Source organism: Loxodonta africana, chromosome 2 (genome assembly GCF_030014295.1).
Source record: "Loxodonta africana isolate mLoxAfr1 chromosome 2, mLoxAfr1.hap2, whole genome shotgun sequence".
Lineage (NCBI taxonomy): Eukaryota > Metazoa > Chordata > Mammalia > Proboscidea > Elephantidae > Loxodonta > Loxodonta africana.
In genome coordinates this window covers 212,579,172-212,723,350 of record NC_087343.1, presented here as the reverse complement: position 1 = coordinate 212,723,350, position 144,179 = coordinate 212,579,172, and the positions used below count along the sequence as shown (strand labels likewise).

The 144,179-nt window shown below is 42.5% G+C and overlaps 1 protein-coding gene across 1 annotated transcript; it reads left to right on the top strand.

The window, feature by feature from the left end:
* The first annotated feature begins 58,790 nt into the window (after window positions 1–58,790).
* NT5M (5',3'-nucleotidase, mitochondrial) lies at window positions 58,791–120,898 on the top strand. Its single transcript, XM_064279407.1, has 5 exons — window positions 58,791–59,042; window positions 64,952–65,052; window positions 76,228–76,288; window positions 112,189–112,303; window positions 113,817–120,898. Exons 1-5 carry the CDS (start codon window positions 58,791–58,793, stop codon window positions 113,957–113,959), a joined length of 672 nt encoding a protein of 223 aa, XP_064135477.1. The 3' UTR covers window positions 113,960–120,898.
* Window positions 120,899–144,179: the final 23,281 nt, after the last annotated feature.

The window sequence follows — 144,179 nt, the reverse complement described above, 5'->3', positions numbered from 1 at the left end:
ATTATTTTCTTAGTGGTTTCCCTGGGGATTATACTTAGCACCTTAACTTAAAACAATTTAGTTAGGATTAAAACTAACTTAATTTCCATAGTATTCAGAAATGTTGCTTCAATGTAACTCTGTTCCCTCCCCATTCTTTGTACATTATTATTTTACAAATATATTTATGTATTGGAAACCTGGATGGCATAGTGGTTAAGTGCTATGGCTGCTAACCAAGAGGTTGGCAGTTCAAATCTGCCACGTGCTCCTTGGAAACTCTATGGGGTAGTTCTACTCTGTCCTATAGGGTCGCTATAAGTTGGAATCAACTCGACAGCAGTGGGTTTTTTAAATTTATGTATTATAAGCCCATCAACACAGTTTTGTAATTATTGCTTTATACAGTTGTCTTTTGAATCTGATAGAAGAAAAGAGATATAAAACAAACCACATTTATATTTATATACCCAACCATATGTGTTACCTTTATCAGTGCTCTTTGCCTCTTCGTGTGCATTTGAGTTACAGCCTAGTGTCCTTTCATTTCAGCCTGAGAGGCTCCCTTTAGTATTTCTTGTATGCCAGATCAGCTAGCAATAAATTTTCTGTGTTTGTTTACCTGTGAGTGCTTTCTTTTCTCCTTCATTTTTGAAGGATGGCTTGGCTGGATATAAAATTCTTGGCTGAGTCTTTTCTTTCAGCACTTTCAGTATATCATCCCACTATCTTCTGGCCTCCATGTTTTCTGATGAGAAGTCAGTTGTTAATCTTATTGAGGATCCCTTGGACATGATGGATCATTTTTCTTTTGGTGCTTTAAGATTCTTTACTTTTGGCTTTCTATAAGTTTAACTATGATGTGTCTAAGATATATATCTTTGAGTTTATCCTACTTGAAATTAGTTAAGCTTCTTGGATGTACAGATTAATGTCTTTTATCAAATTTGGAACCTTTTCAACCATTAGTTTTCAACTATTCTTTTTGTCCCTTTCTCTCTCACCTCTCTTCTAGGACTACGTTTATGCATATCTTGGTATACTTGATGGAGTCCCACAGGTCTCTGAAGCTCTGTTCATTTTTTTTCATTCTGTGTTATATCTGTTCTTCAGACTGTATAATCTCAATTGACCTATATTCAAGTTCACTGACTCTTTTTTCTACAAGTTCAAATCTGCTGTTGATCCCTTCTAATGAATTTTTCATTCAGTTATTGTATTTTTCAGCTCTATATTTTCTATTTTTAAAAATAATTCCTATCTTTTTAGAGATGCTCTCTACTTGGTGATACATTGTTTTCATAATTTAAAAAAATTTTTTTAGGCATGGTTTCTTTTCATATTTTAAACGTACTTACAATGGCTGATTTGAAGTCTTTACCTGGTAAGTCCAATGTTTGAGTCGGTTTTCTCAGGAATAGTTTCTGTTGACTTCTTCTTTTCACCTGTGTATGGGCCATACTTTCCTACTTCTTGTAAATTTTAGTGAACACTCGATATTTTAGATAATATAATGGGGCAACTCTGGAAATCAGACCCCTCCCCCAGGGTTTTTTGTTATTGCTGCTTTTTATTTATTTAGTGACTTTCCTGGACTGATTCTGTAAAGACTGTATACCTTGTAGGATGTGGCCACTTGATTAGCTCAGTGGTAAGGTAATGATTGGTCAGAGATTTCCTTAAATTCCTTGAACCAATATGTCTTCTACCATTTGCTGAGTGGCTTTGTGTGTATACTGGGGCATGCCTTCAACAAGTAAACAGTTTATGACTCTGCCTTAACCTCAAATTCCTGGTTACACACAATCTCAAGGTAATGAGAAGTGAAATATTACTTCCTCTCAGGTCTTCCCTGGACATGAGCACAGCCCTGCACTCGTATGTGGCCTTCTAAATCTTCGGGTATGTGTCAGAGTTTTTCAATTCCCCTACATACATTTTTATTTTCCAGATCTTACTTTTAAGTTTTTGGCTAGACTTGTAGTCAAACTTGCCCCACTATCCCAGTCTCAGGCAGCTATGATGTTAAACAATTGCCATTGTTTGCTTGTTTTTCCTTCAGTAAATGCCCTGATGATAGGGCTCTTCCCAGTGAGAAAGCTCCAAATCAGACCAAATAATGACAACACACCAGGAATGGGGCTTTTCTAGGGAACTGCAAGACAAGTCAATTGTGGCAAGCACCTGGGGATGGGGTTTTTGGAGGAGCTCCAGTCTCAGCCTTCCCTCTTGACAGCTGCAAAGCTGCTGGTTTTCACAGTTCCCAGGATTGTGACATTGATGGTTTTCAAGGCTATTGTGGAGCTAGGAAGAGAGATATGGGAATAGGCCAAGTTGAAAATCCACAAACCCTGTCATTCTTCCCAAGGTTCAGCATTTTTCTTGAATAAATGGTACTCAGATTATTGCAAACTTTGGTTAATTTCCAGAGTTCTGAAAAAGTTGATTTTGACGATTTTTGCTAGCATTTTAATTGCTTTTATAGAGTGTTTGCAGAAGTCCTTACTCTGCCATCCCTGAAGTCCCACTCTACTAGTTTTTGCTTCATGTATTTTGAAGCACTCTTATTAGGTGCATAAACATTTAGGATCGTTAGGTTCTTCTGATGAATTAATTCCTTTATCATTATGATATTTCGACAGCACTGGGTTTTTTTTTTTATCTCCGTCTTTGATATTAATATGTTATTGTTGTTAGGTGCCATCGAGTTGGTTCTGACTCATAGCAACCCTGTGAGACAGAGTAGAGCTGCCCCATAGGGTTTCCAAAGAGCAGCTGGTAGATTTGAACTGCTGACCTTTTGGTTAGCAGCTAAGATCTTAGCCACTAGGCCATCAGGACTCCTGATGTTAATATAGTCACTCCTGTTGATTAGTGTTATCATGGTATATCCCCATCTTTTACTTTTAACCTATCTGTGTCTTTATATCTGAAGTGTGTTTCTTACAGGCAGCATATACTTGTGTCTTGTATTTTTTTTTTTTAATCAACTTTGATGATCTCTTCCTTTCAGTTGGGGTGTTTAGATCCTGTATATTTAATATGATTCTTCATATTAAGTTTGAGTCTATTATCTTGCTATTTTTTCTGTTTTCCTTGTCTCGTTCTGGTTCTCCTTTTATTCTTTTGAATTAACTAAGTACTATTTTATGATTTCATTTACTCTAGTATGTTGACTTTTTAGGTGTGACTCCTTGTTTTTTTTTTTTTAAATCTTAGTGGTTACCTTAGGATTTATAGTATAAACATCTTAACTTATTACTTTTACCTTTAAGTGATATTCTACCACTTCGCACATATGTAATAATCTTATAATAGTATACATCCGTTTCTTTTCTCCTAGCCTTAAAGAAGTCTTTTGCAGCAGATTTACCCATACAATATGTTGTTTGATTTCTTGACTGCTGCTTCTGTGGGAGTTGATTGTGGATCCAAGAAAAAATGAAATTCTTGACAACTTCTGTATTTTCCCCATTTATCACGATGTTGCTTATTGGTCAAGTTGTGAGGATTTGTTTTCTTTATGTTGAGGTGTAATCCGTACTGAAGGCTGTAGTCTTTGATCTTCATCAGTAAATGCTTCAAGTTTTCTTCACTTACAGCAAGAAAGATTGTGTGATCTATATACTTGCTATACCTATAAACAATGAATATATACTTATATACCATAATAAAAGTATACGTATTTTATATTTACCCATGTAGCTACCATTTCTGGTGCTCTTCATTTCTTTATGTATACCCCACAAACATCTTTAAGGTTTCATTTCTTTAAAGATGTTGCCCCAGTGTTGTCACTTGTGTGGTTTCTGACCAAAAAAACCCTCCTTTTTCTTTGTTCCTTATCTTTGTTCCTCTGTTCTTCATGTATTTTTCTGGTTGTTTGTAAGATTTAATCTTTATCATAGGTTTTGAGAAATTTGATTTATCTTGGTGCAGTTTTTTTCATCTTTTTTGTGCTTTGGGTTTGTTGAGCTTCTTGAATTTGTGAGTTTACAGTTTTCATCAAATGTTGAAGATTTCCAGCCATTATTTCTTCAAATATTTTACTGCCTCCCTACCCTGACTATGGTGACTCAAATTGCATATACAGTAGGCCACTTGAAGTTGTCCCTCAGCTCACTGATACTCTTTTCATTTTAAAAAATTATTTATATTCTCTGTGTTTCATTCTGGATAGTTTCTATTGCTACGTATCCAAGTTAATAAACTCTTTTTTTCCCCCTGAGATACCTAACCTGCTGTTAATCCCATTCAATGTGTTTTTCATTTTAGACATTGTAATTTTTATCTTTAGAAGTTCGATTGGGTCCTTTTTTATATCTTCCTTGTAGTTGGAATCGACTGGATGGCACTGGGTTTGGGTTGTATTTACTTGGAGCTCAGGCAATGAGGTGGTTAAGCATTCGGCTACTGACTGACAGGTTGGCAGTTTAAATCCACCAGCCGCTTTTGGAAACCCTATGGGGTAGTTTTACTCTGTCCTGTAGGGTTTCTATGAGTTGGAATCAATCTGACAGCAATGGGGTTGTTTGGTTTTGTATTTACTTAATATTTTGGGCATAAAGAACACAACTACAGTAAATGTTTTATTGTCCTTGTCTACCAAATCTAACATGTGCATAAATTTAGGGTTGTTTTCAACTGATTGTTTTCTCCTCTTTATTGTAAGTCACATTTTCCTGCTTCTCTGCATGCCTGGTAATCTTTGATTTGACACCAGATGTTGTGAATTTTACTTTGTTGGATGTTCAATATTTTTACATATCTTCCTGAGTTTTGTTCTGGGATGCAGTTAAGTTACTTAGAAAAAGTTTGATTCTTTTGTGTCTTGCTTTTGTGATTTATTAGGTGGGACCAGAGTATCTTGGTTAATTATTCTCCATTACGGAGACAAGACTATTCCATGTACTCTACCCAATGCCTCATGATTTATGAGGTCTTTTGTATGGTTGTTGGGAACAGGGACTATTCCTGTCGCTGTGTGAGTGCCAGGCACTGTTCCCTCTCATCATTTAGGATGGTTCTTTCTCTGGCCTTAGATAGTTTTTCCTTTACCAGAGTTGATCAATGCTCTGCTCAGTACTCTACTGAATAATCAGGGGTGACCTTCTGCACATCCCCAGACTCTGTCTTTGTGTAGCTCTCTACCCTCTGGTATCCTGCTGTGCAAACTTTAGCTACCTGGGTCTCCTGATACTCTTATGTCTTTCTAAGGGAGTCTCTGGCTCTACCTCAGTTCTCCCTTCCTGATCCATAGTCTCAGAACTCTCTATGATCATAAGCTGGTACAATCATAGGGCTAAAATCTTTTATTTTCCTCTTGTGTTTCTCACGGATCACTGTTATTCACAGTTTTATGTCCTGTATTTAAATAACCATTGATTTATGTATTTTTTACGGTTTTTTTGATAGTTTCAGGCTGGAAGGTAAACACAGTCTCTTTAACTCCATCTTGTTTACAAACAGAAATGACTCAACATTTTAAAAAGTTTTTTAAAATTGAAATATAACATGCATACAGAAAAAGGCAAAAATAACTGCATAGCTCAAGGAATTTTTTCCAAATTGAACGTACCTATTTAACAAGCAAGGATCCCTGGCGGCGCAGTGGTTAAGCATTTGGCTGCTAGCTGAAAGGCTGGCAATATGAATCTACAACTGCTTCACAGGAGAAAGATATGGCCATCTGCTTCCATAAAAATTACAGCCTTGGAAAACTTATGGTGCAGTTCTACTCTATTCTATAGGGCCACTCCACCACTTGTCTGTCAGTTTGTCATACTGTAGTGGCTTGCATATTGCTGTGATGCTGGAAGCTATGCTACCAGTATTTCAAATATAAGCAGAGTCACCCATGATAGACAGGTTTCAGTGGAGCTTCCAGACTAAGATATACTAGGAAGAAGGACATGAAGATCTATTCTTAAAAAATTGGCCAAAAAAACCTGATGAATAGCAGCAAAATATTATCTGATATAGTGCTAGAAGATGAACCCCTCAGATTGGAAGGCACTCAAAATATGACTGGAGAAGATCTGCCTCCTCAAAGTAGAGCCAACCTTAATGATGTACATAGAGTCAAGCTTTCAGGACCTTCATTTGCTGATGTGGCATGACTCAAAATGAAAAGAAGCAGCTGCAAACATTCATTAATAATCAGAACATGGAGTGTACAAAGTATGAATATAGGAAAACTGGAGGTCATCAAAAATGAAATGGAACACTTGAAGATAGATAGCTTAGGCATTAGTAAGCTGAAATGAACTGCTATTGGCCATTTTGGATCTGACAATCATATGGTCTACTTTGCTGGGAATGACAAATTGAAGATGAATAGCATCACATTCATTGTCGAAAAGAACATATCAAAATCTATCCTGAAGTACAATGCTGTCAGGATAGGATAATATCCATAGGCCTACAAGGAAGACCAGTTAATATGACTCTTATTCAAATTTACCCACCAACTGCTAATGCTAAAGATGGAGAAACTGAAGACTTTCACCAACTTCCGCAGTCTGGGATTGATCAAACAATCGAGATGCACTGGTGATTAATGATGATTGGATTGATCAAACATGCAATCAAGATGCATTGATAATTACTGGTGATTGGAATGTGAAAGTTGGAAACAAAGAAGAAGGATCAGTAGTTGGAAAATATGGCCGTGCTGAGAGAAATGACACTGGAGATTGCATGATAGAATTTTGCAAGACCAATGACCTATTAATTGGAAATACCTTTTTTAAGAACATAAACGGTGACTATACAAGTGGGCCTTGCCAGATGGAATACACAAGAATCAAATTAACTACATCTGTGGAAAGAGAAAATGGAGAAACTCAATATCATCAATCAGAATAAGGTCGGGGCCGACTACAGAATAGACCATCAATTGCTCTTACGCAAGTTCAAGTTGAAGTTGAAGAAAACTAAAACAAGTCCACAAGAGCCAAAGCATGACCTTGAGTATATCCCAACTGAATTTAGAGACCATCTCAAGAATAGATTTGACAACCTGAACACTAACTAGTTGAGTTGTGGGATGACATCAAGAACATCATGCATGAAGAAGGCAAAAGGTCATTAAAAAGACAGGGTAGAAAGAAAACACCAAAATAGATATCAGAAGAGACTCTGAAACTTGCTCTTGAACGTAGAGTAGCTAAAGTGAAAGGAAGAAATGGTAAAATAAAAGAGCTGAACAGAAAACTTCAAAGGATGGCTCTCGAAAACAAAGTAAAGTATTATATAATGAAATGTGCAAAGACCTGGAGTTAGAAAACCAAAAAGGAAGAACACGGTCAGCATTTCTCAAGCTGAAAGAACTGAAGAAAAAATTCAAGCTGCCAAGTTGTAGTATTGAAGGATTCTATGTAGAAAATATTGAACAATGCAGGAAGCATCAAAAGAAGATAGAAAGGATACACAGAGTCAGTGTACCAAAAATAATTGGTCGATGTTCAACCATTCCAGAAGGTAGCATATGATACAAGAACTGATGGTATTGAAGGAAGAAGTCCACGCTGCACTGAAGGTATTGACCAAAAACAAAGCTCCAGGAATTGACGGAACACCAGTTAAGATGTTTCAACAAATAGATCCAATGCTGGAAGCACTCACTCGTCTATGCCTAGAAATTTGGAAGACAGCTACCTGACAAACCAACTGGAAGAGATCCATATTTCTGCCCATTCTAAAGAAAGGTGATCCATCAGAATGCAGAAGTATTGAACAATATAATAAATATCACAGGCAAGTAGAATTTTGCTGAAAATAATTCAAAAGGTATTGCAGCAGTACATCAACAGGGAACTTCTGGAAATTCAAGCCAGATTCCGAAGAGGACATGGAATGAGGGCTATCATTGCTGATATCAGGTGGTTCTTGTCTATGGCACCATGTTGGCCAGAAGTCCCTCAGATGGATCTTGGCTGAAAGCAGAGAATACCGGAAAGATATTTACCAGTGTTTTATTGACTGTGCAAAGGCATGGGGCTGTGTGTATTATAACCAATTATGGATAATGTTGTGAAAAATAGAAATCCCGGAACACTTAATTGTAGTCATGAGGAACCTGTGCATAGACCAAGAGGCAGTCGTTTGAACAGAACAAGGGGATACTGCGTGACTTAAAATCAGGAAAGGTGTGCGTCAGGGTTGTGTCCTTTCACCGTACTTATTCGATCTGCATGCTGAGCAAATAATCCAAGAAGCTGGACTGTATTTAGAAGAATGCAGAATCAGGATTGGAGGAAGACTCATAACAACCTGCAAATATACAGATGACACAACCTTGCTTTCGGAAAGCAAAAAGGACTTGTAGCACTTGTACTGATAAAGAGGAAAGACCACAGCCTTCAGTATAGATTACACCTCAATGTGAAGAAAACAAAAACCCTCACAACTGGACCAGTAACCAACATCATGATAAACGGAGAAAAGATTGAAGTTATCCAGAATTTCATTTTACTTGGATCCACAATCAACGCCCATGGAAGCAGCAGTCAAGAAATCAAACAACACATTGTATTGGGCAAATCTGCTGCAAAAGACCTCTTAAAAATCAAAGGCGTCACTTTGAGAACTAAGGTGTGCCTGACCGAAGCCGTGGTATTTCAATCACCTCATATGATTTTTTTTTTCATATGATGCAAAAGCTGGACACTGAATAAGGAAAACTGAAGAAGAATTGATGCCTTTGAATTGTGGTGTTGGAGAAGAATATTGTATATACCATGGACTGCCAGAAGAATGAACAAATCGGTCGTGGAAGAAGTACAGCCAGAATGTTCCTTAGAAGCAAGGATGGCAAGACTTTGTCTCATTTACTTTGGACGTGTTATCTAGAGGGATCAGTTCCTGAAGAAGACTCTTAATGAGATGGATTTACACAGTGGTTACAAAAATGGTCTCAAACATAACGATTGTGAGGATGGTGCAAGGCTGGGCAGTGCTTCGTTGGGACTTAGGGTTGCTGTGAGTCAGAACCGACTTGACAGCAAGAGGTGGTGGGTGTTTAACTAGCACGCTGATCAAGAAACAGAACTTTCCTAACACTTAGTAGTATCACTGGAGCCCTGGTATCAAAGTGGTTCAGTGCCCGGCTGCTAACTGAAATGTGGGTGGTTTGAACCTACCAGCTGCTCTGTGGAAGAAAGATATGGCTGTCTGCTTTCGTAAAGATTGCAACCTTGGAAATCCTATGGGGCAGTTCTACTCTGTCCTATAGGGTTATTATGAGTTTGAATCGGCTCGAGGGCAATGGATTTGGTTTGATATTGGTTTGAAGCCTTACCTAGTCTCCTCATAATCGCTACCCTTCCCTATCCAACTATCCTTGCTTTTAACAACATAGAGTATTCCTTTAAAAAGAAAAACAAAACTGATTTTTAACTTTTTATAAAAGGAATCATTCAATATATAATCTTTTGTAATTGGCTCCTTTTGAGCAACCTCATATCTGAGACATCCATCTGTGTGATTGCATATAGTTTGTTATTGCTGTATAGATTCGATCATGTGAATATACCTGCATTTTGCCTTGGTTCATTAGAAAAACAGTTTCAGATGTTTTTCCCCTAAATCCTGAAGAGTTACCTTTGCCCTAGTTTTCTACCCCAGAGGGTTTATTACTTTTGCCAGATTGATTGACATTTCCTGGATAAGCTATATACAATTTGTGGTTTGATACTTTTGTCTGGTCCTGGGATGTAGCCTGCTCGATGATTGGTATGCACCTTACAGGAATTGGTCAATAGACTATGCAAATGAAGTGAGTTGCAGCCCAGCCCTGCCTACTATACAAATGAAATGCCCGCGGCCTACCAAGAGGGGATTGGTCAGTTTGTGGCCCTGTGTATTCCATATTTTTATGCAAATAATGAGCACCTTCTGTATTTGTTTGCCAGCTGCTCCCCCCAACAATGTATTTTTGTGAGTGCCACTATGGCAATTTTTTTACATGTTTCTGTAAAAAAAAAATTAGCATAGTGTGCTTATAAAAATACCTAATGAGGGAAGGGAGCAGTTGGCAAACAAAGGTGGAAGGTGTGCGTCATTTGCATAAAAATACAGTACATAGAGCCAACCCCACAGAAGTTGGTCAGGCAGAAAGCAGCAGGAAGAGAAGCAAGAGGGAGATGCAGAAGGAAGAAAGGAGAAACAAGCAGAGAGAGAGAGAAGGCAAGGAACCTCCTAAATGAGCTGTTACACAAGGGAAGGTCTGTAACACTGAAGACAGTGACAGGCCTGGAGGAGGCCAAGTGGCAGAGCTGGTGGGGACAGACAGCAGGGCCGTGAGGAGCATTCCTCAAGGGGGGCCCAAAAGGAAGGCTGTCCTGAGATAGAGAGGCTTCTCCCACCTATAGGAGCTGAGAGAACTGTTCTGTATTGAAGAAGGGAGACTTTGCCTGCATGGTTCCGGATCCTGAGGCGTAGCCTGTGGATCCTGTTCCTGAGTGGTACTTAGTTCCTTCATCAACCAATTAACTGTAAATATGGTCTGTAAATTCTGCGGGGCCATTGCAATGGATTAACTAACCCAGAAGAGAATTAGAGTTTCATGGTGGGGATGGCTGGTGTCAGAATTGGTAAAATGGTGGAAGAGTGGAGGTATGTCTGACCTCTACCTCACAGGGTTCAGCCTTGGGCTGATCTTGATTCACGTCATCCCCCCTGAAGTTAGACAGTTATTTGACAACGCTGACTCTACTACTACGCCCACGATTTTACAATACCATATATATTTTATCCATTCTGCTGTTGACATGCATTTGGTAGTTTCCAAATTTTTGCTATTTTAAATAATGCTGCAATGAACATTCTTGAACATGTCTTTTTGTATGTTATATATGCAATTCTTTTGAATATATACTTCAGAGTGGGATTGCTGGGTCATACATAGGGTGTGTGTGTGTGTGTGCTTAATTTTAATAAATACTGCCAAATGTTTTTCTGAAGCCATTCTGCCAATGTATAATTCCACCAGCATCGCATGAGAGTAGATTCATATTTACCAACATTTATATCTTTTCCTCATTTTAGTCATCTGGGTCAATATGCTTTAGTAATATATATTTTGGTGCAAACATAAAGCTTCCCATTTTAACTATATTTTTTTATTGTAGTTTAAGTGAAAGTTTACAAATCAAGTCAGCCTCTCATACAAAAATTTATATACACCTTGCTATATACTCCGGGAAACCCTGGTGGCTTAGTTGTTAAGCGCAACGGGTGCTAACCAAGAGGTCAGCAGTTCGAATCCACCAGGGTCTCTTTGGAAACTCTATGGGGCAGTTCTACCCTGTCCTATAGGGTCGCTGTGAGTTGGAATCGACTCGATGGCAGCAGATTTGTTTTTTGGGGGGTTATAGGGTCACTATGAGTCAGAATCGACTCGACGGCACAGGGTTTTTATACTCCTGGTTGCTCTCCCCCTAATGAGACAGCACACTGCTCTCCACTCTGTATTTTCGTGTCCATGCAGCCAGTTTCTGACCCCCTCTGCCCTCTCATCTCCCCTCCAGACAGGAGCTGCCCACATAGTCTCATGGCTCTACTTGATCCAGGAAGCTCACTCCTCACCAGTATTATTTCTATCCCATAGTCCAGTCCAATCCCTGTCTGAAGAGTTGGCTTTGGGAACGGTTCCTGTCTTGGGCTAACGGAAGGTCTGGGGACCATGACCTCTGAGGTCCTTCTAGTCTCAGTCAGACTATTAAGTCTGCTCTTTTTATGAGAATTTGAGGTCTGCATCCCACTGTTCTTCTGCTCCCTCAGGGGTTATCTGTTGTGTTCCCTGTCAAGGCAGTGATCTGTTGTAGCTGGGCACCATCTAGTTCTTCTGGTCTCAGGCTGATGTAGTCTCTGCTTTATGTGGCCCTTTCTGTCCCTTGGTCTCATAATTACCTTGTGTCTTTGGTTTTCTTCATTCTCCTTTGCTCCAGGTGGGTTGAGACCCATTGATGCATCTTAGATGGCTGCTTGCTGGCATTTAAGACCACAGACGCCACTCTCCAAAGTGGGATGCAGAATGTTTTCCTAATAGATTTTATTATGACAATTGACTTAGATGTCCATGGAAACCATGGTCCCCAAACCCCCGCCCCTGCTACACTGGTCTTCAAAGCATTCAGTTTAGTCAGGAAACTTCTTTGCTTTTGGTTTAGTCCAGTTGTGCTGACCTCTCCTGTACTGCGTGTTGTCTTTCCCTTCACCTAAAATAGTTCTTTTCTACTATCTAGTTACTGAATACCCCCTCCTTCCCTCCCCACTTTCATAACCATCAAAGAATATTTTCTTCTCTGTTTAAACTATTTCTCAAGTTCTTGTAATAGTGGTCTCATACAATATCTGTCCTTTTGCAACTGACTAATTTCACTCAGCATAATGCCTTCCAGATTCCTCCATGTTATGAAATGTTTCATGGATTCATCATCGTTCTTTATCGATGCATAGTGTTTCATTGTGTGAATATACCAAATTTATTTATCCATTCATCCATTGCTGGGCACCTTGGTTGCTTCCATCTTTTTGCTATTGTAAACAGTGCTGCAGTGAACATGGTTGTGCATATATCTGTTTGCGTAAAGGCTCTTTTTTCTCTAGGATATATTGCAATGACTGAGATTGCTGGATCATATGGTACTTCTATTTGTAGCTTTTCAAGGAAGCACCAAATCAATTTCCAAAGTGATTGTACCAGTTTAGATTCCCACCAGCAGTGTATAAGTGTTCCAGTCACTCCACAACCTCTCCAACATTTATTATTTTGTGTTTTTTGGATCAATGCCAGCCTTCTTGGAGTGAGATGGAATCTCATTGTAGTTTTGATTTGCATTTCTCTAATGGCTAATGATCGTGAGCATTTCCTCATGTATCTGTTAGCTACCTGAACGCCTTCTTTAGTGAAGTGCCTGTTCATATCCTTTGCCCATTTTTAAATTGGGTTATTTGTCTTTTTGTTGTTGAGTTTTTCCAGTACCATGTAGATTTTAGAGATTAGCCACTGATCGGAATTGTCATAGCCAAAAACTTTTTCCCAGTCTGCAGGTAATCTTTTTACTCTTTTGGTGAAGTCTTCAGATGCGCATAGGTGTTTGTTTGATTTATAAGAGCTCCCAGTTATCTAGTTTCTCTTCTGGTGTTTGTGTATTGTTAGTAATGTTTTGTATACTGTTTATGCCACATATTAGGGCTCCTACTGTAGTCCATATTTTTTGTTCCATGATCTTTATCGTTTTAGAGTTTATATTTAGGTCTTTGATCCATTTTGAGTTCTTTTTTGTGCATGGTGTGAGGTATGGGTCTTATTTCATTTTTTTGCAGATGGATATCCAGTTATGCTAGCACCATTTGTTCAAGAGACTTTCTTTTGCCCATTTAACTGACTTTGGGCCTTTGTCAAATATCAACTGCTCATATGTGGATGGATTTATGTCTGGATTCTCAATTCTGTTCCATTGGTCTATGTATCTGTTCTTGTACTAGTACCAGGCTGTTTTGACTACTGTGACGGTATAATAGGTTCTAAAATCAGATAGAGTAAGGCCTCCCACTATGTTCTTCTTTTTCAGTAATGCTTTACTTATCTGGGGCCTCTTTCCCTTCCATATGAAGTTGGTGATTTGTTTCCCCATGTCATTAAAAAATGTCACTGGAATTTGGATCAGAAATGCATTGTATCTATAGATCGCTTTTGGCAGAATAGACATTTTTACAATGTTAAGTCTTCCTAACCATGAGCAAGTTAAGTATTTCCACTTACATAGGTCTCTTTTTGTTTTTTGTGGTAGTGTCTTGTAGTTTTCTTTGTATGGGTCTTTTACGTCACTGGCGAGATTTATTCCTAAGTATTTTATCTTCTTTGGGGCTACCGTAAATGGTATTGATTTGGTGATTTCCTCTTCGATGTTCTTTTTGTTGGTGTAGAGGAATCCAACTGATTTTTGCATATTTATCTTGTATCCTGGTTCTCTGCTGAACTCTTCCATTAGCTTCAGTCATTTTCCTGAGGATTCTTTAGAGTTTTCTGTGTATAAGATCATGTCATCCGCAAATAGTGGTACTTTGACTTCTTCCTTACCAATCTGGATACATTTTATTTCTTTATCTAGCCTAATTGCTCTGGCTAGGACCTCCAGCCCAATGTTGAATAAGAGTGGTGATAAAGGGCATCCTTATCGGGTTTCTGATCTCAAGGGGAATGCTTTCAGACTGTCTCCATTTAGGATGATGTTGGCTGTTGGCTTTATATAAATACCCTTTAATATGTTGAGGAATTTTCCTTCTATTCCTATTTTGCTGAGAGTTTTTATCATGAATGGGTGTTGGACTTTGTCAGATGCCTTTTCTGCATCAATTGATAAGATAATGTGGTTCTTGTCTTTTGTTTTATTTGTATGATAGATTACATTAATTGTTTTTCTAATGTTGAACCATCCCTGCATACCTGGTATGAATCCCACTTGGTCATGGTGAATTATTTTTTTGAAGTGTTGTTGAATTCTATTGGCTAGAATTTTGTTGAGGATTTTTGCATCTACATTCATGAGGGATATTGGTCTGTAATATTCTTTTTTTGTGGTATCTTTACCTGGTTTTGGTATCAGGGATATGCTTGCTTCAGAGAATGAGTTTGGGAGTATTCTGTCCTTTTCTATGCTCTGAAATATCTTTAGTAGTAGTTGAGTTAACTCTTCTCTGAAAGTTTGGTAGAACTCTGCAGTGAAGCCATCTGGGCCAGGGTTTTTTTTCATTGAAGTTTTTTTTATTATGTTTTCAATCTCTTGTTATGGGTTTATTTAGTTGCACCTCTTTTCTGTTAGTTTAAGTAGGTAGTGTGTTTCTAGAAATTCATCCATTTCTATTTCATATTTGCTAGCATACAATTTTTCGTAGTAATCTGATATTATTCTTTTAATTTCAGTTGAGTCTGTTGTGATATCGTCCATCTCATTTCTTATTCGGGTCACTTATGTTCTCTCCTGTTTTTCTTTTGTCAGTTTGATCAATGGTTTATCAATTTGTTAATTTTTTCAAAGAATCAGCTTTCAGTCATGTTAACTATTTCAATTGTTTTTCTGTTCTCTATTTCATTTAATTCTGCTCTCATTTTTGTTATTTGCTTTCTTCTGGTTCCTGAGGATTTCTTCTGTTGCTCTCTTTTTATTTGTTCAGGTGGTGGGGATAATTCTTCAATTTTGGCCCTTTCTTCTTTTTGTGTGTGTGCATTTATTGATATAAATTGACTTCTGAACACTGCTTTTGCTGTGTTCCAAAGGTTTGGATAGGAAGTGTTTTCCTTCTCATCAGATTGTATGAATTTCTTTATTCCATCTTTCATGTCTTCTATAACCCAGTTGTTTTTGAGCTTGGTGTTGTTTAGTTTCCAGGTGTTTGATTTCTTTTTCCTGCTTTTTTCTGTTATTCATTTCTACTTTTATGGCCTTATGGTCAGAGAAGATGCTTTGTAATAGTTAGATGTTTTGAATTTTGCTAAGGCTTGCTCTATGACCTAATATGTGGTCTATTCTAGAGAACGTTCCATGTGCACTAGAAAAGAAAGTATGCTTGGCTGCTGTTGAGTGGTATGTTCTGTATATGTCTACGAGGTCAGGTTGGTTGACTGTGGCATTTAGATCTTCCGTGTCTTTACTGAGCTTCTTTCTGGATGTCCTATCCTTCACCGAAAGTGGTGTGTTGAAGTCTCCTACTATAAATGTCAAGCTGTCTATCTCACTTTTCAGTGCTGTTACTGTTTGTTTTATGTATTTTGCAGCCCTGTCATTGGGTGCATAAATATTTAATATGGTTATATCTTCTTGGTGTATTGTCCCTTTTATCGTTATATAGTGTCCTTCCTCATTCTTTTTGGTGGACATAACTTTAAAGTCTATTTTCTCAGAAATTAATATTGCCACTCCTGCTGTTTTTGATTATTGTTTGCTTGATATATTTCTTCCCATCCTTTGAGTTTTAGTTTGTTTGTGTCTCTAAGTCTAAGGTGTGTCTCTTTTTGGCAGCATGTAGACGGATTTTGTTTTTTTATCCATTCTGCCACTTTCTGTCTCTTTATTGGTACATTTAGTTCATTTACATTCAGTGTAGTTATGGATAGGTATGAGTTTAGTGGTATCATTTTGATGTCTTTTTTTGTGTGTGTGTTGGCAGTTTCTTTTTCCCACTTAATTTTTTGTGCTGAGTAGTTTATATATTGTCTTTTCCTCATATTCATTGTTGTTGATTTTGTTTCTGCTGAGTATTTTTTTCTTGTATTTTATTTTGACAAGTAGGATTAATAGTCTCCTTTGTGGTTTTTTTTTTTTTTTTTTTTATTTACCCCTATTTTCTAAGTTTTAAACCTAACTTTTATTTCTTTATATTGCCTTGGTTTCCTTTCCACATGAAAGATCTCTGACTACATTTCTTAGTCCCTCTTTATTGTTTTAATGTTGTCTTCCTGTTTCCTTGTTTCGAGTGTTTTTTTATCTTTATTTATTTTTGTGATTTCCCTATCTGGGTTAACATCTTGTTGCTCTGTCCTGTATTCTAGTCTTGGGTTGATATCTGATATTATTGATTTTCTAACCAGAGAACTCCCTTTAGTATTTCTTGTAGTTTTGGTTTGGTTTTTACAAATTCCCTAAACTTCTCCTTATCTGGAACTGTCCTAATTTTGCCCCCACATTTGAGAAACAGTTCTGCTCGATATATGATTCTTGGCTGGCATTTTTTTCCTTCGATGTTTTATACAAGTTGTCCCATTTTCTTCTTGCCCGCGTGGTTTCTACCAAGTAGTCTGAGCTTATTCTTACTGACTATCCTTTGTAGGTGACTTTTCATTTATCCCTGGCAGCTCTTCAAATTCTCTCTTTATCTTTGGTTTTGGCAAGTTTGGTTATAATATGTCTTGGTGACTTTCTTTTGAGATCTATATTATGTGTATTTTGATGAGCATCTTGGATAGATAGCTTCTCATGTTTCACAATATCGAGGAATTTTTCTGCCAACAAATCTTCAACAATTCTCTCTTTCTTTTCTGTTATCCCTCCCTGCTCTGGTACTCCAATCATTTATAGGTTATTTCTCTTGATAGAGTCCCACGTGATTCTTAGGGTTTCTTCTTCTTCTTTTTTTTTTTCTTTCATCTGATTTTTCTTTGGATGTGTTGGTGCCAAGTGTTTTATCTTCAGTCTCACTAATCCTGCCTTCCACTTCTTCCCTTTTGTTCCTCTGACTTTCTATTGAATTGTCTAATTCTGAAATTTTATTGTTAATCTTCTGAATTTCTGATTGCTGTCTCTCTATGGATTCTTGCAGCTTATTAAATTTTTCATTATGTTCTTGAATAACCTTTTTTAATTTCTTCTACTGCTTTATCTGTGTGTTCCTTGTCTTGTTCTGCAATTTGCCTGATCACGTTACTGATCTCATTCCTGATGTCTTGAAGAGTTTCGTAGATTAGTCTTTTGTATTCTGCACCTGGTAAGTCCAGGAAGGCACCTTCATCCAGAAGATTCCTTGGTTCTTTGTTTTGAGAGCTTGTTGAAGCGATCATGGTCTGCTTCTTTATGTGATTTGATATTGACTGTTGTCTCCGAGCCATCTACACATTATTGTATTAGTTTATTTTATGTTTGCTTACTGTATCCTAGCTGCTTTGTTTTGTTATGTTTTGATATGCCCAAATAGGCTGCTCGAGTGAGCTAGCTTGATTATTTTCACCTTTGAAACTCTAATGTCCTGTCACCAGGTGGCTAGAGCTGGTATCAGGTATATTAGCCTAGGAGTCCATTCACTTTTCTTGTATGGATTCAGCTCAAATATCCAGGTAGTTGGTCATCAAGTGTGTGGTACAGGCTCTGTCCTACAGTCTTAGAGGGGCAGGGGTGGTGGGTTTTGGTACAGGTATCTGGTTGCAATGGGAGGGTCACGCTCTGCACAAGGCAAGGGGCTGACAACCATCCCCTGAGTGTCTGTGAGGAAAATGCATCCCTTTTCCCTAGAGCACCCACGTGGGTGGGCTCTGCAGCCAGACTATGGTCACCTAATGCTTTTGGTTGTAAGGGCTGGGAGGTACCAGTTATCTTTGGACCTCTGTCATGGGTGGCTATGTGACCTGAGTGGAGCTACCAGTCCTTAGGCCCCTGATGTGGGTAGGTGAGGACCCTGTTTAATAGGTAAAACAATGTCAAACATCAAGCACTCAACTCTTCACCGTACAGCTGAAATGGTTGGAGTCTGCCAAAAAGGGCCTATTCTCCTGAAATAGGCCCACAGAGGTCCATGCAGAGGGGAAAGGTACTCAAAGTCCATGGATGGTTTATGCCTGGAGAGGAGCTGCTTCTGTCCTGAGTTCCCCCGTTAGTGGGGCTGGCAAATTATCATTTCCCCCAATCACAAGTTTTCTCCTTCTCTAAGGCCAGGAGGATGGCTCTAGGTGCTCAACAGTGCCTATCTCAGGCCTAGGGAATTCAGCCACTGAAGCCGGCTTGGGGGCCGGTGGGGGGGCATGGTAAAATATACGCAAACACTTAGCTTTTGCTGAGAGCACTGTTCTTCTCTGTTTCCGGGGGCGTGAGTAGGCTGTGTGGCTGGCTTCTTCTCCCTGAGGAAACTGTTGCCAAATGCTAGTACCAGCCCACCTCTGCTGCTCCAGGAGTGGTACCTGAGGGCTTTCTGTGATTCAGGTCCAGTAACTCCTCTCTGCTTCTGAACTGTCTCTTCCTCCCCTTGCCCCTCATTTCATTTTCAAAGCTTTCCTTTGATGCTCAGGGCTCCTAGCTAGTCGTAAATATACTAGTTTCACTTGTTTTTTCGTATCTTTGTTGTAAAAAGGGCTTGCCAGAAGTGTCTGTCTATTCTACCATCTTGGCTACACCTCAATCCATCCACATTGAAGTCTTTTGTCTCTGAGCTTCAATTTCCTCACCTGTCAAATGGGATTAATAATATCTGTTCTGCTCAAAGCACTTAAAACTATTTGCTGAATGAATGACTTTATTGAACAAGTGCTATATGATAGGTACTGTTCTAGGCACTAGGGACATATCATTGAAGCTTACATTCCAATGGGGGAAGACCAAAAACAAAAACCCCACAAATAAACAATGAAGAAAATAATTTTAGAAACGAAAAGAAAACAGAACATGGTGAGGTGTGCAAAGTAAATGTAAAAACGGTTTGAGGGCAGTGTCTGACCTCCTCTTACTTCACAAGGGGAAAGGAGAATCAAGATCAACAGCCTAAGGCTGATTTCCATGAGGTGGAGGTCAGACATGCCTTCTATCTCTGCTGTCTTTACTAATTCTGACATCAACCGTCCCTCTCACAGCACCCCGTACTGGGTTCAATAATTCATTGCAATGGCCACACAGAACTCACAGACCATACTCACAATTATGGGGTTAATTGGGGAAGTAACAGTTACAATTCAGGCTCAAGAACACTCAAGATAAAGTTTTTCCATCAGGATACTCTCTCCCCAGCCATGTTCAAAGGCATGCCCCTCCCTGGACCTCAGCTCTGCCCGAAGGCACTCAGCATCCTCTCTCCATGGGTCAGGAAGCCCACCATGCCATCTGGTGGTAGTGAGCTCCTCCTCTCTGCTCTGCATTTGGCTCTCTTCTAAGGCAAAGTTGACCAATCCCACTGGTAGGTCACAATCACCATATGACACAATCACCTGGGTGGGAGTTACAAGACCATGGCTAGAAAGACTACCTACAAAAGTAATTAATCCACTGTAGTAAAACACAACGAGATGCTGCTACACGTCCACTAAAATGGGTAAAATTAAAAAGAACAACACCACCAAATGTTGGTGAGGATATGTAGCAAATGGTACAATCATTTCTGAAAAAAGTCTGGAGTTTCTTACAAAGCTAAACATATGCCTATGACCCAGCAATCCCACTCTTAGGTATTTACCCAAGAGATGTAACAAAAATATACATCTACACAAAGAATTGTATGAATGTTCATAGCAACTTTCTTCTTAATAGCACAAAGCTAGAACAACTCAAGTGTCCATCAGAAAGAGAATGGACAAACTGAGATATACTGATGCAATGAAATAGAACTCAGTATAAAAAGAAACAAACTTCAGATACATGCAACAACATGGATGACTCTCAAAAACACATTGAATGAAAGAAGCCAGTCACAGAAAGTACATAGTGTATGGTTCTATTTATAATTCTAGAAAAGGAAAAACTAGCCTACGGTGAAAAAAAAGAACCGTGGGGGCAGGGACTCCCACCAACCCCAATGTTGTTGAGTTGATTCCGACTCATAGTGACCCTATAGGACAACAGAGACTCCAAATGGAGATATTTTCTCATCCTGGGCAAAGGGCATTGGTTGTGCCCTTTAATGTAACAGCACCAGAAAAAAAAAAAAAAAAAGCTACTTGTTCATTTATTTTAAATAATAAATTGACAAATTGAGGAGAATAATGCAGTAAAAATAAACTTCTTAACAAAGTAAGAGATAAACATTACACACAGATGACATCGAATATAAAAACCACATTTACTTTAGTGATCACGTTATTATTACAAATTTTAGGGAACAAAAAATAAACATATATGGACAGTCCACTCCTAATTATAATGGTTACATATGAAAAAGACAATTATTTTTGTTAAAAACAATAATAATAGTAATAAAACACAAAAATGTGTAACTGTTTAAGGAATTACATACATTTGTTGTCGTTGTTAAGTTGTTAGGTGCCGTCTATTTGGTTTTAACTCATATTGACCTTACGAACAACAGAACGAAACACTGCCTGGTCCCATGTCATCCTTACAATTGTTGTTATGCTTGAGCCCATTGTTGGAGCCACTGTGTCAGTCCATCTCAATGAGGATTTTCCTCTTTTTCGATGACCCTCTACAGGTCCATCTCCACAGACTGGTCCCTCCTGATTATAGGTCCAAAGAATGTGAGATGACGTCTCACCATCCTCTCTTACAAGAAGCATTCTGGCTGTACTTCTTCCAAGACAGATTTATTCATTCTTCTGGCAGTCCATAGTATATTTGATATTCTTCACCAACACCATAATTCAGAGGCATCAATTCTTTGGTCTTCTTTAGTCGTTCTCCAGCTTTCACATGCATATGATGCAATTCAGAATATCATGTGTGATCATTAAGGTTGTGTGTCAACATGGCTGGGCCATGATTCTCAGTGGTTTGGCAGTTATGATATAGTTTGGCAGTCATATGATTATATGACCACTTCCTTGATGAGATCTTCTATGAGTAGCCAATCAGTTCAAAGTGAGTTTCCTTGGGGGTGTGGCCTGCATCCAATATAGGTGGACATTTTGACAAGGCTCATTGGCTTTTGCTTGCTCTGGATCCTACAGCTGGCTCCTGTCCCTCTGACTTCCAGTTCTTGGGACTTGAGCTAGCAGTTTACCTGCCATTTTGCCTGCCGATCTTGGGATTCATCAGCCTCTGGAGCCTATAAGCCAGGAGAAGCCTCTAGTATGACCCATGGACTTGGGGCTTCCCAGCCTCCGAAACTGCTTGAGCCATTTCCTTAATATAAATCTCTCTCTATATATATTTATACATTTTACTGGTTTTGCTTCTCTAGTTCTACTCTGTCCTATAGAGTGGCTGTGAGTTGGAATCGACTGAACGGCAGTGGGTTTGGTTTTGGTTAGAGAATGCAGCCTAAGACATTTGTTACCGAGAGTGGTTCTACAGAGATAAAATTACAAGGATGGGTTTTCTAAATTAGTTCTCAACTCTGGTTAGTCTTAAAGATGTTGATGACTCTACTTCCAGTAGTAAAGAGGGCACTACTAATCCATGGCATGAGGTGGCAATAAAAATATGCAAAATATCACCACCAGCAGATCAGGTATTGATGAGAGGTGAGGCTCTCATGTTTGATACCTTTCTACAATTTTGTCATAATGAGAAGTATAAGGAAGCTGGTTGGTTGGTCCTACTTTTGCTAGACAAACTGGTGAAAGAAAGAGATGAGCTCAGGGCTTCAGGGGCAAAGCTCAAGTGCTGCATAAAAGACCTCAAAATTTCCACTTGTGCCTTGAAAGAAAGCCTGATTCCTTGTAGTAACAGAGCTGATATTGCTGAAAACCGAACCCAGAGTCTTATTGTAAGAGTGGCTGAATTACAACTCCAACTCAACTGCCAACCTTGAGAGGTGTCTGAAGTTAAAGTGAAGGCATTAATTTGGAAGAAATGGGATCCTGAAACCTGGGATGGGGACATAAACCCAGTAAAACCCAGTGCCCTCGAGTCGATGTGGACATATGGGCCAGACAATCAGGAAGCTGGAGACCTTGAGCCCTTAAATTTCGTTGAATCACTTCTGCCAACAGAATAGTTAGTCACTACCTCCCATCTAATGAGATTAACCCAGCTGCATCTAAAGTGCCTTTCTGTAAGTCGTTGCCTGAGGCAGATGCTTTACAAGACAATGCTGAATGTTCTCAAAACAATTCCCCACTGATTTTGTCCTCTGAACCTATAACTAGGCTTAAGTTCCAGCGAGCCTCAAAAGGTGAAGTACAAAGTGTAACCCAGGAGGAGGTATACTACACTCCAAAAGAACTGCTTGACAACTGAATTCCCAACCTCAAGTGGTGTCTGAAGTTAAAGTGAGGGCATTGATTGGGAAGAAATGGGATCCTGAAACCTGGGATGGGGACATAAGGGCATATAATCAGGCAGCTGGAATCCCTGAGCTGGGGTCTAAATTTTGTTGAATCACTTCTGCCAACAAAACCAGCCCTCTCACTCCCATCTGAAGAGATTACTTCGCCTTTGTCTGCTAAGCTACCCTCACCAGCAAAACCATTAGCCCCTGCACTCCCATCTGATGAGGTTAACCCAGCTAAGTGTGAAAGCTTTTATCTGAGTCATTGCTTGGGGTATTGCCCGAGGCATGTGCCTTGCAAGATGTTGCTGAATATTCTCAAAATACATCCTCATCACTCGTTTTGCCTTCTAGATTTGATTTAGGCAATAATATTGGAGCCGTTTTTCTCTGTCCTAGAATGTGACCCAGCTGGAGATGGACTCACAAGGACTGACAAGGACACATCAACTGGGCCCTGAGGTATAAAGACAATAGCTACAGCAATCTTGGAAAACATCTTTTAGGGAAACTTTCACATAAACAAATCATAAAACACAGCACAAAAGACCCACATAGTTTACACTCTTATCTTTTCCTGTTAGCATTTAGTGAATAGTAAGATTTGTTGGACCAGTGAAGACCCTCCTGACTGTCATTATGGAAACCTGTACTAATGATTATTAACACAGATAATTAAAAATGTAAAACCACAGTGATTTAGCAGTTTTGAGCCAATCTGTGAGAAGGTGAAGCTTTCATGGTTTTGCCCATTTGCAATGTTAATATATACTGATGACTTAGTAACGTTTCTCATGCTGTGACAGTACACTTGTCTATTTTCCCACTCTTGCCTATTCTGTAATATTTCATTAGACTAGGGCAGACATGGCTGTGGCAGCATGCTTGTCCTTTTTTCCATTTTTGAATATATGCTGAATGAAAATTTCTTTTTGTTTTACTAAACTTTGTGATGTTTTTACCCTACAACTGACCTATAACTAGACCTAAGTCCCAGCGAGCTCCAAAAGGTGAAATACAAAGTGTGACTTGGGAGAAGGTACACTACACTTCCAAAGAACTGCTTGACTTTTCTAATATGTACAAAAGAAACCTGGTGAATATGTGTGGGAATGGCTATCAAGGGTGTGGGGTAATGGTGCAAGGAACATAAAGATGAATCAGTCTGAGTTTATTGATATGGGCCCACTAAGCACAGATTCTTCACTCAGTGTTTCAGCTTGAGAAGTTAGGAAAGGATCTAGTGGTTTATTTGGTTGGGTTGCTGAAGCATATATTATGCTAAATCAAGTTGAAGTACCAGACCTGCCTTGGTATAGTGTAGAAGAAGATATCCAAAAGCTTAGAGAAATTGGTATGTTGGAGTAGATCAGGTTAGACCCACAGTCCCACACATGGAGTACCCAGAGGACACACCTTTCACCACAACAGTGAGGAACAAATTTGTGAAGGGAGCCCCAGCATCCTTGAAGACTGCCGTCATTACTATTTTATGTAAGTCAGATTTGACCACGGGAACTGCTGTAACTGAATTAAGACACTTAACTACAATGGGACTGATTGGACCCTGTGGTATTAGGGGCCAAGTGCGGCACTCAGTTAACAAAGACAAGGTGGATGTGGTTATTGCAATGGACGGTTGAGTCAAAGAAGTAATCAGAATAGTGTGATTTATAAGGACTTATGCTGTTGACTACTTAGTCATGGTGTCTGTAGGAAATCTAATAAATATTTACTTGATCTGTACAAGTGGAAGAACACTAGATCAAGTGAACAGCAGTCTAACTTGAATCACCAGACTAGAAAGTCATGGGCCCTCAGTCTATTCCCAGACTTGAGCAAGCTTACAGACCCACAACCCCTTGAATAAAGGGCAGGCCAGGTCCCTTGAAGAAGGACTCCATTACACTGCCAAAAATTTATACTGTTAATTTTTCTCCCAGACTTCACCAAAGTGATCTGCAGCCTTTTACTAGAGTGGCTGTTCACTGGGGAAAAGGAAATAATGAGAAATTTTGGGATTACTATGAAGTAGAGAAAACATGTTTTCTTTAGTGTTTTAGTATTGAAGTAGAGAGAATATATTTTCTAATGTTTGAGTATAACCATATAAGCTAGTCTTTGAAACATAATTACTTGCTCTGGTATCTGTCCCATGATTGTTCCTTTAAAGAAAAATAAGGTAATCAATTTTTAGTTGCTGATTAAACTATGTTCCTCTCCCAAGGGAAAAAATACACAAAACCAAGGTAGCTGAACAAAGCTTAGGTCCATCTTGTGACAGAAACCAGGATGGCATGAAGAGACTTGCAGGACTTCAATAATAGATCACTTAATCATCGTGTCTGCCTCAAAGAAAAACCAACATTCCTGAAAACCTCTAAACCCTGACCTTCCCCCTATAAAAACTCCAATTAGTCCTCTAGGTTTGGACAGAATTTGAGAGAAATTTAACCCTCTCTGTCTCTTGAATACTGGTATTCAATAAAGCCCTCTTACTGCTTACCTCCTCCTGTCTCAGTATTGGTTTTGCGGCAGGCGGTACGAATCTGCAATTTGTGGTAACAACTATATGTTGGCTCTGAACAGACACTAATTCCAGGAGACTCAAAACATCACTGTAGTGCACCAGTCAGAGTGGAGGCATCTGGAAGTTAGGTTATTAATGGACTCTTAGCTCATGTCCATCTCACAGTAGGTCCAGTATGTTCCCTAACTCATCCTGTAGTGGTTTCTCCAGCTCCAGAATGCATAACTGGAATACATATACTCAGCAACTGGCAGAGCCCCCACATTGGATCTCTGACAAGTGGAGTAAGGCCTATTATGGTAGGAAAAGCCAAGTGGAGTGACTGGAACTTCCCCTACCTAGGAAAATAGTAAACCAAAAGCAATACTGCATTCCTGCAGGGATTGCAGAAATTACTGCCACCATCAAAGACTTGAAGGTTGCACAGGCGGTGATTCCCACTACATCATCATTCAACTCTCCTGTTTGGCCTGTGCAAAAAACAGATGGCTCTTGGAGAGTAACAGTGGATTATTGAAAACTTAACCAGGTGGTGACTCCAATTGCAGCTGCCTTTCCAGGTGTGGTTTCATTGTTTGAGCAAATTAATACATCTCTTGGTACTTGATATGCAGCTATTGATCTGGCTATTGCTTTTTTCTCATACCTGTTTCAAGGGACCACTAGAAGCTGTCTGCCTTTAGCTGGCAAGACCAGCAATATACCTGTAGTGTTCTACCTCAGAGCTATATCAACTCTCAAGACCTATGTCATAATTTAGCCCTCAGGGACCTTGATTGCCTTTCCCTCCCACAAGACGTCACACTGGTCCGCTACATTGATGATGTTATGCTGATTGGATCTAATAAAGAAAAAGTGTCAATGACTCCGGACTTATTGGTAAAACATTTGTGTGCTGTTGTTGTTTTTAGGTGCCGTCAAGTTGTTCGCGACTCATAGCAACCCTACATGCAACAGAACGGAACACTGCCCGGTCCTGTGCCATTCTTACAATCATTGTTCTCCTTGGGCGCATTGTTACAGCCACTGCGTCAATCTATCTTGCTGAGGGTATTCCTCTTTTTTGCTGACCTTCTACTTTACCAAGCACGATATCCTTCTCCAGGGACTGGTCCCTCCTGATTAACATATCCAAAGTATGTGAGACTAAATCTTGCCATCTTCACTTCTAAGGAGCATTCTGGCTGTACTTCTTCCAAGACAGATTTGTTCATTCTTTTGACAGTCCACAGTATATTCAATATTCATTGCCAACACCATAATTCAAAGGCACCAATTCTTCTTTGGTCTTGGGAAATTAATTCAACAGTAATTCAGGTTTCTTCCACATCAGTGAAATTTCTAAGGGTCCAGTGGTGCAGGGCATGTTGAGATATTCTTTCTTAAGTGAAGGTAAATTATTCCATCTGGTCCCTTTCAAAACTAAAAAGGAGGCACAGTGCCTAGTGGGCCTCTTTGGATTTTGGAGGCAGCATATCCCTCATTTGGGTGTGCTACTTCAGCCTATTTATCAGGTGGCTCACAAAGCTGCTAGTTTTGAGTGGGACCCAGACCAAGAGAAGGCTCTGCAACAGGTTCAGGCTACTGTGCACGTGTCTCTGCCGTTGGGCCATATGAACAACTGATCCAGTGGTAGTTGGAGTGTCAGTGGCAGATAGAGTTGAGGTTTGGAGTTTTGGGCAGGTGCCTATTGGTGAGTCAAAGCGCAGATCCTTAGGATTTTGGAGCAAAGCCCTGCCATCCTCTGCAGATAACTACTCCCTTTTGAGAAACAGCTTTTGACTTGTTCCTTAGCCTTGTTAGAGACTGAATTCTTAACATGGGCCAGCAAGTCACCATGCAGTTTGAGCTTCCTATCATGAACTGGGTGTTGTCTGACCCACAGAGCCATAAAGTGGGATGTGAACAGCAGCACTGCACAATTAAATGGAAGTGGTATGGATTGAATTATTTCCCCAAAAAACTGTCTGTGTCAACTTGGTTAGGCCGTGATTTCCAGTATTGTATGGTTGTCCTCCATTTTGCGATTGTAATTTTATGTTGAGAAGATTAGGATAGGATTGTAACACCACGCTCACTCAGGTCACCTCCCTGATCCAAGGTAAAGGGAGTTTCCCTGGGGTGTGACCTGCACCACTTTTTATCTCTCAAGAGATAAAAGGAAAAGGAAGCAAGCAGAGAGTTAGGGACCTCATACCACCAAGAAAGCAGCACCAGGAGCAGAGCGCGTCCTTTGGACCCAGGGTCCCTGAACCTGAGAAGCTCCTTGACCATAGGAAGATTGAGGACAAGGACCTTCCTCCAGAGCCAACAGAGAGAGAAAGCCTTCCCCTGGAGCTGATGCCTTGAATTTGGACTTTCAGCCTACTTTACCATGAGGAAATAAATTTCTCTTTGTTAAAGCCATCCATCTGTGGTATCTCTGTTATGGCAGCACTAGATAATTAATACAGTTATATACAATATCAGGCCCAAGCAGGACCCGAAGGCACAAATAAGTTGTGTGAGGAAGTGGCCCAAATGCCCATAGTCTCCACTCCTTACTACATTCCGCCTCCCAGTCTGTACCTATGGCCTCACAGGGAGTTCCTTATGATTATTGCCTGATTTACATATGGTTCTGTGCAATATTCAGGCACCACTCGAAAGTGGATAGTGGCAGCACTTTCTGACACCTTATTGAAGGACGGTGGTGAAGGGAAATCCTTCCAATGGGCAGAACTTTGAGCAGTGGACATGACTGTTCACTTTGCTTGGAAGGAGAAATGACCAGATGTGCAAGTTTATACTGATTCATGAGCTGTAGTTTGACCGGATGGTCAGGGACTTGGAAGGAACATGATTGAAAAATTGGAGATAAGGATGTAGGGGGAAGAGGTATGTGGATAGACCTCTCTGAACGGGCCAAAGAAGTAAAGATACATATGTTTCATGTGAATGTTCACCAAAGTGTGACCTCAGCAGAGGATTTCAACAATCAAGTGGTTAGGATGATGTGTTCTGTGGAAACCTGTCATCCTGTTTCCCCAGCCAGCCCTGTCATTGCCCAATGGAGTAATGAACAAGATGGCTATGGTGGCTGGGATGGAGGTTATGTATGGGCTCAGCAATATGGACTTCCACTCACCAAGACCAACTTGGCTACAGCCAGTGCTGAGAGCCCAATCTGCCAGCAGCTGAGACCAACACTGAGTCCCAGATATGGCACCATTCCTTGAGGTGATCAGCCAGCAACCTGGTGGCAGGTTGATTACATCATACCACTTTCATCATGGAAAGGGCAGTGTTTTGATCTTACTGGAATAGACACTCTGGATACAGATTTGCCTTCCCTGCACGCAATGCTTCTGCCAAAACTACTATCTGTGGACTTAGAGAATGCCATATCCACCATCATGGCATCCCACACATCATCACCTCAGATCAAGGGAAACACTTCACAGCAAATCAAGTATGGCAATGAGCCCACGCTCATGGAATTCACAGGTCTTACCATGTTCCCCGTCTTCCTGAAACAGCTTGCCTGATAGAACTATGGAATGGCCTTTTAAAGACACAGTTATGGCACCAGCTATGTGGTAATACCTTGCAGGGATGGGTCAGTGTTCTCCAGGAGGCTGTATATGCTCTAAACCATCATCCAATGTATGGTGCTGTTTCTCCCATATCCAGGATACATGGGCCCAGGAATCAAAGGGTGGAAATGGGAGTGGCACCACTCACTATTACCGCCAGTGACCCACTGGCAAAATTTTTGCTTCCTGTCCCCACAACCAGTCAGTTGACCAGGTAGCTGTTTTCCAAATTTCTTGGCATAGACAAGTGAGCATTTCCAGCACTGCATCTGTTTGTTGAAACATCTCAATTGGTATTCTGTTAATTCCTGGAACCTTGTTTTTCACCAATGCCTTCAGTGCAGCTTGGACTTCTTCCTTTGGTACCATCGGTTCCTAATCATACGCTACTTCCTGAAATGGTTGAACGTTGACCCGTTCTTTTTGGAATAGTGACTTTGTGTATTCCTTCCATCTTCTTTTGATGCTTCCTGCGTTGTTTAATATTTTCCTCATAGAATCCTTCAATATTGCAACTTGAGGCTTGAATTTTTTTTTCTTCAATTCTTTCAGCTTGAGAAATGCTTAGGGTGTTCTTTCCTTTTGGTTTTCTATCTCCAGATCTTTGCACACTTCATTATAATACTTTCCTTTGTTTTCTGAGCCACCTTTTGAAATCTTCTGTTCAGCCCTTTTACTTTACCATTTCTTCCTTTTGCTTTAGCTACTCGACATTCAAGAGCAAGTTTCATAGTCTCCTGACATCCATTTTGGTCTTTCTCTCCTGTCTTTTTAATGCTTTCTTCTTGTATGATGTCCTTGATGTCATTCCACAACTCGTTTGGTCTTCCGTCATTAGCATTCAACGTGTCAAATCTATTCTTGAGATGGTCTCTAAATTCAGGTGGGATGTACTCAAGGTTGTACTTTGGCCCTTGTGGATTTGTTCTTCAGTTTCAAGGTGAACTAGCATATAAGCAATTGAAGGTCTGTTTCACAGTCAGCCCCTGGCCTTGTTCTGACTTATGACATTGAGCTTTTCCATCGTCTCTTTCCACAGATGTAGTCAATTTGATTCCTGTGTATCCCATCTGGTGAGGTCCACATGTATAGTTGGTTTATGTTGGTGAAAAGAGGTATTTGCAATGAAGAAGTTGTTGGTCTTGCTAAAAGCCTATCATGTGATCTCCAGCATTGTTTGTATCATCGAGGCCATATTTTCCAACTACCGACCCTTCTTTGTTTCCAACTTTTGCATTTCAATCACCAGGAATTATTAATGCATCCTGATTGCATATTCAATCAATTTCAGATTGCAGAAGTTGGTAAAAATCTCCATTTTCTTCATCTTTGACCTTGGTGTATAAATTTGAATAATAGTCATATTAACTGGTCTTCCTTGCATGTATATGGATATTATCCTATCACTGACAGCTTCGTACTTCCAGATCTTGAAGTGGTCTTTTTGATGATTAATGCAGCTCCATTCCTTTTCAATTTATCATTTCTGGCATAGTAGACTATATGATTGTCCAATTTAAATCAGCAAATTCCAGTCCATTTCAGCTCATTGATGCCTAGGGTATTGATATTTATGCGTTCCATTTCATTTTTGACAATTTCCAGTTTTCCTAGATACATACTTTACTACATTCCACATTCCAATTATTAATGGATGTTTGTAGCTGTTTCTTCTCATTTTGAGTGATGCCACATCAGCAAATGAAGGTCCCAAAAGCTCGACTCTATCCACATCATTGAGGTCGACTGTACTTTGAGGAGGCAGCTCTTCCCCAGTTGTATTTTGAGTGCCTTTCAACCTGGGGGACTCATCTTCGGGCACTATATCAGACAATATTCCACTGCTATTCATAAGATTTTCACTGGGTCCTTCTTCCTAGTCTTAGTCTGGAAACTCAGCTGAAACTTGTCCACCATGGGTGACCCTACTGGTATTTGAATACTGGTGGCATAGCTTCTAGCATCACAGCAACACACAAACCACCATAGTACGACAAACAGACAGATGCGTGGGGGAATGCAAAACTAGAGCAACCCAATTCCGACATGACTACTAATGGCCCAGACCTTTTAGTAATGAAGATTTGGATTACCCCACAAAGCAAAGAACCATGACTAGCTGAGGTGCTTGCTGAGGACCAGGGGAATATGGAATAGGTGGTAGAAGGTAGTTCTAAATACCCATTACAACCATGTGACAAATTGCAGAAATGAGGACTGCTAATTATGAGAATTTTTTCCTTATATGTGTGTCTGTGATGGTTAAGATTGTGTGTCAACTTGGCTGGGCCATGATTCTGTTTTGGCAGTCATATAATGTTGTGATCACTTCCGTGTTGACATTTGATATGTGATCGCCCCCCACGATGGAATCTGCTGAGTGGTGGGGGTGGAGATTGTAGCAGGTCACTGCCCCTCAGCCTTCATCTCTCTGCCTTCCACCACCTACTTCCTTCCTGTTCACTTTGCCAAGGTTGTTGGCTTGTTCTGGATGCAACAGATGTTGCTTATCTGATCTCCGGTTCTTGGGACTTGAGCTAGGAGCTTACCTTTCCATCTTAGGATTCATCGATCTCCACAGCCTGCAAGCAACAGTCCTCCTCCCCAACCTCCCAGTCTCGGGTTTGCCAGCCCCTACAGCTACATGATTTAGGAGAAACCTTGTGATCTTGCCTGCTGACCTTGGGGATTCCTTGACCTTCACAGCTGTGAATGGGAGCTCTGCTCTCCAACCTGCTGACCTTGGGTTCACCAGCTTCTGCAGCTCCATGAATTGGGAAAGGCCTCTATCCTGATCCAAAGACTTGGGACGTTCCAACCTCTACAATTGTGCGAGCTGTTTCCTTGATACAAATGTCTGTATATATACTTATATGCTTTTCTGGTTTTGCTTCTCTAGAGCACCCAGCCTCAGACAATGTGTGCAAGAAATATTTTTGTTCTCTTCAATTTTATAATATAAGATGTAAAGAGGGCTAGTGCATTTTCGGTTGTATGCATGTTAGTTGTATCATGTTAGGTGCAAGTATGACTTTATAATTGTCTTTATTCAGAGATTATGTATGGTTTAACAGGTGCCAAGTTGAGAACGGGTGGACTGTGATCATTAAGGTTGTGTGTCAACTTGTCTGGGCAATGATTCTCAGTGGTTTGGCAGTTATGATATAGTTTGGCAGTCGTATAATGACGTAATGACCTCCGTTATGATGTCTGATATAAATGATCATCTCCATGATGGGATCTGCTGTGAGTGTAGCCAATCAGTTGAAAGGGAGTTTCCTTGGGGGTGTGGCCTGCATCCAATCTAAGTGGGCTTTTTGGCAAGCGTCATTGGATTTTGCCCACTTTGGATCCGGTTCTTGGGACAGGAACTAGCAGCTTACCTAACATCTTGCCTGTTGATCTTGGGATTCATCGGTTTCTGTAGCCTGTCAGCCAGGAGAAGCCTCCAGTCTGACCCATGGACTTGGAACTTTTCAGCCTCTACAAGAGTGTGAGCCATTTCCTTGATATAAATCTCTCTCTATACATATTTGTATGCTTTACTGATTGGTTTTGCTACTCTAGAGAACCCAGCCGGAGACACCATGGCTTGTTTTACATACGTTTAGAAACATGAAAAGCACTATTCTGAAAATTTTTTTTCTTGTTTTTTAGTCTTCGAAAATTTGAATTCTTTCAATAACATATTTTTTATGCTACACTGTTTTCAATTGCTAAAATTGCAAGAAAATTCAAATGATCATCATATTAGATTTCAGATAAGTTTTAATAAGTTTTAGTTTACTAAAAAGTTTTTTGCAACTACCAACTGTTACCAGTAGTAAGTAAAATTTCTTACAGCAACCCACAAATTTCGTAGATTTTTAGATTATTTGCTTTTATGTATTTCAAAATTTCAATAGGAGTACTTACATTTCCAGAAATCAAACTATTTATGGATTTAATTTTGTGAAATAAGTTTCTGCCATTCATGTATGAACAATTTTTATCTTGAAGAATTAATTTTAAACTTATGCAGTACTTATTTAATTCATTTGCATCTGGCAATTTTGAAAAATTAAAGAAAAATTCTTATGTTGGTTGAAAGTTATGAATTTGATCAAATCATTTTTTAATCCATGATTGTATTACATCCAAGACTTTATTAAAGATATTTGTAGTAGGGAAAACTTACAGCCTGTTTGAAAATTAATTAAAGAAGTTTTGTTATGAGTTTAAAATCAGTTTAAACCAGGAACTACGTGGCCCCTGAAAATGAAACCATGGAGTCCTGTGCTGAGTAGCTCCTAGACTAGTGGAAGATTGATGACATGAGCACAATTAAATGTTCTGGAATTCCCACTCTTCGCAATGTTATCCATAATTTCTTATGATCCACACAGTCTAATGCCTTTGCATAGTCAATAAAACATAGGTAAACATCCTTCTGGTATTCTCTGCTTTCAGCCAGGATCTATCTGGCATCAGCAATGATATCCCTGGTTCCACATCCTCTTCCGAAACCGGCCTGAATTTCTGGCAGTTCCTTGTCGACATACTGCTGCAGCCATTTTTGAATGATCTTCAGCAAAATTTTGCTTGTCTGTGATATTAATGATATTGTTCTATAATTTCCACATTTGGTTGGATCACCTTTCTTGGGAATAGGCATAAATATGGATCTCTTCCAGTCAGTTGGCCAGGAAGCTGTCTTCCATATTTCTTGGCATAGACGAGTGAGCACCTCCAGCGCTGCATCTGTTTGCTGAAACATCTCAGCTGATATTCCATCAATTCCTGGAGCCTAGTTTTTCACCAATGCCTTCAGAGCAGTTTGGACTTCTTCCTTCAGTACCATCGGTTCCTGATCATATGCCACCTCTTGAAATGGTTGAATATCGACTAATTCTTTTTGGTATAACGACTCTGTGTATTCCTCCCATCTTCTTTTGATGCTTCCTGCATCGTTTAATATTTTTCCCATAGAATCCTTCAGTATTGCAACTCGAGGCTTGAATTTTTTCTTCAGTTCTTTCAGCTTGAGAAACGCCGAGCATGTTCTTCCCATTTGGTTTTCCATCTCCAGCTCTTTGCCCATGTCACTATAATACTTTACTTTGTCTTCTCGAGACACCCTTTGAAATCTTCTGTTCAGTTCTTTTACTTCATCAACTCTTCCTTTTGCTTTAGCTACTCGATGTTCGAGAGCAACTTTCAGACCACTTATAATAGCCCCTAAGAAAAATAAAATACTCAGGAACAAGTCTAACCAGGGATGTAAAAGACCTATACAAAAAAAACTACAAAACACTACTGGAAGAAACCAAAAGAGATCTACACAAATGGAAAAACATCATGCTTGTGGATAGGTAGACTCAACATTGTGAAAATGACAATTCTACCCAAGGAATTTACAAATACGATGTAATATCAATCCAAATACAAACAACATTCTTAAAGAAATGGAAAAACTAATTAACTTTGTATGGAAAGGGAAGGGGCCCTGGATAAGCAAAACACTGTTGAAGAAGAGGAATAAAGTAGGAGGACTTGCTCTCCCTGACCTCAGAACCTACTCTACAGCTGCGGTAGTCAAAATAGCCTGGTACTCGTACAATGACAGATACATTGACCAATGGAACAGAATTGAGAACCCAAATGTGAATCCATCCACCTAAGGACACCTGAACTTTGACAAGGGCCCAAAGTCCATCAAATGGGGAAAAGATAGTCTTTTTAACAAAGAGTACTGGCAAAACAGGTTGTCCATCTACCTGAAAATGAAACAAGACCCATACCTCACACCATACACGAAAACTAATTCAAAATGGATCAAAGACCTAAATGTAAAGCCAAAAATTATAAAGATCATAGAAGAAAAAATAGGATGAACTCTAGAGGTCCTAATACACGGCATTAACAGGGTACAAACCACAACTCACAACACATGAACACCAGAAGATAAGCTACATAACTGGGATCTTCTAAACATTAAACACTTATGCTCATCAAAAGACTTCATCAAAAGAGTAAAAAGAGAACCTACAGACTGGGAAAAAATTTTGGCTATTACAAATCCAACAAAGTTCTAATCTCTAAAATCTATAGGAAAATTAAACACCTCTACAACAAAAAGATAAATAATCCAATTTAAAAATGGACAAAGGAAATGAACAGACACTTCACCAAAGAAGACATTTAAGTGGCTAACAGACACAAGGGAAATGCTAGTGATCACTAGCTATTAGAGAAATGAAAATCAAAAGCACAATGAGATACCATCTCACCCTGGCATTACTGGCACAAATCAAAAAAAGAGGAAATAACAAATGTTGGAGAGGCTGCAGGGAGATTGGAACTCTTTTGTACTGCTGGTGGAAATGCAAAAGGGTACAACCATTTTGGAAAATGTTACGGTGCTTCCTTAAAAAGCTGGAAATAGAAATACCATATGATCCAGCAATTCCATTTCTAGAAATATATCCTAGAGAAATAAGAGCCATCACATGAACAGACATATGCACACTTATGTTCACTGCAGCATTGTTCACAATAGCAAAAAGATGAAAACAGCCCTAGGTGCCCATCAACAGATGAATGGATAAACAAACTATGGTACATACACACGATGGAGTAGTATGCAATGATAAAGAACAATGATGAATATGCAAAGCATCTCACAACATGGCTGAATCTGGAGGCAATTATGCTGAGTGAAATAAGTCAATCACAAAAGGACAAATATGTATGAGATCACTACTATAAAAACTTGTGAGAAAGTTTACACCCAAAAATAAACAATCTTTGATGGTTATGATGGAGGGAAGTGGTGGGGATGGAAAAACACTAAATAGACAATAAAACCAAAACTAAACCCATTGCTGTTGAGTTGATTCTGACTCATAGCGAACCTATAGATAAGTGGTACCTTTGGGAAAGTGTAAAACAGTTCACAATACTGGGGAAGCCAGCACAACTTGTACAAGGCAAGGTCATGGAAGCTCCATAGACACATCCAAACTCCCTGAGGGACCGAATTACTGGGCTGAGGGCTGTGGGGACCATGGTGTCGGGAAACATCCAGCCCAATTGGCATAACATAGTTTATAAAGAAAATGTTCTACGTTCTACTTTGGTGAGTAACGTATGGGGTCTTAAGAGCCTGTGAGGGGCCATCTAAGATACACCACTGGTCTCACTCATTCAGGAGCAAGGGAGAATGAAGAAAACTAAAGACACGAGGGAAAAATAGTCCAAAGGACTAATGGACCACAACTACCACAGCCTCCACCAGACTGAGTCCAGTAAAACTAGATGGTGCCCAACTACCAACACTGACTACTCTGACAGGGTCCTGGACAGAGCTGGAGAAAAATGTAGAACAAAATTCTAACTCACAAGAAAATACCAGACTTACTGGTCTGACAGAGGCTGGAGTATGGCCCTTGGACACCCCTTTAGCTCAGTAATGAAATCACTTCTGAGGTTCACCCTTCATCTAAAGTTTAGATGGGCCCATAAAACAAAATTAGGTTAAAGAGGCGCACCAGCCCAAGGGCAAGGATTAGAAGACAGGAGAGGACAGGAAAGCTCATAATAGGGAACCCAGGGTCGAGAAGGGAGAATGTTGACATGTGGGATTGTTAACCAATGTCATAAAACAATATGTGTACGAACTGTTTCTATAGAGAAGCTAGTTTGTTCTTTAAACCTTCATCTAAAGTACAATTAAAAAAAAAAAAAACTCATGAATTGGCCAAGTATTTCATTTATAAATTTCACCTTTAAAAATATTTAACTCAGGAGATAGAGCAAACATGGAGCTATTGACAGAAGCACCATGCCGTTCCTCTGCAGCAAAGACCCAAAAAACTAAGTAAAACATATACAGACATCAGTCCTGGAACCCTGAGCACCAAATGAAGGAATAAAGAAATCAGTCAAGCACTGAATGGAATAAGAAACTTACAGAGAACAAGGAGAGCTATGGAGTGGAGGTTCCATTCCAGCTAACTTGACTGGATTCACAACCTTGGGCTATAATCGCCAAAGAACTCAGACAGGGAGTACAGGAAGGCAACTTCATGAAGCTCCCAACTGGAGACAGAGCTCCCAGTAACCAGGGATACGTACTTTCCCACCCCACACTCTTCTTCCCTGTACGAGGCCTCCCCTGCTTGCCAACGAGCCGCAGTCACTTGGCTGGAGAGACACTCGCTCACTGCTGCCCAGATTCACCATCTTGGACCTGAGCCACCAAGGACTGCAAACAGGGAGTATGGGAAGGCAGCTCCCAGCAGAAGACAGAGCACCCAGTAACCAAGGATACAGGCTTTCCCCCTGCTTCTCACCCTTCTTTCCTCTATTCGGCCTCCCACATGCTTTCCCACCCTGCAACCTTCTTTCCTATACAAGGCCTCCAGTGCTTGCCAACAGGCCATAGTTGCTCAGCCGGAGAGACAGAAGCTCCCTGCCTCCAGGGTCTGCCCTGCCCCCAAAGCCAGCCCCTTCAGCACCATTTTTTTTAATTTGTATTTTTGTTTGCTTTTTGAAAGTTTTTTGGGCTTTTTTATTCTTGTTGCTTTTATCTCTCTCCCTTCCTTCCTTTTCCTTCTCCCACACAGCTAGCCCTGTGTGTTATCCCCTCCCCTTCTTGACAGGCTGTGATTTTTTTGGTTTGTGTGCTTTGTTCTTTTTTTGTTTGTTGATATTATTTTCTGGACTTTTTTTTTTTTTTTTTTTGCTTCTCTCTCCCTTCCTTCCTTTCCTTCTCCCACCCAACCTAGCCCATGCGCCAACCACTCCCCTTGCTGATGGGCTGTGATTTTTTTATTTGCTTTTTCTTTCCTTCTTTTTTTCTGTTTCTTCTTTCTCTCTCATTCCCTTTCTTCTCTTTCACCTGCAGAGTCCTGTGCACCGCCCCAACATCTTTTTGGGGGGCCATGCTGCACAGCTCAGTTGGAGGGCCACTGCTTATGACCTCCCTGGGTCTGCACCACCGTCATCCACTGGCTCCCTCAGCATCATTTATTTATTTATTTATTGTTTTTGTTGTTGTTGTTATTGTTTCTTTGCTCTCTCTCCCTTCCTTCTCCCATCCACTCAGTCCCGTGTGCTGCCCCCAACTTCTTGGTAGGCCATGTTGTATTGCTCAGCTGGAGAGCCTCTGGTACACGGCCTCCCCAGGTTTGAGCTGCCCCCACAGGCCAGCTCCCTCAGTGCCATATATTTTATTTTTCTTTATCTTTCTCCTTCTCCTTTTACTTCTCCCTCCCACCTAGACCCTGGGCTGTCTCCGACCCTTCCTGATGGGCCATGCCATTCCACCTGGCGAGAGAAACATCAGCTTGCCACAAGTCCATTACTTCCCCACCCCCAGTGGCCAGTGCATCCACCATCATATTTTTTTGCTCCTGTTATTTTTATTTTTTTAATTAATTGTGATTTGTTTGAGTTTTGGTTTCTTCTGTCTTTCCTCTCCTTCCTTTCCTTTCTCCTGCCCACCTAGCCCCGTGCACCACCCATGCTGCTTCTTGATAGGCTGAGACACACCACTTGGCTAGAGAGCCACCAGCACATGGCCTCACCAGATCCATCATGCCTCTACCTGCCAAATCCTACTGCATCGCCATTTTATTTACTTTTTCTTTTTTTACTTCATTTTTACATTTTTAAAACTTTTTTTGCCTTTGTTTCTCTCTTCTTTCACTCACCCACTTAGCTCTGCACTTCACATCCTCTCCTTTTCCTCCTGCCTATCTGCACTATTCATTGAGTGGCACACCCCCAAATGGTATCGATGATGTCCCCCAGGCCTCTCCCTGCACATCCTACCAATCCCACCCAGTTGCCCCCAGTTTGTGCTGCAAGCTACACATCCCTGCCCCTCCACCCCTGGTAGACCCCCCTGCTGCACCATAGCTAAGTGGCTGGCCCTGCCCCTCTGAAGGAGGTGATGAGAAGTATCATGCCCACCAGTCAGCAGACAACAAAACACACCCAGGCCACCTGCCCAGACATAACCAAATAAAACAAAAAAGCAGGAAGAAACAATGAAATATGCAATCAATAAATGAATAAAATAATTCCCAAATATCCTGGAGACCCAAAACCCAGTGCCATCAAGTTGATTCCGACTCATAGCGACTCTATGAGTCTATCCTGGAGACAGCAGACAATATCAAAACACACACACAAAAAAGGAGAGGTTGGCTCCAGAAAATGACCAAAATAAAACACCAGATGGCCTTTTGCTAGAAGAAAAGGCATTGGAACTACCTGGTAGGGAATTCACAACTCTAATATTCAGTGTTCTGCAACAGAGGAACAAAAATGCAAACGAAAGCAGGGAAAAAATAGACAAAATCATTGAAAATACAGACAAAATCATGGAAAAGACAGACAAAACAATGGAAGATATCAGGAAAATAATACAGGAACAAAACATCAAAATAAATAAACAACTAGAAATCATACAAAAACATCAGTTAGAAATTTAAAAAAAACAATATTTCACAAATGGACAATGCAATATAAGGTTTTAGGCTGGAAGACAGAATCAGTGAAATTGAAGACAAATCCTTGTGTACCACTTTGTTTGAGGAAAAATTAGAAAAAAGAATGAAGAAAAATGAAGAAACCCTGAGAACAATATTCGATACAATCAAAAGCAAAAATATGCATGTGATCAGAGTTCCAGAATAGGGGGTGAAAACAGAAAACACAGAGAGGATCACTGAAGATTTGCGGACAGAAAACTTTCCTAATAACATGAAAGACAGAAAGCTGACCATCCGAGAAGCTCAACGAACCCCATATAGGATAAATCCCAAAAGAAAAACACCAAGACATATCATAATCGCACTCGCTAAAACCAAAGACAAAGAAAGAATCCTGAGAGCAGCTTGAGGAAAAAATGAAAAGTCACATACAAAGGAGAAACAAGAAGACTAAGCTCTGATTACTCAGCAGAAACCAAGCAGGCAAGAAGGCAATGGGATGACATATGTAGAATCCTGAAAGAAAAAAACTGCCAACCAAGAACATATATCCTGCAAAGCTCTCACTCAAATATGATGGTGAAATTAGGACATTTCCAGATAAACAGAAATTAAAGAAATAAGTAAAAACCAAACCAAACTTGCAATAATTATTAAAGGGAGTCCTTCAGTTAGAGAATCAACAACATCAGACAACAACCTGAGTCTAGGTCATAAGACAGTATCAGCCAGATACCAACCTAGATAATGAACTCTCGAGGATAAAACAGAACTTAGAAATTTACAACAGGGAAGCAGAGATGTCAATTTGTAAAAACCAACAATGTTAGAACAATAAAAGAGGGAATAAATGCTGTAGGTATAGAACTTTCAAATGGAGAGGAAGACAAGGCATTATCAAGTAATAAAAGACTGGTTTCAACCTAGGAACCACAAAGAAAGACTGGTTTCAAGGTAACCACAAAGAAAGTTAACAAACCTACTCATCAAAATAAAGAAGAAAAACATAAAGTCTCAATAAAGACAAAATCTACAAAAAAGAAAGAATTGGAGAAAAAAACATGAACAAAAGGTATTCAGCACAGAAGAGTATGATGAACAAGAGAACGTCATCACCACACACACACACACACACACACATGCACACACAAAACTACAAAATAACAGCAATAAACTCACATCTATCGATAACTTCACTGAACATAAATGGCTTAAATGCACCCATAAAGAGACAGAGAGTGACAGAATGGATTAAAAAAACAGGACCCGTCTATATGCTGTCTGCAAGAGACACACTTTAGAAACAAAGACATAAATATGTTAAAGATGAAAGGATGGGAAAAAATATATCAAGCAAACAGCTACCAAAAAAGAGCAGGAGTGGCAATACTAATCTCAGATAAAATAGACTTTAAAACAAAATCCACCATAAAAGACAAAGAAGGGCACTATATAATGATTAAAGGGACAATACAGCATGAAAACATAACCATAATAACTATGCACCCAATGACAGGGCTTCAAAATACACAAAACAAACTCTAACAGCACTGAAAAGAGAAATTGATAGTTCCACAATAGTAGGAAGTTTTAACACACCGTTCTTGGTAAAGGACAGAACATCTAGAAAGAAACTCAACAAAGATATAGAAGATCAACCAATTTGGCATCATAGACATATGTAGAATCCTCCACTCAACAGCAGCACAGTACACATTCTTTTCCAATGCACATGGCATGTTCTTCAGAATAGACCACATCTTAGGCCACAAATCAACCCACAACAAAATTCAAAACGTTGAGATAATACAAAGTATCTTCTCTGATCACAACACCATCTAAGTCAAAATTTAAAAAGTAAGGGAAAAAAAAATCAAATACATGGAAACTAAATAGCACCCTGCTTAAAAACCACTGCGTAATAGGAGAAATCAAATATGGAATAAAAAATTCCTAGAATCAGCCAAGAATGAGAACACATCATACCAAAAACTTTGGACATAGTAAAGGCAGTGCTCAGAGGTCAATTTATAGCAATAGATGCACACATCAAAAAAAAAGAAAGGGACAAAATCAAAACATTAGCTATGCAACTCAAACAAATAGAAAGAGAACAGAAAAAGAAGCCCACAGCCACCAGAAGAAAGGAAATAATAAATATCAGAACGGAAATAAATGAAATAGAGGAGAGAAAAACAACAGAAAGAATCAACAAAACCAAAAGTTGGTTCTTTGAAAGGATCAACAAAATCAAGAAACCATTGGCCAAACTGTCAAAAGAAAAACAGGAGAGGATGAGAATAACCCAAATAAGAAATGAAATGGGGGGCATTACAACAGACCCAACTGAAATAAAAAGGATCATAACAGAGTACTATGAAAAACTATACTCCAACAAATTTGAAAACTCAGAGGAAATGAACAAATTTCTGGAAACACACTACCTACCCAAGCTAATACAAACCAAAGCTGAATATCTGAACAGACTCATAACAAGGGAAGAGATTGAAAAGGCAATAAAAAAAAGCTCCCAACAAATAAAAGCCCTGGCCTAGACGGCTTCACAGGAGAATTATACCAAACATTCAGAGAAGAGCTTACACCAGTACCACTCAAACTACTTCAGAACATAGAAATGGAAGGGATACTTCTGAATACATTCTATGAAGCCATCATAATCCTGATACCAAAACCAAGCAAAGACACCACAAAAAAAAAAAAAGAAAGAAAATTACAGACCAATATCTCTCATGAATATAGATGCAAAAATTCTCAGTAAAATTCTAGGCAGTAGAATTCAGTATTATATATAAAAAAAATAATACAGCACAACCAAGTGGAATTCATACCAGGTATGCAAGGATGGTTCAACATTAGAAAACCAGTCAATGTAATCCACCACATAAAAAAAAGAATCACATGGTCATCTCGTCTGACACAGAAAAAAGTATTTGACAAAGTTCAACACTCATTCCTGATAAAAACTCTAAATAAAATAGGCATAGAAGGGAAATTCCTCAACATAATAAAGGGTGTCTATACAAAACTGGGGCAGTTCTACTCTGTCCTATAGGGTCGCTATGAGTCGGAATCGACTTCACGGCAGTAGTATACAAAACTAACAGCCAACATCATTCTTAATGGAGAGAGGCTGCAAACATTCCCCTTGAGAACAGGAACAAGGGTGCCCTTTATCATCACTGCTATTTAACACTGTACTGGAGACCTAGCTAGAGCAATAAGGTAAGAAAAAGAAATAAAGGACATCCGTATGGGTAAGAAAGAAGTTAAGTTGCCCCTATTTGCAGATGATATGATACTATACAGAGAAAACCCAAAAAATCCCCGAGAAAACTACTGAAACGAATAGAAAGATTCAGCAGATTAGCAGTATACATGATAAACATACAAAAATCAGGTGGATTCCTATACACCAATAACGAGAATGATGAAAAGGAAATCAGGAAAACAATACCATTTATAATAGCCCCTAAAAAAATAAAATACTTAGGAATAAATCTAACCAGGGACATAAAAGACCTATACAAAGAAAACTACAAAACACTACTGCAAGAAACCAAAAGGGACCTACATAAATGGAAAAACATACCATGATCCTGTGGAAATGTCAATTCTACCCAATGCAATCTACAAATACAATGCAATCTCGGTCCAAATATCAACAGCACTTTGTAACAAGATGGAGAAACTAATCACTAACTTTATATGGAAGGGAAAAAGGCCCCAGATAAGTAAAGCACTATTTTTTCCCCCAAAATGGTTGGTGGTTCGAATCCCCCAGAGGCACCTGTTGAAGAAAGACCTGGCCATCTGTTCCCAGAAGGTCACAGCCTTGAAAACCCTATGGAGTGCGGTTCTACTCTGCAACACATCAGGTTCCCATGAGTTGATGGCAACTGGCTTGGTTTTGGTTTTTTTGATTGCTAAAGCTGAAGCTGCATGTGCCCCTTCTAGAGACATTTTCCTTCATATTCACAAGCAGACAAATCCTGTACTTGCTTGATGTAAGAGGGAATAAGTGGAAACAATTTAATCTCCCTTGTATAGAAATAAAAACTCACTGAAAAAAACTCATTACTGTGGAGACGATTCCAATTCAAAGCGATCATATAGGACAGAATAGAGCAGGGTTTCCAAGGCAGTAAAGTTTTTTTTTTTTTTAATTTATTGTGCTTTAGGTGAAAGTTTACAAATCAAGTGAGTCTCTCATACAAAAAGTTATACACGCCTCGCTGTGTCCTCCTAGCTGCTCTCCCCCTTAATGGGACAGCACATTTCTCCTCTTTACCCTGTATTCCCCGTGTCCATTCAACCAGATCCTGTCCCCCTCTTCCTTCTCATCTTGCCACCAGACAGGGGTCACCCACATAAGTCTCATGTGTCTACTTGAGCCACAAAGTTCATTCCTCACTAGCTTCATTGTCTGTCTTAGAGTCCAAGCCAATCCCTGTCCGTAGAGTTGGTTTCGGGAATGGTCTCTCCGGTCTCAGTCAGACCATTAAGCCTGGTCTTTTTATGAGAATTTGAGGTCTGCATCCCACTGTTCTTCTATATACATATATGTTTTTAATTGAACTTTAGATGAAGGTTTGCAGAAGAAACTAGTTTCTCACCAAACAGTACACACATTGTTGTATGACATTGGTTAACAACCCCATGACATGTCAATACTCCCCCTTCTCAACCCTGGGTTCCCTATTACCAGCTTTCCTGTTCCCTCCTGCCTTCCAGTCCCTGCCCCAGGGCTGGTGCACCCCTTTAGTCTTGTTTTGTTCCATGGGCCTGTTCAATCTTTGGCTGAAGGTTGAACCTCAGGAGTTGCCTTATTACTGAGCTGAAAAGGGCCATACTCTCAGGGTTTTCTCCAGTCTCTGTCAGGCCAGCAAGTCTGGTCTTTCTTTCTGAGTTAGAATTTTGTTCTACATTTTTCTCCAGCTCTGTCTGGGACCCTCTGTTGTGATCCCTTTCAGAGCAGTGACGGTAACTGGACACTATCTAGTTGTACCGGACTCAGTCTGGTGGAGGCTTACTAGTCCTTTGGATTAATCTTTCCCTTGTGCCTTTAGTTTTCTTCATTCTTCCTTGCTCCTGAAGGGGTGAGACCAGTGGAATAGCCTAGATGGCCACTCACAGGCTTTTAAGACCCCAGACGCTACTCACCAAAGCAGCATGTAGAACATTTTCTTTATAAACTGTTACGTCAGTTGAGCTAGATGTTCCCCGAGACCATGGTCCTCACAGCCCCTGGTCCAGCAATTCGGTCCCCTCAGGGAGTTTGAACGAATCTATGGAGCTACCGTGGCCTAGCCTTGTGAAGGTTGTACTGGCTTCCCCAGTATTGTGTGCTGTCTTAGTTTTCACCAAAGTTACTGCTTATCTTTTGTCTGTTAAGTGTTTTTCCATCCCCACCCTTCCCCTCCCTCATAACCATCAAATATTGTTTCTTTTGTAAGTTTTTACAGTAGTGGTCTCATGCAATATTTGTCCTTTTGTGATTGACTTATTTCACTTAGCATAATGTCCTCCAGATGCATCCATGTTATGAGATGCTTCACAGAGCCACTGTTGTTCTTTATCATTGAGTTTATCGCTGTCATTTTGTAGTACTAATGTTTTCTTTGTTCTTCTTACTCTCCTGTGCTGAGTTCCTTTTGTTTGTGGATTTCCATTGTTTTTGTAGATTTTGTTTTTATTAAAACTTTATGTTTGTCTTCTTTATTTTGATGAGTAGGTTTGTTAACTTTCTTTGTGGTTACCTTGAAATCTACCCTTGGTTTCCTAGGTAATACCCAAACCCAGTGCTGTCGAGTCAATTCCGACTCATAGCAACCCTACGGAACAGAGTAGAACTGCCTCTTAGGGTTTCCAAGGAGCGCCTGGTGGATTCGAACTACTGACCTTCTTGGTTAGCAGCAGCAGCACCTTAACCACTACGCCACCAGGGTTTCCAAAATATGTGTTGGAATTCTAACCCCTATACCTATAAATAACCCATTGCCGTCTAGTTGATTCTGACTTGTGGCGACCCTATAGGACAGAATAGAACTGCCTCATAGGGCTTCCAAGGAGCGTCTGGTGGATTCGAACTGCTAACCTTTTGGTTAGCAGTTATAATTATTAACCTGCATTTTCCGTGAATTTGTCTGCCTTTTCCAAAAATTTGTCTGTTTTTGCTCATCTTTGTCTGCTTTTTGCTTCAACTCTTGGATTGCTCTGAATATTAGAGATTTGGGTTCCCTTTCAGGTAGTTCTAGTGCCTTTTCTTCTACTTGAAAGTCATCTAGTGTTTTATTTTGGATGCCTAATGGACCATCCTGTCCTTTTTTTTAATGTTTCGATATTGTCTGATGTCTTTGGGCCATTCAGTAGTTATTTTCTTTGTTTCTTGATTGTAGATTTGTTTGTTTCGTCCTGGTTTTTTGTTTTATTTGGTTACATCTGAGCAGGTGGGCTGTGCGTTCTTTGTTGTTTGCTTGTCTGTTGTCATGATACTTTTCACCTCCTTGCCCAATGGGCAGGGCCAGTCATTCAGCTATAGTGGAGCAGGGCAGGTCCAGCTGAAGGGGAGGGGGTGGGATGGGCTGTTTGTGGCAGGTACTAGGACTTACAGGGTGGGCCAGGAATCAGTGCTGGGCAGGTTCCAGCAGGCTCTGCCCGTGCTGCTCAGAGGTGTGATGTTCAGTATATGGTATAGTCAGGAAAGAGGGGGTAGGTTTTGATGTGTGGAGCTAATAGGGGTATGGGAAAAAGGAGAGAGAGGAGAGAAAAACGGGAGCCGAAAACAAACACGCAAAGAAAGAAAGAAAGAAAGAAAAAAAAGAGTGCTAAGGGAGCTTGCTGTTGGAGTGGAGAGATGAGAAACCGAGAAATGGAGAAAAGCAAAAAGGAAAAAAAAAAGAGAGAGAGAAAGAAAAAGGGAAAAAGAAAGAAAAAAGGTAACTGGATAAAAATTTGGAAAATAAAAGAAGAGCCCCCAGGAGTCCCAGAGTCCCACCAGTGGGGCTTCCAAGACCAGGGAAGTGGCTCCAAGGCTCTGCAGTATAACCTGGCTAGACAGCATATAGATGTCACACAGCACCAGGTATTCAGGAGACAGGAAAAGAAGATAAGTGTAGAGAGATGAGAAATGAAGACAGAAAGGGAAGAGAGAGAAAAGAAAAAGAAAGAGAGAAATAAAGAGAGGGAGGGAGAGAGAGAGAGAAAGAAAAAGAGAGAGAAAGAAAAGAAAAGAATTGCCCCCAGGGATCCCACCTACACGGCTGCTGCACAGACTGGGGTAGTGGCTCCTAAGCTGTGGAGTGCAGCCCGGCTAGATGGGGCTCCCAAGCTGTGAAAAGAAAAAGAAAACAGATCAAAGGAAAACAAAGCCCCAGGGATCCCACCAGCGTTGTGGCCTGGGGGAGTGGTTCCCCAGGCAAGCTTGGCTTCACAGCCTTTCAAGAAGAAGCAAAAATGGCACACAGAGCCAGGTGTTCCAGAGAAAGGAGGGGGAGGTGGAGGAGGCACAGAAGAAACCAAAAGAGACGGAAATAAGCAACACCATCTCAGGGGCCTAGCCAGTGTGGGCAGGGAGAATCCAAGCAGCCTGAGGCCAAAGCCTCCTGCCAAGAGACTGCAGCTGGTGGGAAGCAGAGGCCAAAGGGGTTGGGGATGAGGGAGGCCTAGGAAGCGTACACCACTCATTACCAGGTGCTCTGTCTCCTGCTGGGAACTTCTGTGAAGCTGCTTTCCTGTACTCCCTGTCTACTGATCTCCGCTGTGGGTGGGGCGAATCCAAGCTGCCCTGACCCTACACTTCCTGGGCAGCCAGCCAGGAAGCTCAGAGGTAGAGCAGCGAGGAGAGAATGGGGGGTGGGAAAACGTGTATCACTGGTTACTGGGTGCTCTGTCTCCTGCTGGGCATTCCGGGAAGCTGCTTTCTCATGCTCCCTTGTCAGCCGACCCCCAACAGGAGACCAAGATGAGGGATCCGTGCTGCATTAGGTGATGGGGCCCTCTGGACATATCTCTCCTCGCTCTATGTCCTCTGTCAGTTTCTTGTTCCAGGCAGCACTTGGCTGAGTTCTTTATCCCTTCATTTGGCACATTAGGTTCCAGGAATGACGTTTGTCTGTGTTTTAGTTTTTCTAGTCTTTGCTATGGAGGGAGGGTATGGTGCTTCTGTCTATGGCGTAACATTGGCTGGAGGTGCATCCTACTGTTTTCCTGCTCCATCAAGGATTCTCTGTCCTGTTCCCTGTCAGGGCAGTGATCTGTAGTACCTGGGCACCATCTAGTTTTTCTGGTCTCAGGCTGATGGAGCCTCTGGTTTATGTGGCCCTTTTCTGTCTCTTGGGTTCATATTCACCTTGTGTCTTTAGTGTTCTTCATTTTCCTTTGCTCCAGGTGGGTTGAGACCAATTTACGAATCTTAGATGGCTGCTTACTAGCGTTTAAGACCCCAGACGGCTCTCACCAAAGTGGGATACAGAATGTTTTCTTAATACATTTTGTTATGCCAGTAGAAATAGATGTCCCCTAAAGCCATGGTTCCCAAACCCCCATCCCTACTATGGCCTTCAAAGCGTTTGGTTGTATTCAGGAAACGTTTTTGCTTTTGGTTTAGTCCAGTTGTAATGACTATCCCTGTGTTATGCGTTGCTCTTCCCTTCACCTAAAATATTTTTTGTCTACTCTCTAGTTAGTGAATATCCCTCTCCCTCCCTCCCCACCCTCGTAACCATCAAAGAATATTTCCTTCTGTGTTTAAGCTTTATCTAGAGTTCTTATAATAGTGGTCTCATACAATATTTGTCTTTTTGCAACTGACTGATTTCACTCAGCATAATCCCTTCCAGATTCCTCCATGTTAGGAAATGTTTCACAGATTTATCCTTCTTCTTAATTGTTGTGTACTATTCCATTGTGTGAATATACCATAATTTATTTATCCGTTCACCTGTCGATGGGCACCTTGATTGCTTCCATCTTTTTGCTATTGTAAACAGTGCTGCAATAAACATGGGTGTGCATATATCTGTTCATGTGAAGGCTCTTATTTCTTTAGGGTATATTCCAAGGAGTGGAATTGCTAGTCATATGGTAGTTCTATTTCTAGCTTTTTAAGGAAGTGCCAAATTGATCGCACCATTTTACATTCCCTCCAGCAGTGTGTAAGTGTTCTAGTCTCTCTGACATTTATTATTTTGTGTTCTTTGGATTAATGCTAGCCTTGTTGGGGTGAGTTGGCATCTCATTGTTGTTTTGATTTGCATTTCTGTAATGGCTAATGATCATGAGCATTTCCTCATATATTTGTTGGCTGCCTGAATGTCTTCTTTGGTGAAGTGCCTGTTTATATGTGCCCATTTTTTAATTGGATTCTTTGTCTTTTTGTTGTTGAGTTTTTGCAGTATCATGTAGGTTTTAGAGGTCAGACACTGATCAGAAATGTCATAGCTAAAAACTTCTTCCCAATCTGTAGGTAATCTTTTTACTCTTTTGGTGAAGTCTTTGCATAATAATAGGTGTTTGACTTTTAGGAGCTCCCAGTTATCTAATTTCTCTTCTGGTGTTTGTACGTTGTTAGTAATGTTCTGTATACTGTTTATGCCATGTATTAGGGCTCCTAGCATTGTCCGTATTTTTTCTTCCATGATCTTTATCATTCTAAAAAAAAAAAACATTCTAGATTTTAAATTTAGGTTTTGATCCATTTTGAGTTAGTTTTTGTGCATGGAGTGAGGTATGGATCTTGTTTCATTTTTTTTGCAGATGGATATCCAGTTATGCCAGCACCATTTGTTTAAGAGACTGTCTTTTCCCCGTTTAACAGACTTTGGGCCTTTGTCAAATATCAGCTTCTCATATATGGATGGATTTATGTCTGGATTCTCAATTCTGTTCCATTGGTGTATGTACTTGTTGTTATACCAGTACCAGGCTGTTTTGACTACTGTGACGGTATAATATGTTCTAAAATCAGGTAGTGTGAGGCCTCCCACTTTGTTCTTCTTTTTCATTAATGTTTTACTTATCTGTGGCCTCTTTCCCTTCCATATGAAGTTGGTGATTTGTTTCTCCATCTCATTAAAAAATGTTCACTGGTATTTGGATTGGGATTGCATTGTACCTACAGACCACTTTGAGTAGAATAGACATTTATACAATGTTGAGTCTTCCCCATCCAGGGGCAAGGTATGTTTCTTTTAGTTTCTTGCAGTAGTGTCTTAGAGCTTTCTTTGTATAGGTCTTTTATGTCTCTGGTTAGATTTATTCCTAAGTATTTTACTTCTTAGGGGCTATTGTAAGTAATATTGATTTGGTGATTTCCTCTTCGATGTTCTCTTTGTTGGTGTAGAGGAACCCAACTGATTTATGTACGTTTATCTTGTATCCTGATACTCTGCTAAACTCTTCTATTAGTTTCAGAGAATTTCTTGAGAATTCTTTAGGGTTTTCTGTGTATTAAGATCATGTCATCTGCAAACAGAGATACCTTTACTTTTTCTTTGCCAATTTGGATTCTGTTTATTTCTTTATCTAGCCGATAGCTCTGGCTAGGACCTCCAGCACGATGTTGAGTAAGAGTGGTATAAAAGGCATCCTTGTCTGGTTCCTGTTCTCAAGGGGAATGCTTTTAGTCTTTCTCCATTTAGGATGATGTTGGCTGTTGGCTTTGTATGAATTCCCTTTATAATGTTTAGGATTTTCCTTCTATTCCTATTTTGCTGAGAGTTTTTATCATGAATGGGTGTTGGACTTTGTCAAATGCCTTTTCTGCATCAACTGATAAGATCATGTGGCTCTTGTCTTTTGTTTTATTTATGCGATGGATTACATTGATTGTTTTTCTAATGCTGAACCATCCCTGCATACCTGGTATGAATCCCACTTGGTCGTGGTGAATTATTTTTTTGATATGTTGTGGAATTCTATTGGCTAGAATTCTTTTGAGGATTTTTGTGTCTAATTTCACAAGGGATATTGGTCTGTAATTTTCTTTTTTGTGGTGTCTTTACCTGGTTTTGGTATCAGGGTTATGCTGGGTTCATAAAATGAATTTGAGCATATTGCATCCTTTTCTATGCTCTGAAATACCTTTAGTAGTAGTGGTGTTAACTCTTCTCTGAAAAAAAAAATTTTTTTTTTTCAAGTTTGGTAGAATTCTCCAGTGAAACCGTCAGGGCCAGGGCTTTTCTTTGTTGCGAGTTTTAAAACTGCTTTTTCAATTTTTTCTTTTGTTATGAGTTAATTTATCTGTTCTACCTCTGTTTGTGCTAGTTTGGGTAGGTAGTGTGTTTCTAGAAATTAGTCCATTTCCTCTAGGTTTTCAAATTTGTCGGAGTACAATTTTTGATTGTTTTCTGTTGTGATTCTTTTAATATCAGTTTGGTTTGTTGTTATATTGCCCATCTCATTTCTTATTCGGGGTATTTTCTTCATCTCCTGTTTTTCTTTTGTCAGTCTGGCCAATGGTTTATTGATTTTGTTAATCTTTTCAAAGTGCCAGCTTTCAGTGTTTTTAACTCTTTCAATTGTTTTTCTGTTCTCTATTTCATTTAACTCTGCTCTAATTTTTATTATTTGCTTTCTTCTGGCACCTGAGGATTTCTTTGGTTGCTCTCTTTCTATTTGTTCAGGTGGTAGGGATAATTCTTTGATTTTGGCCCTTTCTTCTTTTTGTATGTGTGCATTTATTGATATAAACTGGCCTCTGAGCACTGCTTTCGCTGTGTCCCAGAGGTTCTGATAGGAAGTGTTTTCATTCTCATTTGATTCTATGAATTTCTTTATTCTTAATTTCTTCCATAATCCAATCCTTTTTAAGCAAAGTGTTGCTCTGTTTCCTTAGGTTTGATTTTTTTCCCCTGATTTTTCTGTTATCGATTTCTTGTTTTATGGCATTATGGTTAAAGAAGGTGCTTTGTAATTTTGATGTTTTGGGTTCTGTTAAGGCTTGCTTTATGGCCTGATATGTGGTCTATTCTAGAGAATGTTCTGTGTGCACTGGAAAAGAAAGTATACTTGGATTCTATTGGGTGGAGTGTTCTGTATATGTCTATGAGGTCAAGTTGGTTGATTGTGGCATTTTGCTCTTCTGTGCCTTTATTGAGCTTCTTTCTGGATGTTCTGTCCTTCAGTGAAAGTGGTGTGTTGAAGTCTTCTACTATTATTGTGGGGCTGCCTATATCTTGCTTTTCAATACTGTTAGAGTTTGTTTTATGCATCTTGAAGCCCTGACACTGGGCGCATAAATATTTAACATGGTAATATCCTCCTGGCACATTGTCCCTTTAATCATTATATAGTGTCCTTCCTTATCCTTTGTGGTAGATTTAACTTTGAAGTCTGTTTTGTCAAAAATTAGTATAGCCATTCCTGCTCTTTTTTGATTATTGTTTGCTTGATATATATTTTTTCATCCTTTGATTTTTTGTTTGTTTGTGTCTTTAAGTCTAAGGTGTGTCTCTTGTAGGCAACATATAGACAGGTCCTGTTTTTTCCTCTTTAATCAATTCTCCAACTCTCTAGCTCTTTATTGGTGCATTTTGTCCATTTGGATTCACTGTGATTATAGATTACCACTGTCATTTTGATGTCTTTTTTTATGTTGTTGACAGTTTTATTTTTCCACTCATTTTTTTGTGCCAAGTAGTTATTCTTTGTAAATCGCCGTGTGCTCCTCTTTTTCATTGTTGTTAATTTTATTTTTGCTGAGTCTTTATGTTTTCGTTGTATTTTATTTTGAGTAGGAAACCCCGGTGGCATAGTGGTTAAGTGCTCCAGCTACTAACCAAAAGGTCAGCAGTTCGAATCCACCAGGCGCTCCTTGGAAATTCTATGGGGCAGTTCTACTCTGTCCTATCATCACTATGAGTCGGAATCGACTCAACAGCGCTGGGTTTGGTTTTTGTTTTTTTAGGGTTGTCAGTCTTCTTTGTGGTTACCTTAATATTTGCCCACATTTTTCTAAGTTTAAATCTAACTTGTATCTAACTATATCGCCTTGATTTCCTCTCCATTTGAAAGATCTATCACTACTTAATTTAGTCCCTCCTTATTGATATAATATCATCTTTTACATAATGACATTGCTGATTTCCTGTTTTGAGCTTTTTTTTAATCTGGATTTATTTTTGTGATTTCACTGTCTGGGTTGATATGTGGCTGCTGTGTCCCATGTTCTAGTGTTGTGTTGATATCTGATATTATTGATTTGCTAACCAGAGAATTACCTTTAGTGTTTCTTATAGTTTTGGTTTGGTTTTTGCAAATTCCCTAAACTTCTGTTTATCTGGAAATGTCCTAATTTCGCCTTCATATTTGAGAGACAGTTTTGCTGGATATATGGTTCCTGGCTGGCAATTTTTCTCCTTCAGTGCTTCATATATGTCATCCCATTGCCTTCTTGCCTGCGTGGTTTCTGCCGAGTAGTCCAAGCTTACTCGTATCGATTCTTCTTCATAGGAGACTTTTTGTTTGTTCTTGTCCTCTGGTAAAATTTTCTCTTTATCTTTGATTTTGGCAAGTTTGATTATAATATGTCTTGGTGACTTTCTTTGGGGATCTACCTTGTATGGGGTTCAGTGAAAATCTTGGATAGATATCCTCTCATCTTTCATGATGTCAGGGAAGTTCTCTGCCAACAAATCTTCAGCAATTATCTCTGTATTTGCTGTTATCTCTCCTTGTTCTGGTACTCCAGTCACTCGTAGGTTAATTCTCTTGAGAGAGCCCCACATGATTTTTAGGGTTTCTTCATTTTTAAAAGTTCTTTTATCCAATTTTTCTTCAAAGATATTGTTTCCAAGTGTTTTATCTTCAGTTTCACCAATTCTGACTTCCAGTTCCTCAATTCTGCTGTGCTACTGAGTTGTCTAATTCTGAAATTTTATTATTAATCTTCTGAATTTCTGGTTGCTGTCTCTCTATGGATTCTTGCAGCCTATTAAATTTTTCATTATGTTCTTGAATAATCTTCTTAATCTCCTTGACTGCTTTATATGTGTGCTCCTTGGCTTGTTCAGTGTTTTACCTGATTTCGTTCCCAATGTCTTGAAGAGTTCTGTATATTAATCTTTTGTATTCTACATCTGGTAATTCCAGGAACACATCTTCATCCAGAAGAGTCTTTGATTCTTTGTTTTGGGAGTTTGTTGAAGCAATCATGGTCTGCTTTTTCATGTGATCTGATATCGACTGTTTTCTCCAAGTCATTTAGGAGTTATTCTACTAATTTATTTTATGTTTGCTCACTGTGTCCTAGCTTCTTGCTTTGTTTTGTTTTTAAGTACCTGAATAGGCTACTAGAGTGAGCTAACTTGATTATTGGAGGTTTTGAAGCACTAATGTCTTGGCACTAGATGGCTAGAGCTGTTACCAGGTATATGAGCCTAGGAGCTCATTCACCATTCTTGCATAGATTCAGCTCAGGTGTCCAGGTAGTCAATCACCTAGTGTGTGGTGCAGGCTCTCACCTATGATCTTAGAGGAGTGGTGGTAATTGGTGTATGCACAGGTTTCTGGTAGCAGCATGAGGTCACACTCTGAGGAAGGCAGGGGCTGACAGCCTTCCTCTGAGTGTCTGTGAGGAGGGCACGTCCCTGTTCTCTCGAGCGCTTTGGTGGGTGGGCTCTGCAGGGGTACCATAGGCACCCAATGCTTTTAACTGTAAGGACTGGTAAGCACCACTTATCCTTGGACCCCTGTCACAGATGGCTAGGTGGTGTGGGTGGAGCCTCCAGTCCTCAGGCCCCTGCTGTGGGTAGACGAGGGCCCTGTTTAGTAGGCAGAGCAGTATCAAACGTCAAAAGCCTGCCTCTCCACCACACAGCTAAAACAGTTACAGTCAGACCTCAAACAGATTCACCCTTGCAATATAACAGCCAGGTCCTATCTGCTGTAATGGGGCCACGTGGATCCATGCAGGCGTGAAAGACAAAGTCTATGGACCTCTTGTGCCTGGACTGGAGCCACTTCTGCTCTGAGTTTCCAGATTAAGGGAGTCGGCAGAGTGTTTTTCCCGTGTTTGTTAATTTGTTCTTCTCCAAGGCCAGAAGAATGGCTCAAGAGTGCAGCAGGACCTATCCCAGGCCCAGAGAAATCAACTGTTAATGAAGCCAGTTGGGGCAGAGGAAGGAGGGATCAGATAAATATGAGAGAATTCTTCCAAAAGGAGGAGCTATTAGATCCATGCAGTAAATTAGAGAAAATCATTTATCTTGTGCTGAGAGTGCTGTTTTATCTCAGATTCAGGAGGCGTGTATAGATTGTGTGTGCTGAATTGGTCCTCACCATAGTCACATCAGGGTATCAGGGGTGCATCACTTTGCTTGCCTTCTTTCACTGAAGCAGCCATGCCCCTGAACACTACCGCCAGCCCTGCTGCAGTTGAGCCAGGGAATTGGGTCTGAGGTGCTACTGCCGACTCGGCAACTCCTCACAGCTTCTGCACCGTCTCTCCCTTCCCCCTCACTCAGTCCGATTTCTTAACTTTGCCTTTGATGTTCAGGGCACCTAGCTTGTCATATATATAATCATTTCACTTGTTTTTTAGGGTCTTTGTTATGAGAGGGAGCACCGGAAGCATCTGACTACTCCACCATCTTGGCTCCGCCTCCAGGAAGGCTCTATTGAAGAAGAATAAAGTAGGAGGACTCACAGTTCCTGACCTCAGAACCTACTATACAGCTATGGTAGTTGTCTTGGTTATCTAGTGTTGCTCTAACAGAAATATCACAAGTGGATGGCTTCTACAAATAGACCTTTATTCTCTCGTAGTCTAGGAGGCTAGAAATCAAATGCAGGGCTTCAGCTCTAGGGGAAGGCTTTCTCTGTTGGCTCTGGAATCCTCATCATCAATTTTCCCCTGGACTAGGAGCTTCTCCTTGGAGGAACCCTGGGTCCAAAGGACATGCTCTGCTCCCAGTGCAGCTTTCTTGGTGGTATGAGGTCCTGAACACTCTCTCTGCTCACTTCTTCCTTTTATCTCTTGTAAGATAAAAGGTGATGCAGGCCACACCCCAAGGAAACTCCCTTTATGTTGGATCAGGGATGTGAATAAGGGTGTTACATCCCATCCTGATCAGCTTTAACATAAACTAATCTTGCCTCCTTAACCACAAGCAGAGATTAGGATTTACAACACATAGGAAAATTACATCAATCACAAAATTGAGGACAACTGCAAAATACTGGGAATCATGGCCTAACCAAGTTGACACATATTTTGGGTAGACACAACTCAATCCATGACAATAGTCAAAACAGCTTGGTACTGGCATAACAACAGTTCCATTCACCAATAGAACAAAATTGAGAACCCAAAAGTAAATCCATACACCTATGGTCACCTGATCTTTGACAAGGGCCCAAAGTCCACCAAATGGAGAAAAGACAGTCTTTTTAACAATGGGTACTGGCAAAACTGGATGTCCATCTGCCTAAAAATGAAACAGAACCCATACCTGACATCATACACAAAAGCTAATTAAAAAGTGGATCAAAGACCTAAATATAAAGTCAAAAATTATAAAGATCACAGAAGAAAAAAGGGTCAATGCTAGAGGCCCTAAAACACAGCATAAATAGGATACAAACCATAACTAGCAATGTACAAACACCAGAAGATGAGCTAGATAACTGGGATCTTGTAAAAATTAAACACTTATGCTCGAGACTTCACCAAATGAGTAAAAAGACAACCTACAGACTTTGAAAAAAATTTTGGTTGTGATAAATCTGAAAAATGCCTAATCTCTAAAATCTACAGGAAAATCCAACACGTCTACTACAAAAAGACAAATAAACCAATTAAACAATGGGCAAAAGATATGAATGGACACTTCACCAAAGACGATGTTCAAGTAACTAACAGATACATGAGGAAATGCTCGAGATCACTAACCATTAGAGAAATGCCAGTCAAAATCACAATGAGATACCATCTCACCCCAACATTACTGGCACTAATTAAAAAACAAAAGAAAACAAAATAACAAATATTGGAGAGGCTGCAGGGAGATTGGCACTCTTACACACTGCTGATCGGAATGCAAAATGGTATAACCATTTTGGAAAACTATATGATGGTTCCTTAAAAAACTAGAAATAGAAATACCATATGATCCAGCTATCCTACTCCTAGGAATATATCCTAGAGAAATAAGAGCTGCCACACGAATGGACATATGCACACTTATGTTCATTGCAGCATTGTTCAAGATAGCAAAAAGATAGAAACAGATGAATGGGTAAACAAATTATGGTACATACACACAATGGAGTGCTATGCAACGATAAAGAACAATGATGAATCTGCAAAGCATCACACAACGTGAATGAATCTGGAGGCCATTATGCCGAGTGAATTAAGTCAATCACAAGAGGACAAATATTGCATGAGACCGCCACTATAAAAACTCATGAAAATATTTACACAAAAGAAACAATCTGTTATGTTTAGGAGGGGGTAAGCGGTGGGAGGGAAAAATACTAAATAGACTATAGATAAGTGGTAAATTTCCTGGCAGGTAAGACAGTACACAATACTGGGGAAGCCAGGACAACTTGTCCAAGGTAAGGTCATGGAAGCTCCGTAGACACATCCAAACTCCCTGAGGGAACAAATTACTGGGCTGAGGTCTGTGGGGACCATGGTCTCAGGGAACATGTAGCTCAATTGGCCTAACATAGTTTATAAAGAAAATGTTCTACATTCTACTTTAGTGAGTAGCGTCTGGGGTCTTGAAAGCTTGTGAGTGCCCATCTAAGATACTTCACTGGTCTCACCTCATCTGGAGTAAGGGAGAATGAAGAAAACCAAAGACAATATTGAACTCAGTTAAGACTACATAGGCGGAAGTGTTTATTGATGTTTGCTAAGTTGCATCAAAGATTAAGATGGATAGAGAGGAATGGATAGATGCACTGATGTGTATTAAAGTAAATAGAGCAACATGTTTACTCTAGAATCTACATGGTGGGCATATGTGTATTCCATTGTACAGTTCTTTCAACTTTTCTGTATGTTTGAAAAATTTCATAGTAGAATTATGTAGAATAACACAATGATGTATTTAGGGAATGAATATTTGGTTTTTTTTTTTTTTTTAAGCACTATGGAAAATCTTCCCTAGGGGGTCCGAGAATAACCCGAAAGGTTTATTGGAGGAATTACATTCATTTATTCATTCAGGATGCAGTGATGAATCATTTGGTCCCTGTCCTTGAGTCCAGAGAATGCCGGGGGTGGGGGGGGGGGTAAACATTTGTTCCAGTGTGCTGAGGACCTACTATGTGCCTGGGTTGTAGCATGGATCAGTGTGACCTCACTGTCCACACCCTTCCCCCACTGTGCCATACAGCCTCCCTGTTGGTCCCTGCCCATCTCTCTGACCTCAGCCTGTACCATCACCCTTCCTTCACCATACTTCCAGGAAGATCCAAAAATGGCAGTTCTAAGAGGATGGAGACTTTTTTCACCACCTGATATCCATCGCCAAGCACACACGGGGCCACTCAGTAACTATTTGCCACGTAAATATATAAATGAACATTTTAGTCTCACCGGCCTTCTCTCAGTCCTTGAGCACTCACTCCCTACCTCATGACCTTCAAGATCACTGCTCTTGCTCTCTGGACCGCTTGTCTCCTGGGTTTTCCTCCTGCGGGCTCTTTCTTACCGTTTAGGGCTCTTCTTCAGTGTCACCTGCTCTGAGAGGCCTTCCTTAACCTCCTAATCCAAAGACACCCTGCCAATCCCCCAACTCTCCATCATCGCGTCATCCTGCCTTAAGTTTTTTTGTAAAGCAAGCTATGGAGGTGTCTGTCTTGTTGTTGTTAGTTGCTGTCCAGTCGGCTCTGACTCATGGCAACCTTATGTATAACAGAACGAAAAGTTGCCAGGTCCTGCGCCATCTTCATGATCGACAGGTGACCATACAATATTTATTGATAAGCTTATTTGAAAATGACCAGTGATGTTCTACCAATTATCAGCCTTCAACGTGGATGCTGTCCTGTTTTGGTCCCTTCATACTATTGTCACTCCCTGTGATTATTTTGCTATTTTGTAGGTTTATCTGCTTTGGTCTGGCTGCCCCTGCAAAACGAAAGTTTCAGTGTGGTGGGAACCTCCTCTGTTTGCTCACCGCACTATCCCCAATGCCTAAGGTCGGAGTCCGACACACAGTGGGGATTCGGTCACCCCCTGAATGACACAGGCCTGTTCTGCGGGGCCCACGGCTGTTCCACCCGACACTGCTGCAGTGGGCAGAAGGGCCCAGCCAGAGGCCAAGGGAAGGCGTGAGGCGAGAACCGGGGAGCGCACTCAGGGCGCTTCCTGAAGCCCCGCCCCCGGGCCCGCCTCCGCCGGGCGCCTGTCCCTTTAAGCGCTCGCCCGCTCACCCGCACTGCTGGGTGCGGGGGCGCGCGCTGCAGCCTCGCTCTGGGGCTGGGCCTGCGTGCTCGCCCTGGTTCGCCCGCCCGCCGCGCGCTGGCGGGTGGGCTTCTCCTCAGACGCGCTATGGCTGCGGGTCGGGCCCGGGTGGCCGCGGAGAGCGCCTGCGCGGGGCCATGATCCGGCTGGGCGGCCGGTGTCTGCGGCGGCCCGGTGGGGCCCCGAACGGGCGGCTGCGGGCGTCGGGCGAGGTGGGCGGCCGCGCCTTGCGGGTGCTAGTGGACATGGACGGCGTGCTGGCCGACTTCGAGGGCGGTTTCCTCAGAAAGTTCCGCGCGCGCTATCCCGACCAGCCCTTCATCGCGCTGGAGGACCGGCGCGGCTTCTGGCTGTCGGATCAGTACGGCCGGCTGCGGCCAGAGCTGAGCGTGAGCACCCCGGCTGCGCCCTGGGAGCCGGGACGGGCGGACTGAGGACAACGGGGGCCAGGACGGGGAAACTGAGGCCCCAGGAACCGGGCGGGGGGGACCGAGGACACCGAGGGCCAGGACGGGGGGACCGAGGACATCGAGGGCCAGGACGGGGGGACCGAGGACACCGGGAGCCGGGCAAGGGGAGCGAGACCCCAGGCGGGGGAAATGAAGCCCCGCGGGCTGGGCGGGGGACTGAAGCCCTGGGAGCCAGGACCAGGAGACTGAGGCCGCCGGAGCCGGAGCCGGGACCAGGAGAGTGAGATCTCAGGCAGGGTGATGGAGGTCCCCGGTGACCTTGCGTGACCCTGCAGTGGCTGCGCTTGAGCCCTCCTCTTGTACCATAGGGTCCTGCTGAGGCCCAAGCGCAGTGTCACACAGCCCCACCTCAGTGACTGTCGTGAGGACTTTTCTAAGTACCCAGCAAACAAAACCCACTGCGGTCGAGTGGATTCCCACTCATAGTGACCCTGTATATAGTGTAGAACTACCCTGTAGGGTTTTCAAGTGTCTACAGTGGAGTGGCTGGTGGTTTCCAACAGCCTTTTGGTTAGCAGCTGAGCACTTAACCACTGCCCCACCAGGGTGCCTCTTTACAAATACAGAAGACGACAAAGCATAATCCAACTCTCTATTTACCAGTGACATTTTAACTTTTATGTTTTTGTTATATGTATACTTAATGCACATTTCATTATAATACTTATTTTGTCTTTTTAGCAGCCCTTTGAAATCTTCTGTTCATCTCTTTTGCTTCATCGTTTTTTCCTTTCATGTTATCTACTCTTATGTTCAAGAGCAAGTTTCAGAGTCTCTTTTCACATCCACTTTGGTCTTTTCTTTCTTTCTGGTCTTTTTAATGACTTCTTTCTTCCTTCGTTTATGAAGTCCTTGATGTCATTCTGCAACTCATCTGGTCTTCAGTCATTAGTGTTCAGTGTGTTAAATCTGTTACTGAGATGGTCTCTAAATTCAGGTGGGATATACTCAAGGTCATATTTTGCTTCTTATGGACTTGTTTTAATTTTCTTCAACTTCAACTTGAACTTATGAGCAACTGATGGTCTGTTCTACAGTTGGCCCCTGGCCTCTGACTAATGGTATTGAGTTTCTCATTATCTCTTTCCACAGATGTAGTTGATTTGATTCCTGTGTATTGCATCCAGCGAGGTCCATGTGTATAGTCGCCATTTGTGTTGTTGAAAAAAGGTATTTGCAGTGAAGGAATCATTAGTCTTTCAGAAGTCTATCATTCAATCTTCAGTGTCATTCCTATCACCGAGGCCATATTTTCCAACTACTGACCCTTCTTTGTTTCTGACTTTCACATTCCAATCACCGGTAATTATGAATGCATCTTGATTGCATGTTTGATCAATTTCAGACCACAGAAGTTGGTAAATATCTTCAGGTTCTTCATTTTTGGCCTTAGTGGTTGGTGCGCAAATTTGAATAACAGTCCTATTAACTGATTGTCCTCGTAGGTGTATGGATATTATCACTGACAGACAGACAGCATCATACTTAAGGATAGATCTTGAAATGTTCTTTTTGATGATGAATGCAACACCATTCCTCTTCAATTAGTCATTCCCGGCGTAGTAGATCACATGATTGTCCGATTCACAGTGGCCAATACTAGTCCATTTCAGCTCACTAATGCCTAGGATATTGAGGTTTATGCATTCCATTTCCTTTTTGACATTTTACAATTTTCCTGCTTTGTACATTCCATGTTCCAATTGTTAATGGTTGTTTGCAGCTCTTTCTTCTCATTTTGAGTCATGCCACATCAGCAAATGAAGGTCCCCAACACTTGACTCCATCCACGTCATTAAGGTTGATTCTACTTTGAGGAGGCAGCTCTTACCCAGTTGTATTTTGAGTGCCTTCCAACCTAAGGGCTCATCATCTCACACCATGTTAGACAGTGTTCTGCTGCTATTCGTAAGGTGTTCGCTGGTTAATTTTTTCCAGAAGTAGACCACCAGTCCTTCTACGTCTTCTTCACAACCGGACCAATAAGCAACATCACGATAAATGAAGAAAAGATTGAAGTTGTCAAGGATTTCATTTTACTTGGATCCATAATCAGCGCCCCTGGAAGCAGCAGTCAAGAAATCAAACGAGGTATTGCATTGGGCAAATCTGCTGCAAAAGATCTCTTTAAAGTATTAAAAAGCAGGGATGCCACTTTAAGGACTAAGGTGTGTTTGACCCAACCCATGGTGTTTTCAATCACCTCATGCATGTGAAAGCTGGACAATGAATAAAGAAGACTGAAGAAGAGTTGATGCCTTTGAGTTACTGTGTTGGCGAAGAATATTGACTGTACCACAGACTGCCAGAAGAAGGAACAAATCTGTATTGAAAGAAGTACAACCACAATGCTCATTAGAAAGAAGGATGGTGAGACTTTGTTTCACATACTTTGGACATGTTATCAGGAGGGGCCGGTCCCTGGAGAGGGACATCATGTTTGGTGTAAAGTAGAGGGTCAGTGAAGAAGAAGAAGACCCTCAAGGGGATGGATTAATACAGTGGCTGTAACAGTGGGCTCAAGCGTAACAACAATTGAGGATGGTGCAGAACCAGGCAGTGTTTTGTTTTGTTGTACGTAGGGTCGCTATGAATCGGAACCAACTCAATGGTACCTGACAACAACAATATACTTAATGCAGTAAATGTTGCAAGTAAAATCCTTTTTGACCCCTACCACAGTTACATTCCTCTTTCTGCCTCCCATGCATTTGATGGATGTCTTTAGCCTTCTTTTTTGTTCCTTTCTGTGAAAGTACAGCTTCCAGGGGTATTTGAGGCCCAGAGAGGTTGAGTGACTTTCTGGACATCACATAAAGAGGATGGCTGTTTTCTGGCATTCCCTGAATGGCCAGAGGATTCGTGATGATGATAGTGATTTTAGAGTCCATTTTGTGACCACAGGTTCACTGCATTCTCTCTTCTGTGTGGTAGATATTATCTCTGTTTTACAGATGAGGAAACTGAGGCTTGGAAAGAATACGTAACATGGCCAAAGTTACACAGCTAGTAAGGAGCTCAACCAGCATTCATACCCAGGCCTCTCAAACACAGTTAACATTCCCCATCCCAAAGTCTTATTCTCTGGCCCTGCTGTCTCTTAACAAGTGAGATTTCTTCTCACTTGAAAAGAGCACCTCAAAAATGACTTCTATAATAATTTAGTTTGTGGAGGGACAGGTATTAAAAAGGAAATTGAGTACCATTTTTCTTCATGAACGCCAGGCACTCCAGGAGGTGACTTTCATGGAGCCCAGTGTGGTGACTTCTCCTAGTCCTGTTACCTAATTAAAAACTTGACACAGAGAAAATGCCCTGGTAATGTCTGCAGCCTAAGTAATAAACTGTAGGGCTCTGTGTGTGTTCATTTATAGATGGTGGACAGCGCTGGTGGGCATCTTATTTCCTCTCAGGAGTGTATTAATGTGGTGAGACTAAGCCTACTCCCAACTCTAAGAGTGGCTTTTTAGTTCTTTGAAAGATGGACAGATTCCAGGTCTAAGGCCGTGAGCACTGTTCTCCGAGTACAAGGCAAAGGAGCAGAGCTTGTGGGGCAGTGAGGAGTGATTGTCCCAGTTAGGGGCTCGGGAGCGATTGCTGATTTCTCCTTCTGGAGGCATTATGAAAAAAAAAAAACAAAAACCAATGCTGTTGCCGTCAAGTTGATTATCTGACTCTTAGAGACCTTATAGGACAGAATAGAACTGCCCAGTGGGTTTTCAAGGCTGTAATCTTTGTAGGAGTAGACTGCCACATCTTTCTCCTGTGGAGCTGGTGGTGGGTTTGAACCACTGACCCTTTGGTTAACAGCTGAGTGCTTATGATTGCGGAGGGGGCGAGGCTCCTTGGTAGCACAGCAGGAACATCGGTAACTTTAAATAGATGCAGAGTTGGTCCTCACTCCCAAGTCCTGGATCCACAGCACAGTCCACAGCAGGAGATCTCTGAGTCTCGTCTTGTCTGAGTTGGCCCAGTATCTGTGGTTAAAAACAGCCAAAACCAAACCCAGAAAGCCCAGCAGCTTACATATGTTGGCATTTCTACTTTACAAAGTACTGTTCTGGGTCCCCTTTGATCTTCCTAGTACTCTCTGGGAGGTATGTAGGGCAGATGTGGAAAGACGATCTCTTTAAGTGACTTAGAATTTTAAATTGTTGAAACAGTTGAGGAAACACAGGAGAAGGGACATGCCTTGCCCAAGGTTTCAGAGCAAGTTAGTGGCGGCAGGTAGGGACCAGAGCAAAGGGAGGCTGAGATGTTGGCATGATGTACTAGGCTCAGTGCTAGGTGCTTTACATGTAGTATTGTATACCCTCCCAACAATCCTGGAAGGACAGTATGGACTCCTTTCTTCACTTTATAGGTGAGGAGAGTGAGGCTCATTGAGGTGTGGTAATAATTTACCCAGGGTCACAGAGCAGAGGGAGGACTTTCTGTCTCATAAGTCGAGTGTGCTCGCCACCACTCTATGCTGCCTCTGTGTTTGAGTCGGAGACCTGAGTTCAGTTCTAACAGTGTCACCACTAAGTCATCTTAAAAAATCTTCTGCGAGCCTTAGTTTCCTTGTCTATAAACTGCGGACTGCAACCGTTGCTCCTTGTGGGTTGTGTGGATCAAATGAGAAAAAACGTGTTAGTGATAAGCACTCATTTGCTTAATATTTAGTAACTCATGGAAACCCTGGTGGCAAAGTGGTTAAGTGCTACAACTGCTAACCAAAAGGTTAGCAGTTGAAGTCCACCAGGTGCTCCTTGGAAACTCTATGGGGCAGTTCTACTTTGTCGTATAGGTTCGCTATGAGTCGGAATTGACTCCATGGCAGTGGTTTGGTTTTGTAGCTCATAAGAACATTGCCAGCTGTGATCCCTACCTTGTATGCATTCTGTTAGGGGTGGTTGTCCTTGCACGTGTCCTGGCAAAGGCACTTCCTACACCACACTGGGGAATTTAGGTTTCTGTTTCTCAGAGGCTGAGCTTTCTCTCCCCTTTTGTTACTTTCCCCTTGTCCTGGCCCTAGAAAGGTATCATGTTCTGAAAACTTGATCCATCAACATAAGGTGGGAGTCGGGAGATGTGGGCTGCATTCCCAGCTTGTCCACTGTCTCGCAGTGTGACGTTAGGTTAATCCCTTCCCCATTCTGAGCCTCTGTTTTCTAGTATGTAAAACAAGAGTCTAGAATTTTGGCTTTCAAATATTAAAAACAACATAATCCTTAAAAAAATTACTTATTTGCCCCCACTGCGCAAAACAGATTAAAGCAGGGTCTTCTGGTTGATGAGAAGTGAAGAGCCCGGAGCTCTGTCCAGTGGTCTCTGCCATCTGGGCCTCCTTACCCCTTATCTCTGAGTTCTTCCAGCTCTAAAATTGAATGACTCTACTTGACATGGCAAGATCTGGTCCACCTTCAAGGTGCCTGCAGCCATGAGAATTGTGCCTAGCAAGTATGTGGTTCCTAATGATGGCCTCCTCCCAGCAGTGCCCCAAAGATAGGCTGTAGGTCCCAGAGAGCTACAAGGAAGCTATGGGGAAGGTCAGAGCAGGCTTGGGAGTCCATAGCCCCTGACACCTTAGCTGGGCTCCCTCTGCTGGATCGCTACAGAGTGAAAATCTATCCAGAAGGGGAGCTCAGACACACACACAGACTCATGCGACCCCCTTCCTGTCCCCACAGAGAACATGTCCTTGGGGGTGTGTTTGGGGGTAAGGGGAATGTGGAGACCCCACCCTAGCTTCTCAGCTGCTGCTGCCAGCCTTGATATCCTCTCTGAGGTGAGGGCAGTGAGCTACTGAAGATCCTGGAAGTAACCTGCTTTTCTCATCTTCCCAGGAGAAGGCCATCAGCATATGGGAGTCGAAGAATTTCTTTTTTGAACTTGAGCCTCTGCCAGGGGCTGTGGAAGCTGTTAAGCAAATGGCCAATCTAGAAAAGTAAGTTTATATTTCTGCCCCAGTCGGACCATACATTCTTCTTCCTGCCATTACTTCTCCTTTATTCCTTCTACTTTCCTCCCTTCTCTCTCCTACACCCCTGCACAGAGCCATGCTTGTCCCATCATCACTGGACCAAGTAAAAGCCTAAGTGGGAAAACACACTCAGTGTGTAGGCTAGTAAGATATTTTGATCCACTAACTTGAGAAAATACCTAGTTATTTTGACCTGGTTTGCTGGATGTTCACGGTTCATTTATTCAGCAAATTTAAGAACTGAATGTGGTAGATATTGGTAGGCACCGGTGATACAGAAATGAACAAAATCTTGCCCTTGCCCTCACCTAGCTTACACATCAGTGAGATAGGAGACATCAAGCAAAGGATCACGTAAGTGAATATGATTACAAATTGAGATAAGTGCTGGGATATAAAAAAAAAAAGACAAGGTATATGAAAAGGTATAACGAGAGACTTAATTTAGAAATTAGAAATTTAGGAAGGAGGAGGGGTATCATTTGAGACATTTTTGTTTTGTCATAGTGAAATGAATGATTCTATGGACTGAAGCCTGTACTCACGGTAACCATTATACGCAGTCAACTAAAATCCATTAACATTTGCAGATGATGTACTTCCTGATAACATATAGTTTAATTGAGGTATAACTTAAAATCAATCCATTTAAAACATACAATCCAATGGTTTTTGTATGTTCATCACCACAGTCGATTTCAGAACATTTTAATGACCGCCAGAAGAAATCCTATACTTGTTAGCAGTCACTCTCAGTTTCTCCCCTTCCTCTGCAACCCTTGGCAACCACAATCTATATTCTGTCTCTATAGATTCGCTTAATTTGGACATTTTGTATAAATGGAATCATGCAATATGTGTTCTTTTGTGACTGGCTTCTTTCACTTAGCGTGATGTTTCGAGATTTATCAGTGTTGTAGCGTGCATCAGCGCTTCATTCCTTTTTATGGGTGAATAATATTCCACTGTATGAATAGACCAGATTTTGTTTACCCGCTCATCAGTTGGTGAACGTTTGGTTTGTTTCCACTTTTTGGCTATTATGAATAATGCCGCGGTGAACATTCATGTGTAAGCTGTTGCGTGGATGCATGTTTTCATTGATACCTAGGAGTGGAACTGCTGGGTCATATGGTAACTCTGTGTTTAACATTTTAAGAAACTGCCAAACTGTGTTCCAAAGCTATTATATCATTTTATATTTCTACTAGCAGTGTATGAGGGTTCCAGTTTCTGCACATCCTTGTCAACACTTGTTATTGTCTGACTTTTTTATTTTAGCCATCCTGGTGGGTGTGAAATGGGTATGGTTTTGATTTATATTTCCCTAATGACTTGTGATATTGAGTATCTTTTCATGTATTTATTGGCTGTTTGTACACCTTGTTTAGATAAATGTCTATTCAAATCCTTTTCCCATTTTTTTAGTCAGGTATTTGTCTTTTTTATTGTTGACTTTTTAGAGTTCTTTGTATAGTCTAGATACCAACCCCTTACCTGATGTATAATTTGCAAATATATTCTTTTTTCTGTGGATTGGATTGTTGTTTTACTTTCTTGTGTCCTTTGAAGCACAAAAGTTTTTAATTTTGATGAGGCCCATTTTATATATTTTTTTCTCTTGTCACTTACGTTTTTGGTGTCATATTTGGAGAAAATTATCTAACCCAAGACCATGGAGATTTATCTCTGTTTTCTTCTGGGAAAGCCTTTGATCCATTTTGAGTTGATACTTGTGTAGTATAAGAAAGGGGTCCAGCTTCGTTCTTTTGCTTGTAGCTATCCAGTTGTCCTAGCACCATTTGTTGTAAGACTCTTCTTTCCTGTTGAATGGAAAGTCAAAATCAGTTGACCAGAAAAGTAGGAGTTTATTTCTGGACTTGGAGAATTTTACTGGTCTCAGTTTTGCTTAGATTTAGTAATCTGAATGACAAATCCAACAGGAGCTATGATTTGACCTTAATTGTGCCTTATAAAGTCACTAAAATTGTTAGTGTTTGTCTTAGTTGCCATAGCAAAAATACCACAAGTGGACGGCTTTAACAAAGAGAAATTTATTTTCTCACAGTCTAGTAGGTTACAAGTCCAAATTCAGGGCTTCAGCTCCAGGGAAGGCTTTCACTCTCTGTCAGTTCTAGAGGAAGGTCCTTGTCTTCAATCTTCCTCTGATCGATGAGCTTCTCAGGCACAGGGACCCTGTGTCCAAGGACACGCTATTCTCCTGGTGCTGCTTCCTTGGTGGTGTGAGATTCCCAACTCTCTGCTTGCTTCCCTTTCCTTTTATCTCTTGAGAGATAAAAGGTGGTGCAGGTCACACCCCAGGGAAACTCCCTTTACCTTGGATCAGGGAGGTGTTACAATCGTACCCTAATCCTCTCAACATAAAATTACAATCACAAAATGGAGGACAACCATACAATACTGGGAATCATGGCCTAACCAAGTTGATATACACATCTTTGGGGGGACATAATTCAATCCATGGCATTTCACCCTTTGGCCCCCCAAAAAATCACGTTCTTGCAACATGCAAAGCATACTTATCTCATCGTAAGCATAGCGGAAGTCTTAAATCAAGCCCAAGTCCAAAATCCAAAAATTCCTTTTCATCTGTGAAATCTAGAACACGAGTTATCTGCTTCCAAAGGTACAATGGCAGAAAAGGCCCAAGCTAGACATTTCCATTACAAATGGGAGAAACTGGAGGGAAAGAAGGCATAACAGGTACCAAACAAGTTAGCAGAACACACTGTATTAGCCCTCAAAGCTTTGAAAATAATCCTTTGTTCTCTGAGACAACTTCCAGACTCTAGGTATTGACCACACTCTCCATATTCTGAGTGGAGGCTCCTGGGCCCTGGGCTTCAACTCCGCCTTCCAGGCCCACTGTGACAGCAACTTTGCTCCCTCGGCTTTAGACGCAACATTCTTCTCTCCATCTGAGTGGCAACTCCGCCCTTAGAAACACCAGAGGCCATGGGTCCACCCTTTGAAATCCCTGAGGTCATGGCCATACCTTTTGAGACCAAGGCCACTCAGCTTCTTGTGTTCCTTGTCTCTTCAGCTTTCGTTTCCTGGTTTCTTGGCCTCTTGGCACCTAGGTCCTCACACCCGCATCTGCCCTGCTGGGGCAAGTGTCCCAAAGCTCTGTAGCTCCACAGATAAGTTCCCAGAGGCACCCCACTCCCGCCAGGAAGCCTTCTGCACACAGGCACTCAGCTCTCTTGCTCCGTGGGCTGGCTCCAGTGCCATCTTGCGCTGGTCTCCTGGTTCCGCTGCTGTTGCCACTTCACTGCTGCTGCAGGCTCTCTGCTGTGCTGGTCCTCTGCAGCTTTTGCAACTCTATCCATTCACAGTTCCAAAACCGCTTCCACATTTTAGGTATCTGTTAGAGCAGCACTGCACTCTCTCACTACCAAATTCTATCTTAGTCCTCTAGTGCAGCCATAGCAGAAATACCACAAGTGGATGGCTTTAACAAAGAGACATTTATTTTCTCACGGTCTAGGAGGTTAGAAGTCCAAATTCAGGGCTTTGGCTCCAGGGGAAGGCTTTTTTTCTCTGTCGGCTCTGGAGGAAAGTCCTTGTCTTCAGTCTTTCCCTGATTGAGGAGCTTCACAGGTGCAGGTACCCCATGTCCAAAGGACCTGCTCTTCTCCTGGTGCTGCTTTCTTGGTGGTATGAGGTCCCCAACTCTCTGCTTGCTTCCCTTTTCTCTCTTGAGAGATAAAAGGTGATGCAGGCCCCATTCCAGGGAAACTCTCTTTACCTTGGCTCACGGAGGTGACCTGACTAAGGGTGGTGTTACAATCCCACCGTAATCCTCTCAACATAAAATTACAATCACAATACTGGGAATCATGGCCTAACCAATTTGATATATACATTTTTTGGGGGACATAATTCAATCCATGACAGTGTTCGAAGTTCTAATGTGATTAGTAGGAATCAGAGAAGCACAAAATGCTTAGAGTTTGAGTTGTGTTGTTGGCCTGGTCTAATCAGTAATTTATCTTTAGATGTGAGTCCAGGTCCTGCAAAGTAGTAGTCCTTATTTATTGTTGAGCCTAGGATACAAGGCAATTTATTCATTGGCTTATGTGTGTGTGTGTATGTGTGTATGTGTGTATATGTATATACAATCATTTATTATGTGTCAGGTGTTGTTCTAAGCACTGGGGATATAGTTGCAAATAGGACATCTAAGATCTCAGGTCTCAAGGCGTTTGTAAACATAATTTCAGATTGTAATAGCATTGTGAAGGAAAAAACAAGGTAATGTGTTAGAGAGTAAATGGGAAAAGGAATTCTCTAGGTAGGGTGGAAAGATGTGTCTGAGGAGGTGACATTTGACTTTAGACCTGAAGAGTAAGAATGAACTAGGCTAAGAAGAGCCAGTGGAGGATCATTCCAGGCAGAGAAAACAGCAAATTTAAAGGCCCTTTAGGATTTTGCTTATTTGTGTAACAGAAAAGAGACAAGGGTGGCCAGGATTTAGTAGGGGGTAGGGAGCAGGAAGGTAGAAGATGAGACTGAAAAGAGAATGATATGATCTAATCTAGGTTTTAAAAACATGGATTTGGGATAAAGAATTTCCATACATTCCTACAAAAATCTGTGCAAATGGCCAATAAGCACATGTAAAAATACTCAGTATCATTAGTCATTAGAAAAATGCCAATTAAAACCACAGGGAGATCCTACTTCACACTCACTAGAATGGCTGGAATAAAAAATAATGAGTGTTGGACAGGATGTGGAGAAATTGGGACCCTTATTCTTTGCTAGTGAGAATGTAAAATGGGGCAATCACTTTGGAAAGGAGTTGGGCAGTTTGTTAAAAAGTTAAACATAGAGTTATCATATGACCCAGCAACTCCTTTCCTAGGTGTCTGCTCAAGACAAAACAGGCGTCCACACAAATGCTTGTACGTGAATGTTCACAGCGGCATTGTTCATAATAGCCAAAAACTGCAAACACCCCAAATGTCCATCCCCTGATGAGTAGGTAAACAAAATGTGGCCTGTTCATACAATGGAATATTATTCATCCATAAAGGGGAATGAAGCACTGATACATGCTACAACATAATAGACCTTGAAAACATGATGCTGAGTGCAAGTCAATCACAAAAAAATATATACTGTATGATTCCATTTATATGAAATGTCCAGGAAAAGCAAACCCGTAGACACAGAAAGATTAATGGTTGCCTAGGACTGAGGGGAAGGAGCCCTAGTGGTACAGAGGTTAAAGCGCTCATCTGCCAACCAAAAGGTCGGTGGCTCAAACCTACCAGCTGCTGCATGGAAGAAAGATGTGGCAGTCTGTTTTCGAAAAGATTTACAGTCTTGGAAACCCTATAGGGCAGTTCTGCTCTGTCCTGTAGGATTACTATGAGCCGAAATCAACTTGATAGCAATGGGCTTGGTTTTTTGGTTAGGGCTGAGGGTGGGAATGGGTAGTGACTATAATTGGGCATGAGGGTTCTTTCTGGGGTGATAGAAACGATCTAAAATTTGATTATGATGATACTTACAAAGCTCTGTAAATATACTAAAATTAATTATACACGTAAAGTAGGCGAATGTTATGGTATGTGAATTATATCTCAATAATTTAAAAAAACCAGTCCGTTCAATTAAAAAAAAAAAAACAGGAATGAGCTATTGATAACGTGTACAAACGTGGATAAATCTAAAAATACTTTGGCTGGATGAAAGAAGCCAGACAGAAAAAAAGTATATACTCTATGATTCCATTTATATAAAAGTCTGGAAAAAGCAAACTAATCCTTAGTGACAGAAAACAGATCACTGCCTGGGGCTCACGGATGGGGTCAGGATGACAGGGAGGGGCAGGTGGAAGGCACTACAAAGAAGCACAAGGAAACCAGGGTGGTGGGATATATTTAATCTGATAGTGGTGATGGTTTTCCAGGTGTATACATAATGTCCAAATCTATGAAATTGTGCACTTTTAATATGTGCAGTTTATTGCATGCCAGTTATACCTCATTAAAGCTGTTTCTAAAAATATCAACTGGATACTGCATGGAGAATGACTTGGAGGGGGCAGAGTTGGCAGTTGAGAATCCACTGAGGTGGGGATTGCAGCAGTCTCAGTGAGTAACAGCAGAGTTTTGCACTAGGTTATGACCATGGAGCGGAGAGAAGCTGACAGATTAGAAGATACTGTTGTGGTGGGAGGTGGAACTGATGGAACCTAGTGATGGATCAGATGTTGGGGAATAGAGGAAAGGGAGGAAAAAGTGGTGATTTTTAGGTTTTTTTTTTTTTGAGCAGCTGGTGCCTTAACGGAAGTATGGAGGGTAGGGGAAAGAGCATGTTGTGGGCTTGGGGAGACTCAAGTGTTCCATTTTGGAAATGCTGAGCTTGAGATGCCAGTTAGATGTCCAAGCCAAAAACCAAACCCATTGCTGTCGAGTCGATGCTGACTGATAGGAACCCTATGGGACAGAGTAGAACTGCCCCACAGGGTTTCCAAGGCTATGACCCTTTACAGAAGCAGACTGCCACATCTTATCTCCTGTAGGAACAGCTGGTGGATTCAAACTGCCAACCGTCTGGTTAGTAGCTGAGTGCTTAACCACTGTGCCACCAGGACTCTTTGCTAGATGTCCAACTGGAGGCATTTAATAGGCCCTGAAGGATATGAATCTGCCACTCAGGAGAGAAATCTGAATAATAAACATAAAGTTTGGAGTCATCAGCCTAGGGATGGTATTTAAAGCCATGGGACTGGGTGATGTCCCTGAGGTGAGAGTGTAAATAGAGAGCAGCAAAGGGTCTAGAACCCACCCTAGGCCATTCCTGTAAGTAGAGGTGAGAAGAAGAGACTGAGCCAGAGCAGCCAGTGAGGAGTGGGTGGGACAGAGCCAGAGAGATGTTTCCAGAAGGAGGGCACAGCCACATGTGGTAAATGCTGGTGAATGAGCTAAAAATGGATAAGTGTTCACTGCCATGGTGACCTGAAGGTCCTTGGTGACAATGAGAAATTTCTATACAGTGGAGGGGACATGATTTAGGCTGGAGGGGGTAGAAGCAGGAACAGGAGGTAAGGTAATGAAGTTAGCAAGGCAGGCAATCTGTTGGATGTATCTTGCTGTGAAGGGAGCAGAGATACAGGGCAGTGATTGGAGGGGAGGTGCCGGGGAGTCAAAGCTTTGTATATATTATTCTAGGGCGGGAGTTACCAGAAAATGTTTGAATGATCTAGTAGAGAAGGAGTAACTGAAGAGGAAGAGAGAAACAGAGTATCGCAGGGGCCAAGTTCTTCGAAGAAAAAAAGGAGATGGAATCCAGAGTAGAATGGAGAGCTGGGCTTTTGAGAGGAGGGAGGGATACTTCTTCCTCCAGTGTAGTGGTGAGGGAGAAGAAAATGAGTGCAGGTACCAGTGAGCCTCTAGATGTAATAGTGAGATGACAGGAAGTCTCATTGGCTGAGAAGTTGAGGAAATGGGGGCAGATGCGTCACACAGTCCTGGAGAGTAGCACGGTGGACACACAGACTAAGATGCTGTAATAAGGTTGCCAGGCATTCCTGAATGCCTTGGGTTTGTGGTCACGGATTTAAGGTAAGACTGATCAAACTGATTACATGATTTTTTTTCCTCCCACAACGTTTGAAGCTGACAACTAACAGGTTCTTGCCCAGAAGACTAGTGAATTGAAGTCAGCCAGACATGGAGTTGGAAGAATAGAAAGGTTTATTCACAGTTTGCAAACTGGGAGGCAGGGAGGGTCTCATGACCTAAGGCTGCCAGCTCCCTGAACTAAGGCAGATTTGCTCCTTATATAGGGAGTGACATACATATTCATGGACAGTGAGGGGAGGATCCTCAAGCCTGTGATGTGTGAGCAGTTTGCATAATTTTTGTGAATGAGTTTTTGCACATGATTCTACAACTACTGTGCACAGCCCTAAAAAAATGCCCTCGGCTCCCTACTGCCACCCCAGGAATGTTCTGTAGCAGGTAACTTTAGAGTTGGTGGGCCAGTGCCTCTGCCTCCTGCCAGGAGAGAGGAATCCTAGGGAATCAACCAATCATGGTGAGGTGTTGTCAAAGTTGTAATAAAAATGTAACAAGAGTAGACTTTTCTGAAAAACAGCTCTTATGGGATGGTCAATAATCCTCTGTGGTGCTTCACATTCAGTGGTTTGGGTGTAGGTGGGAGAAGTTGGTTGGCTGGATTCTCTTGGGGGTTCTGCAAGCCCCTTGGAGGAAGACAAATGCGAAGAGAGTAGTTACAGGGTGTGGTACAATGAATTCTTTTATGGGGCCTTTTGCTTTGTTGTTTTTGAAAAACAGCTCGGGAGATTTTTCTTCTAAGCCCTGAGCAGTTCTAACCTTTGCTCTAGTTCTTTGGAGAAGCAGCTTGGATGGGGGGACTTCAGGTTGTTTTCTACCTAGGTGGATTTGTTACTTTTGCCCAAGGGATTCCCAGGGTTGATTGACAGTTCTTCGTTAAGTTGTAAACAACTTGATGGTTTGGTACTGTGGCCTCTTAATTAACAAGACCTGAGTTGATTGACATCATCTCATGGGTAGTTGAGGATTGGTTGGACTCTGGTCTGGTGAGGGAAGCCCTGCTGGATTGGGATATGTAAGTGGCAGGACCACAGAGGTTTGAGAGGCCTCCTGGTTAAGAGGGATGCTGGCTAAGAGCTGGGCTGGCAGAGAAGCAAAGCTGTGTGGGAGCTGAGTGGTCTTGAAGGTGCTGCACTGGCTGTGAGCTGGGCCGGTTAGACCTAGAGGCCTGAGGGCAGAGAATAGCAAAGAGAGCTGAGCAAGCTTCTATACTGGTTGTGAGCTGGGCCAGTTAGTGGTGGAGAGGCTGATAGCAGAGAGGATGATGATAGAGAGCCTCATGGCGGAGTGCAGCTAAGAGAGCTGAGCAAGCTGGTACACTGGCTGTGAGCTGGGCCAGTTAGTGGCGGAAGGTCCAGTGGTAGAGAGGCCGAAAGGCAGAGAGTTGCTGCTAGGAGACCATCAGTTGAGAGAGCCGAGCGGTCTACTACAATGGCTATGACCTAGGCTAGTTAGCGGCAGAGAGGCAGGAGGCAGGGAGCCTGACGGCAGGGAGGCCAGCAGTGGAGAGGACTACATGGCAGAGAAGCTGAGTCACGGTACCTGCCTGGCAGAGAAGCTGCACTTGCTGATCGCTGGAGGAAGGCAGTGGCATTGGCTGAGAACAGTCTTAGAGCTGTTCCAGTGGAGAGCTTATCTGCTTCCTGAACCTTTTTGCTTTTAGAGCTTCTGGTCAGAAGCTGTCCTGCACTGAAGAAGGGAGGGATGTGCTTTCCATTTTGGGAACCCCACCAGACCTTGCCTTTGTGCTTCCTGTTGCTGATCCCAAGTTATTCCTGTTTCTTACATGGTATCCTGAGTTGTAGCCTGTTACAGCCTAAGAAATCATATAACTGAGTATGGGTTACGAGTTCTGTACGGCTGTTGCAGTGAGTTATTGAACGCTGCAGAGAAGAAGAGAGTGCCGTGGGGGGAACAGTTGCTGTCAGAAAAGGTGAAGAAGTTAGCAGAGGTACGTCTGACCTCCCCACCCCATAGGAACTAGCTTTGTAGTGATCCTGATTCTTATCCCTCAGGAATTTAGACAATTCGTGACACTACATTGTATGTGAGGCCGTAGAACTCAAACTAGATAAAGGAGAGATGTGCAGCTGCAGGGGTGGAGGTGGCGAGGGGAATGAAAAATGATGGGGCTAGTAGGCTGTGTGTACTGATGGGGCTGAAGAATTGAGTGGAGGATGTTAGAATAAGTTTGTTGGCAGAAGTGCAGTTCCTGGTGATTACAATCCTCTGGTGTGACAGTAGGAGACGGGATGGAGGAGGAGGTTTTTGCAGGTGAGGATTAGGAACTGAGAGGCCAAGGAGTGGAAGCTGCATGTGCACGTAAGTGTATATCTATCTATGCGTGTGCTAAAGTCCCTGAGGATGATTGTGAGAGTGAGGAAGAAGGGGTAGACAGTGAGCCAGTGAGGTGAGTAGGGGCATAATGAGCAATTCCTGGGAATTGTAGATGACAGCAACAAGGAAGGGGGTAGGAGTGTAGCTGGATTGTTTCAATAGCAGTGGAGAAGGAAGCTGCTTTCCCCACCTTCTGTCTCTGAAGTATGTGGGGTATGGGAAAAAACAGCTTTCACTTCCGGGGCACGCAGGGGAGGTCAGTTCTACAGGTAAAGCCGGGTTTCAGTTAAGGCAAGAGGTAAGAGAATGTTCGGGAGAGATTGAGCATCTAGGAGATAAAACAGGAACCCAGATGGGACTGCCCTGCAGGTGGGATAGGTGCTGCCGTAGTTGGCAGAGGGTTGCTGAGGGAGTTAAGACTTTAGGTAATGAGAAGGCAGAGGGACCTGTTAGTCTTACATATGATTCTCAGGGGACTGATTTGTCAAGGAGGCAACAAAACAAAAAAGAGTGAGGAAATCCTAGCTTTACGCGAAGATGTTTTGGGCCAGATGGCTCTGTTGGAGAGAGGCTGGAGCCCTGAAGGATGCGGGGAGCAATCAGGCCCCAGGAGGCCCTGCCAGGGTCTGTCCCTACGTCTGTTCAGCACCAGAAGCACAAAGACTCCAGCAAAGGAGTGTTCCTCAAACAGTCCCAAGTCTATCTTGAGGGGACTAACGGTGTTAGAGAGCTTAGCCTAGTATGGGCTGGGTGCTCCTCCTCTATGTTCTCCACCACCAGGACTAATCACCCTGTATTGAAATATTTCTCTACTTATAGATTGCTTATAACTTTGAGTTACACAAGACTCTGCTTCCCCCTCAGGTAACTCTCTCTGCATCTTTTAATGCCTCTCTCATTGGTAAATGTTTTTTCAGTATTTTCCTATTCAAATTCCAGAGAGGGTGTCTGATTAGCCCAGCTAGCCTTTTGGATCAGGCTGTATAAAACTGCCCCTAAGTCAGATGCTGCCCCAGCTAATCACCTGTGGCTGGGACCATTGGATAGGGCAGACCAGACATGGCTGACATCTCTGGTATGGAGGGCAGTGTAGGCCAATATCTTTTCCCATGGTAGGTGCCAGGCAGGGATAATAAAGGCCTAGCAGGGCTCAGGCTCGCAGGTTCACTCTGCTTTTTCTTCTTGGCAGCACTGATGTCTTCATCTGCACCAGCCCCATCAGGATGTTTAAGTACTGTCCTTATGAGAAGGTAAGGCATAGCTCTTGCTCTGAGAGGAGCCTGGCTCTGGTCACAGTTAAGGAGCTCTGGCACCCAGGAGGCCCAGCTTTAAGGATGTGGACACTGAGTGCTGGGCTGACTCTCCCTGGCAGTCCTCCCATCTGGTCCTTCCTCTGTCCAGAGTTTCTTGCTCCATGTCTTCTCTACCACTCGTCTGAAGTTTCATCATCCATTCTTTTGGATGGAGCCTGGTTAAGATACAAGTTTTTTGGGAAGGGTGACCATACACATTTTAGTAAAACATACTTTGTCAGATTAGGCCTGGCTTAGAGTTGGCTCGTGAAGAATGAAACACGGAGAGAAAACTTGTTTCTGGAGAGATTGGAGGCAACCCAAACCCAAATATTAGAGCATGTGAATTTATTTACATAAAAACTCTTACAAAGATGAAACAATTACATCACATTTTACCGTGCACCTCTATATTGTGTTTTTTGCAAAGAAATAGAATTACGTGAAACTGAGATTTTCTGGAAATTGGGAACCTGAGGTTACTAAACACAGAGCAAAGGCCTATTGCCCAGGAGCGGGGCATTCATACCAGAGGTGGACTCGGGCCGACTCCCTCCCACTTGGGGGGTCCAAGCAGCTCTACACAAACCCCGGAGGGTGGGGTTTGAGCCCAAACCCTTGCCTGCTCTGGGAGCTCTGTGCAGACCTGCAGGCCTGAGTTCTTTGTAGGGTCTCCACACTGCCTTTCCTCTCTCTGACTCCATACCAGAAACAAAATGTGCACATTCCGCTGACGTTGAGTGCCCCTGTGTGCTTTAAATGCAAAGGGAACTCATATTTACTGAGTTTTTATGATGACGTCATGTGAGGTATTTGATGCCCAACACTCCATTGCATCCTCACAATACCCCATTAGGGGGAGTAGTACTTACCCTTGGATATATAAGGAAACACCTTGGGGGAGTTAAGTGACATACCCACGTTAGTGAATAGGAAGTTAGGATTGGACATTAGGTCTACTATTTCTTCCAGAGAAGAGGTCCCCAGACTAGCAGTGGCAGCGTCACCTGAAAACTTCTTAGAAATGCATGTTTTCTGGCCCTACTCCCGACTTTCTGAATCGGAAACTGGGGATAGCAATGTGCATGTTTAATTTTGTTGTCGTGAAATAAATCTAATAAAAAGGTGCCGTTTTAACCATTTTAGGTGTACAATTCAGTGGCATTAATGTCTCTCACCCTGTTGTGTTATCATCACCGTTATCAGCAGTCTGTTTTAACAAGCTTGCCAGGTGGTTCTGATTCACCCTTAGGTTTGAGACCCATTGGACCAGAGTAACTATTTCAACTGTAGTACTTTTTGTTTTTTTAGTAGCCAGGATGGAAGGAGTCGTGGTGGTGCAGTGGTTAAGTGCTCGACTGCTAACCAAAAGTTTGGCAGTTCATACCTACCTAGTGGCTCTGCAGGAGAAAAACCTGGTGATCTGCTTCCATAAAGATTACAGCCAAGAAAACCCCATGAGGCAGTTCTGCTCTATCATACGGTGTTTCTGTGAGTGGAAATTGACTCATAGCACCCACCACCAACAATAGTCAGGATGGGTAGTCAGGGTGATTGTTCAGTACTTGTTCAAACTGGATGATAAGATAGCTTTTCATTCATCCACTCCTGGGAATTTAAATATCATCTTTGTGCTGATGACTCCCCTCTTCATAGCCTCAGCCCAGGGCTCCCCACTGATCTCCAGACAACTCCAGTTTAATGTTTCTGTCCCTTAAGTACTGACTTTGCCTCTCATGTTCCTCTTTCCAGCCTCGGTGAATGACAGGGTAGTCTGCCAGTTCCTTGAGCTAGAAGCCTAGCACCCTTTCCTGGATGACACCCTTCTATTTACACTTCCCTTTCAATCGATCAGGAAACCCTATTTCCTAGTGACTCTATTTCTAAGATGTATCTTGTATTTCTCTACTTCTTTCTCTTTACATTTCTGTCATCTTGGCATTTCTTTCCAGGACTATGAATATGGCCTCCTAAATTGTTTATTTCAAGTCCACATAAAGCCAGAGTAGATGTTTCATAAAGCACATCATGTCAGTCCCCTTCTTAAAAACCTTTTAATGGTTTCCCACTGAACTTCAAATAAAATAAAAAAGAAAAATACAAATTCCTTACCATGACCTGCAGAGCCCTGCCCCCACCGCAGTGTCATCTCGGCCACCTTCCTTTCATCTGGGGTGCTCCACGTGCCTTCACTGCCATGAACAGGCCACGCAGTTCGCCCTGCCGGCCCTCGGCATGGAACGTCCTCTTCCGACTCTACCTGCCTGGTTCCTTCTCAGACCATCGCATCTCAAGTATCTTCCTTTCCCATCTTGTTGTTTCATCTTCTAGCCCCTTGTTTCCTGTGTAACTCTTATCACCATTTGAAAGGGTCTCTTTACTTGTATGTGGCCTGTTATTTTTCTGTTTCCCAAGTAGGCTAAGGTCCATGAGGGCAAGGACTGTAACTGTCCTGTTTTCTCCACTTTTCCACCCCGATTTGTGGCACCCGGGAGTCTAAACTTGTGGCCCATGAGAGGTTTTTGGCCCCCACTGGTATTAGTAAAAAAAAAATCAGCTGTTTATAATAGGCACAGGGTTCTTTCTAGGATGATGGAATATCCTGGAATTAGTGGTAGTGGTTGCACAGCATAGCAAATGTACTAAAAAAACTGAATTGTGTACTTTTAAAATGGTAAATCTTGTGTGAATTATAGCTCAATAAAAAAAGGGCTGTTCAGATAGCTCATAGTTCCAAAGCTGGCCCTATTCTTATTAAATCTGGTCATTTTGCCATCATAATAGGGACTGTGGTACCTTTATAAGGTCCTTGGTCAAGCCATTCATCCTGAAATCGTTCAGCTTTGTGGTGATGTTTTTCATATCTCTTGCTTGATGACGTAGGCTGATAATGGTGATGCCTCTCAGTTGAATAGGGCATGTTACCCAGCCCCCAACACCTGTACCCCTCTCAGAATTGAGGTCTGTCCTGGTTTTGCTTATTTAGAGGATCAGGCCCTTTGGGAGGATTTTATCTTACATGTGAATAGTAACGCCCATGTCTGGCCTAGAGGTCTCCATTTCTGAACCACATCTTTCTTCACGGACTTGTGAGCTGTGGTATCAGGTAAACTCAGTCCAAAGATCTGTTGTCCAGGAAGGGGGCATTCATATCAGAAGTGGATTTGGGCCCCAACTTCTAGCCTGGCCTCTGCTCTACCCCTCTGCTCTCCTCCCACACTGCCATGCAAAGCCTGTCTCTTCTCACACTCATTATCTTCACGATCACTGAGTTCTTTGCTGTCACAGTGATTGGTGTGACTTCCTGCTCATACCCCTCAGTCCTTAGAGTGCCTTCCTTTTAAGTACTTTCAGTAATTCTTTTGCTACATACAGTTTAGACTCAGTTTCAGTCATTTCACAGGTTCTGGTTAAAAAATCACACCACCATTTTACATGTGGTTACTTTACATTCTTGAGGGCTGTATTTTATTTCAAAATGTTTTTAAAAACCAGAATTATAATCAGGTGAATAATGAGCAGTCATTCTCTTCCAAAACAGAAACTGATCCAGCTAACAAACTGCTTCCTATTCATGTCCTGCCTTAAACTCAGAGGTATCCCTCAGGTGCCTTGGCGGAGCTGTGGAATCACGTTCAGGCTATCTTCTGCCCCATAAGCTCTTTGACCTTGATTGAGTTACTTAATCTCTTTGAACCTTGGTTTCTTGATCTGTGAAATTGTGTTAATGCTTTCTACGGTATCGTTAATAAAAGTTGAAAAATTTACATAAAATCTGTAAGGTTGCTATGAGTCAAAATTGACTCAATGGTGTTGGGTTTGGTTTGTTTTATTTTTTGGTACCCAGCGCTGTGCTTGCTAAAAAAAAAAGTGCTTGCTACGTAGTAAGTATTCAGACTATGTCATCCACTTTGCTTCTGGCCTTCCCCGGATTCCCCCACCCAACAGTAGAAGACAGAAGGAACACAATTCCATCTTACCTTTTCAAGATGCAGAAAGCATGGACAATTCTGTAGTTATTAGTTGTTTCTGTGTACTGGATTCAGGAAAAGAAAGCTATGTACAAAGTTGCCTGAACAGTTTAATTACAACTATGCTTTAAAAACAATGTAGTAAGTTAAAAAAGGAAAGAAATACAGCTAACTATGCATGTTTCTTTCTCCAACTTTCTTTGGTTTTCCAAATTTTCTTGGATGAGATATTACTTTTGCAACAACAACAAAAAAAACTTTTTTGTAGGCATTCATTCAGGAAAATTTTACTGAAAATGTATGCTCCAGTGCTAAAATATGGATGATAGTTACCTTACTGTGTCATAGGTTCTGTGGTAACACACGGGAGGAGAAGGCGGTCAGGGCAGGCTTCTTGGGAAAGATAAGAAATGAGTTAAGTTTTAGAAAATGAGAAGGACAAGGATGTGGAGAAAGATGTTCTGAGTATTGGAGAGGCAAGTGCAAAGGCAGAGAGGTGAGAGCGGGGGTTAAGGGCATTGGATGTGAGGGCATGGCTGGAAATGAAGCTGAATAGGTAGGCAAGACCTTCCCAGGTTAAGGAGCTGGAGTTTAGGCTACAGCCATCCAGGGGCTTTTGGAGGGGTTGTAAGCAGAGCAGTCATAGATCCTGTTGGTGTTTCTGAGAGCTCCCTTGCAGTGCAAAGAGTTGACTGATAGGTCTGTCCTTTGCTTCAAGGCACGTAGAGGTGCTTGCAAAGGTACAGGTGATATATTACAAGGATCTAACCCAAGACAGTGACAAAAATGAGATTAATAGCTACCAAGGGGGTGACGTTAGTGAACAACCTATAGAAGAGTGGGTTAAGCACGTGAATAGAAAGTTCCTTAAAACATAACAAAACGACAATAATGTGTATGAAGATTGTTTAACTTTGCTAGTAAATAAACATGAAACAATTTTGTATAATCCTTACAAAATCCTTTAAAAAAATTACAGTAACTAGTATTGGTGAGGGGGCATTCATTGGTGGTTCAGCGGTAGAATTCTTGCCTTCCATGAGGGAGACCCTCATTAATACCACACGCAAGTAAAATTTTGCTAAAGATCATTCAAAAGCAGCTGCAGCGGTACCTTGACAGGGAACTGCCAGAAATTCAGGTCAGATTCAGAAGAGGACGTGGAATGAGGGATATCCTTGCTGATGTCAGATGGATCCTGACTGAAAGCAGAGAATACCAGAAAGATGTTTACCTGTGTTTTGGCTGTGCAGAGCCATTCGGCTGTGTGGATTATAACAAATTAATGAATAACGTTGTGAAGAATGGGAATCCCAGATCACTGAATTGTGCTCATGAGGAATCTGTACATAGATCAAGAGGCAGTCATTTGAACAGAACAAGGGGTTACTGCATGGTTTAAAGTCAGGAACAGTGTGTGTCAGGGTTGTATCCTTCTATTCAGCCTATCTGTATGCTGAACAGATAATCTGAGAAGCTGGACTATATGAAGAAAAATGGAGCATCTGGATTGGAAGGAGACTCATTAACAACCTGCAATAAGCAGATGACACAAAGTGTAAGTGAAGAGGACTTGAAGCCACTTAATGATGAAGATCGAAGACCACAGCCTTCAGTATGGATCATACCTCAACATGAAGAAAACAAGCCCTCATAACGGGACCAATAAGCAACATCATGATAAGTGGAGAAAAGACTAAAGTTAGGAAGGATTTAATTTTCCTTGGATCCACAATCAACACGTATCGAAGCAGCAGTCAAGCAATGGAACGATGCATTGCATTGGGCAGATCTACTGCAAAAGACCTCTTTGAAGTGTTAAAAAGCAAAGATGTCACCTTGAAAACCAAGATACGCCTGACCCAAGCCATGGTGTTTTCAGTTGCCTCATATGGTTGTTAAAGCTGGACAGTGAATAAGGTAGACGGAAGGAGAATTGACGTCATTGAATTATGGTGTTGGCGAAGGATATTGAACGTACTATGGACTGCCAAAAGAATGAACAAATCTATCTTGGAAGAAGTACAACCAGAATGCTCCTTAGAAGCAAAGATGTTGAGACTATGTCTCACATACTTTGTTATCAGGAGGGCTCAGTTCCCGGAGAAGTACACCATGCTTGGTAAGTAGAGGGTCACTGAAAAAGAGGAACACCCTCAATGAGATGGATCGCCAGTGTGGCTGCAACAATGAGCTCAAGCATAACAACTATTGTGAGGATGGCAAAAGACTGGCCACTGTTTCGTTCCGTCGTACACAGGGTCGCTATGAGTCGGAACGGACTCGACGGCACCTAACAACAGCAACACTGTGAGGGGGAGACCAGGTTCAGTCTCAGCCAGAGCGCCTCACGCACAGCTACCACCCTTTTGTCAGCAGAGGCTTGTGTGTTGCTATGATGCAGAAGAGGTTTCAGCAGAGATTCCGGATTAAGATGGACTAGGAAGGCCTGGAAATCTACTTCTGAAAATCAGTAAAAGTCCTACGGATTCCAGTGGTCCAATCTGCAACCAGTCGTGTGGATGGTGGAGGACTGGACAGTGTTTAGTTCTGTTGTGTATGGAGTTACCATGAGTCAGGGACTGACTCAGTGGCAGCTGACAGCAACAATATTGGTGAAGGTTTGGAGAAACATGCATTTTGGAAATAAATTGACGAAACCTGTCTGGTTGGCAATTTGGTAGTATTTTTAAATTCTGTTAAATTTACCCCCTTTTTAAAGTATAATTGCCACCATGGTCAAGGTAAGAGAACATTACCATCACCCCAGACATTCCCTTGTGTCCCTTTGTAGTCATTTCCCTCCCCTCACCCCAGCCCTAAGCAACTGCTGTGTTCTCCATTCCTATGGAATCAGACAGTATCTAGCCTTTTGTGTCTGGCTTCTTTGATTTAGCATAATGCATTGGAGATTCTTGCATGTTATTGCATATATCTGTAGTTTATTCCTTTTTATTGTTGAATAATATTCCACTGTGTGGATGTACCATAGTTTTGTTCTCTTGCCAGTTGATGGACATTTGAGTTGTTTACAGTTTGGGGCTGTTGTGAGTAAAACTGCTGTAAGCATTGGTTTACAGGTTTTTGTGTGAACTTAAGTTTTCATTTCTCTTGGGTAAATACCTAGGACTGGGATTGTCATGTTATATGGTAGGTGTGCATTTAGCTTTATAAGCAACTGCCAAACTGCTTTTCAAAGTGGCCACCCCATCTTGCATTCCTGCCAGCAATTTGAGATTTCTAGTAGTTTCACCTCCTTGCCCGAATTTGTCATGCATTTTAATTTTAGCTGTTCTGGTTTTGAGTAGGTGTGCAGTGGCATCTCATTGTGGTTTTGATTTGCATTTCCCTAATGACTAATGACATTGAGCATATTTTCATGTGCATATTTGCTCTCTGTGTGTCTTCTTTAATGATGTGTTCAGATCTTTTGCCTGTTTTTTCATTGGGTTATATGTCTTCTTATTGAGTTGTGAGAGTTGTTTGTATAGTTTAGATTCAAGTCCTTTCTCAAATAATGGGTTTACAAATGTTTTCTCCCAGTTTGTGGCTTGTCTTTTCATTTACTTAACAGTTTGTTTTAAAGACCAGAGTTTCAGCTTTTATAGCTAGGTCATGGATTGATTTTCAGTTAAATTTTATGTATGGTTGTTAGATGCCGTCGGGCTGGTTCCGACTCATAGCGACCCTGTGCCCAGCAGAACGAAACACTGCCCGGTCCTGCGCCATGCTTACAATCGTTGTTAACGCTTGAGCTCATTGTTGCAGCCACTGTGTCAGTCCACCTCCTTGAGGGTCTTCCTCTTTTCCGCTGACCCTGTACTTTGCCAAGCACGATGTCCTTCTCCAGGGACTGATCCCTCCTGACAGCATGTCCAAAGTATGTAAGACGCAGTCTCACCATCCTTGCTTCTAAGGAGCATTCTGGCCTCACTTCTTCTAAGACAAATTTGTTCGTTCTTTTGGCAGCCCATGGTATATTCAATATTCTTCGCCAGCACCACAATTCAAAGGCGTCAACTCTTCTTTGGTCTTCCTTATTCATTGTCCAGCTTTCACATGCGTATGATGTGATTGAAAATACCATGGCTTCGGTCAGGCGCACCTTAATCTTCATGGTGACATCTTTGCTCTTCAACACTCTGAAGAGGTCCTTTGCAGCAGATTTACCCAATGCAATGCATCTTTTGATTTCTTGACTGCTGCTTCCATGGCTGTTGATTGTGGATCCAAGTAAAACGAAATCCTTGACAGCTTCAATCTTTTCTCCTTTTATCATGATGTTGCTCATTGGTCCACTTGTGAGGATTTTGTTTTCCTTATGTTGAGGTGTAATCCATAGTGAAGGCTGTGGTCTTTGATCTTCACTAGTAAGTGCTTCAAGTCCTCTTCACTTCAGCAAGCAAGGTTGTGTCATCTGTATAATGCAGGTTGTTAATGAGTCTTCCTCCAATCCTGATGCCCCGTTTTTCTTTATATAGTCCAGCTTCTTGTATTATTTGTTCAGCATACAGATTAAATAGGTATGGTGAGAGAATACAACTGTGACGCACACCTTTCCAGACTTTAAACCAATCAGTATCCCCTTGTTCTGTCCGAACAACTGCCTCTTGATCCATGTAGAGGTTCCTCATGAGCACAATTAAGTGTTCTGGAATTCCCATTCTTCGCAGTGTTATCTATAGTTTGTTATGATCCGCACAGCTGAATGCCTTTGCTTAGTCAGTAAAACACAGGTAAACATCCTTCTGGTATTCTCTACTTTCAGCCAAAATCCATCTGACATCAGCAATGATATCCCTGGTTCCACATCCTCTTCTGAAACCAGCCTGAATTTCTGGCAGTTCCCTGTCAGTATACTGCTGCAGCTGCTTTGAATGATCGTCAGCAAAATTTTGCTTGTGTGTGATATTAATGATATTGTTCTATAATTTTCACATTTGGTTGGATCATCTTTCTTGGGAATAGGCATAAATATGGATCTCTTCCACTCAGTTGGCCAGGAAGCTATCTTCCATATTTCTTGACATAGACGAGTGAACACTTTCAGCACTGCATCTGTTTGTTGAAACATCTCAATAGATAGTCCATCAATTCCTGGAGCCTTGTTTTTCGCCAGTACCTTCAGAGCAGCTTAGACTTGTTCCTTCAGTTCCATCGGTTCCTGATCCTATGCCACCTCTTGAAATGGTTGAATATCGACTAATTCTTTTTGGTATAATGACTCTGTATATTCCTTCCACCTTCTTTTGATGCTTCCTGCGTCATTTAATATTTTCCCCATGGAATCCTTCACTATTGCAACTCGAGGCTTGAATTTTTTCTTCAGTTCTTTCAGCTTGAGAAACGCCGAGCATGTTCTTCCCTTTTGGTTTTCCATCTCCAGCTCTTTGCACGTCATTATACTTTACTTTGTCTTCTCGAGAGGTCCTTTGAAGTCTTCTCTTCAGTACTTTTACTTCATCAATTCTTCCTTTTGCTTTAGCTGCTTGACGCTCAAGAGCAAGTTTCAGATTCTCCTCTGACATCCATCTTGGTCTTTTCTTTCTTTCCTGTCTTTTCAGTGACCTCTTGCTTTCTTCATTTATGACGTCGTTGATGTCATTCCACAACTCGTCTGGTCTTCTGTCACTAGTGTTCAATGCGTCAAATCTATTCTTCAGATGGTCTCTAAATTCAGGTGGGATATACTCAAGGTCATGTTTTGGCTCTTGTGGAGTTGCTCTGATTTTCTTCAGTTTCAGCTTGAACTTGCATATGAGCAGTTGATGGTCTGTTCCACACAGTCAGCCCCTGGCCTTGTTCTGACTGATGATATTGAGCTTTTCCATCGACTCTTTCCACAGATGTAGTCCATTTGATTTCTGTGTGTTCCATCTGGCAAGGTCCATGTGTATGGTCATTGTTTATGTTGGTGAAAGAAGGTATGTGCAATGAAGAAGTCATTGGTCTTCCAAATTCTGTCATTCAATCTCCAGCATTGTTTCTGTCACCAAGGCCATATTTTCCAACTACTGATCCTTCTTCTTTGTTTCCAACTTTTGCATTCCATTCGCCAGCAATTATCAATGCATCTTGATTGCATGTTTGATCAATTTCAGACTGTAGCATCTGATAAAAATCTTCTATCACATGTCTGTCAGTTTGTCGTACTGTGGGACTTGTGTGTTGCTGTGATGCTGGAAGCTATGCCACCGGTATTCAGATACCAGCAGGGTCACCCATGGAGGACAGGTTTCAGCTGAGCTTCCAGACTAAGACAGACTAGGAAGAAGGACCCGGCAGTCTACTTCTGAAAAGCATTAGCCAGTGAAAACCTTATGAATAGCAGCGGAACATTGTCTGATATGGTGCTGGAAGATGAGCCCCCCAGGTTGGAAGGCACGCAAAAGATGACTGGGGAAGAGCTGCCTCCTCAGAGTAGAGTTGACCTTAATGACGTGGATGGAGTAAAGCTTCCAGGACCTTCATTTGCTGATGTGGCATGACTCAAAATGAGAAGAAACAGCTGCAAACATCCGTTAATAATCAGAACCTGGAATGTACGAAGTATGAATCTAGGAAAATTGGGAATCGTCAAAAATGAAATGGAACGTATGAACATCGACATCCTGGGCATTAGTGAGCTGAAATGGAGTGGTATTGGCCATCTCGAATTGGGCAATCGTATAGTCTACTATGCTGGGAATGACAACTTGAAGAGGAATGGTGTTGCATTCATCGTCAAAAAGAACGTTTCGAGGCGGAGCCAAGATGGCAGACTAGGCAGACGCTACCTCGGATCTCTCTTAAAACAAAGACACGGAAAAACAAGTGAATCGATCACATACATAACAATCTACGAACCCTGAACAACAAACACGGATTTAGAGACGGAGAACGAACTAATACGGGAAAGCAGCGATTGTTTCCAGAGCCTGGAGCCAGCGTACCAGTTGGGTACGGCACAAGCACAGAGAGCGGCTCCACCCCCCTGAACTAACCCCGGGAGGGGGACCAGCCGGTTCCACGGGCGGCGTGGGACGCAGCCGGTAGGAGAAGTCCCCGGGAGGCAGTGACTGGTCTTGGAGCAGAAAGAGCAGTGTCCAAGCTGGGGAACCATCCTGCAGGGATTTGGACTGGACGCAGGTACGGCATAAACACGGAGAGTTGCTCCACCCCCTGAACTAACCCCGGGAAGGGGACCAGCCGGGTCGCACGGGCGGCGTGGGACGCAGCCGGTAGGAGAAGTCCCTGGGAGGCAGCGACTGGTATTGGAGCGGGGAGAACAGCGTCCCAGCCGGGACACTCGGTCACGGCACAAGCACGGAGACCTGCTCCACCCATCTGAACTAACCCCAGGAGGAGGCCGAACTGGTTCTCGGGGGCGGCACGGCCACGCGGCTGGAGGGCTGAGAAGTCCCCGGGAGGCAGCGACAGATTTTGGAGTCGAGAGTGCACTGTCCCAGTAGGGGAGCCTTGACGCTGGGCGTGGGGCTGGAAGTGGAGGATCTGACCGTGACTCCAGCGGGCCAGACCCCCCGGGGGCAATCTCCACACAGCCAGCACACATAGGCGACGCACCCCGCGGGAGTCTCAGATATAATAGTCATTCCAAGCAAGACAAGCAACTCTGGCTATATTCTGAGGTGCTACTCTCCTATCTCTCTGTTCCCTCCCCCACCCTCCCCAGGCGGCTTCATTAACATCTGAATAGCCTGAGCCAGAGGGAGAACTCTGATAGGGATCTGACTGCATTTTTTTTTTAGCGGATTTTCTGGAAAAACTAGTTTCCCAGTGATGGCTCGGAGACAACAATCCATATCAAACCACTTAAAGAAGCAGACCATGACAGCTTCTCCAGCCCCCCAAACAAAAGAATCAAAATCTTTCCCAAATGAAGATACAATCTTGGAATTATCAGATACAGAATATAAAAAACTAATTTACAGAATGCTTAATGATATCACAAATGAAATTAGGATAACTGCAGAAAAAGCCAAGGAACACACTGATAAAACTGTTGAAGAACTCAAAAAGATTATTCAAGAACATACTGGAAAAATTAATAAGTTGCAAGAATCCATAGAGAGACAACATGTAGAAATCCAAAAGATTAACAATAAAATTACAGAATTAGACAACGCACTAGGAAGTCAGAGGAGCAGACTCAAGCAATTAGAATGCAGACTGGGACATCTGGAGGACCAGGGAATCAACACCAACATAGCTGAAAAAAAATCAGATAAAAGAATTAAAAAAAATGAAGAAACCCTAAGAATTATGTGGGACTCTATCCAGAAGGGTAACCTGCGGGTGATTGGAGTCCCAGAACAGGGAGGGGGGACAGAAAACACAGAGAAAATAGTTGAAGAATTCCTGACAGAAAACTTCCCTGACATCATGAAAGACGAAAGGATATCTATCCAAGATGCTCATCGAACCCCATTTAAGATTGATACAAAAAGAAAAACACCAAGACATATTATCATCAAACTCACCAAAACCAAAGATAAACAGAAAATTTTAAAAGCAGCCAGGGAGAAAAGAAAGGTTTCCTTCCAGGGAGAATCAGTAAGAATATGTTCTGACTACTCAGCAGAAACCATGCAGGCAAGAAGGGAATGGGACGATATATACAGAACACTGAAGGAGAAAAACTGCCAGCCAAGGATCATATATCCAGCAAAACTCTCTCTGAAATATGAAGGCGAAATTAAGATATTTACAGACAAACACAAGTTTAGAGAATTTGCAAAAACCAAACCAAAGCTACAAGAAATACTAAAGGATAATGTTTGGTCAGAGAACCAATAATATCAGATATAAGCACAACACAAGGTCACAAAACAGAACGTCCTGATATCAACTCAAATAGGGAAATCACAAAAACAAACAAATTACGATTAATTAAAAAAAAATACACATAACAGGGAATCATGGAAGTCAATAGGTAAAAGATCACAATAATCAAAAAGAGGGACTAAATACAGGAGGCATTGAACTGCCATATGGAGAGTGATACAAGGCGATATAGAACAATACAAGTTAGGTTTTTACTTAGAAAAATAGGGGTAAATATTAAGGTAACCACAAAAAGGTATAACAACTCTATAACTCAAGATAAAAACCAAGAAAAACGTAACGACTCAACTAACATAAAGTCAAGCACTATGAAAATGAGGATCTCACAATTTACTAAGAAAAACGCCTCAGCACAAAAAAGTATGTGGAAAAATGAAATTGTCAACAACACATAAAAAGGCATCAAAATGACAGCACTAAAAACTTATTTATCTATAATTACCCTGAATGTAAATGGACTAAATGCACCAATAAAGAGACAGAGAGTCACAGACTGGATAAAGAAACACGATCCATCTATATGCTGCCTACAAGAGACACACCTTAGACTTAGAGACACAAACAAACTAAAACTCAAAAGATGGAAAAAAGTATATCAAGCAAACAATAAGCAAAAAAGAAGAGGAGTGGCAATATTAATTTCTGACAAAATAGACTTTAGACTTAAATCCACCACAAAGGATAAAGAAGGACACTATATAATGATAAAAGGGACAATTGATCAGGAAGACATAACCATATTAAATATTTATGCACCCAATGACAGGGCTGCAAGATACATAAATCAAATTTTAACAGAATTGAAAAGCGAGATAGATACCTCCACAATTATAGTAGGAGACTTCAACACACCACTTTCGGAGAAGGACAGGACATCCAGTAAGAAGCTCAACAGAGACACGGAAGATCTAATTACAACAGTCAACCAACTTGATCTCATTGACTTATACAGAACTCTCCACCCAACTGCTGCAAAATATACTTTTTTTTCTAGCGCACATGGAACATTCTCTAGAATAGACCACATATTAGGTCATAAAACAAACCTTTGCAGAGTCCAAAACATCGAAATATTACAAAGCATCTTCTCAGACCACAAGGCAATAAAACTAGAGATCAATAACAGAAAAACTAGGGAAAAGAAATCAAATACTTGGAAAATGAACAACACCCTCCTGAAAAAAGACTGGGTTATAGAAGACATCAAGGAGGGAATAAGGAAATTCATAGAAAGCAACGAGAATGAAAATACTTCCTATCAAAACCTCTGGGACACAGCAAAAGCAGTACTCAGAGGCCAATTTATATCAATAAATGCACACATACAAAAAGAAGAAAGAGCCAAAAGCAGAGAACTGTCCCTACAACTTGAACAAATAGAAAGTGAGCAACAAAAGAATCCATCAGGCACCAGAAGAAAACAAATAATAAAAATTAGAGCTGAACTAAAAGAATTAGAGAACAGAAAAACAATTGAAAGAATTAACAAAGCCAAAAGCTGGTTCTTTGAAAAAATTAACAAAATTGATAAACCATTGGCTAGACTGACTAAAGAAATACAGGAAAGGAAACAAATAACCCAAATAAGAAATGAGAAGGACCACATCACAACAGAACCAAATGAAATTAAAAGAATCATTTCAGATTATTATGAAAAATTGTACTCTAACAAATTTGCAAACCTAGAAGAAATGGATGAATTCCTGGAAAAACACTCCCTACCTAAACTAACACATTCAGAAGTAGAACAACTAAATAGACCCATAACAAAAAAAGAGATTGAAGCGGTAATCAAAAAACTCCCAACAAAAAAAAGCCCTGGCCCGGACGGCTTCACTGCAGAGTTCTACCAAACTTTCAGAGAAGAGTTAACACCACTACTACTAAAGGTATTCCAAAGCATAGAAAATGACGGAATACTACCCAACTCATTCTATGAAGCCACCATCTCCCTGATACCAAAACCAGGTAAAGACATTACAAAAAAAGAAAATTATAGACCTATATCCCTCATGAACATTGATGCAAAAATCCTCAACAAAATTCTAGCCAATAGAATCCAACAACACATCAAAAAAATAATTCACCCTGATCAAGTGGGATTTATACCAGGTATGCAAGGCTGGTTTAATATCAGAAAAACCATTAATGTAATCCATCACATAAATAAAACAAAAGACAAAAACCACATGATCTTATCAATAGATGCAGAAAAGGCATTTGACAAAGTCCAACACCCATTCATGATAAAAACTCTTACCAAAATAGGAATTGAAGGAAAATTCCTCAACATAATAAAGGGCATCTATGCAAAGCCAACAGCCAATATCACTCTAAATGGAGAGAACCTGAAAGCATTTCCCTTGAGAACGGGAACCAGACAAGGATGCTCTTTATCACCGCTCTTATTCAACATCGTGTTGGAAGTCTTGGCCAGGGCAATTAGGCTAGACAAAGAAATAAAAGGCATCCGGATTGGCAAGGAAGAAGTAAAGTTATCACTATTTGCAGATGACATGATCTTATACACAGAAAACCCTAAGGAATCCTCCAGAAAACTACTGAAACTAATAGAAGAGTTTGGCAGAGTCTCAGGTTATAAAATAAACATACAAAAATCACTTGGATTCCTCTACATCAACAAAAAGAACATCGAAGAGGAAATAACCAAATCAATACCATTCACAGGAGCCCCCAAGAAGATAAGATACTTAGGAATAAATCTTACCAAGGATGTAAAAGACCTATACAAAGAAAACTACAAAGCTCTACTACAAGAAATTCAAAAGGACATACTTAAGTGGAAGAACATACCCTGCTCATGGATAGGAAGACTTAACATAGTAAAAATGTCTATTCTACCAAAAGCCATCTATACATTTAACGCACTTCCGATCCAAATTCCAATGTCATATTTTAAGGGGATAGAGAAACAAATCACCAATTTCATATGGAAGGGAAAGAAGCCCCGGATAAGCAAAGCACTACTGAAAAAGAAGAAGAAAGTGGGAGGCCTCACCTTACCTGACTTCAGAACCTATTATACAGCCACAGTAGTCAAAACAGCCTGGTATTGGTACAACAACAGACACATAGACCAATGGAAGAGAATTGAGAACCCAGACATAGATCCATCCACGTATGAGCAGCTGATATTTGACAAAGGACCAGTGTCAATTAACTGGGGAAAAGATAGCCTTTTTAACAAATGGTGCTGGCATAACTGGATATCCATTTGCAAAAAAATGAAACAGGACCCATACCTCACACCATGCACAAAAACTAACTCCAAGTGGATCAAAGACCTAAACATAAAGACTAAAACGATAAAGATCGTGGAAGAAAAAATTGGGACAACCCTCGGAGCCCTAATACAAGGTATAAACAGAATACAAAACATTACCAAAAATGATGAAGAGAAACCCAATAACTGGGAGCTCCTAAAAATCAAACACCTATGCTCATCTAAAGACTTCTCCAAAAGAGTAAAAAGACCACCTACAGACTGGGAAAGAATTTTCAGCTATGACATCTCCGACCAGCGCCTGATCTCTAAAATCTACATGATTCTGTCAAAACTCAACCACAAAAAGACAAACAACCCAATCAAGAAGTGGGCAAAGGATATGAACACACATTTCACTAAAGAAGATATTCAGGCAGCCAACAGAAAAAAAAAACATGAGAAAATGCTCTCGATCATTAGCCATTAGAGAAATGCAAATTAAAACAACGATGAGATTCCATCTCACACCAGCAAGGCTGGCATTAATCCGAAAAACACAAAATAATAAATGTTGGAGAGGCTGCAGAGAGATTGGAACTCTCATACACTGCTGGTGGGATTGTAAAATGGTACAACCACTTTGGAAATCTATCTGGCGTTATCTTGAACAGTTAGAAATAGAACTACTATACAACCCAGAAATCCCCCTCCTAGAAATATACCCTAGAGATACAAGAGCCTTCATACAAACAGATACATGCACACCCATGTTTATTGCAGCTCTGTTTACAATAGCAAAAAGTTGGAAGCAACCAAGGTGTCCATCAACGGATGAATGGGTAAATAAATTGTGGTATATTCACACAATGGAATACTACGCATCGATAAAGAACAGTGACGAATCTCTGAAACATTTCATAACATGGAGGAACCTGGAAGGCATTATGCTGAGCAAAATGAGTCAGAGGCAAAAGGACAAATATTGTATAAGACCACTATTATAAGATCTTGAGAAATAGTAAAACCTGAGAAGAACACATACTTTTGTGGTTACGAGGGGGGTAGGGAGGGAGGGTGGGAGAGGGTTTTTTATTGATTAATCAGTAGATAAGAACTGCTTTAGGTGAAGGGAAAGACAACACTCAATACATGGAAGGTCAGCTCAATTGGACTGGAACAAAAGCAAAGAAGTTTCCGGGATAAAATGAATGCTTCAAAGGTCAGTGGAACAAGGGCGCGGGTTTGGGGACCATGGTTTAAGGGGACTTCTAAGTCAATTGGCAAAATAATTCTATTATGAAATCATTCTGCATCCCACTTTGAAATGTGGCATCTGGGGTCTTAAATGCTAACAAGCGGCCATCTAAGATGCAGCAATTGGTCTCAACCCACCTGGAGCAAAGGAAAATGAAGAACACCAAGGCCACACGACAACTAAGAGCCCAAGAGACAGAAAGGGCCACATGAACCAGAGACCGACATCATCCTGAGACCAGAAGAACTAGTTGGTGCCCGGCCACAATCGATGACTGCCCTGACAGGGAGCACAGCAGAGGACCCCTGAGGGAACAGGAGATCAGTGGGATGCAGACCCCAAATTCTCATAAAAAGACCAAACTTAATGGTCTGACTGAGCCTGGAGGAATCCCGGCGGCCATGCTCCCCAGACCTTCAGTTGACACAGGACAGGAACCATCCCCGAAGACAACTCATCAGAAATGAAAGGGACTGGTCAGCGGGTGGGAGAGAGACGCTGATGAAGAGTTAGCTAATTATATCAGGTGGACACTTGAGATTGTGTTGGCAACTCTTGTCTGGAGGGGGGATGGGAGGATAGAGAGAGAGGGAAGCCAGCAAAATTGTCACAAAAGGAGAGACTGAAAGGGCTGACTCAAGAGGGGGAGAGCAAGTGGGAGTAGGGAGTGGGATGTATGTAAACTTATATGTGACAGACTGATTGGATTTGTAAATGTTCACTTGAAGCTTAATAAAAGTTATTAAAAAAAAAAAAAAGAACGTTTCAAAATCTATCCTGAAGTACAACACTGTCAGTGATAGGATAATATCCATATGCCTACAAGGAAGACCAATTAATACGACTATTATTCGAAATTCTTTTTTATGTATGGTGGGAGGTAAAAATAAAGATTCTTAAAATTTTTTTTTGTGTGTGTATGGATGTCCAGTTGTTCCTTTGTTGGAAAGCTAGTCCTTTTCTTGCGAAATTACCGGGCACCTTTGTTGAAAATCAGTTGGCCATATATGCATGGGTCTGTTTTGGAAATATATCCTGTTCCTTTGATGTGTATGTCTATCCTTATGCAAATACCATCCTGTCTTGATTGGGGTAGTTTTCAGGTAAGTCTTGAACCAGTGTGAGTTCTCCAACTTTATTCTTTATTTTAAAAATTGTTTTGGCTATTCTAGGTCTCTTGAATTTCTAAATTTTTGGATCAGCTTGTCAGTTTCTACAGAAAGCCTGTTAGGAATTTGGTTGGGATTTCATTGTATCTGTAGATTTTAATAGTACTGAATCTTTTGATCCACGAACATGGTATATATCTTTATTTATCTAGGCTTTTAGTCTCTCTCAGCGATGTTTTGTAGTTTTTGGTATGCAGGGCTTGCACATATTTTGTTAAATACATTGGTAGTTTGTTTTTTCACGTGATTGTAGTTTTGTTTAATTTGAGTTTCCAAATGCTGTTTGCTAGTATATAGAAACACAAGTGGTTTTTGTATATTGGCCTTGTGTTATCCTGCAACTTTGCTAAATTTACTTATTCTAGTAGCATTTTGTAGGTTACTTGAGGCTGTTAAAACTTGTAATAATAACATTTACTGGGTATTTCTTATGTGCCAGGCATTACTCTAAGTGTCCTACATAGATTTTATTTATTTCTTAGAATACCTTATTGTGGTTTGGGTGAAAGTTGACAGAGCAAATTAGTTTTCCATTCAACAATTTGTACACATTTTGTTTCATGACATTAGTAGCAATCCCATCAAAGTGACGGTACTCTGCCACTTCCTCCCTGCGTTCCCCATTTCCATTCACCCATCTTTCTTGCTTTTTGAACTTTATTTTTGAACAAGTGCTGCCCTTTTGGTCTCACATGGTTGATTGCTCTGAGGAGCACATTCTCATAGGTGTTATTGTTCACTTTATAGGCCTGTTTATTGTTTGGCTGAAAGGTGATCTTTGGGAGTAGGTTCAATTCCAGGTTTGAAGGGTGTCTGAGGGCCATAGTCTCAGGTGTTGCACTAGTCTCTCTCATACCGATAACTCTGGTCTTTTTTATGAATTTGAATTTTTTCTATATTTTTCTCTCACTGTGTCCGTGACCTTTTATTGTGATCCCTAAAAAAAAAAAAAAAAGTTTTTTTTTTTTTTTATCAGAGTGGTCACTAGTGGTAGCCAGGTACCATCTAGTACTTCTGATCTCAGGCTAGTGAAGTCTGTGATTCGTGTGGTCCTTTAGTCCTTTGGACTAATTGTTTCCTTGAGTCTTTGATTTTCTTCACTTTTCTTTGCTCCAGATGGGAAGACACCAATAGTTGTATCTTAGATGGCTGCTTGTAAGCTTTTAAGACCCTAATCACTACTCACCAAAGTAAGATGTAGAACATTGTCTTTATGGACTATTTTATGCTGATTGACCTAGATATACCCCAAGACTATGGTCCTAGGCCCTCAAACCCAGTGACTCAGCCCCTCAAGGTGTTTGGTTATAGCTAAGGAGTTTTCATAACCTTGCCCACTGTGTGCCCAACTATATACGTGGATATCTTGCAGCACATACAAATATGTGTGTAAAAACATCCTCTGCCAGACTTATAGATGCTTGTGGGTGTACTCCCATACGTCATCCCACGTGTATTCAGCTTACATATCTATGTATCCACTCATAAAATATTATTTGTTACTGGCATTGCAGGATTGTGTATGTAATAGTATTTACTGTTGTTGCCTTTTACTGTTGAATACGTCCCAGTGTCTGCTTTGGTCATGTTGTGCTGATATTCCCCTTACTGTGTATTGCCTTTCCTTTTACCCAAGTTAATAACGCATCTACTATTCAGTTAGTGATTTTCCCTCCGTCCCCATCCCATCCCTGGTAACCATCAAAGAATGTTTCTTTCTGTGTGTAAACCTTTTCTTGACTTTTAATAATAGTGGTCTCATACAATATTTGCTCTTTCGGGATTAACTTGTTTCACTCAGTGTAATGTCCTCCAGATTCACCCACACAGTGCGATGTTTTGTGGATTAGTTGTTATTCTTTAACATTGTGTAGTATTCCATTGTGTGCATGTTCCATAGTTTATGCACTCAACCATTGATGGGCACGTAAGTTTTTTCCATCTTTTTGCTATTGTGACTAAAGCTGCAATGAATGTGGGTTTGCATGTATCTGTTCATGTCATGACTCTTATTTCTCTAGGATATATATCTAGTAGTGGGATTGCTGGATCATATGGTTTCTCTATTTCTAAATTTTTAAGGAAGCACCGTACCATTTTCCACAGTGGTTTACATTCCCACCAGCAGTGTATGAGAGTTCCAATCTCCCCACATGCTCACCGGCATTTATTGTTCTCTGTTTTTGATCACTTGCATTATTGCTGGGGTGAGAAGATACCTCATTGTTGTTTTGATTTGCATTTTTCTAATGGCTAATACCACCACTTGTCTGCCAGTTTGTCATATTCTGGGGCCTTGTGATGCTGGAAGCTATGCCACCGATATTCAAATACCAGCAGGATCACTCATGGCTTCAGCTGAGCCCCCAGACTAAGACAGACTAGGAAGGAGAACCTGGTGGTCTACTTCTGAAAAGAATTAGCCAGTGAAAACATTATGAATAGAAGCAGAACATTGTCTGATCTAGTGCCAGAAGATGAGTCCCTCAGGTTAGAAGAGCTGCCTCCTCAAAGTACAGTTGACCTGAATGACGTGGATGGAGTCAAGCTTTCAGGACCTTCATTTGCTGATGTGGCATATTCAAAATGAGAAGAAACAACTGCAAACATCCATTAATAATCAGAACATGGAGTGTACAAAGTATGAATCTAGGAAAATTAGAGATTGTTGGAAATGAAATGAAACGCACGTTGAGCTGGTATTGGCCAGTTTGAATCAGACAATCATATCGTCTACTATGCCAGGAATGACAGCTTGAGGAGGAATGGTGTTGCACTCATTGTCAAAAAGAACATTTCAAGATCTATTCTGAAGTACAGCTGTCAGTGATAGGATAATATTCTTATGTCTCAAGGAAGACCAGTTAATATGACTGTTATTCAAGTTTATGTACTAATCACTAAGGCCAAAAATGAAGAAACTGAAGATTTTTACCAACTTATGGAGTCTGAAATTGATCAAACATGCAGTCAAGATGTATTATTAATTACTGGTGAATGGAATGTGAAAGCTGGAAACAAGAGGGATCAGTAGTTGGAAAATACGGCTTTGGTGATAGAAGTGACACCAGAGATCATGTGATAGAGTTTTACAAGGCCAGCAACTTCATCGCAGATAACTTTTTTCACCAGCATAAACGGTGGACCTTGCCGGATGGAATACACAGGAATCAAATTGACTGCCTCTGTGGAAAATGACAATGGGAGAAGCTCAGTATCATCGGTCAGAACAAGCCCAGGGGCCAACTGCAGAACAGACCATCAATTGCTCACATGCAAGTTCAAGTTGAAGTTGAAGAAAATTAAAACAAGTCCATGAGAACCAAAATATGACTCTTGAGTATATTCCACTTGAATTTGGAAACCATATCAAGAATAGATTTGACACATTGAACACTAATGACCAAAAACAGGATGACATCAAGGACATCATACATGAAGAAAGCAAAGGGTCATTAAAAAGACAGGAAAGAAAGAAAATACCAAAACGGATGTCAGAAGAGACTCTGAAACTTGCTTTTGAACGTGGAGTGGCTAAAGTGAATGGAAAAAGTGAAGTAAAAGAGCTGAACGGAAGATTTCAAAGGGAAGGTCGAGAAGACGAAATAACATATTGTAATGAAATGTTCACAGATCTGGAAGTTAGAAAAACAAAAGGAAAGAATGCACTTAGCATTTCTCAAGGTGAAAGAACCAAAGAACAAATTCAAGCCTCGTACTGCAATTTTGAAGGATTCTATGGGCAAAATATTGAATGACGTAGGAAGCATCAAAAGAAGATGGAAGGAATACACAGTCACTGTACCAAAAAGAGTTGGTTGACCTTCAACCGCTTTAGGAGGTAGCATATGATCAAGAACAGATGGTACTGAAGGAAAAAGTCCAAGCTGCGCTGAAGGCACTGGCAGAAAAACAAGGCTCCAAAAATTGACAGAATATCAGTTGAGATGTTTCAACAAACGAATGCTGCACTGGAGGTGGTCACTCGTCTATGCCAAGAAATTTAGAAGACAGCTACTGGCTAACTGATTGAAAGTGTTCCATATCTGTACCCATTCCAAAGAAAGGTGATCCAGTGGAATGCGGACCTTACTGAATAATATCATTGATATCACAGGCAAGTAAAATTTTGCTGAAGATCGTTCAAAAGAGGTTGCAGCAATACATCTACTGGGAACTGGCAGAAATTCAAGCCAATTCAGAAGAGGACTGAATGAGAGGTATTGTTGCTGATGTCAGATGGATCTTGGCTGAGAGCAGAGCATACCAGAAAGATGGATTACCTGTGTTTTATTGACTGTGCAAAGGCTGTGTGGAATTCCAGAACATTTAATTGTGCTTGCATGGAATGTGTACATAGACCCAGAGGCAGTATTTTGAACAGAACAAGGGTATACTGCGTGGTTTAAAATCGGGAAAGTTGTGTGTCAGGGTTGTACCCTTTTACTATACTAAATTCAGCCTGTATGCTGAGTAAGTACTACGTGGTTTAAAATCAGGAAAGGTGTGTGTCAGGGTTGTAGCCTTTTACCATACTGAAATAAATTTGTATGCTGAGTAAATAATCCAAGAAGCTGGACTATATGAAGAAGAATATGGCATCAGGACTGGAGAAGACTAATTTACAACTTGCAGTATGCCGATGACACAACCTTGCTTGCTGAAAGTGAAGAGAACTTGAAGTGCTTGCTGATAAAGATCAGACTACAGCCTTCAGTATGGATTACACCTAAAAGAAAACAGAAATCGTGAAGGGTTGGGTCAATCAACATCATGATAAATAGAGAAAAGATTGAAGTTTTGAAGGCTTTCGTTTTACATGCATCCACAGTCAACACCCCTAGAAGCAGTGGTCCAATGACATTACATTGGGAAAATCTCCTGCAAAAGACCTCTTTAAAACATTAAAAAGCAAAGATATCACTTCGAGGACTAAGGTAAGACTGACCCAAGCCTTTGTATTTTCAATTGCCTCATATGCTTACGAAAGCTGGACAGTGAATAAGGAAGACCGAAAAAGAATTGATGCCTTTGAATTATGGTATTGCAAAGAATTTGGAATATACCATGGACTGCCAGGAGAAGAAACAAATCTGTCTTGGAAGAGATACAGCCAGTATGCTCCTTAGAAGTGAGAATGGTGAGACTTTGTTTCACATACTTTGGACATGTTACCAGGAGGAACCAGCCCCTGGAGGACATGGTGCTTGGTATAAAGTGGAGGGTTAGCGAAAAAGAGGAAGACCCTTTATGAGATGAGTTGACACAGTGGCTGCAACAGTGGGCTCAAACATAGCAACGATTGTGAGGATGGCACAGGACCGGGCAGTGTTTTGTTCTGTTGTACATAGGGTTGCTATGACTTGGAATTGACTTGACAGTACCTAACAACAACAACAACAGTGGCTAATGATCAAGAGCATCTCTTCATTTATTTTTTGGACTCCTGAATGTCTTTTTTGGTGAAGTGTCTGTTCATGTTCTTTGCCCATTTTTTAATTGAGTTGTTTGTCTTTTGTGGAGCTGTTGAGGTTTTCTATACATTTTAGAGATTAGTCTGTTGTCTGATAGGTCATTGCCAAAATTTTTTACCCAGTGTGTGGGTTCTCTTTTTGCTGTTTTGGAGAAGTCTCTTGATGTGCCTAAGTGTTTAATTTTTAGGAGGTTTTAATCATCTAGTTTGTTTTCCATTGTTTGTGCTGTTTTAGTTGTATTTGATAGTCTGTTTATGCCATAAATTGGGGCCTCTAGGTTTGTCCCTATTCTTTCTTCCATGATCTCTATAGTTTTAGGTTTTGTATTTAGGTCTTTGACCCATCTTGAGTTAGTTTTGTATATGCTGTTTCATTTTCCTGCAAATGGATATCCCGTTTAACCAGCACCATTTGTTAAAGAGATACTCCCTTCTCCATCTAATGGATATTGGTCCTTTGTTAAAGATCAGCAGTCCATAGGTGGATGGATTTACTTCCGGATTCTCAGTTCTTTTCTGTTGGTCTATGTGTTTGTTGTTGTACCTGTACTAGGCTGTTTTGACTAGTGTAGCTGTATAGTAGGTTCTGAGATCGTGAAATGTGAGGTCTCCTATTTGACTGTTTTTCAGTTATTAGGAATAGGTGTTGGTTTTTATCAAATGCTTTTTCTGTATCGATTGGTATGATCATGTAGTTCTTTTCCTTTGTTTTATTTATGTGGTGGATTATATTGATTGATTTTCTAATGTTAAACCATCCTTACATACCTGGTATGAATACTACTTGGTTATATTATTTTTTTGATACGGTGTTGGATTCTGTTGGCTAGGATTTTGTTCAGAATTTTTGTATCTATATTCATGAGGGATAATGATCTATAATTTTCTTTCTTTCTCTTTTTTTTTGTAGTATCTTTGCCTGGCTTTAGTATCAGGGTCATACATGCTTCATAGAATGAATTTGGCTGTATTCCATCCTTTTCTATGTTCTGGAATAGTTTGAGTAGAATTGATGTGAGCTTTTCTCCAACATTTGGTAGAATTCTCCAATGAAGCCATCTGGGCCAGGGCTTTTTTTTTTGTTGGGAGTTTTTGATGATCTCCTCAGCTTGTTTTCTTATGGGTCTGTTCAAATTTTATAGCTCAGTTTGTGTTAGTTTATGTAGGTAGTGTGTTTCTAGAAATTTGTCCTTCTAGGTTTTAGAGTACAGTTCTTCATGGTATTCTGTTATGATCCGTTTTATTTCAGTTGGTCCTGTTGTAACATCACCATCTCATTTCTTATTTGTGTTATTTGCCTCTTCTGTTTCCTTGCTTTTGCCAATTTGGCCAGTGCTTTGTCGATTTTATTAATTCTTTCAAAGAACAAACTTCTAGTCTTGTTAATTCTTTTTATTGTTTCTCTGTTTTCCTTGTCATTTATTTCTGCTCTAACCTTTATTAATTTTCTCTCTCCTGGTGACTGGGCTTTTTTTGATGGTCTTTTTCTGTTTGTTAAAGCTGTAGGGTTAAGATGTTGATTTTAGCTCTTTCTTCCTCTTTGATATGTGTGTTTATTGCTATAAATTGACCTCTGAGCACTGCTTTTGCTGTGTCCCAAAGGTTTTGGCATGTTGTATTTTCGTTGTTGTTTGATTCTAGGAATTTTTATTTCATTTGTTATTTCTTCTGTTACTCAGTGGTGTTTAAGCAAGGTGTTATTCAGTTTCCATGTTTTTTACTTTTTCCGTTGTTCTTCCTGTTATTGATTTCTCATGTTATAGCATTGTTATCCGAGAACATGCTTTATATTATTTTGATGTTTTTTAATTTATTGAGGCTTGCTTTGTGGCCTAAAATGTGGCCTTTTCTGGAAAATGATCCATGTGTGCTAGAAAAGAATATGTACTGTACTGTTGTTGGGTGGAGCGTTCTATATGTCTGTGAGATCAAGTTGGTTGTGTTGCTCAGATCTTCTGTATCTTTGTTGAGTGTCTTTCTAGTCATTCTGTCCTTCATCAAAAGTGGTGTGGTAAAGGCTCCTACTATTATTGTGGAGTTGTATGTTTGTCTTTTCAATTCTGTTAAAGCTTGTTTTGTGTATTTTGGGGCTCTTTCATTGGCTGTGTAGATATTTATTATGGTTGTGTCCTCTTGTTGGATTGGCCCTTTAGTCATTATATAATTCCCTTCCTTGTCTCTTATGCTAGTTTTTGCCTTAGATTCTATTTTATCCGTGATTAGTATTGCCATTCCTGGTATTTTATGGTTGCTCTTTGCTTTTTTTTTTTTTTTGCTTTGCTTGGCATATTTTTTCATCCTTTGATTTTTAGCTTATTTTTACCTTTGTGTCTAAGGTGTGTCTCTTGTGGGTAGCATATTGATGGGCCATATTTTCTTATCCATTATGTCACTCTCTAGCTCTTGACTGGTACATTTCATCTATTTACGTTCAGTATAATTATTGATTATGAATTTACTGCTGTCATTTTGTTGTACTTTTTTTTTGTGCTGACAGTTTCTTTATTCCATGTACTTTTCTGTTCTGAGCTCTTTTTGTTTATGGATTTTCTTTTCATTTCCTTTGGTTTTATGTTTTCTTCTATTTCGGTGAGAAGATTTATTAATTTTCTTTGTGGTTACACTGAAAATTTTATCTTCCTAAGTTTAAGATAAGTATGTGAATGTCACCTTGACTTCCTCTCCATGTGAGAAGTCTATAATTATACAGTTTATTCCCTCTTTCTGTTTTGGAGTTGTCATTGTTTACAGATCAACATCTCTGGTTCCCTATTTTCAGTCTTATAGCTTTATTTTACATTTGAAAATTCTTTATCTGGGTTGGTTTCTAGCTGATGTTGTCATGTGTATTAATCTTAGTTTGTCATCTGATGTTGTTGGTTCTCTGTCTGAAGTACTTCCTTCAATATTTCTTGTAAGGCGGTCTAGTTTTTATGAATTTCCTTAATTTCTGTTTGGGAATGTCCTAATTTTGCCATCCTTTTGAGGGACAGTTTTACTGGGTATATAATTACTGGTTGGCAATTATTTTATTTTAGGGTTTTATATATTGAATATAACCATTGCTTTCTGGACTGCATGGTTTCTGCTGAGAAATCAGACCTTAGTCTTATTTTATTATACCCTTGGTAGATAACATGTTGTTTTCCCTGAGCTGCTCTCAGTATTCTTTCTTAATCTTTGGTTTTGGAAAATTTTGCTTATAATATATCTTGGTGATTTTCTTTTGGGCCCTCTCCTATTTGTGGTTCATTGAGCTTCTTAGATGGATATGCTCTTGTCTTTCATGATGTTAGGGAAGTTTTCTGCCATCAAATCTTTGGTAGTTTTCTCTGTGCTTTTTTTGTCTCTTCCTGTTCTGGAATTCTGATCACACATAAATTATTCCTCTTGATATTGTCCCATATAGCTCTTAGGCTTTCTTTTTCTTCATTCTTTAACAGGTTGGTATCAAGGAATTTGTCTCCTATTTCGCTGATTCCATCTTCCATTTCTTCAGTTTTACTCCTTTGTCCCTCCAATGCATTATCTTTTTCTGAAATTTTAGTGTTAATCTTCTGGATTTCTAGTTGCTGTTTTTGTATGGTTTCTAATTGTCTATTTATTTTGTCCTTTTGTTCTTGTATTGTTTTCCTGAATTCTTCTAGAGTTTTATCTGTGTTTTCCACGATCTCTTTCCTGATTTCTTGGAGGGCCCTATATATAAATCTTTTGAATTTCTTATCAAGTAGTTCCATTGCCATTTTTCCCTTGGGGAGGTTTCCTGGTTCTTTATTTTGGTCACTTGACAGAGCCATCTTGTCTTTTTCTTTAGGTGATATTATCTGTTGTTTCTGAGGCATTAAGGTATTATTTTCTTTATTAACTGTATGTTTGCTGCATCCTAATTTTTTTGTTTTTTTTTTTGATGTATCTGGGCAAGCAGGATGGGTGTGCTACTTGGGTTGCTAGTATGACTGCAGTGGAGCGCTCACCACCTGTCTTCAGGTGGGTGGGATAGTGTCTGAGTATGTGAATGCAGATCTCTGATCCCTGGTCTTGGGGGGGTGCTGAAGGAGGATTGGGTGGGCATTGGCACTGTCCAGTAGTGCAGGAGCAGGCAGTGGCACTTGCCAAGTGGATGGGGTGGTACATGTGGCAGGTGTGGCTGGCTAGTGGGGGTGCAGTCACTACCTCCTGCCAGATGGTGGGGGAGTGGTGGGTGGGTGTGCTTACAGTCATGCTGCCACCTCTCTCACACAATGCGGGGAGGATGTGAGTGGTGGGCGCTCACTGTCCCTTGCCACTTAGGGGGAGGGGCAAGCAGTAGGTAAGGGAGCGGGAGGGAGCAGTGGGTAGGCACATGTGGGGTCACGCTGCTGCCACCCCTTGCCAGGTGGGGGGGAGTAAGCAGCGGGTAGGTATGTGCGTGGTCACACCACTTCTGCCTCTTGCCAGGTGGCAGAGGGGAGGGAGAGTGGCGAGCGTGTGTGGTCACATTGCTGCCACTTCTCACCAGGCAGGGGGAGGAAGCTTGGCTGGTTTGGCAGGTGGGAGGGGTGGGGTAAGTGGCCTTCTGTCTCTTGGTCTGGTCCTCAGGTAGCAGGGGTTGGCGGTCAAGGTGTGGGGAAGGGAGGGTGGTAGTCAAGGCTGGGTAGGGGGGTAAAGCAGTCGGGGCTGCAAGGATGGGAGGGTTTATGCCACGCATCACCAGGAGGGTAGGAGGAGGGGGAGGAGCATGCTCCTGTGGTTACCAGGTGAGGGTGCCTGGGCTCCTCCCATTGGCTGCAGCCAGCAATCAGGGCCTTATTTCACTTACGGTGTGTCTACACAGTTCCTCTGTGTTCTGTTGGGAATTCTGTGAAGTTGCCTTCTGTGCTTCTCACGTGTGATTGCTGCTGTCTTTGTCTCAAGATGGCCACGCTGTCCCGGGCTGGCTGGTAGGACTCCTTTGCTCCATCTTTTATCATTTGCTGTTTTTCAGTCAATTTCTTCTTCCAGTCACTGTTTGATTTAGTCCTTTATCCTTTCATTTGATGCCCAGGGTTCCAGGGTTGTCTTCTGTATCTGTTTTACTTGGTTTCTTGAGTCTTTGCTATAGAGGGATAGTGTGGTATGTCTGAATAAGCTGCCATTTTTGCCGGAATTCCCATAGATTTTATGTTATTCAGTCATACCGACAACACTGTCAGGAAACTGAGTCTCAGAAGGTTAATGACTTGTCCAAGGTCCTGCATCTCATAAGTGTCAGAGCCACAAGAAAGGAAGGGGAACTTAGGGCCTAATTTTTGGGTAAGATCAAAAGCTAGAACCCTTTCCAAGCTACCTCTTACTGAGGCTTTTCTGCGGGTCAGGCTCAGCGCTAAGGCTTTTGCATGCATTTTCCCATTCAACCCCCAAGGGAACTCCAGGAGGTGTAGGTACTATTATCATCCCTGTTTTCCTATTAATGAATTTGGCAACTTGCTAAGGAACAGACCAAAATGAAAAGGTGATAGTGCATATTTAAGAGAAGCAGAAATAATCTTAGTGATCATTCTCACCCCCCTGAGAGTTGAGCAGAAACCTGAATATGGGGCAGATGTAAGGCAGGAGAGTGCAGTGGTAAGCTCCAGGAACAGCCCTGCGTTCACACTGGGCTCTGCCACTTGTATGACCCTCGACAAGTTATAGACCTCTCCAAGTCTCAATTTCATCATCTGCACAGAATTTATTTGCCACAGCAACCTTTTAAAAATGTAAGTTGACCTGTATCATTTTCCCAAGTGAAAACCCTTTAATCAGAGATATTCCACTGGTGGTCCACAGACTACTGCTGGTCCGTGACGAGAGAAATAAAGAAATTGGATGTAAGCGATTAGAAACTTCCATGGCAATTTGACATTGATGTAATGCCCAAGCACATGATTTCCATGATAAATTGGAAATAAAAACAAAAACAAAGAACTGGTCCTTCACCGCCTGCTGCTCGTCTGTGAAGCACTGCCCTAATGGGTTTCCCTTGGACTTAGACCAAAATGGCATCTCTTAGCCCAGGCCCGTGAGGCCGTATGGGATCTGGCCCGTCTGTTCTTGCCTTCCCCTTATTCACTGTGCCCCAGCCACACTGGTGTTTCCCTGTTTTTCAAACACTGAAGCGTGCTCCCACCTTAGCACACTGTGTGTTCTTTCCTCTGTCTCTAGTGTTCTTCCTCCAGATCTCTGCATAGCAAGCTCTTCCATGTCATTCAGGCCCAGTCTCAAGTGTCCCTTTTCAGAGAGGCCTCTCAGACCCCTCCATCCTAGCCCCTCGTGCTGTGACTTCAGAGCCCTGTGTCACCTCAAGCTATTTTGCTTATCTGTTTATCGTATGTTCCGTCCTACTGCAGTGTAAACCCCACAAGAAGTCTCTTCTAGAGCTGTGCCTTACACAGAGGATGCTCAACGAGTACTTGTTGAATAAGCAAATGAGTAAGGAAAATACTGGATGATAAGCACCTACAGTAGGTATTCTGCCCTCTCTGTTTCTGCCTCCACAACTCAGTGCACTTCCATACAAGGGACTGCCTTTGTCCTGGCCCTTCAGTGCCTCTGCTTAGTGGGATCATAACTTGCTGTGGTCTTCACCCTTGCTAGACTGGACAGTCCAGGCAGCTGGCTCACCACAGTTGGCCCAGCGGTGGCAGAGTGACTTAGCTCTCATTAGGTGGTTCTGTGAACCTGAGGACATTCTGTTTATAATGAGGCTCTTCTCTGAGAAGATTGTCAGTGTTTGTCATTTGCTTAGGGTCCTTTGTCTGCTGAGGTAAGATCACTCAGGAGATTTATTTGTAGGTCAGAAGGCTATTTGGGGAGCGCAGACCCGGGCCAGAGAGAGACTAAGATGGCAGCTGACGGACAGCATTCATCACAGGGCTGTCCTATGGATCTTGGCTATCAGGCCTTCAGTCAGAGCCCACTTTCCCTTGGGCAAGTCTGGCCGACACAGAACTGCTTATTTTGACAAGTATTCATTGAGACATGGTCCCTGTCCTTAAGGAACTTAAAATTTAGTGGGGCAGATAGTTGTTAAATAAGTAATTCTGTAAACATATAGCTACAATGGTGGTAATTGGTAAAAAGGACAGTTACAGTATGCTGAGTCAGGGAAGGATGAGGAAGTGATACCTTTAGAAGGAATAGGAGTTAGCTAGGTTGGACCAAGCGGGCATGTGTGTGTGTGCATGTGTGCAGCTTATCATGGTCTCAACCCTGTTTTAGATGGATGGATGGATGGATGGATGCTGTGGAGTTGACTGACCCACGGTGACCCCGTTGTGTACAATAGAATGGAATATTGCTCAGTCCCACATCGTCCACATGATTATCAGCATGTTTGAGTCCATCTTTGAATCTCTTGTCCCAATTCATCTCACCAAGGGTCTCCCTCTCCCTCCCTGGCCCTATTTCACCATACATGATGTCCTCCTCTAGCGATTGATCCCTCCTGATGGCATGTGTGAAGTGCAGAAAGAGAATTGGCCTTAGATCCTGGTTCCTGAGAGCTGGACCACACTTGAGGCTAATGAGTGGGGGCTGGCCAGACCAAGAGGAACCACCTGGTGGCCTGATGATATAGTCTATCATGGCCACATGTGGAGGCTGATAAGAGACTTGAACATGGAGGCTCAGATGAGCTTCCTGGTTGGCGAGAACACGTGCTCTTGGGAGGGTTCTGTGTCCCTGGGGGGACATGAAGCTCTGTGTTGAGGACCCTCCCAGACCTCACCCTAAGCTTCTCTTTCTCTCTGTCCTTTTTGGTTGCAGTAAATCTCTGGTCATAACTATGATATACTCACTGTGAGATTCTTGTTTCAGTGAATTAATGAACCCACAGTGTCAGTGAGAGCCAGCAGGGGCTGGTATCTGCCCGTTTAGCAGTCTGAAGGACTGTGTCTGTCTAACTTGTGAGCTCTGATCTAGCTCTGGGTGGCTAAGGTCTGAGAGAGGGTACCTTGTGAATGACTGGAAATGAGATGGAGAAGTGGGTCCGGGGGGAGGACTGGCTCAATCTCCGCATTTTGGGATTAGATTCACAGTTGGCAACGAAGATGGGATTAAACCACTCTGCCCCTTAGTGCATTGTGTCCAAAATAAACAAATTGGACAATGTTCTCTTCTGATCCATAGGGTTTTCATTGACTAATTTTAAAAGTAGATCACCAGGCCTTTCTTCTTCATGTATCTTAGTCTAGAAGTTCTGCTGAAACCTGTCCACCATGGGTGACCCTGCTGGTATTTGAAACACTGGTGTCATAGCCTCCAGCATCATAGCAACAATAAGCCACAACAGTATAAAAAACTGACAGACTGGGTGGTGTATCCCTCTTAACACATGAGAAAATCCAGTCCCCGGGAGGGTGCCATTAGGAGAGGGGAACGGATGCTGGCAGCTAGATGGCAGGGCTGGCCCTTTGTATGGCCTGGGAAGCTTGAGCTGTACCTGCCTTCCACCCTGGCACTTCAAACCTTCCCTGAGTACCATAGTCTGGCCATGTTAGCATTCTGTCAGTTCCTCAAACACACCCTGTTTCACCTTTAGAACCTCCACACACCGTCTGCTGGAAATGCTCTTCCTCCTCACCTTTTAGATTCAAGGAAACCTGCCTTGATGTACCCTGGCCTGGGTCAGGTTCTCCCAGTACACATTCTTCCAGGTCCTCTGTACTGCTGCTTTGTAGCATTTTCACAAGTGTTACGTAACTAGTAATTTGAACAAATACTTGCTACCTGGCTCTTTAATGAGGGCAGGACCTAGTGTTTCTCTTTTATATTTGTCTCTAATGCTAAAAAGAATGCCACAAAGAATTCATCGCACATATTAGAAACCCATTAAATATTGGTTTAGGTCACCTTTCTTTGAAATGGGCACAAATGTGAATCTCTTCCAGTCAGTTGGCCACGTAGCCGTCTTTCAAATTTCTTGGCATAGACGAGTGAGCCCTTCCAGCACTGCGTGCATTTGTTGAAACATCTCAGTCGATATTCATGGAGCCTTGTTTTTTGCCAGTGCTTTCAGTGCAGGTTTAATACCACCCATTCGTGATCTTATGCTGCCTCCTGAAATGGTTGAACATTGACCAGCTCTATTTGGAACAGTGACTCTGTGTGTTCCTTCCATCTTTTTCTGATGCTTCCTGTGTCATTCAATATTTTGCCATTGAATCCTTCAAAATTGCAATTCAAGGCTTGAATTTTTTCTTCAGTTCTTTCAGCTTGAGAAATGGTAAGCATGTTCTTCCCTTTTGGTTTTCTAACTCCAGGTCTTTGCACATTTCATTACAGTATTTTGTCTTCACAAGCCACCCTTTGCAATCTTCTGTTCAGTTCTTTTACTTCATTATTCCATTCACTTTAGCGACTCTATGTTCAAGAGCAGGTTTCAGAGTCTCTTCTGACATCCATTTTGGTCTTTTCTTTCTCTTCTGTCTTTTTAATGACCCTTTGCTTTCTTCACGCATGATGTCCTTGATGTCATCCCACAACTCGTCTGGTCTTCCATAATTAGGGGAATCTATTCTTGAAATAGTTTCCAAATTCAGGTGGGATACACTCAAGGTTGTATTTTGGTTCTCATGGACTTGTTGTAATTTTCTTCTGCTTCAGCTTAAACTTGCATATGAACAATTGGTGGTCCATTCTGCAGTCAGCTCCGGCCTTGTTCTGACTGATGATATTGAGCTATTTCCTTGTCTCTTTTCACAGATGTAGTTGATTTGATTCCTGTGTTTCCTATCTGGTGAGGTCCAAGTGTATAGTCGCTGTTCGTGTTGTGGTAAAAAGGTATTTGCAATAAATAAGTCTTTGTGACCTTGCAAAATTCTATCATGCACTCTCTGGCACTGTTATTATCACCAATACCATATTTTCCAACTACTGATCCTTCTTTGTAACTTTTGCATTCCAATCACCAATGATTATCAATTCATCTTGATTGCATATTTGATCAATTTCAGACTGCAGAAGTTGGTAAAAATCTTCAATCTCCTCATCTTTGGCATTAGTGATTGGTGCTTAAATTTGAGTAATAGTTGTATTAAGTGGTCTTTCTTGTAGATGTCTGGATATTATCACTGACAGTGTACTTCAGGATAGATTTTGAAATGTTCTTTTTGACAATGAATGCGACACCATTCCTTCTTAATTTGTCATTCAGTCTGTGTCCATTGCAAAGGAAGGTGATCCAACAGAATGGGAAAATACCAAATAGCATTATTAATATCACATACAAATAAAATTTTGCTGAAGATAATTAAAAAACAGTTACAACAGTCCATTGACAGAGAACTGCCAAAAATTCAAGCCGAATTTAGAAGAGGGACGTGGAACGGGGATATTATTGCTGATGTTAGATGGATCCTGGCTGAAAGCAGAGTATACCAGAAAGATGTTTACCTGTGTTTTATTGACTACACAAAGGCATTCAACTGTGGATCATAACAGATTATGGGTAGCATTGTAAAGAATGGGAATTCCGGAACACTTAATTGTGCTTAGGCAGAACCTGTACATAGACCAAGAGGCAGTCATTCGAACAGAACAGGGGTTTAAAATCAGGAAAGGTGTGTGTCAGGGTTATATCTTTTTACCATACTTACTTAATCTGTATGCAGAGCAAATAATCCGAGAAGCTGGAGTATATGAAGAAGAACAGGGCATCAGGATTGGTGGAAGACTCATTGACACATTAACAACCCGTGACATGCAAATGACACAACCTTGCTTGCTGAAAGTGAAGAGGGCTTGAAGCACTTATTGATGAAGATCGAAGACCGCAGTCTTCAGTATGGATTATACCTCAACGTAAAGAAAACAAAAATATTCAGAACTGGACCAGTAAGAAACACGGTAAGTGGAGAAAAGATCGAAGTGTTCAAGGATTTCATCTTACTTGCATCCACAGTTAACACCCAGGACAGCAGCAGTCAAGAAATCAGATGACATATTACATTGGGCACATGTGCTGCAAAAGATCTCTTTAAAGTGTTGAAAAGCAAAGATGTCACTTTGAGAACTAAGATGAGCCTGACCCAAGGCATGGTATTTTCAATCGCCTCATGCATGCGAAAGCTGGACAGTGAATAAGGAGGACCAAAGAGGAATTGATGCCTTTGAATTATGATGTTGGCGGAGAAAATTGAATGTACCATGGACGGTAAGAAAAATAAACAAGTCTGTCTTGGAAGAAGTACAGCCAGAATGCTCCTTGGAAGCAAGGATGGTGAGACATCATCCCGTGTACTTAGGACATGTTATCAGGAGGGAGCAGTCCCTGGAGAAGAACATCATACTTGGTTAGGTAGAGGGTCATTGAAAGAGAGGAAGACCGTCAAGGAGGTGAATTGACACAGTGGCTACAACGGTGGGCTCAAACGTGGCAATGATTGTGAGGATGGCGCAGGACTGGGCAGTGTTTCATTCAGTTGTACATAGGGTGAGTCAGAACTGACTCAGTGGCACCTAACAGCAGCAACAAATATTCATTGCTTGAATGAATGAATGAATGAGTCAATCAGTCGAGGACAGCAGTATGGCAAATTCTGTTCTTTTGAAGATGGGATTGGACCAGGTGATCTGCATGGTGGTTTTAGAAAGTGCCATGTAGCATTATAGATGAAGGGGAAGGTCAGGTCTGGGTTTGAATCGTGATTCTACTGCTTTCTGATTGGGGAACATGGGCAAATCACTTCATCTCTGAACATCAATGTCTTCTACTGTCAAACAGGACAGTTAACATCTTCCTCAGAGCCTGGAGTCTGCCCACCGTGGACCCTCAGTGTCAGGCCCTCTCACTCCCCTTTAGTTCTCAGATTTTAGGACAACCCTCCATCCTCTAGAATGCCTGGGCATTCAGTTCTTGGTCTGTTCCCAGGTCTGATGCCACTTTCTTCTCACCTCCCTTCTCTGGCTGTTCACATTCTAGTATGCCTGGGTGGAGAAGCACTTTGGTCCTGAGTTTCTTGAGCATGTTGTGCTGACTAGAGACAAGACGGTGATCTCTGCTGACCTTCTCATAGATGACCGGCCAGACATAACAGGTAAGGAGCCTGAAGCAGGGGAGGAGTGAACGTAGGGGCCTAGAGTGGGCTTAGTCACATAGGACACAGGTTGCTCTCAACGTTTTCTTTCTGAGTGGTCCCCACTTGGCTGCTTTCTCCCTCCAGCCAGCCCCCATTTCTTTATTAGAGTCTTCCCTGTTGGGAAGACAAGGGTCTTTTCTGCATATAGCCTTGGAAGGGGCTCTAGACTGCAGGTCAGGAGACATGGTCCTGGCCCCAGTCTGGGGCTAGCTTGCTGGGTGGTCCTGGGTGTCACTCTGTACCTCTGGACCCTTGGTTTCCTAATGTAAAATGAGGACTGGACTCGAGCTCCCAATTTTTGCTTCAGCACTATGATCTCCTCTTTTATTTTTCGAAGTAATTGGGATTGAACTTAATGTATGAAACAGGAAAACAAAGCTATTTCTCTGGTTGAAGGTGGGTTAAGTTTGAATTAGTCCCTTTTGCTTACAGGTAACCTCCTCCCAACAAACCAACCAACCGACAACCTTAAACTAGCTTAAAAAGGAGAGGGGGATTTATTGGCTCGGATAACTGAAAATGCAGGAATAGGAGGGCTTTAGGCATGGCTGAATTTAGGAGTCCAAACAATGTTGGTCAAGTTCCGTGTCTTCATCTCTTGGCCCTGCACTCCTCTGGTTTAATGTCCCCTTTGGGCAGGCTCTCTTCTTGGGAGCCATCAGCAGTTTCTAGGTTACGGCCTATTCTCTTGGATGTCCCAGTGGGAGATATAGGCTGTTTATTCCCCAGTGGTTCTTGGAACTGGCTGAGGAAACATGCCTGTCTCTGAAGCAGCCACTGTGTCCAGCAGGTGGCATCCACGGTGTACCCATCCCTGAGTTCAGCGGGGTGGAGCCAGCTCCTCCCAAACCTCCCAGTTTCCCACGGAGAGCCAGGGCAGTGGATGCCAGAGGGGACTGTGACCTTTGGGGGCACAGAGGCCTGCTCAGCCACAGAGAGCAGAGAAGTGGCCTGTGTGAGAGGAGGTGAGGGACTGCAGCCTGGGGCTGAGCTGCTTGTGGCTGCCCCGTGAGGTGTCCTGCATGGGCTGGGCCTCTCTGCTCTGTGTGCTGCTGAAGGACAGCTGGGGAAGTGAGAGGGTGAGCAGAGGCATCTGGCTGCTAGGTGACATAAGTTAGCATGTGAGGCGAGTGGCTTGGCGTACCCGGCTCTGCTTAGGTCCCGAAGCAACAGTAGTGACCGTGAGAATAACAGCTACTGTCATGGAGCACTTTCTGTGTGCGTGTACGTGTGTGTGTGTGCACGAGTGTGTGCGTGTGTGTGCTGCTGGTATGAGAACTGCACATAGATACAGTGTCTCATTCGTTCTCACACCACCCTGTGGGAGATGGGCTGGTGCAGTTGCCACTTTATGGAGCAGTCCAGAGAGGAGAAACACTTGCCAGGGAGGCAGCAGAGCTGGGTTTTGACCTGGGCGCTCTCCCCCCAGAGCACCAAGTCCCTGGACTCAGTCCTGCTTCCCTGCCCACAGGGGCTGAAGCGAACCCCAGCTGGGAGCATGTCCTCTTCACAGCCTGCCACAACCAGCACCTGCAGTTGTCACCCCCCAGCCGCAGGCTGCACTCGTGGACGGATGACTGGAAGGCCATTCTGGACAGCAAGCGTCCCCGCTGAGCCGGACCGTGCCATGGGTTCCTCGGAGGGACAAGTTGCAGGGCTCCCAGCTCGGGGCACATAGGGCCAGTGCTCCGGGCTGCGTGGGCCCCTCTGCAGATATCCTGGGCCAAGATGACCTTGCTCTGCACATCTCTACCTTCCCTGCCCTGCTAGGCCTTAAACTGATCCCTGGCAGGGCTGGGCCCCTGGACCTTGGGACAAAGACACGGGCACCCAAGCAGTTCTGGCCAGCCATAGGCAGTGGGCCTTCATGCTGCCAGATCCCAGGGACTTAAAACAGGGGGAAGGCTGAGGGGCCTGGTCAAAGGGCCAGCAGCCCCTCTCCAGCCCCACAGATAAGTTCTCTAAGGGGTCAGGGCCCTGGAAAACATGGTCCCCTCTTGGGGGGCCCACCATGCTCGCCACAAAGTCCCAGGAGTGTGGTGACTACTGTACTTCACAGCGCTGGGTGATGATGAGTGGGCCTGGGTGGGAGAAGCCCCTGTTCAACCACAGTGGCTTCCTGCGTCCACCTGAACCTCCTGCCTGGGCTCCCCACCATCTGCTATGTGTTCAGCAAACACTTGTCGAGTGCCAGTTGCCACCAGGCTCGGTGCTGGAAAGTGGTGCATGACCCTACCTCGACTAGCTCCAAGGTTTCCCACACCTCGGTCCCCAGAGCCCATATGGGGCCCAGCAAAGGGGAGACAGGCTCAAACATTTGTTGAATACATGAAAAATAAATGCTGTTCTCATATAGCCCGAGGCTGTGGGTGGTGGCCTCCTTTGCCTCCCACCCCCCAGCCTCAACTGCACACTTGTAAGTATCTGGGTGATCCCACTGCACTGAGGAGAGAGGGGGAAGAGGGGCGTGGCTCCAGCATCCTCTTCAGCATCCCCTGCCTTGCTCACCTGGTTGCTCTGCTCTTGTCAAATGTCAAGATTACCCTTTGAACTCACCAGATATACTCAGGGCTGTAGGATACCCTAAAAGGAGCAGCATGGAAGGAAATACCATCCAATCTGTTGGAAAAGCAGGTGCGTGTGACCCGGGTCACAGATCCAGGTGTGTAAGAAGTGTTTGTTTATGTTCCTGTGACAGCCCAGTTCCTGTTGGAGCCCCTGTTCTGCAAAAGTATCTATCAGTTCACCCACACCCCTGGCATGCCCTCTTCACCAGCACTCATCCGCACCAAGGTGCTGAGCATTGGGATACCCAGTGTTGTCCTTGTTGCTCCACTAGGCTGTCCCTGTGTCCATCAGGTCTCTCATCCCGGTCCGTGCAGGTCACAGCTGTGCCCTGTCCACTGTCCTCTGAGCCATGTCCTTGGGAGTGAGTACTCTGAGGCTGTCTCATGACATGCCACGCGGCCATTCCTGTGCTGTTTCTCCCTGCCTCCTTAGAGGATGGGAGAAATCTGGTCTTCTGTGGACTCTGCAGAGGAAGGGCACTCCTTTGGGTCCCCACAAACCTGTCAGGAACTCAGGGTGCGGCAGGATGGTTAGGCTGCCTGTTCCGCGGTTGGGGCAGATGACTCCTTGCCCCCTCCTGCTGGGGACAAGGTGTTGCTGGCAGCGTGCAGGGGCTGCCTTGCTGAGGTCCCACCTGAGGAGGAAGTGAGGTGGGTTCTCAGCAGATGCTGGCTGACCCTTCTGAACACTGCCCTGGGAAGTGTAGCCTCAAGTTGGGCAAGCCTGGAGTATCTGCACCGGGCACAAGGGAAGGTGTCAGGTGACTTAGTCTAGTGCTGCTATAACAGAAGTACCACAAGTGGATGGCTTTAACAAAGAGAAATTTATTCTCTCATAGTCTAATAGGTTACAAGTCCAAATTCAGGGCATCTGCTCCAGGAGAAGGCTTTCTCTCTGTTGTCTCTGGAGGAAGGTCCTTGTCCTCGATCTTCCTGTGGTCAAGGAGTTTCTCAGGTGCAGGGACCCTCTGCTCCTGGTGCTGCTTTCTTGGTATGAGGCCCCCATGTCTCTCTGCTTGCTTCTCTCTATTATATTTCAAGAGATAGCCTCAAGACACAATCCGATCACATAGGTTGAGTCCTGCCTCACTAACACAACTGCCGCCCTTCCTCCCTCATTAACATCATAGAGGCAGGATTCGCTACATATAGGAGAATTACACAGTACCAGGAATCATGGCCCAGCCCAACTGATACACATGTTTTTGGGGGGACATAATTCAACCCATGACATTGGGTAGTGGCTCTGACGTCGCTTCCTGGGCTCAAAATCCCAGCCCCTCCAACTTCCTAGCTGTGCCATCGGAGGTGACATTCCTGAGTAACCTCTGTGTCCTCATTGGAGAAGGTATATGACAATCTTTTCTTAATAGGGCTGTCAGGTCAAATGAATGATGTGGGTTGAGTATGCACTCTTGTGTTAGGTGTTACTGTCATTTTCTTCTTGACAACAACCCCATGAGGTCAGTAGGATTCTTGCTTTGTGGATGAGGAGATGGCCCAGAGAGGTTTGGTAAGTTCCGAAGACCACACTGGAAGTAGGAGACCTTTCAAAGTCAGGTCAGTCTCACACGGTGTTGTTTATGAAATGATCCTTTTAGCCACGTGGCCTTTTCTTCAAGCAAAATCTCCCGTGCAAGTGCAATATATAAAAGACAGGAACCAGATCTCTGTGGGGACCTGAGCCTGCCTGCTGCTTTTCTTTTCTGCTCCTCGCTGCTCCCAGAAGCCCAAAAGGGGTCCTGCAGCATTTCCTGTGCTCCCTCAGGGCACCTTGCAGACCACTGTCCCATATCAGAACTAGGTATGAACTTTAAGCAGGTAAACAAAAACAAAACAAAAAAACAAACCTGTTGCCATCGAGTTGATTCCGACTCACAGTGACCGTATACGACAGAGTAGAACTGCCCTACAAGGTTTCCAAGGCATGGCTGGTGGATTCGAACTGCCGACCCCTTGGCCAGCAGCTGTAGCTCTTAACCACTATGCCACCAGGGTTGCCTTTAAATAGGTACTTCTCAGTAATTCCTTAGAATAAGTATTTGTTGAGTGTTATACCAGTGAACCTTTTACTAGCCATTCTGGGATGTAAAGATGGTCTTGGTGGTTTAGTGATAGAATTCTTGCCTTCCATGCAGAAAACCCATGATCTATGCTGAACAGGTTTCAGCAGAACTTGCAGACTAAGGGTAGGAAGAAACGCCTGGCAACCTACAACTGAAAGCCAGTGGAAACCCTATGGATTGTCACGGTCCAGTCTGTAACCAATCATGGGGATGGTGCAGGACCAGGCAACATTTAGTTCTGTTGTGTATAGGGTTACCATGAGTCAGGGGTTGACTTGATGGCAGCTTACAACAACATGGGACAGAAACTTAAGACGCCATTTCTTAAAAGAGGCTTGCCGTCTTGTTGGGGTACCAGATGAGCATGTAATACCCCTCCTCTGCCACTGTGAGTCATTCTCTTTATGCTTTTGAACAGGCTTGCTTGAGAGAAGCTTGCCAACATGTTCCCAGCACCTAGACGTCGTTCTATCACATTCTTTTAAGTACTTAATCTCAATGGCCAGGTACCCTGAGTCCCCCAGTGGAGCAGGTGACAGTCTAACCAGCTGTGTCACTGCTGCATAACAAGGTCACCAATCTCCCAGTCTGGGGTGGGGACTCTACTGTCCCACATCCTACCTCAGCTGGTCCATGGTCATGGGCTGTCACTTGCAGCACCTCATTGCGGGCACCAGGCTTTCACTTCCTGTCAGAAACTCAAACCTACTTCCTGAGCAGAGCTCATGCAGATCTTGTCAAAAGACGAGACCTACCCTTTGAACTTCCTGGGAGTGCTCGGGGTTGTAGGAGTAGGGCCCTGAAAGCATCAGCATGTAAGAAAATACCTTCTGGTTGGACAGAATTTCCAGTCTGTCAAGGAAACAAGCGTGGAGGCAGGTGGGTCAAATGGTGATCAGGGATTCTCTGTGTGTCAGACTGTCTCTAGTTGCTAACCCTGACTGACTAGCTTGCAGATTCCCCAGGTGACAGAGTAGCTGGTATTAACATCTCCAAGCCCTTAGCAAGAAGCAGCTGTGGTCCTTGGCTTACAGGAATGGGAGAGGGTTCCAAATAAGGCAGACTGCAGGAATGGGGGAGTGTTTCAAATAAGGCAAAGTCAACATGCCTGTGTACACAGCAAGTGCTCCAAAGTGCCAAGTGGTGGTGACATTAACAAGTCTAATAGCAACCCTGTGTGATGTGTGATTATCCACATCTTAGGTGAAGAAAAAGGTTCAGAGAGGTTGGGTGATATAACCTAGTCAGTGAGCAGAACTGGGGGCACTAGCACAGGTATATATGGGTTCCACACAGGGTCTGCCCACAGGCTAGGGTGATGACTTACCTAGAGGACAGACCTAAGAACTAATCTCACAAAGTGACATTTACCCCCAGCATTTGTGTCTGATTTGAGTTTAAATGCACAAGGTGGGACGGGTTTGTGGCCCTGGGACAAGCTGCCATTCACAAGCCCGTGTGCTGGGTGTTGTACGTGGTTAGAAAGAGCTTGGCAGTAGCCACAGGTGCACGTGGTGGGTGGCTGGCACAGGAGTGGGGTGCCTTGTCACTGAGGTATGTGCTGGAATCCTGGAGTGTGGAGGGGATGCGGCCTCAGATGCAGGATGTTGCCAACAGTGCTTTGAGGTCCCTCTCAGCACCCAGATTTTGTGCTGTGAATCTTAATGTGGGCCACTCTGTTTCTTCTTCTGTGATCATAACCATATCCTAACCCCGCCTTTGCCGCCTCACAACGGAGTGTCTTTATAAGGGGCCTGAGTGGTAGAAAAGGTGGTAGTGAGATGAGGCAGTGCTTGGTTCCCCTCCAGTACGAGATGGCCACAGCCTCTGTTCCCTCAGGCAGAATGGAGACGAACAGCGCCCAATTCAAGGGCTGCTGCAAGAGTTGCACGAGGCAGTGAGCCAAGAGGTGCTCGGTAAGTGGTACCATCACTAACAAGTGTCATTGTTTTTGTAAAATGGGCTGATAAGCAGTATCTGCCTCAGAGTACCTGGCACACAGGAAAAAGCTCAAAAGATGGTAACGGAGAGGATGTGGAAGGCAAAGATGAGGAGGGTATTACGGGAAATTGTGGGTTTCTCTCTCATATACGTGGTGTGGAAGTGGAATTCTCTAAGTTGGCTTGGGGTTTTAGGGCAGAAAGTATATTCACTTTTCTGGGTTGTGGTTCCCCCCATTAATTGGTATCTATTCCAATATAAGAACAACAGCACCCACTTATTTAACATTTGTTGTATCTTGGACACTGTGGCGTAGTGGTTAAGAGTTTGGCTGCTAACCAAAAGGTTGGCAGTTCAAACCCACCAGCTGCTCCTAGGAAACCCCATGGGGCACTTCTACTGCAGGGTCACCATGAGTCGGAATCGACTTGATAGCTGTGAGTTTGGTTTTTTGGTTGGACGCTGTGATAAGCACTTGCCTTTGCCTTATAACCATCCTTGCCAGCTAGTTCCCATTTAGCTGACCAAGGTAATGCATCTAGTTGGCGGTGCAGCCAGGATTTTAACCCAGGCAGCTGTACTCCAGGGCTTAATGCTTGTAACCACTAAGCACTGTCCTCAGAGCCAGAATTCTACAAAGATCAGGTGTCCATGGTTAAAGCAGCGTTGCGGGTCAGGAGCTGGGCTACCTATCTGTTCGTAGGTGAGGAATATCCAGGCATTCCAGGTCAGAGCCAGGAAGGCCACTGGATGGCAGCCAGCCAGCAGCAGAAACTATAGGGCACATGGAGAGGAGACCAGAGCTGAGGAGTTCCTAGAAACCAGGAGGGTAGGGCACAGCTGAGGTAGCCCTCAATTGCATGCCCCGAGTAAAGAAAAGGAGGAGGGAGAATTACCGAGCTCCCATTGTGTGCCAGGTGCTCACACAGATAATGGAGAGAGCACTTTGTAAACCGTCCTAGTGCCATGATTTACCAGTTTCCTAACCTGCAGTCCTGCCATGCCCATCGTGTCAAGGTGAGATCAGGCAGGCATTGCCTAGAACAGAGAGTCCCCTGGGTAAGGAAGAAGGAGGATATGACTTGGGGGAAATTCCACTAGAAAGAAAGTGGCCCAGAGGATGGTTCTGAGGGGCTGGGGCTAGAGTGAGGATGAGCCAGGTCCCTGGGAAGGGAGTACCTCCCACACCCACTGTTGGAGTTAGTCAAAAGTGTGTGTGGGGAGGGTGAGCAAGATGTTGGCAATGCCAATAGAAAGCCCAGCTGGTTGAGGTAGACTGAGAACATGGGACTGGTTCCACACAGCATGGGAATGGTAGAAACAAGGCCCTGTCTTCTCCCTCCCTTGTGGAAAGAATCCTGACTCTTCTGAAGAGATGCTGGCTGGGCAGCTTTGGTAGGCTGTCACCAAGGGGAGGAGCAGGGTGCACAAGGGTCCTGGGGCTGAGGCTGCAGGTTGGACTACCCAGCCTGGAGCCAAGAGGATGCTGTAGCTAGACCTCAGGGGAACTGTGGCTTTGGTGGGAGGCAAGGCAGGGCATGCAGTGGTTGGCTATCACCCAGGCTGGACCAAGAGCAGACTCCTTGTTACCCACCGTGGGTGCTCAGCAGTGGGTGCAGGGGATATAGAGGCTGACACCTGATACCAGGTGACATGAGTCACTCCCCATGACAGGAGCTTCCCCTGGATCCAGATGTCGCTTTGGGGGAAGAAAATGAGAGGAGGTAACAGTTCCTGTACGGAATGGGAACTTTGGACTGTCTAAAGACTTACCTGAAAGAGCCAGACTTAGATTGAAGAAGACCATCTTAAGTGGAAAGAGACTGGATTTTAAATTGACAGCTTTTTCAGAAACGGTGATTAGTTAATAGACGATAATGCTTACTTGCACATCTGAGTTTAGTGCATACATTTTGATTTTGTTACACACATCCGTTATCTCATGAAAAAAAAAAAAACAAGGACACCCCTGGGAAATGTTGTCATCTCTAAGAAACTGGGGCTTACAGAGATCAGGTGGCATGCCTGGGAGCGCACAGGGAGAGGGCTGGTGGGAACTCAGCCCTGAGCCTGAGCCAATAGGCAGCCTGCGCAGTGGGAGGGGCACTGCAGGCAGCCTGGAGACTGGGAGCGAGGCCGGTTTTGCCCTACACTTGTACGACGTTGGCCAAGTCACCTCAAAGGCTGACAGTTTCTTCTGAAAAAACAAGAGGAAGGGTTGAAGGGCATAGGGATGTTATTCCAGAGAGTTGCTGCTACATCAAGGAAACAGACTTGTCCTGTAAAACAAGGTGCTGGGCTCAATGTTGGGAGCCCCAGGTAGGGGACGAAGGGGTGAGCTCAGGAGAGCTGGGAGGTTCTCACAACCAGAGAGCAAGGTTCCTTCCTGCCCGCCTTGCTGCTTTTCCTAGTTTGGCCACAAGGTGGCAGCACAGCCCATTGAAATTGACTAGAGGCGTGTGTGAGAGAGAGTGTGGGATGTCCTAAGTTCTCCTCTTGCCCTCCTGGACCAACTGCTTTTCCTGTCTCCCCCACCCCAGGTGCTGATGGGCCCTGGGTGTCAGGCCAAGGACCTGAGTGCCATCTGCCAGGATAGGGATCTTACCCCAGGCAGCCTCTCCACCACCCCCGCAGGTGGGAAATCTTATCTCCACCCACAAACTTCAAACCCCAAAGCCCTCAAGGCCTGAAAAGTCTGTAGGTTGTGGAGACCCCTAGAGGCTCCTGTGATGTCTGCAAGAGTGAGTCAGTCTTGAGCTGTGCTGATGGCCCACATTGCATTGAGAACACAGTGGGAACCCCTTAGTTTAGCACTCAAGGAAGACCCTTCATGTCCTGCCCTGTTCATACCACATCCCTCAGATGCATCAGGCTTCTTGGAGCTCGTTGGTTGTGTCCTACCTCTTTCACCTGGAGCTCCCCCACCAACCTTGGCCTCAACTTGCCCATCTGCCTCCCCGAGCCCCCACACGACTGTGGGAGTGCAGGGTAGGTCTGACAGCAGCTGCCCTTGCAGGTTTTACGTCCTGGGTTCTGGGCTGAGGGCGACCTGCGGTCTTCAGAGAGGGAGGACATGCCCCGAGCCCTGGCCTCCAGCGCCTACGGACTCGCCTTTTCTTCTTAGCTCTGAAGCGTTACACCAGCACATGCCAGCTGTGATGAAATAACGCTTAAGGTCAGAAATGTGTACGAGTAGGAGCCAAAATCCCTGTTTAGGGAGCATCTCAGTCCTGTTGACAATTTGGATTGGGAAAAAAAAATCTTTGACTAGATTTGGCAAAGCTGACTGGGGAGCAACATGCTTGGGAACATAAAATTTAGGAGCCAGGAGAGAAGTGGAGCTGAGGAGGTGCAGGCCAGAGCTGTCAGCCTGACCTGCAGCTCACTAGCCACATGGCCTTGACGACTGCACCTCAGTTTTCTCTCCTGTGAAAGTAGAGGTAGAGCAGATGGACTCAGGCCACTGTCCAGGAGCTGCAGTTTGCACACGACCACCTGGTGGCGCCAGAGCAGCAGCTTTGGCTGCTCAACTCCCTGTCTTTCCTGTCTGGGGGGGTCCTCCCAAGCTACTTGGCAGCCCTGGGGCCTGCTGGTCAGCCTGTTTGTTCCAAGTGTGGGCCTAGGTTCCGATCCCATGCTGCTCTCCACCACACATGGCCCTCTAACAACTCTGTGGACATGCCTGGAAACTTCTGGGTGTAGGGCCTGGCTATATGCAGAGGGAGGCCTCAGGGACTGCTGGCCGAGGGAGTGGGAATTTCAGGTCAGTCCTAAGAAAGACTCTTTTGTCTTGAAAACATGCTGAGTGAGAGAAACCAGACACAGAAGGACAAACATTGTCTAATCCCACTTGTAGGAAATAACCTAAAACAGACAAATATACAGAGACAGAAAGTAGAAGAGAGGTTACCAGGGGTCAGGGGGCCAGGGGGGAGTTACTACTTAATTGGTACAGAGTTTCTGTTTGAGATGATGAAAAAGCTCTGGTAGTAGATAATGATGATGGTTGCACAACATAATTTTAAACTTAAAAATGGTTAAAATGAAAATCTTGTATATGTTTTATCACAAAGTAAATATATGTATGTACGTGCGTATGTGTGTGTGTGTGTATATATATAAAATAAAACATATTTCTTTAAGGGGTATTTGCATTACAACCCTCACCTAAAAAAACAAAGTCTTAATGGGGGATTTCAGCTCCCGAGACAGGCCAGGAGGGAGGTCGAGGGTCCTGGATGGCCCTGGCTAAGGGAGCATACAGGTGCTCAAAGACCCACATGGACCCTGTTCTCATGGGGAGTTGTCCCTGTGTGTGCCATCTGTTGGTGTTCCCACCCTTCACTTGTCTCGTTTCCTTTATGAGGTGCTCCGTACAGACCAGAGTTTGCTAACTGGTGGCCCTCAGCCACGTTCTGTTTGGCACCTTTGGCCCAGTGTTCTGCCTGTCACTCCTGAGTGTGCTCTCCAGGACTCAGTCCCCACCTCTGCCTGACACATTTGTGTTATCGTCTGGCCCCTAGTGGCATTTGAGTCTGTGACCTCTGCCTCTAAACAGGCATGCTGTTGTTTCCTGCCATGCCCCCAACATTTCCCCACTTGAACTCCCCCTTCCCTGGCCTGCAATTCCCTCCTTTTTCTCGCCACTTCTTTCAAGTCGTATCCCTCTTCTAGGTCCTGCTGTTCCTGTCTTTCTCCAGAAAGCCCTTGCAGACGTCCCCCGACTCCCACACCTGAGATATTTCTCTCTTCTGACCCTTAAAACACTGATGATCTGAACCACTCACTTCAAACTTAGAGTGTAGCGGGGGAGTTTACCAGCTAGTGGGGAAACAGAAGTGGGAGAAAGAGGGAGAAGACTCCATGCCAGACACTTTCTGCATTATGTCATGAATCTTCCCAGGTGACTCTAAGATAAAGATAAACTCATTTTAGTTTTGTGAAAATTGAAGCTGGAAAATTGGAGCCCAGGTTCTGCTTGACTCCAAAGACCATGCCATTCCTGCCATCCACAACTGCCTATATGGAGCTCGATGCCCTGTACCTTGAGGCCACAAAAATTAGGAAGCTCATTGGCATATAAGAAATAGGGCGATGACTGGACTGAGACATCTTAAGTCTCCCGTTATTCTCCCAAAACCCTAGAAATGACAGAAAATATATGTATTTACAATCCATAACCATGTTGGGAACCAAGAATGAGTGCCCTTGGTGGAACAGAAACTGTGAAGAATGCCTTAAAGGTGGAAGGCAGATGGGATTGATGGGAGGTACAAACCATGGGGAGGGGGGTGACTTTGCAAAGAATGGAAGGGATTCTAGGCCCATAGGGTGGATTTGGGGACTCAAGAGGGCCCTAGGCATCATGGTTTCAATGGGAGATCCCAGTTAATTGGCTTAATAACATGTTTAATGCTTCTGTTCTACCCCTTGGTTCGTTAAGTAGTGCCTGGGGTCTTAAAAGCTTGCAAACCATCCAAGGCACAAGAGTTGGTCTCTCTTGGCCTGGAGCAACAGAGGAAGAAGGAAAGTCAGGCATAGGAGGAGGATTTGGAGTGTGTGCCTAACTGCCTCCATGAACAACTGCCTCCTTTGCCATGAGACCAGAAGAACTGGATGGTGTCCGCCTGTCATTACTGAACATTTTGATCAAAGATTCCATAGAAGAATCGTGTTCAAAAGAGGGGAAATATGGAACAGAATTTCAAATTTTCAGGGACTCCAGGCTTCCTGGAGCCATGGAGGTTAAATGAACCCCTGAAACTATTGCCTTAAGGTAATCTTTAGATGTTAAACCAAAAATACCCCCTCAAGTTTTCTTAAAACCAAACAATAGTTCAGCTAACTAGTAAAAAATGTCTGCCTTGAAGAACTATATGGTATCAAATTGATAACTATATGGTATCAACTTGAAAGATAGGAATCTTAAGGGGCAGTGAGTTTGTGTTAATCAGGGAGGAACAACTCAGAAAGGGAGGATGAGAATGGTTACACAACTTGGAGAATGTAATCAGTGTCACTAAATGGTACATGTAAAAACTGTTGAATTGGTATATGTTTTACTGTGTATATTCTCAACAATAACAAAATAAAAAAAGAGGGCCCTGCACCACTGACATTTGGATAGTAGTGTAGAGGACATCAGTAGGAGCAACCAGGTGAGTTGAGCCCTCCCTTCATCATATAACACACCTTGGTCAAGCAGAGAACACAGGTGTCTGCTTTTGGAGTAGTGATGAGGAGTGAGTGTGAGTGCTAAAGCTGAAGAGGCAGTCAGTGTCCCGGAAGCTGGTGACATCCGGAGAGAACGAAAAGCCCCCAGCCCAGAACATTGGATATTGTCTAACAGTGCATTTAGCTACAATCCACAATGAGTGAAGTGAGTGGAAGCAGGTTGTGGAAAGTAGATGTAATACTCGTAGATGGAATAACCGGGACAATTTCAGAATTAGAGTAAGATAGTGTAATCTTTTTTCTCAGAAATTGATAAATCAGGGAAACAAAAATAAGGATCTAATGGATAAACTTACACACTCATAAGTTTTCACAGTTCCAAAGAGAAATATTCAAATACACATGGATTATAATATTGAAACATTAATAAAGGAGACAAAAGGAGCTATTTTGTAAGCAATATGATCATGTCCTTAGTGAAAGTAAAAATAACTAACGGGAGATTTCAGCAACATTGTTGGATTACAAGATTGAGGTGCAAAGCCATTGCTTTCCTGGCAGTGGGACTGGAGAAGAGAAGGACAGATATGGGAGATGACATTTCGAAGGCAGGGCTACAGGGCTAGGAGAGGGGAGGACAAGATTATAAAGGAGGTCTCTTCAGCCTTAGGAAGTGAAGGCTGGGAACTGATATCCTTAAAGTGTAGGGAAGGTTGCAAAGCAGGTAAATTTGGGCTTGCCAACATTTACCAAGTGCCAAGCATCTCGTAAATGGTTTATGTGAATTATTTAATCCTCAGAACAACCCCTTGTACACTCATTTTGCATATGCAAAACCTGAGACATGCACAGGTTTAGTGAATTGTAGCAGAGCCAGGATTTGGGCCTAGGTCCATCTGATTGCAACATGACGTTGTTTGTTGCTGTTGAGTGGATTCTGACTCATGGCAACCTCTCTACAGCATACCCAAACCCAAAACCAAACCCACAGCCATGGAGTTGTTTCTGACTCATAGCCACCCCATCTGGTTTCCAAGGCTGTAAATCTCTACAGAAGCAGACTGCCACATCTTTCTCCCTCAGAGCCACTGGTGGTTTCAAACTGCCAGCCTTTTGGTTAGCAATTGATCGCTTTAACCACTGTGGCACCAGGGCTCCTCTATACCATACAAAAAACAAAAATCACTGTAAACAGATGTTCTTAACCCTGCCTTGATATTGCTTATCTGGCTATCTTTCTAGGAGATGGTCTGTAGGTTATACTTAACTCTCAAAGAAGTCCATGACCCAGAAAATGTGAAGACTCACTGCCTCAAATGTTTGGATTCATCTTAGAAATGAAAACTAGGAACTCTACGAGTTTGGCATGGGGGAAGATGCTGCCTTCCGAGACCTCTGGGGGAGTTGGAAGCCTGAGTTAGAGGTCATGGGATAGATGGTACTGACGGTACTGATGGTTCTGACGTTCCCATGACTCAGGAGAGGACATCTGTTTCCACTCAGGCTCTCAGCAGGAAGAGATTTTCTTGGAAATCATCTCTCTAGTCCAACCCTGTTGTTTTACAAATAAGGCATCCGAAGCCTAGAGAGGTTGTCCATCTCATTCAGGATTGTACAGCTAGCTGGTGGCATGGCATCCCATGGGGTCATACTAGGTTCTGATGACCTGGGCCAGGTAGAGGTCAAACATCTTCCCATTGCAGTGCCCTGAACATGATGGCTGGCCCTGGCCTCTCAATGGCTGAGAACCCACCCTGTCTTCACCACACAGTATTATTTGTAAGGCTGAAGAAAGAACCCCATACCACCCAGGAGCCTATTAGGCAACAAAAGTGACCAGAAGAAGACTTCAACCTATGGCAGATGCTGTGACTCGAGTTGATTTTTACTGGCCTTTTCTCTCAACATTCAGCACATTTCTCCAGGGCTAGCTCATCTGCTCCCATGGGTCCCACTTCCATGCAGCTGACCAAACATCTTTATTCCAGCTTAGACCTCTCTTCTGAATTCCAGACCCCATAGCCAGCTGCCTGGAGTCCTCTCAAATTTTCAAAATCAGTGCTTCCAAACAGAACTCACTGTCTCTCAAATCTGCTTCACCTGTTCATGTCCCCTCTCTCTGAGATTGACACACCCTTCACTCCATGTCCCACCATGGTGGGTCCCAGCAGGTCATTGAGCCCCCAGCATCAGGCTGGTCATGTGGGCAGCAAGTAATGTCTTGTTGCTGCACTAATCACAGTGAGGATTATGGTGGTAGCACCTACTATATGCAGGAAATTGTTCTTTACATGCGTCATCTCATTTATTCCTCATAGCAATCCCACGAGGTAGGCACTAACATTGTCCTTATTTTGCAGATGTGGAAATCAAGGCTAAGAGTTTCCGCAACTGGCCCAAGACTACATAGCTAGTAATTGGAAGAATGATGATTTGAAACAAGCAGCCTGTCTCTTCTCCTCAGGGTTTAAGATAGGCCCTTGGGATCATAGGAATAACAGCAAACCCACTGACTTTGCGGGGAAAAGGCCAGGGTTGTGACTCAGACTTCAGAGTCAGGCAGATCTGGGAGAGATGACTGGTCCATGGGAGAAGCACCCCAGGGACCCCTCTCTTTGAGCGTGAGGTCAGAGTGAGAGGCCCTGTGGGGGTAGTGGGTCTGGTGTTGGGCCTAGCTGCTGAGGTCCTGAGGGCCTGCTGAGCTCTGAGGGAATTTACAGAAAGGAGCAGATGACGAGGAAGCTGAGAAATTATGATTTCACGTGAGTACTTCAATACTATTCTCAATTGAAATCAGTTTGTTCTACATCTCTTTATCCCTCCATGCTGCAGTGATTCACCTCACCCTGTCATTTGTCCCTGGGAGACCTGAAGAGAGCAGGATTTACTTGTCAGTCAGAAGTTGATTGATAACTGCCACTGAAGTGTTCCCTTTAAAATGGTTAGTTTTATGTGATGTGAATTGTTGGGGGAATGGGTGGCCTCTGTGTCTCCCATCCAGGCTGCCTAAGACATTCTCTAATAAGGAGGCTGGGAATTGGGTCTCTCTGTCTCTCCTAGTTCCTTCTTGTTGGAGAAGCCTTCCCCCTGCACATGCGCAGACACCATGTGGTACCTGGCCAACCCCACTTCTCTATCTGTTCATGGTGGGGAGGGGACGGGGTCTCTTGACTACAGCATGAGAGGGGTGAAGGTTGAACATAGAACATCTGTCCTGCATCGACCATGTGAGGACGATCCTGCTGGCCGTGGGAAACTGGTGCCCACTAGTGAAGCTGATCTTGTCTCTTCTCTATGTGAGTAAAGTGATTTTACTCATGCGCTAATGGACTGTGTGTGTGTGTGGTCTGTGTCTTGTTGGCGACCTTGAACCCTGGCACAACAGTGTGGTGCAACGAGCAGGGTTGCCAGAAAGACACTTTGGCATGGCAAAAACGCTAGGGGCTTGTGGGTTTATTCATCCCTGGTTGATGCTGTCTGTCCTGGGAATGAGGAGAAACTGGTTATGAAGCCGTCAACCAGTAGGTTCTTGTCAAGCGGACTAGCCAATTGAAGTCAGCCAGACACGGGGTTGGAAGAACAGAAAGGTTTATTCACAGTTTGCAAACTGGGAGACAGGCAGGGTCTCATGACCTAAGGCTGTCAGCTCCCTGAGCCAGGACACATTTGCTCTTATTACAGGGAGTGACATACATATGCATGAACAGTGAGGGGAGGATCTTCAGTCCGCATAATTTTAGTGAATGGGTTTTTGGGCCCACCCATCTGTTTTTGGGCACCCAACAAAAAATGGGCAGAGCTGTAAAAATACTGCGCACGGCCCTGAAAAAATGGCGACGGCTCGCTGCTGCCACCCCAGGAAGGTCAGATAGCAGGTAGATTCAGAGTCAGTGTGCCTGCACCCCGCCTCCTGCCAGCAGAAGACAAGAAACCTGGGGATTCAACCAGTCATGGTGAAGTGCTGTAAAAGTTGGAACAAAAAGTGGCAAGAGTAGTCTTTTCTGAAAAACAACTATTATGGGATGGTTAATAACCCTTAGTAACCCTTTCATGACTGCCTGCTTCAGTTATAGTGCTGGCTTCCCTCTGGCCACATGGGGAGGAGTTTGTTTGCAGGCTTCATGTTTGGAGCTCCTGTCCGGAAAACCCTGCCCAGTCTAGCTGCTTGCAGACTTGATATTGCTGGAAATGAAAATGGAGGGTTGTTTTTTTTCTCCTGAAAGTGATGCTGTCTTGAATGGCTCTGGTGGCTTTCATATACCGGAGCCCTCCTTAGTGGAGAGCCCACCACCCCTGTCTTTATTGTTATTTCCTGGTATGACATGGGAGAGGTAGTGGAGAAACTTCCTGCAGTGTCCCACTTTGGAATGGGAGTAGAAAGATGGTGTCTATTTCAGTATGGTTTTGGTTGCTGATACTAAGGGATTCGAGGGCTAGGGGAACAGTCCACTAGCCATTGCTCAAAGCCCTCCAACAATGGAACCAAAGATAGTTGGAGGCCTCTAACAGCTAAGTCACTTTATACAAGTTCCTAGCGCTGAGAACACCCTGCACAAGGCAAGAATTAAAACTGCAGAAACAAAGTAAAAATCCGGTAAAAAAAAAAAACTACATGGGGGCAGTGTCTGCCATCCTCTAACTTCACAAAGGGGAAGAAGAATCAAAATCAACAGCCCAAGGCTGATTCCTATGAGGCATCGGTCAGACCCACCTCCTCCTTCCGTCACCTGTACCAATTCTGACACCAATCATCCCTCCCATGGCACTCTCTGCTTATCTGCTGGGTTTGGTAATTCATGCAGTGGCCACACAGACAATACTCAAGATTATAGGGTTATTAGGGAAGTAGTAGTTATAATTCAGCCTCAGGAACACTCAGGATACAGTTCTTCCATCAGGACAGCCTCTTCCCAGCCCTGTTCGCTTGGTGGGCTACAATGACCAAATCTGCACAGTTCCACCCAATCACCTGGGTGGGAGTTATAAGACTATGGCTAGAAAACCCAACACCAACCCAACCCACTGCCATCAAGTCGATTCCGACTCATAGCGACCCTACAGGACAGAGTAGAGCTGCCCCATAGAGTTTCCAAGGAGCGCCTGGTAGATTCGAACTGCCGACCTCTTGGTTAGCAGCCATAGCACTTAACCACTACACCACCAGGGTTTCCATGGCTAAGAAGGCCACACAAAAGCCATTTATGGCACCACAAAGTCCTTCAAGAATGCTTATGTTGAGTGGCCTTGAAGAGACCTTAGAGGCACCTTCTAGAATGTGCTGATAACTGCCCCTGCCAAGATAATTGAGTAGCAACATAGTCACAGCTGCAATTGTAAGGAGAAATAAGAAAACTAAAATGGGAGAGACTGCCTGCCTGTTACCACGCAACTGGCCCGGACCAGTGCTTGCACTTGGTATGGTGGAGGCATGGGTTCACAAATGACACAGGGCCTTGCCAACTCCTACCCAGACTTTCAGAAATAATTAGGACTGAGGATTAAGCATAGGTCCTTCTGTCACCAGGGAGGACCAAAGGCCCTATGTTGCAATTAAAATTTAATGAGGAAACGAATTTTATGTGTTGGGTTTTTAGATACCAGTGCACAGGTGACTGATCTCTGTAACACCTGGCACCAAAATGAGGAAAGCTTTTGGGTCTAAGGTCACCATCATTGAGACCCTTGCCCAATCCTGACTATGGATAAGTCCCTTTGGGACCCCTACAAACCTCTGTTGTGTGTAGTAATGATGTTGATATATTAATGTACACCTTTGTAAACTTTTGCCTCCAGGCCCTGATGGGAATTGCTGCAGTTACAGCCATTTTTAGGCGGGTACATGGAAACTGGCATGGGCTATAGCTAATAGCCTGGCCATTCAATCTGGCCACTGACAAACCTTGGACTCTTATGTAAAGCAATTCCCTATGGGGATGAGACATCCAGATAAACATCAGTTTTGCTGCTGATAAACTTTTTTTTTTTAATTTTTATTTGTGCTTGAAGTGAAAGTTTACAAATCAAGTTGGACACTCATACAAAAATGTATAAACACCTTGCTATATACTCCTAATTGTTCTCCCCTGATAAGACAGCTCCTTGGAAACTCTATGGGACAGTTCTATCCTGTCCTATAGGGTCACTATGAGTCGGAATTGACTTGACGGCACTGGGTCGTGGGTAATAGGATAGCACACTCCTTCCCTCCACTCTCTCATTTCGTGTCCATTGGGCCAGCTTCTGATCCTCTCTACCCTTTGATCTCTTCTTCAGACAGGAGATGCCAACATAGTCTCATGTGTCTACTTGATCCAAGAAGCTCATTCTTCACCAGTATCATGGTCTATCCCATAGTCCAGGCCAATCCCTGTCTGAAGAGTTGGTTTTGGGAATGGTTCCTGTCTTGGGCTAACAGAAGGTCTGGGGACCATGACATTCTGTCATTCTAGTCTCAGTCAGACCATTAAGTCTGGTCTTTTTACAAGAATTCGAAGAACAGGGTATATCCCTCCACTTAGGTGTCTTAAAATCTCTATTTTAAATATTTAAAGATCACTGTTTAAAAATAGTGTTTCATAATTTTTAGTATAGCGGTCTTGTATATCTTTCACTAGATTTAGTCATAATGTGTTTTTGTTTTTGATGCTATTATAGACGGTAGCTTAAAAAAAATTCCATGTGGATACTTTCTTCCAATATCTGAAGAGCTTTTATGTGGAGCAGGGGCCATTCATTTCTCTGTCCCCTATGATGTGCAGCAGGCCCTGTGCTAAGTGCCATCCCTGTGTGTCCCATGGACCCTCCCCATCAGCTCTCCCAGGTAGGGTCTTACCCCCATCCTACATGTGAAGAAACTGAAGCTCAGCAGCATAGATGTATTTGGAGGCTGGTGTCTCTGAGTGCCAAGCCTGCACTCCATTACCCATTTCTCCCAATAGACATCCTCATGGCAGAACCAGTGGGTGTCTCTCCATGTCCCTCTCTGCTTTGGGCCACGCCTCTGGAGTGGGGGAAGCTGGGGGTGGATCGTTTCCCATGCTGCTGCCCTCAGGGGCTGACACCTCTTGCTTGTGCACTTAGTTCTGCCCAGAGATTGTAAATAGCCATTTTTTTGGTATGTCTCCTTGGGGCCATCTGGGAGAGTTCTGTTTCTAAGACCCAGGACTGGGGAGAGGATTAAAGGACAGCCCTTACACTAATTTATGCTAAAGAACCCAGCCTAAGACCTTGCCACCACTACACTGCACCATCACCCTGTGTTGCAAGAGGTGATTTTCACACAGATGGGGGCTCTGGGATGCAGAGATATGGCTTTCCTCGCCTCTGCTATATTCCCAGTGCTCGGCATGGAGCTCCAAAGTGGCCCACTCGGTGTCCTGTGAGCTAATGCCCTACTTCCATGCATGCAGCACTGTCATGGTGTGAGGAGGACAAGGCGTGTCCACGTGCAGTTGTTCAGGTTATGCACTGCACAAGGTACCTGGCCCGGGGAGCAAGGGGAGCTGAAGTCAGCCTGTGCTCTTTCCGCCCAGCTGCACTCCCAGAGAAAGGGGTGTCTTCTCTAATTCACACAAAGGGGTAGCATAAACCAAGGGTTACTCCCGTCTCTGCAAATGGCCTGGAGAGGACAGACAGAAGTCTTGGGCCATGCACCCTAGGCAGAATGCTGTGATGCCACCCTGGTTTTTAATCATTTACAAGGGAGACTCGATCCTCCTGAACTCAGCACTGCCTCCCTAGCCCCCTGCACATCTCCCTTCTTATTAGCTCCTCTTTCTTTCAGGAAGCCAGCAGCTTCCCAGGGAGAGAGCCTAGCATGAGAGCCTGCAGAGACCCGAGGGGACAGGCTTTCTGAGAAGGTCTCAGGCAGCCTGGGAGTCAGAGTGGCTGGTCTTCCAGGTAAATAGGGGCAGACAACATCGGGTGAGTGGTTAGGCCCAGGAAGAACCGGCTGTGGGTGGCAGAAGAATAATGACCCAGACCACAGGGTGGACTACCACTGGACAAATAGGCAATTAGTGGCAGAGCTCTATTCCCCAGCCTTAAGCTTACTAAACACAGGATGGTCTTAACCAAATCCTGTGTTAAAGAGCTCTATTTAGAGTGTGCTTTTTTTTTTTTTTAATATAAATAGTTCTATAAAGAGGGAAAAAATCCCAACCACCCAGGAGAGGAGAGAATTTCTAGCAGGAGAGAGCAGGCGGGCCAGCCAGAGTGCTAGTGAGTGCTCTGCAGGCCAAGAGGCAAGCCAGTCAAGGATCATCCATCCTGTTCTGTTTTGCCTTGTTCCAGCCCTCCACTAGGTCCTCCATCTCTGTCATATTTGGAGCCTAGAGGGCCCCAACACTGTGGGATGCCCTGACTCCCGCCTCTGCCCAGGGGAGTCCACTGAGATCCAGGTAAGTCTGTAAAGATCCAGTAAGACCCAGAAACAGGACCCTCAGGTCCCAAGCCTGGATCCAGTGTAAGTCTGAGACACATGGGTCATGCCTGTGTCTTAGTTTCCCCTCCCTGGTGAGGATAAAGCACTACTGGTAATGCCTTCCCCTGGGCAGACTGAGGGTCTCACCCTTAACTGCACACTGGGACCACCAGGTGAGCTTAATAAATGCCAGTGCCTGGGCCCACTCCAGAAATTGGTCTGGAGTGGGGCCTGTGGGTAGGGACTTGAAAAGTTGAGCCTGAGGGTACCCAGAGGCCTGCCCTCCACGTCTCTCGCGTGGGTCCCAGTTGAGGGGACAGGCAGGTGCACCTTATTAGACTTGGCACACGGATGAGAGAACTGGGCATCTGGCAAGTTCGCAGAGCAGCACCTCTTAAAGTGGGGTTCCAAATGGCAGCATCAGCATCACCCGGGATGTTAGAATCTCAGGGCCTACCCCAAATCAGAATCAGAAACTGGGGTGGGCCTAGCACACTGTTTTCACAAGCCCTCAGTGGTTCTGATGTGCACTTTAGTTTTGAGAGCTGCTGCTCTGGACTAATGATAGACTATCATTGCAGCTTGTGATTTCCAAAGCTAAGGTGCACACCAGTCACCTGGGGGTGGTGCTGGCATGCAGATGTGATGCAGTCCAGGTGAGACCAAGATCCTGTGGGGGTCCTGCTGCTGGCCCACGGAGCGCACTGAGCAGCCAAGTTGTAGATGCATTTATTGAGTGCTTACTGTGTGCCAGGCACTGTGCTAAGCCCCTGCTGGTATCATCTCATTTCATATTCCCAGAAACATTAAGAGCTGGGTATTAATTATTAGCCTTTCCATTTTAAGAGCTTTATTCAGATATAATTAGCATACGATGCCTACAGTTCACCCATTTCAAGTATACAGCTCAGTGGTTTTTAGTCTATTCACAGAGTTATGCAGCCATCACCACAGTCAATTTTGGAACATTCTCATCACCCCAAAAAGAAATCCCCAATTGTCCCCATCCCCCTCCCCACCTCACCCCAGCTCCTGACAACTATCAGTCTGCTTTCTGTTCCTATGGATTTGCCTATTCTAGACGTCTCATATAAGTGGAATCATATGTGGCCTTTTTCATCTGACTTACTTCACTCAGCATGTTTCCAAGCTTCATCCCTTTATGTCATGGCATGGATCAGAACTTCATTTCTCTTTGTGGCTGAACTATATCCCATTGTTTGGACGGACCACGTTTTGTGTATCCATTCACCTTTGATGCAGGTTTGGGCTGTTTCCACTTTTTGGTGGTTGTGAATAATGCTGCTCTAAACATACACGTACATACCATTTCCACTTCACATATGAGGAAAATGAGGCTGAGAGGCTAAGCAGCCCAGGCAAGGCCAGTGGTCTGGCATGCAGTCCAGTCCACTCTTGGCTCCTGTGATAGGGCTGCAGCTGACCTCAGGCCACTTGGCAGCAGCACGCAAGACGAATGCAACACACTTGCTGCTGGAGAAGGAGTGTGGGGTGGGGAGTCAGGGCTCCTGGGGGACTGTGGGCAATTCACTTGTCTCTGAGCCTCAGTTTCCCCAGTAGACAAAGGATGAGCCTAACAAGGGCTGTGCCTCAAGGAGAGAATGAGAGTACAGATGGGAAAAGAGCTTGGTGTGGGTGAGGTGCTCTGCAAATATTGGCCAGGATAGAATTCCTGAGATTAGGGCCAGAGGCACCTCGGGACAAGTCTGAGGAGGAAAGACAGAGAGACACAGAGAGAAAGAGGGGCAGAGGTACAGAGGGAGAGACATAGGAGATAGAGAGTGTGAGCACGGGGAGGGCACAGCCTTGTGGGCAACAGCACTCAGGCCCCCAGGCTTTCCACCACCCCTCACAGCCACTTGCCCAACCCTGGGGGTGGAGGGGGCAACTGCCATCATTTCAGCCTGAGTAATGTTGGCCAGAGGGAAGGCTCCCTGGGCTCCACGGGAACATTGAACACAGTTACAAACGTCAGTGGCTGATGACATGTCAAGAGCCCGAGAGAGAAGACGGCTCCATCTGCATCAGCCACCTCTGAGGGGAGCTGAGAAGGGCCTGTCTGGGGGCTGGGCCAGGAACTGGAGCAGCTCCGTCGAAGGGGCCATGGGCTCCTCTGCCTTGCCCACCTAGTCGACTCCCCTCACTCAGCTCAGGGCTCATACACTCATCTCCTTCTTAGTGTGTACCCTTGGGCAAGTGGCTTAGACCCTCTGAGCCTCTAATTCCTCATCTATAAAATGGGTGGAACTAGGACACCTCACTCAATAGTGAGTGTTTGACACTGTCATTGCTGTCTTTAGGTGCTGTTGAGTTGATTTCAACTCATAGCAGCCCCGTGTAACAGAGTAGAACTGCCTCATAGGGCTTTCTAGACTTTAATCTTTACAAGAGCAGATCATTAGGTCTTCCTCCGATGGAACTGCTGGATGGGTTTGAACCACCAACCTTTGGTTAGCTGCCACGTGCTTAACCACTGTACCACCAGGGCTCCTTTGGCACTGTTAAAAACTAAAAAAAAAAAATTTTTTTTTTTTTTTTACTGTTAGACCCTATTAATTCATCCCAGTGACACTGTGAGGAAGACATTTCTATTATCCCATTTATCAGAAGAGGAGGCTGAGGTTCAGAGAGATGGACCCTTACTGGGCCTTGGTTTCCCCAACTGCAAAATGCAAGGCTTGGCTAAGAAGGGCCACCTTATCCTTCCCTCCTCCCATCCCTCCTTCCCTTCCTTCTGCCCCAGCATTTTATTGTGAAATTTTTTTTTAACAGACTGTATTTTTTTGAGCAGCTTTAGGCTTACAGGAAAATTACCAGAGAAAGTACAGAGAGTTTCCATATAACTCCTCTCCCTGGCCCTCCTGCAGTTTCCGCTATTGTTAGCATCTTGCATTTGTGTGGTACGTTTGTTATGTACCCAGTTGATGAATCAAACTGACACATTATTATTAACAAAGTCCATAGCTTAAATTAGGCTTCACTCTTTGTGTAGTACAGTCCCATGAGTTTTGACAAATGCATAAAGTCATATGCCCAACATTACAGTATCATGTGGAATAGTTTCACTGCCTTAAAATGTCCTGTTCTTCAATGATAAATCCGTGAAACATTTCATAACATGGAGGAATCTGGAAGGCATTATGCTGAGTGAAATTAGTCAGTTGCAAAAGGACAAATATTGTATGAGACCACTACTATAAGAACTCGAAAAATAGTTTAAGCAGAGAAGAAAATATTCTCTGATGGTTACGAGAGTGGGGAGGGAGGGAGGGAGGGAGAAGGGTTTTCACTAATTAGATAGTAGATAAGAACTATTTTAGGTGAAGGGAAAGACAACACACAATACAGGAAAGGTCAGCACAATTGGACTAAACCAAAAGCAAAGAAGTTTCCTGAATAACCAAACGCTTCGAAGGCCAGTGTAGCAGGGGTGGGGGTTTGGGGACCATGGTTTCAGGGGACATCTAAGTCAATTGGCATAATAAAATCTATTAAGAAAACATTCTGCATCCCACTTTGGAGAGTGACATGTGGGGTCTTAAACACTAGCAAGCAGCCATCTAAGATGCATCAATTGGTCTCAACCAACCTGGGGCAAAGGAGAATGAAGAATACCAAAGACAGAAGGTAATTATGAGCCCAAGAGAGAGAAAGGGCCACATAATCCAGAGACTACATCAGCCTGAGACCAGAAGAACTAAAGGGTGCCCTGCTACAACAGATCACTGCCCTGACAGGGAACACAACAGAGAACTCCTGAGGGAGCAGGAGAGCAGTAGGATGCAGACCTCAAATTCTCATAAAAAGACCAGACTTAATGGTCTGAGACTAGAAGGACCCTGGAGGTCATGGTCCTCAGACCTTCTGTTAGCCCAAGATAGAACCATTCCCAAAGCCAACTCTTCAGACAGGGATTGGACTGGACTATGGGATAGACATGATACTGGTGAGGAGTGAGCTTCTTTGATCAACTGGACACATGAGACTATGTGGACAGCTCCTGTCTGGAGAAGAGATGAGAGGGCAAAGGGAGTCAGAAGCAGGCCAAATGGACATGAAAATAGAGAGTGGAGGGAAGGTGTGTGCTGTCTCAGAGCAACTAGGAGTATATTTATGTAAGTTTCTGTGTGAGAGATTGACTTGGTTTGTAAACTTTCACTTAAAGCACAATAAAAATTAAAAAAAGAAGTCCTGTTCTTCAACTAGTATTGTGAACATCTTTAAGCATATAAAAAGTTGAAAGAATTTTTCAATAAACACGCATATATCCACCACCTAAATTCTACAGTTGTTGACAATGTGTGATCCTTGTTTTATTACATATTGATGCAAATACCCGTCTCTCTATCCCTCCATCAAACCGTCTTCTTTCTGATGCATTTCAAAGCAAGCTGCAGACATCAGCACACTTCACCCCTAGACACTTAAGCGTGCATATCATGAACTGGAGTTTAATATTTGGGAACAGTTTTGTTTTTTTGTTTTTGGTAAAATTTGCATACAGTGAAATGGACATAGTTTAAGAGTACTCATCTTGACAAATGTTCACACTTATATAACCAAAACCCCTTTCAAGAAATAGAGTATTACTGGTTCTGGTAAGATGGTGGCTTAGATAGGTGCAACATAATGTCCTCCTACAACAAAGACTCAAGAAGCTAAGTAAAACAGACACAAACAACAACCTTGGATTCCTGGACATCAAATGGAGGGCTGAAGAATTGGACCAAGCACCAACTGGAAGGAAAAATAGAATGAGACCAATGGGACCACGGAGATTCACAGATCATCCGTGCCCTGTTTGCTGGCCTGGCACAGCATGGCCATTTTTTGGAAGGCAGGAAGCAATATCTCCAGTGAAGAGCCCAGGAAGGCAACTTCATGGGAAACAACTGGAGGCAGAGATAACATGTAAACAAACCTGGAAAGAAACAAGGGGCCACACTAACTGTACCAACACAAAGGGACTTCACTACACCTCAAGATCTGTGGAGGGATCCTGACCATCCATCACCTGGTGTCTGATGTTGAAGAAGGGACTTGCTCTTACACCACCACACAATCCTCCAAAGGAAGACATACATGCTTAGCAACGTAGGACCCCTGTGTGTGCAAACCACCACACACATCAGTGAGAGGAAACCACAGCTAATCAACTGGTGGCACCAAAATCATACATAGGCCAGTAACACAAAACAACAATTAGAAACAATACAAAGGAATGGAAGCAATCTAAAGAGAAAGGGAAGAAGTTAAGCTCTTGATATATTTTTAAAAAGACTAACATACAATCACAAATAAATAAAACCTTAATATCAAAAGGATAGCAGTCAGTTAAAAATCATATGAAGAAAACAGGAAAAGGTGGTGCAAGCAAACAAAATAAAGGGACAGAAAAGCTCTTAGGAAGAACAAATAATGGAACCACCTGATGAAGACTTCAAAAAACTACATCTACTCCTCATTTATCAATTATCTCATCATCCAACATTTCGTATTAACGATAATAGTAAAAAATCTACCATCCAGCTATTTAGTACATTAATGACATACATCTGGGAGTAACGAATGCCAGGGTGCGAGGTGAGAGTAACACTAAGCTGTGATGGGTAAGGTTATGTGTCAGCTTGACTGGGCCATGATTCTTGGTGCTTTGGCAGTTACATAATGATGTAATTTGGCAGTTATGTAATGATGTAATTTGGCAGATATGTAATAATGTAGTCATCCTCCATTTTGTGATCTAATGTGGTCATCCTCCATTTTCACATAATGCTGATTTTTGCATAATGACCTGCCCTTTGGAACCGAATCATATCAATAAGTGAGGAATGGGTGTAGTATTAAGGCTCCTCAAAAAGGTCAAGAAAAACACAGAAAAAACTCTAGATGAATTTAGGAAAACAATATAAGAACAAAATGACAAACTCAAGAAAGAGAATCCTCAATAAAACAACAACTAGAAATTCAGAAGTTTAACGATAAAGCAACAGAAATAAACGACTCAATGTATGAACACAAAGGAAGGAAGAATCAATGACAGAGGACAAATCCCTTGATATTACTCTTTATGAAGAAGAAAAAAAAATCAAAGAAAAATGTAGAAAGCCTACAGTTTATACAGTACACCATCAAGAGGAATAATATATACATATTAGGAATTCCAAAAGAGAGGGGAACAAGTACAGAAAGAATTTTTGAAGAATTAATAGCAGAAGGCTTTCCAAATATTATGAAAGACAAGATTTTCATCCAAGAAGCTCAACGAGTTCCATGTAGGATAGACCTCAAGAGAAATTCACTGAGTCATATCATAGTCAAACTTTCCAGGTCCAGAGACAAAGAAAGAACTTTGAGAACAGCATGTGAAAAACGAAATATCACCCACAGAGCAGCCCGAATAAGATTAAGCCCTGATTTCTCATCAGAAACTATGTAGGCAAGAAGACAATGGAATGACACATACAAAGCCCTGAAAGAACTGTCAACTGAGAATTATATATCCAGCAAAATTATCATTTGAAAATGAAGGAGAAATTAGAACATTCTCAGATAAGCAGAAATTAAGGAATTTGTAACCACCAGACCAGCCCTACAAGAAATATTAAAGACAGTCCTTCAGATAGAAAACCAACAACATCAGACCACAGCCTGAGGTTAAGACACATGACAGCATTTACCTGATACCAATCCAGGTGAAGACATCAAAACAGTACAATAAAAAATGATTACAGGCAATCTGGGACACAAAGTTGTAATTGAAAACAACATCAAAACAAAAGGGGAATGATTAGTGTAGTTATAGAACTTCCATATGGTGAGGAAGTTAAGGTGATTTCAAGATAGATCATTTTAAGTGTAGGATGTCAAATGCAAAACTTAGGGTAATCACAAAGAAAACTAGTCTACTCACCAAAATAAAGAAGAAAAACAAATAGACCCAGTAAATACAAAAACAACAATAATTAATAACAGCAAAAGAAAATCCATATACAAGAAGAACTAAGCATGGAAAGTAAAGAACAAAGAAATTATTAACACCATTTAAAAAAAGCATAACAAAATGACTACAGCAAATTCTTCCCTATCAATAATCACACTAAATGTAAATGAATTAAATACAACGCTCAAGAGACAAAGAGTGGCGAGCAGATGAAAAAAGATGACTCATTAATATGTTGCCTACAACAGACACATCTTAGGCACAAAGATATAAATAGTTTAAAAATCAAAGGATAGAAAAAAGCATACCAAGCAAACAGTAACCAAAAGAGAGCAGAAGTGGCAATATTCACATCTGACAAAATAGACTTTAAGTCAAAATCTATTGCAAGAGACAAAGAAAAACATTTTATGATTCACCAAGAAGACATAACAATTATATTTATCTACCCAGTGCCAGAGCCCCAAAATTTGTAAAGCAAAGTCTAACAGAATTAAAGAGAGAAATGGACAGATCTACAATAATAGTAGGAGATTTCAATATACCACATTTGACAATAGATAGAACAACTAGAAAAAAAATCAGGAAAGATGTAGAAGACCTGAATAACACTATTAACCAACTGGACCTAACAGACATATATGTAGAACACACCACCAAACAGTATCACAATATATAGTCTTCTCCAGTGAACACAGAACATCCTCCAGAGTAAACCATATTTTAGGCCACAAAACAAACGTCAATAAATTTAAAAAGATTGATATTACACAAAGCATTGTCTCTGACCCTAACAATATGAAGCTAGGAATCGATAACAGAAAGAATAAGGAAAAAAAGCAAACATGGAAATGAAATAACACACTACTAAAAAAACTATTGAGTCATAGAAGATATAAAAAATGGAATTGAAAAATACTTAGACAAAAATGAAAACACAACATACAAAAATCTTTGGGATGAAGTGAAAGCAGTGCTCAGAGGAAAAGTCACAGCAATAAATGCCTGTATTAAAAAGGAAGAAAGATCCAAAATCACTAACTTAACCAGACAACTTGAGCAAATAGGAAAGGAGGAGCAAAGGAAGACAAAAGCTATCAGAAGAAAGGAAAGATCAGAGCAGAAATAAAAAAATAAATAAAAACAGAAAAAAAATAGAATCAACAGGACTAGAAGCTGGTTCTTTGAAGGGATTAATAAATTGACAAACCACTGGCCAAAATGACAAAGGGAAAAAATGAAAAGACACAAATAGCCAAAATAAGAAATGAAATTGTTGTCGTTACGACAGATACAACTGAGATAGGGGATCATGACAGGATGTTATGAAAAATTGTACTCCAACAAATTAAAAAACCTAGAAGAAATGGACAAATTTCTAGAAACACACTACCTAGCCAAACTAACACAAATAGAGGTAGAAAATCTGAATAGACCCGTAACAAAAGAAAGATTAAAGATGTCGTTAAAAAAAAAAAAAACTCCCAACAACAAAAAAAGCCCAGGACCAGATAGTTTCATTGGGGAATTTGCCAAACATTCAGGGAAGAGTTGACACTAGTTCTGCTCAAACTCTTCCAGAACATAGAAAAGGAAGGAACACTCCCTAATTCATTCAATGAAGCCAGCATCACCCTGGTACCAAAGCCAAATAAAGGCATCACACACACACACAAAAAAATTATAGACCAATATCTCCCATGGGTATAGACGCAAAAAATTCTCAACAAAATTGTAGCCAACGGGATTGAGCAGCGTATCAAAAAAAAAAAAAATCATCCATCACAATCAGGTAGGATTCATACCAGAAATACAACGGTGGTTTAAAACCAGGAAAATCAATCAATGTAATTCACCACATAAATAAAACAAGGGAAAAGAATCACATGAGCATCTCAGTTGATGCAGAAAAGGCATTTGATAAAATCCAACACCCTTCCCTGATAAAAATTCTCAGCAAAATAGGAATAGAAGAGAAATTCCTCAACATAATTAAAGGCATATATGCAAAACCAACAGCCAACGTTATTCTCAAAGAAGACAGACTGAGCGCCTTCCTCTTGAGAATGGGAATGAGACAAGACAAGGATGCCCGTTATCACCAGCCTTATTCAATATTGTGCTGGAAGTCATAGCTAGAGCAATAAGGGAAATAAAGTGTATCCAAATTGGAAAGGAAGAAGTAAAGCTATCCCTACTCACGGATGACGCAACCTAATGTAGAAAATCCCAGATATTCCACAAGAAAGCTACTGGATCTAATAGAAGAATTCAGCAAAATGTCAGGGTACAAGATTGACACACAAAAATCAGGTTCCTTTCCACTAACAAGGAGAACTCCGAAAATGACATCAAGAAAACAAGAGCATTTACAATAGCCCTCACCCCCCAAATGATAAAATACCTAGGAAGAAACCTATCCAGGGACGTAAAAGACCTATTCAATAAAAATATAAACACTAATGCAAGAAACTAAGAGACATATGTAAATGGAAGAACATTCCATGCTCATGGATTGGAAGACTTAACATTGTGAAAGTGTCAATATTACCCAAGTGATCTATGGATGTAATGCAATCCTAATTAAAATTCTAATAACATTCTTTACTGAAATAGAAAAACTAACCACCAACTTTATGTGAAAAGGAAAGAGACCCCGAATACCCAAAGCAACACTGAAGAAGAACAAAGTAGGGAGCCTCACACTTTCTAATCTCAAAACCTACTATACAGCCACAGTAATCAAAACAGGTCCAATAACAGACAGACCAGCGGAATAGAATTGAGAACCCAGAAGCAAATTCATCCATCTATTTTTATGGGCAGCTGACGTTTGACAAGGGTGTCAAAATCCACTCAGTGGGGAAGAAACAGTCAATGGTGCTGGCAAAACTGCATATACATTTGCAGAAAAATGAAACAGGATCCATACTTCACACCGTACACAAAAACTAACTCAAAATGCATCAAAGACCTAAATGTTAAAGCTAAAACTATAAAGTTCTTGGAAGAAAACATAGGGACAAAACTTTAGGGGCCAAATTATTACAAAAATAGATTATCCAACACAACAACTGCAATGCACAAACAGTAGAAGACAAATTAGATAACTGGAACCTAATAAAAGTTACTTATGCTCATCCAAAGACTATCAAAAGAGTAAAAAGAGAACCTACAGGCTGGGAAAAAATTTTCAGGAACAACATACCTGATAAGGGTCTAATCTCTAAAATATATATACAAAACTTCAACAACTAAACAGCAAAAAGGCAAATAACCCAGTCATAAAATGGGCAAAGGACATGAACAGACACGTGAGCAAAGAGGACATTCAAGTAGTCAACAAACTCATGAAAAGATGTTCATTATCATTAGTCATTAGAGAGGTGCAAATGAAAACAAATGCAATATGTCACTGATCAAAAAAAAAAACAAAAAACAAATGCTGCCAAGGTTGTGGGGAGATTGGAACTCTTATACACTGCTGGTGGGATTGTAAAATGGTACAACTACTATGGAAAACAGTATGGCAATTCCTCAAAATAACTAGAACTACCTTATGATCCAGCAAGCCCACTCATATTTACCATAGAGATCTAATAGCCGTGGCACGAATAGACATATGCACACCTATGTTCACTGCAGCGTTAGTCGCAATAGCAAAAAGATGGAAAAACCTAAGTGCCCATCAACAGGTGAA

Excerpts from the sequence above, each read along its gene's own strand:
- NT5M (XM_064279407.1), top strand. The coding sequence starts at position 58,791 with ATGATCCGGCTGGGCGGCCGGTGTCTGCGGCGGCCCGGTGGGGCCCCG. Across the intron at positions 59,043-64,951 it reads GGCTGCGGCCAGAGCTGAGC|GAGAAGGCCATCAGCATATG; the intron begins GTGAGCACCCCG and ends TCATCTTCCCAG. Across the intron at positions 76,289-112,188 it reads AGTACTGTCCTTATGAGAAG|TATGCCTGGGTGGAGAAGCA; the intron begins GTAAGGCATAGC and ends TTCACATTCTAG.